Source organism: Euprymna scolopes, chromosome 46 (assembly GCF_053919585.1).
Source record: "Euprymna scolopes isolate OS-2025 chromosome 46, ASM5391958v1, whole genome shotgun sequence".
In the NCBI taxonomy this organism is placed as follows: domain Eukaryota; kingdom Metazoa; phylum Mollusca; class Cephalopoda; order Sepiida; family Sepiolidae; genus Euprymna; species Euprymna scolopes.
This window is the reverse complement of record NC_136527.1, coordinates 145,902,702-146,032,876: the sequence shown is the minus strand read 5'-3', so window position 1 is coordinate 146,032,876 and position 130,175 is coordinate 145,902,702. Positions and strand designations below refer to the sequence as shown.

The 130,175-nt window shown below is 32.5% G+C and overlaps 1 protein-coding gene and 1 long non-coding RNA gene across 3 annotated transcripts; one reads left to right on the top strand and one right to left on the bottom strand.

The window, feature by feature from the left end:
- Positions 1-12,322: 12,322 nt before the first annotated feature.
- On the bottom strand, positions 12,323-25,967 carry LOC145271262 (uncharacterized). The gene is made up of 2 exons (XM_080126822.1): positions 25,718-25,967; positions 12,323-15,643 (listed from the first exon to the last, which is right to left on the bottom strand). Exon 2 carries the CDS (start codon positions 14,326-14,328, stop codon positions 13,423-13,425), a length of 906 nt encoding a protein of 301 aa, XP_079982948.1. The 5' UTR covers positions 14,329-15,643; positions 25,718-25,967; the 3' UTR covers positions 12,323-13,422.
- Positions 25,454-64,511, top strand: LOC145271264 (uncharacterized). Of its 2 annotated transcripts, none has more exons than XR_013865788.1 (2): positions 25,454-25,588; positions 62,689-64,511. It is a non-coding gene; the product is annotated as an uncharacterized LOC145271264 (long non-coding RNA). The 2 variants fall into 2 exon arrangements; XR_013865789.1 differs by lacking the exon at positions 25,454-25,588 and adding an exon at positions 48,228-48,549.
- The last annotated feature ends 65,664 nt before the right edge of the window (positions 64,512-130,175 follow it).

Genomic DNA, 130,175 nt, shown 5'->3' with positions numbered 1-130,175 from the left:
TTTTTAGTAGACAATTTCAAAGATTATCAAATCGATTATTGCTATTTCATGGATAATACGTCAAAAGCTTTAACGAAGCAATTAATTCAGATATATACAAAAAAGACAATAAACTACATAAAACATAGAAAAAAAATCACTTTTTGAAAACATTTTTGTTGTATATATATTTTTTTACAAATATATTTTGCATGCTTAATTTAAAGCGCCCATAAATTGACTGTTTTTACGTTTATTATCTTTCTAATTTACTGACAATTTCCTATTCTTTTTACCTTTTTTAATTAACACACACACGAACACACACAAAGATAAAAATAATGATACATTCTCTTTTTAACGGATATATATTATACTAGTGTGGGTACCCGACGTTGCCTGAGTTGACATGAATTTCCGTGTGGATACCCCAACAACAATTCCAAAAATAAAAGAACGGATGAAAACATGTAAATGTAATCGCCTTAAAAAAAGAAGTACGTGATACCAGATATTTCGGCAGAAGGGATGCAAAGAGAAGAAACTATTCTCCGAATATTGAGCATTGGAAAGACCCCCACCCACTAAAAAATAATAATTAAAGATAAACCATTACAACCTTTAATTCAATAAAAATAGCAGCGAATGCCCGTTCGATCACAAATAAGCCAAGTTGGCGGAATCCTAAAAAAATTAAGATCCACCAAAAATTTAAAAAAAAAAATTAAATTAAATTTTTCGTCATTTTATATTTTTAATGTAACCCCCCCCCCCCGCCAAATAAATTTGTCATATTTTGGGGTTCGTTTTGTTTATAAAATGGTTAGGTGAAAGTACAGAATGGTCTCATAAAAATTAATTAAATTTATCGTTATTTTATGTTATAAATATACTTTCCGCCCACCACCACCACCAAAAAAAAATAATGGATTTGTCATGTTTTGCCCCCCCCCCTTGATCGCAACACTTGAAAAAATGCTAAAGATAACATGTCTCGTTGAACGCTTTGTGACCCAAAAATGGGTGCTCATTTTACGTTAAATATATATAGAAAAGTGATCCCCCACTTTAAAATGTTAATTTTCTTTTTTTTCAAAATTTCTTCTTTCATATCATTTATAAAGGCTGTTTAAACGTATTAGCCCCCCCCCCCCAAATAGGTTTTGATTCTTTTTCGAGGGTTAAACGACGCTGGGTCACGTCGTAAAAATTGACCATTTTTAATTTAAGAAATTTAAGTTTGTAATCGATGAGATTAACATGAAGAAAGAAAAGTGTAAATTGTGGAATTTGGAGGGGGAACAGTAGATCTTTATTTTTTTAGGTGTTAAACACGCTGGGTCACATCGTAAAAATATTGAGAGGGCAGTAGATCTTTATTTTTTTTTAGGTGTTATAAATATACTTTCCGCCCACCACCACAAAAAAAAAAAATGGATTTGTCATGTTTTGATCATGTCTTGATCGCAACACTTGAAAAAATGCTAAAGATAACATGTCTCGTTGAACGCTTTGTGACCCAAAAATGGGTGCTCATTTTACGTTAAATATATATAGAAAAGTTTTTTAACTTTAAAATGTTAATTTTCTTTTTTCTCAAAATTTCTTCTTTCATATCTGGGTCACATCGTAAAAATATTGAGAGGGCAGTAGATCTTTAATTTTTTTTTAGGTGTTTAACACGCTGGGTCACATCGTAAAAATTTACGAATCCGTTTAAAAATATAAACAAACAAATGAAATGCACGGAAGTTTGTAAAGGGCAAATAACTCTAAAAATGTTTCTTTTTTTAAATGTGGGAATAAAAAATAACATGTGTAGCACCCCCCCCCCTAATGAACTATACTCTCTGACGGATCAATGCTTCCCTGTAAGTTCTTCGGCCATAGACTGGCCAATCGACAGGCAGGGCGCATTGATCCTACTGTCCCCAAAAAGAGTGCAGGGAAGATCCAACAATCAGCACAAACCTTCCTCTCCTCCTACCCCAGCAGCCCAGCACAAACAGTCCGACGTGGACCTGACTCAAGAGCTTCGAGCTCCACCACTATTATCTCGTGGAATAAATACTTGCAAATGTTTAATGTTAAAAGGAGTTTGTCGTTTTTTATCGAGGGTTCTAAAAGATAAATAATTAGCTGGGGTACAACTACCCCACTAAACATGAAAAATTTTACTTGCATATTTTTTTTCGTGTCAATTTATTTATCTTTTATCTTCAATTTGTGATATATAAAACTTTGGTGGGTAAATTAATTATTGAAATTTTAATAGATATTTAAAAATGAGGGCGGGGTGAATGAAAACAATGTTTGTCTAAAATATTATACTCGGTTTATTGGAAACAGCATAAAATTTCACATTGACTCTGAAAATATCGCAAAAATTGAACGAATAGAAAAATTTTGATAGATTTTTTTAAAGTTTAAAAATTGAAAAAAAAAATTTCACTCGTAAAATTTATTTGATTTCATACGTAAAAAATGGCTGGTTGAACGCGCGACCGGCACTTTGTAAATACTGTTTTTTTTTTTTTTTTTTTTTTTTAAATAAAAATAATAATATTTCTATTATTTTTCAAACAACTTTAATAGTTTATGTTAGAAGAATATTCCATACAGAAAATAAACAACCTACTTTAAAAAAAAAAAGAATTACGAGTTTTTTTAATTTTTATTCGCAGTTTTCTGTTAGAGGTGTCAAAACTTCCCCAAAAATTCCGATACCCCTACTGATGATCTGATTTAATCTCTTTTCGTTTGATTGGCATAAAATACCATTGTTTACATAGTATTCGATTATCTAATTAATTTCTCTTTGTTTTATTGACAGAAAATCTTATTGTTTACATTGTATCCATAGACTTATTATCTAATTCGTTTGCTCTTCGTTTGATCCACATAAAATACAATTGGGGGGGGGGCAGAACGCTTGCTCGCCAAAAACTATGCCACGGGTCAAAGTTCATTCCGTCATAAAAACTTTTTACAGAAAAAAAACAACAACTTATTTTTACATTTATATATTAAAAACTGCGTTTATTATTTTTAAAATCCAGCAACGGAGTTGAAGTTAGTGTTTCCGATTATAAAACAAAACTAATTTTTTGGATAATTTTGTGTGTCGTATAAAAAAAAAAACGCTTTTATTATTTAAAAAAAATCAAATTATGCATCGAGTATGAAGTGGGTTTTTTTTTTCGTTGTTGTTTTTTTTCAAACAAAACTTACTTTGGTTTGATAAAATTGTATTTGGCGTACCAACCACTTAATTATTTTTCCTAAAGAATAAAATTGAATAAAGTTTATTTTTTACAATAATATTTACACAAAGTCAGTTTTGTTAAAAAAAAAAAAAAAAAAAAAAAACTTTATACCCGGTGCGTAATTTTGATTTTTTTTTAAATAGTAGACGTGTTTTTCTCATATACATTTTTATGCTTAAATGTCTAAACATTCTTGTAAGAATAAACTTTGCCAAAAAAGAATTACTGTTTACATTGCATTAAAGACAAATCTAATTTACCTCTCTTCGTTGGATTGGCATAAAATACTATTGTTTACATAGTGTTTGATTATCTAATTAATTTCTCTCTTTTTATTGACAGACTATCATTATATCACACAGCGCTATCCGATGATGACACTTTGCTTTTTATTGGACCTATTTACAATGCCTCCCCACGGGAAAGAGTTAGACACCAGGGTCGTTTTTTAACGTGGAGAAAAGGTGCAACAATAAAAATTGTCTCAGTCGTGAAAGATTTCTCCTCCACCGAAAGAGAACAAGAAATAGAACTGCAGCATCTGAAGAACAGATACTACACTTTGATTCTTTTTATTGTAGATCGGTGTAAAAAATGGACTAAAAATCGCTGCTGTATAAATACTGGAAGAAGGAACCCATTCTGTTGTTTGAAATATTTATGTACAATAACTGTTGCAGTGCACTGGCTAGTTTGCCCGACGGAAATAACTCGCCCGAAATTCCTGCTTTTTAAGAACTTATCTTATGCAGTAAAATGCAAATGAAATATTTTTTGTAAAAGTTCTATAAATAAACATAAATATAAGGGGGAAAGCCCCCCCACCCCACCCAATTTTTGTGTGCGTGTTTTTTTTTTACGTTGGAAAAAAATCCTTGCAGAATTTTTATTGTGATTTCAAATGATGTATTTCGAAATCGGTTCTTGAAAAATAGCTTTACTTTATATATAAATTTAATTTTCAATTAAGGTCTCGTTATAATACCTTTACTTTACATCACATTTCTTATATTTAATTTGGATTTAAAATGATGTATTTTCAAAGAAGTTTTCGTTATAGTTACCTTTCATTTTAAATCTTTATTTTTATTTCAAATGACGTATTTACGAATACTTTCTCGTCACAATAGCTTTACTTTAAATATAATTTCAAAGTCTTAATTTTATTTTAAAATGATATATTTACAAATAAATTCTCGGTATAATACCTTTGCTTTATATATCATTTTTATTTTCCATTTTGGATTTAGAAAAATGTATTTACAAATAAGTTTTCGTTAGAATAGCTTTATTTTATAAATAGTTTTTCATTTTTAATTTTTTATTCAAAATTATGTATTTACAAATAAGTCTCTCTTAGCTTATATATAATTATACATGTTTAAATTTTGTATTCGAAATTATGTATTTACAAATAAGTTCCTTTGCTTTATATATTATTTTTCATTTTTCATTTTGTATTTAAACTTATGTATTTTCAAATATGTGCTTGTTATAATACCGGAGGGTACCCGGCGTTGCTAGGTGTTTGGAACTCTGTGTGTGTGTGTGTGTGTGTGTGTGTGTGTGTGTGTGTGTGTGTGTGTATGTGTGTGTGTGTGTGTGTGTGTGTTAAAAAGAGGTGTAAAAGAAAAAAAAGAGTTTTGGTTGGAAGGTTGGATTGAACCCCGAAGCCTTGACGCGAAGGTGGAAACGAAAGGGGGAAAAAGCCAGTCGCTCATCCATCTGTGCTACGAGGAAGAGAAACTGATAAGGGCGTTATATGAAGGTTTATGAAGCGAAATGAACAGGTGCGAGGAAGTCTGACCTATTTTTTGCGCTACAAGCCAAATTATTCACGGCATGCACAAGAAGAAGTGAACACACACACACACACACATTTTACCTTTTATATTTATAGATGCCCCCCCTGGTCCAGCTAATATATGACGGAGGTAAATTTTATGCAAATGCAAACAGCGGACTTTATTTTGTAAATGAAATAAACCCGTAATGAATTATGTTGAATTTGTTCTATTAGTGTCCAATCTGGTGAAGAAATGAAACTGTATTTGCTCCCCCCGCCCTGGTAAGCAAAAGGACTCAAATATGTATAATGTTGTTTTTATGTGTTTTATGCGCATAAAATTGAGAGAATCGGTGCCATCTGCAGCGTACAGGAAAACACATACAAACAAAACGAACTGGAATGAATACAAATGGGGGAGGGAGAAAAACTCCCCAAAAAACTTATCGTGTAATTATGTTTATTTTATTTTGTTTTTTTTTATTTTTGGTTTGTTTTCTGCAATAAAATAAAAGAAATAAAACAAACAGGAAAAAATACAAATGAAAAAAAAGAAATAAAACCAGAAAACTGACCGTGTATAATGAAAATATGTTTAATAGATTTCAGTCATAATTATTTTTATTGTTGGTTTGTTCTATGCAAAAAAGGTATTTCAACCGTATAATTGCTAGGTGTAAGTATAACGGTTTGTTATGTGTTTTGTTTTGTTTTCTTTTTTGTATTGTTTTCTTTGTTGTCGCTTTTCACCAATTGGAATGTCGTTTGGTTCCATATCGATAGCATAATAGTAATTGGGCTTATAAAACTACCAGAAATTCAACATATAGAAATAAATAATGAGTACCTTATCCGAAAATAAGACGTCAGCTCCCCCCACTGAAAACTATTACGACTCGGCTATCTCCACTGGGAATTGTAGAGATAGGATCGCAACAATAATAAAAAAATAATTTTTCCCGGGATTAAAAAAAAAAAAATAAATACGGGAAGGGATTATCCAAATTCTTCAGAGACAACGGTAAAACACAAGACAGAAAAACACAACCGAAATAACAAACAAAAGGCTGATGGGAATTATGAATGAAAGTTTATTTATTACAACTCAAAAAATATGTAAAAAAATGCAATTGTTTTGATAATTTAAAATGTAATGCGTGAAAGAAAATAAATTGTCTTTATCGAGAGTAAATATTCAAGTTAAATATATGCCAGACCTAAATACTACAATTTCGTACTGGTCATTGTCGTCTGCTCAGTTCAAAACAAAAAGAGCGTAAGTGAGAGAGATTTTGTTTCACGCACTGTCTTAGCGTCTTTACTTCTTTCTTCTTCTTATCCGATTTCCTTCCAAAAAACTGGCTCCAAAATATCTTAAGTAGACGCCTATTCAATATTCATTGAATTCTTTTCCGTCTCATCCGGCTTCCTTTTGAAAAAACTTATTCCAAATATATCAGGTGGACTCCTTTCCAATGTTTATTAAGCCATTCTCGGCTGTATCAACTGCAATACTATATTACTGCTAATATTACACATGTTTGCAGTGTCACCGTTGACGACTGCCTCGCTCGGTAGTGAGGTGCAGACTCTGTTTTTTGTCTTTCGTAAGTGCGCAGGTTAAAACGCTCCCTCTCTCCATATATATATATTTCACCTCCCCCTCTCTATACAGCCTGCCAGCGTTCACTAGCTGGTTTCTTTTTTTTGTTTTTTTTTCTTTCTCCTCTACTGTCAGCGCTCGTTAGCTATTCTCTTTCTTTTATTCTTTTGTCCACTCTCTATATATCTCTTCACATCCTCTCTCGTTGTGATTATTTTTGACTGAGCCAGACGACAACAACATTGATGAAAATAAAAACAAACTCCTATTCTCTCTCGATTTTCGAACAGTATATAAAAAATAATTAATTACATTTTTTTACTAAAAATGTAACAGATACAACAGCCTAAAATTGTTCCCCAAGAGAGGACTAGACTACCTGTCTTCAAAAATAACAGCTCTTTTGGGGAGCAACATATGTACCCTGGAAACAATAAAAAAATTCCCACAATAGACCTACTCCCACAACAACCACCAACTTAACCATCAGCATCCATCCAACTGTCCCAGCACATGCTCAGCTCTTCTGGAACTCCTGTGCTTCTGGAGTCTCTGGCTGACATAACACCTGCCTTCACAAACTCTCTACTGAAAACCCCACAACCAGGATACCATCACCTAAATCAGCACTACAATCACCAAGACCACCACCAGCATCAGTTGTACTCCCAGAAGCAGATGATAAACAGTTAGATTTTGGGGAGGAGCTCAGCAATACAATTGAGGAGGTGAGGTGTATGAGAATGAAGGACAGACCACGTTTGTCTAAGATCCAAGCTGCTGGAAGAGCAAAGACTTATAGCCAAAGGGGCTAATACCAACAACAGTAACGCCCACAGAACTCAACCATATCACATATGCAGCTGGGCTCTACATCGACAGAAAAATGAACCCCCAGACATTCAACCACAATCATTCAATAGGGCCCAGAATCTCCAGACACACAGCTCACTGGAAAACCAAGTTACACAAACAACTGAACCTCTGCAGGAAGGAATAAATCCAAATAAATCAGTTCCTTACAAATCCCTCTGTACAGGGTCGACTTAAGACCACAATCAGAAAACCCCGTACCATGAGAACATTGAGGGGTTGCATAATACAGCTAGGGAGTTGGAGAGGAAAATACCAGCACTTGCTCAGAGGATTAAAAACCAGGAGAACAAGATCAACTCCGAGATTCTAAACAGGCAGTTTAAAACAAACCAAAGGACTTTTTGTAGGCAGCTTATAAGGGACACCATTACTGTAGATAGTCCATCTGCAGAAGAAGACCTGTTGCTGGAATCTGTTTTAAATAGAAAAGTAGTCAACAACCTTGGCAAAAATAAACATCTTAGTGTCATACAATATGCTTTCCGTTGTGCTATATCTAAAGCAGATGTGCTTACGGTTATATCTCATAGGATTAGCGAATCTTTTGACTGATGCTTTCTTTCTAGGCTGCTGCTCTTGTCATATCAAATACCTTTTCTAGAGTATATCATAAAGGTCTACATCACAATATTTTCAGTTACTGTATAGCTGGAAATGTCTTCTCAATTATTAAATCATTTTTCTCTGATAAGTTCATAAGAGTAGTGGTTGATGGGTAGAAATCAGAAGCTCATAGTATTAATGCTGGAGTCCCTCAGGGGTTCATCCTTAGCCTAACTTTTTTTCTAATCTACATCAATGATCTTCCAAACCATATCCTTAGATAATTCATAGACATTTATGCTGACAAGATTACCAGTACATCAGAAGGCAAATACATTCAAAAGGCCCAGTGGATTGAAGATATTATTATTAGGCTCAACGAAACCAAGCCTCAGTCATAACTCCTAGTATGATAACAAAAAACCGGCACAATTATCCAACCACCATACACTTGAAATCGACAATGTCCAAAACTTTTGGCTCAAACAATTAACTGCCCTCCATCGCCACTACAGTGATTGCTTCAGCAGGATGCTAAGAGATGAAGAAGTAACACCACTCTGGCTGACAGAGGGGGACACCAGCCTCATACCCAAGACCAAGGAGACACAACGCCCAAATAAATACAGGCCAATATGCTGTCTAACAACTACCTACGAGCTTTTCACTGGTTTGATAGCCGACGGTAACAAAGACTACCTATTGATCAACAAGACCATCTTAGAAGACCGTAGGAAGAGGAAACAAGATCCACCCACCCACTGACGGCTCACCTCCAGATGTGGAAAACTTCAATATCCACAATCACAATGGAGGAAAGTCACAATGGAGGAAAGTCACAATGGAGGAAAGACCATAATCCCTGAAGTAAAAATCAAGAGGGGAATATTTCAAGTTGACATTTTATCCCCCTTACTATTCTTTATGGCAATAGACCCACTCAGCAAGCTCCTGAATGTATGCCAGCTCTGGCACGGATCTGCACCAGCTTCTGCAGGTAGTACACACATTCTCCAATGACATCAGAATGAAGTTTGGCCTGTATAAATGTGCCAAGAGTACACTAAGAGCTAGGAAAAAGACCCACACAGAAAATATGCAGCTTAATGAAGACATTGACATCAGGGATCTCGAAAAGCATGGAATACCTTGGAATTGAAGAAAATGATAACATACAACATGCCAAGATGGGGAAGATGATAGGAAAAGAGTATGTACGCAGTGTGTGAGGAATATCTGCAAAACCCAGCTTACAAATAAAATAAAATTATTGCCGTCAACCAGCTTGCTATGCCAGTAATAACATATAGTAGTTGTATCATTGTCTGGCCACAAAAATACATCAACCGGCTAGATGTAAAGACACGGAAGCTACTAACGCTTCATAAAATAATATATAGAAATCAGTGTCTACCAAGACTGTATTTGCCCAAGGGAGAAGGAGGACGGGGGCTCTCAGAGATCAACCACCAACATAGGGCAACAATAGTGAGCACAGGCCAGTATTAAGAGACAAGATCCAGCAGAACAACATCAGTCACCCAGCTGGCCAAGCATTTTGGTCAGGGCTGTCTCTTAGATGATGATGAAGAACCAAACAAGCCTGTCACAGAAATAGCAAGAAAGCAGAAATCTACCGAGACCTTCCAAAAGAGGCACATTAAAGAGTGGGACGAACGTCAGCGTGTAAAGTATTTGGGGGGATCTCCCATGAATACATAGACAAAGGAGATTCTTTGGACTGTCTGAAGAGGAGAGCCCACCATCAGGAAAGGGTTATAATGGCAGCTCAAGACCAGGGATTGATGAGCAATGTATTCAAGAAGATGGTAGGTAATGACAACCGGTTCTGCCATACAGAAGTGGAAAGTGGGAGTCATCTGATGTCAAGTTGCAAGGGTCTTTTGGGGGACGGCTACTATACATGTATGTAAGTACCTCCACTGGACCATCTATAAAAAATTAAACATCCAGTGTAGCAGCAAGTCCTGGAAACATTAATCTGACACAACAGTTGCAAATGATTATATACCATACATTACGACCATGTAATTCCTACAGTCGCCTACTTTGAAAATGCCGCTGTCAAACCTGACATAGTTATATGGAATAAGTCAGAAAGAGTTGCAACCTTCATTCAAGTGAGTGTTCCTTATGATGGAGGTCTGAACAGAGCTGAAAGTGAGAAACAGACCAAATATCAAGGTCTTATGCATGATATGACACAACACTGGAATCTTAGGGAGATATGAATCATACCAGTTATTATAGGTGCTACACGGCTTATGAATAAGAAACCGAAATAAATATTCCTGGTAAACCAAGTGCAAAAGAGATCCAGACAATTGCACTTAAGGGAGGTGCGAGGATACTAAAAAGAGCTCTCGGTTGGTCTAAATGGAAAGTAGGACAATGTTGGCAGCTGATTTAGCTGTTCCATAGGGCAACAATAGTGAGTACAGGCCAGTATCAAGAGACAAGAGCCAGCAGAACAACATCAGTCACCCAGCTGGCCAAGCATTTTGGTCAGGGCTGTCTCTCAGATGAGGATGAAGCACCAAACAAACCACAGAAATAGAAAAAAAGCGTCGGCAGAAATCTGTACAGAACAACCTGTCATTAGGATACTTTTCTCTAGAAGTAAACCCTGACAAAATATTCAAAATCACATAGTATTCGCTGCCCAAATAACTTCTTCTCGCTATATGGTTAACCCACTTTAGCTTTTATGAAGATTGTTGCATCTTCAACAAGAGATGCCACCCCAAGTGATAACACAAAGCTGGATACTCCACCAGACTAGGTAAATTCTTGTCCTGGAATCCAGTAAGACCAAGAGACAAAACAAAAGATATATTACAAGAAATGAAAATGGGGAGAGGAAAATTATGTTCTCAATTTATTTACTAACTCAGTTCTTGAGAGATATAGAGTTCAAGTGTTAATCCCAGGTAGTTGGCCCCTTCATTTCTTAGAAATTCGACTGAAGTAATTTTTTAAAAAGTGAAAAGCCTTATTCATGTCAAGTGTGTGATACAGCATTTTCTTCCAGAATTGCTTTAAAAACACATGTTCACACACTACTGGACCATCTGCAAAAAAGTAAACATCCAGTGTAGCATCAACCTGAAAGAACAGTTGCAGATGACTTATATACCATACAGCTGGTTTGACTGCTCCCCAGCATTACAATCTGCAAAGAAAATGAAAAAAAGAAAATCTGAAAAAGATTGACTATCCAATGTAGTAGCAAGAAATTTCATAGTTGGAAATAATCGTACACATACATAAGAAATTCCTACCTAGAAAACGTGGCTATTAAGCCTGATGTAGAGATGTGAGACAAGAGGAAGAAAGTGGCAACCCTAGTTGAAGTAAGCTCCGCTAATAAAGCTGAGAGAGTGAAAAAATAACAAAATACCAAGGACTTATGTACGACATGAAAAGAAACTGGAATCTTAAGACGCTATCAATCACACCAGTTATTATAGGAGCAATAAAGAATTTCAAAAACTATCTGGCGAATATACCCGGTGAACCAAGTGCAAGAGAAATACAAACAATAGCACTTCTAAGGACGATTAGAATCTTTAAAAAACCTCTTGGTTAGAGTAACTAAACTAATAATCCTAGAAAACGTGGCTATAGAGATATGAGACAAGAGGAAGAAAGTAGTTGAAGTAAGCGTCCCCAATAATGCTGGCCTTAAAAATGCTGACAGTGAAAAAATAACAAAATACCAAGGACTTTTGTACGACATGAAAAGAAGGTGGAATTTTCAGAAGGTATAAATCATACCAGTTATAAAGAATTTCAAAAACTATCTGGCGAATATAGCCGGTGAACCAAGTGCAAGAGAAATATAAACAATAGCACTTAAAAAGAACGATTAGAATCTTTAAAAAATCTCTTGATTAAAGTAACTAAACTAACTGGAGAATGTTTGCATCCGATAGAATTCTCCATCAGGAAATTTAGAAGTAAATGTGAACATGTCAGAAGTCTAATTTTCTGAGGAACAATGTCTTCTCTATGGAGCAAATATCCCAGCTCAAGAAAGATGTTCATGAAATGGCTAAAAACAATATTTGCCCAATCAACAATCCCCTACCTATACCCAAGGTTTTTCAAAATTGAAAATTCTCACCCGACAAAACTCCCTGGGAGAATGTCAATGAGCCCAAGTCTGAGATGCCTACCGACAGCAAAACAGAAACGTCCTCAATGCGTCACTTTATTAAACAATGCAACAAAGAGAAAAGTTCATCAGATGTTTTGACATTAAGTCGTTTTATTTAGACTACACTGATTCATTTTTCTGTTAGTAGAAAAAAGAGAAAAGTTCATATATTTGTTTGTAAGGAAAGAAACTGTTGGAATGTTTAGTTTCTTGTAAAAGTACAGAGCCAGAAACAAAATCGGCAGTTCGTCTTTAAAGAGAAGTTACGATGGGGTGGGAAAGGGAAATCTGTGGAAGGAGTAAGCTTGGTGTATGTTGTCCTGACCAGAAAAAGGAAAAGTCTGGAAAGCAATTTTGTAATCTGACTGAGCAAGCAATGATGAACATTAAATGCTTGAACTGATCTGTGCCGTATTTAATAATTGAGCATATCTTCAAAATCGTAAAATCATTTATTGATGAAAAGATATGACTTATAACACAGGCTGCAATGTTTATTTTATCTTCATGTTGGGATTGATTGTAAAACGGACAAACATGGTCACATATTACTGCCGCGTCCCCTTATTTCACAAACGAGTGATTCCAGCGTAATGTTACAATTTGGTCAATACATTTATATGTAACTTCAAGAACTAGAGATATATTCTGGAACTCACCCTGGGACATTCGTCGAGTCCAAAAAACTGGAAACCTGATAAACGAAATAATTAAACAAAAGAGAAAACGTATTTATAAATTACTTGATAAGTTTGTAGTACAAATATATGAAGTCAGAAGTAAATTGGCTGCAAAGACATAATATCTTATAATTTGTTTAACCAGTAAATGATAGTTACAGTAATTAAATAACTATATCTCGGGAGTATGCATACAAGAAAAGGTAAATTTTATTATGAATCTAAACAAAATCGTCAGTCAAACATATTGCAACAAAGTAGTCTTCTGTACTTAATACACGTTTATCTACCATATGCATACGAATGTGATTAATTAAAATTAACTTTTGTATAAATGTGATTTGTCTCCATAATCTGTTTGCATATGTTGCAACATATTTGCCTTCTGTGAAAAAAAGAACTACATTCTTTACAAAATTATGGTTTTTCTCTTTGTTTCATTTTTCTTATCATTTTGTTTAAGCCAGGGATGGGGCATCCTACCAGATGCCAAACATACACCTGCTATTTTAGACACTCCAACCGATAGATCTTTTTAAGATTCTAACCGTCCCTTTAAGTGCAATTGTTTGAATCTCCTTTGCACTTGGTTTATCTAGTATATTTGTAAGATAGTTTATCAAATTCTTTTTCATAAGTCCGGTTGCTCCTATAATTACTGGAATGATAGAGATCTTCTTAAGGTTCCTGTTTCTTTTCATGTCATACATAAGACCCTGGTATTTGGTAATCTTTTCCCTCTCAGCTCTGTTTAACCCAGCATCATTCGGGACACTAACTTCCACCAAGGTTGCTTCCTTCTCCTTCTTGTCCCATATTACAATGTCGGGTTTCATAGCTCCGTTTTCGAGGGACATGGCTGTAGGGATTGCATAGTCATAGTGGATGGTATATGACTTGTTTCCGACTGTTCTTTCGGGTATATGTTCCCATGACTTCTTGCTGCATTCGATATTTAACTTATTGCAGATCGTCCAGTGGAGATATTTGCATACTTCATTGTGTCGTATTGTGTGTTTGCATATGTCGCAACAAATGTGACTTCCGTGCAAAAGAAGAACCACATACTTCACAAGAATGTGGTTTGTCTCCTGTATGTGTTTGCACATGTTGCAACAGATGTGACTTCTGTGCAAAAGAAAAACCACATAATTCACAAGAATATGGTTTCTTTCCTGTGTGCGTTCGCATATGTCGCAACAAATGTAACTTCCGTGCAAAAGTTGAACCACATACTTCACAAAAATGTGGTTTCTCTCCTGTATGTGTTTGCATATGTTGCAACAAATGTGACTTCTGAGCAAAAGAAAAACAACATAATTCACAAGAATATGGTTTCTCTCCTGTATGTGTGCGCATATGTCGCAACAAATGTAACTTCCGTGCAAAAGTTGAACCACATACTTCACAAGCATGTGGTTTATCTCCTGTATGTGTAAACATATGTTGCAATAAACTTGACTTCTGTGTAAAAGAAAACCCACATACTTCACAAGAATGTGGTTTGTATCCTGTATGTGTTCGCATATGTAGCAATAAACTTGATTTACATGTAAAAGAAGAACCACATACTTCACAAGAATGTGGTTTGTCTCCTGTATGTGTAAACTTGTGTCGCAAAAAACTTGACTTCTGTGTAAAAGAAGACCCACATACTTCACAAGAATGTGGTTTGTCTCCTGTATGTGTTAACATATGTCGTGACAAACTTGACTTCCATGGGAAAGAAGAACCACATACTTCACAAGAATATGGTTTCTCTCCTGTATGTGTTCGCATATGTCGCAACAAACTTGACTTCCATGTAAAGGAAGAACCACATACTTCACAAGAGTGTGGTTTGTCTCCTGTATGTGTACACATATGTTGCAACAAACTTGACTTCTGTGTAAAAGAAGAACCACATACTTCACAAGAATGTGGTTTGTCTCCTGTATGTATTAACATATGTCGCTTCAAAGTTGACGTTTCTGTAAAAGTAGAACCACATACTTCACAAGAATGTGGTTTATCTCCTGTATGTGTAAACATGTCTGAACAAATTTGACTTATATGTAAAAAAAGAACCACATGCTTCACAAGAATGCTGTTTGTCTCCTGGATGTGTTAACATATGTTGCAACAAATTTGACTAACATGTAAAAGACGAACCACATACTTTGCAAGAATATGGTTTTTCTCCTTTATGTCTAAACATATTGCAACAAAGTAGCCTTCCGTGTAAATGATGAAATACTTCACAAGGTATGCGGTTTGTCTTCTGTATGTTTTAGCAAATGTGACTTCTGTGCAAAAACAAACTTTTAATCAATCATATTTTTTCACCTTTGTTAGTAAAATATATTTCCATTTTTTCAACTCTAATTTGTACTGATTTTTGTTTTAGTGGATGTTTATTCTGTTAAGATACGGAATAAAATTTTTATTTTTCTTACACATTATATATGTTGGATTTCTTTTTTATTTTTTAATTATCCATGCATTTTTCACATTGATGGCAATGCTATATGTAAAAGAATTCATACACGTAACAAGAACAACGTTTTGAACTAATTTGCATCAAATTTGATGTCACGTGTTTCACAAGTCTATAATTTCTTTGCTTTCTGATATTTTCACAAAATTTATAAAGTGGACATTTCCAAATATGTTTGGAGTTTCTCATATTATCAAAGGAAAATGAACATCCTTTCTAATCAAATAATTCATTTCTGTTGATTGCTGCAAACTCTGAAAATATAAAACATATAAAATAGATTTCATGCGATATTATTAAATTTTTTCACATATTCTTATGAAAAGTTAAACAATTAGTTATTATTCAAAAACCAAAATTGTACTTCTTCATGTAATATTTCTTTGTAAACGAAATGAATTTACAATTCTGAAGTTTGGAGATGAGTTGTGAATGCTTGTGTTATTTTGATTAATCAAACTATTATTCTTATCTTATGTGTTTGGTCGCTGCACTCTGTCGCCTTCTTCAGGTGTTGAAAGCATGATACCTTTTCTCTAAGGAAACGCTTTGGCTCTGCATTACAAGAATTCGAACCGTGTGGGTCTGTAAATCATAAAGAATGTTCAAACATTGTTGCTTCTTTTTCTTTAAAGAAAAGGGATTGGCTCTACATTACAAATTTCAGTACTGTGGTTTGAAGGGGTCGGTAAATCATAAAGAAAGTTCAATCTTCCTGGTTGTGGTATTTTGATTAAGCAGACTAATCTCATCTTTGTGTTATTAACAACTTTTTCTTGTAATATTTGTTTGTAAACAAAATAGAATTAGTATTTCTCCATGTAATATTTGTTTGTAAACAAAATATAATTAGTATTTCTTCATGTAATATTTGTTTGTAAACAAAATATAATTAGTATTTCTTCATGTAATATTTGTATGTAAACAAAATATAATTAGTATTTCTTCATGTAATCTTTGTATGTAAACAAAATATTATTAGTATTTCTTCATGTAATATTTGTATGTAAACAAAATATAATTAGTATTTCTTTATGTAATATTTGTATGTAAACAAAATATAATTAGTATTTCTTTATGTAATATTTGTTTGTAAACAAAATATAATTAGTATTTCTCCATGTAATATTTGTTTGTAAACAAAATATAATTAGTATTTCTTCATGTAATATTTGTATGTAAACAAAATATAATTAGTATTTCTCCATGTAATATTTGTTTGTAAACAAAATATAATTAGTATTTCTTCATGTAATATTTGTATGTAAACAAAATATAATTAGTATTTCTCCATGTAATATTTGTTTGTAAACAAAATATAATTAGTATTTCTTAATGTAATATTTGTTTGTAAACAAAATATAATTAGTATTTCTTCATGAAATATTTGTTTGTAAACAAAATATAATTAGTATTTCTCCATGTAATATTTGTTTGTAAACAAAATAGAATTAGTATTTCTTCATGTAGTATTTGTTTGTAAACAAAATATAATTAGTAATTTTTCATGTAATATTTGTTTGTAAACAAAATATAATTAGTATTTCTTCATGTAATATTTGTTTGTAAACGAAATAGAATTAGTATTTCTTCATGTAATATTTGTTTATAAACAAAACAAAATTAGTATTTCATATATTTTTTTGTAAACAAAATATAATTAGTATTTCTTTATGTAATATTTGTTTATAAACAAAATATAATTAGTATTTCTTGATGTAATATTTGTTTGTAAACAAAATATAATTAGTAATTTTAATGTAATACTTGTTTGTAAACAAAATATAATTAGCATTTCTTCATGTAATATTTGTTTGTAAACAAAATATAATTAGTATTTCTTCATGTAATATTTGTTTGTAAACAGAATATGATTAGTATTTCTTCATGTAATATTTGTTTGTAAACAAAATATAATTAGTATTTCTTCATGTAATATTTGTTTGTAAACAGAATATGATTAGTATTTCTTCATGTAATATTTGTTTGTAAACAAAATATAATTAGTATTTCTTCATGTAATATTTGTTTGTAAACAAAATAGAATTAGTATTTCTTCATGTAATATTTGTTTGTAAACAAAATATAATTAGTATTTCTTCATGTAATATTTGTTTGTAAACAAAATATAATTAGTATTTCTCCATGTAATATTTGTTTGTAAACAAAATATAATTAGTATTTCTTCATGTAATATTTGTTTGTAAACAAAATATAATTAGTATTTCTTCATGTAATATTTGTTTGTAAACAAAATATAATTAGTATTTCTTCATGTAATATTTGTTTGTAAACAAAATATAATTAGTATTTCTTCATGTAATATTTGTTTGTAAACAAAATATAATTAGTATTTCTTCATGTAATATTTGTTTGTAAACAAAATATAATTAGTATTTCTTCATGTAATATTTGTTTGTAAACAAAATATAATTAGTATTTCTTCATGTAATATTTGTTTGTAAACAGAATATGATTAGTATTTCTTCATGTAATATATTGTTTGTAAACAAAATATAATTAGTATTTCTCCATGTAATATTTGTTTGTAAAATTCTGAATATTTGAGATGAGATGTGAATGCTTGTGTTATTTTGATTAATCCAACTATTTTTCTCATATTGGGTGTTTTTAGCACGTTTCAGTCGCTGCATCAGGTGTTGAAAACATGCTTCTTTTTATCCACTAAAGAAAAACAGTTGGCTCTGCATTACAAATTTTAGAACTGTCGTTTGAAGGGGGTCGGTAAATCAAGTAAAAGAAAGTTCAATCTTCCTGAATCTTAAGAGATATCTTTTCACAGAAAACTACTTCTGACTGGTTCATATAGTAAATCTATGACAATTAAAAAGAGTGTCAATAGTTATAGTAATAGCTTTGGTATTAATCCCTGTTTTAGTCACGTAAATTCATATGATGTAAAAGTTGTGTTCGTGCTCAACAAAATGTTCACTTGTTCACTTAACAACAAAACTTCATAATATTTGCTAAAGAAAAAGATAATTTTTTATTATATTTGCTAAAGTAAAATATTTTAATTATATTTGCTAAAATAAATTTTTAAATAAAATTTGCTAAAGTAAATATTTTAATTATATTTACTAAAGTAAAATTTTTAAATTATATTTGCTAACGAAAAAATTTCAGTTATATTTGCTAAAATAAAAAATTTAATTATATTTGCTAAAGTAAAAATTTTAATTATTTTTGCTAAAGTAACATATATTTATAATATTTGCTAAAGTAAAATTTTTTATTATATTTGCTAAATAAAAAAATTTCAGATATATTTGCTAAAGTAAAAAATTTTAATTATATTTGCTAAAGAAAATGTTTTAATTATATTTGCTAAAGAAAATTTTTTTTATTATATTGCCTAACCTAAAATATTTTGCTAAACAACTAAAAATGTTAATTATATTTTCTCAAGTAAAATTTTTAAATTATATTTGCTAAAGTAAAAGATTAATTATATTTGATAAAGTAAAAAAATTTAATTATATTTGCTAAAGTAAAAGATTAATTATATATGCTAAAGTAAAAATTTTAATTATTTTTGCTTAAGTAACAAATATTTATAATATTTGCTAAAGTAAAAATTTTAATTATTTTTGCTTAAGTAACAAATATTTATAATATTTGCTAAAGTAAAATTTTTAATTATATTTGCTAAAATAAAAGAATAATTATATTTGCTAAAATAAAAGAATAATTATATTTGCTAAAATAAAAAAATAATTATATTTGCTAAAATAAAAGAATAATTATATTTGCTAAATTAAAAAATTTCAATTATATTTGCTAAAGAAAAAAAATAAACTGAAAAAGAATTTTATATCACTACGTATTTAAATCACAAAAAGATTTGTAAAATAATAAAAAGCAGTATTCGTGCAGATATTGATCCAGACGGTACTCAGCATTCACTCAGCTTTCCCCGAACGATGACATCAACAGCCGGATAATGCCACACAAGCGACTAAACAAAAAGCTGGTGATTTTCAACTTGACAACCCCAGCTTAGTATAAACATCCCCAACCTCCCCATGTTAAGAACGGCTTTTGAGGTTGGGAGTATTTATTCCGAAAGTTGTTCTTAACATGGGGAGGTTGGAGGTGTTTATTGTGAAAACTGTTCTTATAATGGGGAAGTTGGGGTTGTTTATACTAGGCTAAGGTTGTCAAGTTAAAAATTACAATGCTGCATTGTAATTGGCTCAGCTTTTTGTTTAGTCGCTGGTGTAGGTCATAAAAAACACCTTTCAAAAACAATTTTGTTTCAAAATAATTTGAGACAAAAAAGTACGTCCAAGGATGGAATACTGTTGCCATATCTGGGCAGGAGCTGCTAAAAACAGCCTATCCTGCCTTGACAGAGTAAATAGACTTTGTGGCTTAGTGGGGGATGCCCTTTTCTCTACCCTGCAACCTCTCTCCAACAGAAGAGACGTTGCGAGCCTATCCTTGTTTTATCATTATTTCCATGGCAGGTGCTCGTCTGAACTCCAATCTCTGGTCCCCCCTTGCCAATCTTTCACGAAAAACACCCGACTAGCTGAATCCACTGTGAAAAATTCCCCCAACTCTATATCTGTGCCTAAATCAAAACGCTGATTCCATGAACAAAGCTTCTTTCTTAGAACTGCACGCCTGTGGAACTCTGTTCCGTCTGCCTGCTTCCCATCGGACTACAACTTGGATGTCTTCAAGTCCAACATTAATAAATTCTTAATGAACCGCCCCCTTAAGTAAACACTTCATCAAATCTCCACACTAACGTAATGTACTTGCAATAACCCTTATCCCTGAGTGGCTTCCAGGCCTTGATAAGTGGTGATCACTGTGTAAAAAAAACAAAAAAAAACACCTTTTCTTCACTCAGTAAATAAAAATGTAAAATTACGGTAGTTTTTTTTTTGCTTTTTTTTGTTAATTTTTTTTTTTCTTTTATTTTGTTAGTGTTACTACATTTAAAGTTTTACTTTTTTCTTTTACGTAGCATTGTTATGTTTTCTGTTGACAATGTTCGGCATTATCCAACTTTTAACGTCATGTTCCGGGGAAAAGCCCTGCAAATGCTGAGTTAAGGCTTGATCAATATTTGCATGAGTACAAAAAACACCGACTTCCATTGCTTTATAAAATGCACAACCGGCGAAATTAATTGCCATAAATTATAGCAAAACAATAATAATAACTAGCGGGACCTGTGGAAATTCCACAGGGGACTTAGTCATATGTAATATATTGATGTTGGCATTCTGTAGATGTTCAGCATAACCGGAAGCGTTCTGATATGATTGTAGCTTTTTTATTAAAACTGCAAAAGTATTTATCTAAGTTAGCAGGGACGCCTGGCATCGCCTGGTAATAATTTCAATTTAAATATGATATTTTAATTCTTGCATACTTCGTATCTATTATAGAATATAAGTGATATCGATTTTTATATATTATAAAGTTGTGATTTCAAAAATAAAAAAATATATCCATATGACTTGGGTGCATCAGCTTGAATCAAAACCATATATATATATGGTAATCTCCAAAAATACCGTTAGGGCTGACAACATGGCCGCCAGAAGAGTCACGTAATCCGGTTGATCCAAAACATGAATCGCCGTATTACGAAACCGGAAAATGCAAATTTAAAGCAAACTTTGACAAACAAGCATAATAATTAAGTACAAAAACAGTTTTTCAATATCATAATAAATAATTTATTTAGAACGGTCATTTAATTTTTTGTTGAGAAACAATCACATTTTGTTTGTTTTTTAAAACAGTGTTTATAAAAAATATTTTATTCAGAGTTTTTCATAAAAATGGTATTTAAAACAAGGTGTTCATTTTTTTTAAGATATAATGTTATAAAAATATGATGTAAAAAACAGTTTATATTTAAACGAACGTGCGTAGACATTTTGTAAACATTGTTTTTAAAAAATAAAAAATAATACTTCTATTATGTTTTAAACGACTGTAATAGTTTATTTTGGAAGTATATTTCATAAAGAAAATTGACAACCCACTTTAAAAACAGAAATTACGAGTTTTATATATTTTATTCGCAGTTTTTTGTTGGGGGTGTCAAAAATTCCGCCTAAAATTCTGATACACCTAGTCGACCACTTGTTTGTTCTGAATAAAATACTTTTTATAAACACTGTTTTAACTAAAAACAACCCAAGATTGTTTCTCAAAGTTTGCCTATTTTTATAACAACATTATATCAACAAAAAATTAAATACAAACAAATTGTGATTGTTTGTCAAAGTTTGCCTTCAAGGCTGCGTTTTCCATTTGCACGATTCATGTTTTGGATCAACCGGATCACGTGACTCTTCTGGCGGCCATGTTGTAAGCCCTAACGGTATTTTTGGAGATTACCATATATATATATATATATAGTATTTTCTGAAAAAATAAATTACTGGAGTGCCATCAGCTTTACTCGAAACCGAAACTGAACTTATTTATTACAAGAAATGAAAGTCTATAACAATTAAACAACAGTCACACGGATGTAAGCGTAACACAGCAATTAACACACATGATAATAATAATAATAATAATAATAATAATAATAATAATAATAATCTATATATTAATAATAATAATAATCTATATAATAATAATAATAATAATCTATATATTAATAATAATAATAATCTATATAATAATAATAATATTAATAATAATAATATTAATAATAATAATAATCTATATAATAATAATAATAATCTATATAATAATAATAATATTAATAATAATAATAATAACAATAATAATAGTGATAATAATAATAATAATAATAATAATGTCAATAATATTAATCATAATAATAACAATAATAATAATAATCTATATATTAAGATGATAGCGTGTGCGTTATTTTGTGCGACAGGCTTTCCGGCAAATTTCATTGGCTGAGATTTAAGAACAAACACGTTATCGTACGACATGAAAAGAAACTGGAATCTTAAGAAGTTATCAATCATACCAGTCATTATAGGAGCAACTGGGCTAATGAAAAGAATTTCAAAAACTATCTGGCAAATATACCCGGTGAACCAAGTGTAAAAGAAATACAAACTTAAAGGGATGGTTAGAATCTTAAAAAAGATCTCTCGGTTGTAAGTAAACTAATGGGAGAATGTTTAGCATCCGGTAGAATGCCCCATCCCCAGGAAAAACAAAGTGATAAGAATTAAACCAAATATAGATTATACTAAATGTGAGTTAATGGATTTGGTGAGTGTTCAAAGCACTTGTACCCCTAACGTAAATACCGCTAACAAACCCAACAAGCAGCTAAATCCCACCCCTTCACCCTAGATATAAGAGAGCCTTCTACTCCAGTAGTTTCTTCCCGACAATGGTTAAACTTTGGAATTCCCTTCCGGTTCCCTGCTTCCCCAACTGTACTGACATGCAGAAGTTCAAGTTTAACGTGAACCGACATCTTGCTGCCCAACTCCCTACATAGTACCCCTGTAGCTTATGTCCCTGATAGTAGCCCCCTATATCAAGGTGGCAGTGTGCCTTGTTTAGAGTGAAAATGTAATAAAAAATAAAAAACAACTAATTTGATAAACAAAAGATACTGTAAAAATATTGTTGTTTGTTTTTTTAATTGTTAAAATTCAAATTCACATTTAATATTTAAAAAAGTGCCATCCTATTACTTTTTTACATTCTATGCTCATACATTCTATTTTATAAGGGACACCTCCACTTATTAATAATAATGATATTATTTAGAAAGCTATTCTTAACATGAGAAATGGGGTCCTCGTTAACTAATCTGTACTTTCACCTAACAATCGATTTTAAATTTTTTTACTCATACATTCTATCTTTTGTTCTTTTTTAAATAAAAAGGACATTTACACTCATTAATAATAATAATAATAATAATTAGAAAGCTATTCTTAATACGAGAAAATGGGTCCTTGTTAATTCAGTCGTACTTTCATCTGACAATTTAATGAATTAAATGTGCATTTTAGACAAAAAACGAAAAAGTGGTAAATAAATCAAATATATAACAAATGATTGTTATCAACGGCAATGTAAGTAACTCTTCTACCTATTTGGATAAGCTTGCTTTGTGCTTTAACTTTTTCGGAAGCGTTAAATAAACTTAAAAAATATTCATACCGAGTCTTATGTTTAAATTAGAAAAATTGGATGATATAAAACAGCCATAATAGAAGTCCCGATAATCATTTAAAAATCAATAATTAAACAAAATACTGATAGGAAACCACGCCAAAGAAGGACACCTCCACTTATTAATAATAATGATATTATTTAGAAAGCTATTCTTAACATGAGAAATGGGGTTCTTGTTAACTAATCTGTACTTTCACCTAACAATTTAAAAATTGAATGGGCATTTTAGACAAAAAACGAAAAAGTGGTAAAAAATCAAATATATAACAAAGGATTGTTACCAAAGGCAACATCAGTAACTCTTCTACCTACTTGGATAACCTTGCTTTGTGCTTTAACTTTTTTGGAAGCATTAAAGAAACTTAAAAAAGATTCATACCGAGTCTTATGTTAAAATTAGAAAAATTGGATGATATAAAACAGCCATAATAGAAGTCCCGATAATCATTTAAAAATCAATAATTAAACAAAATTCTGGTAGGAAACCACCAAAAAAATGTCACAATGACACTTTTCACGGTATCTTTTGTTTATTACATAGTTAAGTAGAAGTGCAGAATAGTTAACAACATATACGATATAATACTTATCACAAAAAAAACGTAAGAAAGCAAAAACTGATATGAGCTCCAATCTCTTCCTTTCCAACAAAAAAAATAAAAATAAAAAAAATACAGGTATTATTGTCTGCTAACTGGTCATGAAGTGGGTGTTCATTTTACGTTAAATTTATATAGGATAGTGATCACCTACCTTAAAAACTTAAATATTTATTATTTTATTCGTTTTGCGTATATTTTAAACTTGTTAAAATGTAGTTGCCAAAATAAAGTCAATTTTTTTAAGGATTAAACTTGGCTGGGTTAGATTGTAAAGTTTTACAACTATATTTTTTTTATATGAAGTTTTTTTTCAAGTTGGTGATGGCCAATGAATGTGTTTATTTTATGTAAATTTGTAAAAGAAAGTGATCCCATGCTAAAATTTTTAATATTGGAGAAAACATTAAAAACACAAAGGAATTTTCCACAGAAATAATATATATTGTGAAAAAATTCATTTCCAGCAAAGAATCAAATGACCGCTCAGATCAAGAAGGGAGCAATGCACTTACCTTAGATTGCGAAAGAATTGCCCCCTTCCGCGACGTAACCGTCTTGTAGTATCTTTGCCAGACGAAAGTGGAAAAGATTTACTTTCAATCGCCGGCAACTGAATCAGTTTGTGGTGAAGAAAAAAAAGAGAGACAAGACAAGGGAATCTCCCCTCTTATATAATGGAAGGATCAGATGATTAACTATCACGTGATCCGGAGCACAAAATAAAACTTTAAAAGGGTGAATAACAACAACAGTTCTTCTTGGTTAGTATTCAAGGTAAGTGCACGCCGATCCTTCTCTTCTCTAGCAATCATTAATCCTTTTTTTCACAATTTGGATAAATATTAAATGTCAGATTAAATAATATAATTTTAGGAGATTTTTGGTCGATAGATCGTTTTTGTTTCTTTTTAATTATGTCGTTTTAAGTTTTTAAGCAAAAACATTCACCAAGTGGAAAGTTATATATATTTTTCGGAAAGTTGGGTAAAATTGCATTTTTCGAAACAGACATTACTTTTTAAATAAAAATTGTGAGAATTTTGAATTGGTTGACTTGCCAAGGGTAGGTCGGTGGGGAAGAAAGGAGTGCTGGTAGCTGTGACCAACACGGCCGGTGGTCCGTTAATCAAAGAACCTGAGTGCCTATTCCTTACAAGTTAAATAGACATTTCAGTCACGCGTGAATCTCGTTGACTGAGAGTTGGAGTAGATAAAAAGGGGTGGCCGCTCTCGCTCTACTGTTGTTGTTGCTGCTGTCTTTTAGACAAATTACACTTCGACCATCGTTACCCATGTGTTACTTTTACAAGGAAAGACTGCTTGTAAGCAACGTCGACATTTCGTTGCAAGACTTAAACCGTCTTTTCTTCCCCTCCCCCCTACTCGTCGGTATGCTAATTCCGACAAAATACAATAACGGTGAGTTTTCGCAATTTTTTCGTATTCTTTATTGAATTGCAATAAAAATAAATTGTTTTAATGTTTAAAATTATTTTAAAAGTTATTGTATTTTTAAATTGTTAAAAAGTAAAAGAAAAAAAAACTTACCTTTCATTCCAGGAATTCAATACGAAAAAAAAAAAAATCGCGATGAAATCGTTTTTTCTTTTGTGTGCAAAAACTTTGTTTTGTTTTTTTAGGTTTTCTTTAGTAAATTGCTACAACTTTTGTTTTGTGTGTTCAATTCATTAAGAAATAAAATATATGAAAATATAAAAGAATCAAAATTAAAAGATGAAAAACACGATTTAAACGTGAAATTATTTAAAGAGAAAATCAACCGCTAAAGAACAAAGGATTTAGGTCATCATAAAACGGTGTAATCATTATTTCGTCCCTCGTGTAAAAATGTCCGTTTATTAGTTAAGTGTGTCGAATTGTTTTTCTATCAAGTTGAGATTATTTTTCCAATACTTAAGGTTTGTTGAAATTCAGTTGGAAAAAATTATTAGAATTTATTAAAACATTCCAAATTTTAAGATTTATTTTGTAAAATTCATTTTTAAAAATACAATTTTTACTAAAGGTTCATTTCGATTTGTTTTGTAAATTTAATTTTTTTTATACAATTTATTTAAAATATGAAGATATGTATTTTGTAAAATTCATTTTTATATACAATTTATTACAAAATAAAAAAATAATAAAGATACGAAAACCAGGTTTGTTTTGTAAGGTTTAACATGTCATTATTTTTTGAATTAGTCGAATTACTATTAACATCCAAGGTGAGAACAGTAGTCCGAAGTATATTGTCTAAAATTAAAAAAAAAAATAACTTCCGTATATATTATTTAAAATAACTAAAAACTGTTTATTATTTTTAAAAAGTTCAGTTTATAATATTTACGTTTGAAAGAAAGCTCCGCTTATTTAACAAGTTCAGGGGTTAATACCATGCAAAAGAAATCAAACAAAAAACTGTTTAGCCAATAATCACACAAAAAAATTCCCCCTTTTTCTCAGGTGGGCACTCGGTGCTGATTTTAAGTTAAATTTACATGGAAAAGTGATTACCCGCTTTTCGAAAAAATAATTTCTTCATGAAAACTATTTTTTTTTTTTTTTTTTTTTTTGCGACGGAAACGGTTTACAGATTTGTTTTGAGATCTACAAAAGAACTTGGCCTTCGGGACAAGATCAAAGTGTAGTATCTGTTCTTCAGATGCTGTACTTCTATTTCTTGTTCTCTTTCGGTGGAGGAGAAATCCTTCACGACTGAGACAATTTTTATTTTTGTACCTTTTCTCCACGTTAAAAAACGACCCTGGTGTCTAACTCTGTCCCGTGGGGAGGCATAGTAAATAGGTACAAAAGAAATATTTTATTATGTACGGACGTGAGACGGGCCTTAAAGTAAAATAATACCGTAATTTTTCACTCAATCTTCAATCTTGCCACAGGAACTTCAGTAGGCACCGCCAAAACTGGGGGGGGGGGGGCAGGTCAGTACTTTTTGACGGACCGTCTTTTTAAAAATCTACCAAAAATCAGGTAATTATCCGATCAATACGAAATTTTCAGCGATTATTAAAAGAAGAATGAACTTTATAACGGTGTACTTATTTTTCATAAACGATATTTATATATATATATATATATATATATATATATTTTTTTTTTTTTTTTGCTTATAAAACCCCCCTTGTTTTGAAGTGGGAACAAATATGCTTAAAATAATCATCTGAAACTGAACAAAACATATTGTGTTGTTGTAAGGGACAGAATTATAGATTTTAAAAAAAAAAAAATTCTGCATACCTTATTTTGACGTCTGAATATCAGAACTTCGATTGTGTTTAATTATCCCGCTTTTGAGTTTTGAAGTGTGAAATTCGGTGAATATGTTAAGTAAAATAATTAATTTAAGTTAAGCAAAACAAAAAAAAAATTTTTTTTAATATTTATACGAAAAAAGCCATTTTAAAATCTTTGATAAATAAATTAACAATTTTTTTTAGCGAGCCGAATAATGCATGACCATTATTAAATAGGGCATGTTTTGAAGAATCGATAAAAAAAAAAATTCGATAAATATTGTGCCCTTTGTGTTAAAAATAGCATAATTTTTTTTATCCCGTTTGAAAACGTTTGCCGCCTTTCGACTACGGTGGACCAAACGCGCTGAAATAATTTTTTTTTATTCTGCTTTAAATTGCCCCCCCCCCATTTTGGGGAGCCTGGCCCCACACACATATACATTAAAAACCAAACTCATACAAATGGTCACCCATCTGGTACTGGCCAGCCTCAGCTTAATAATACATTGAAATTTTCGTCACTGAAAAATAAGTTTTTTTGGCCTGTTTGGTCTTCCATAGTTTGTTTCTTATCAAACGCAAACGTAAACAGTGTCGATCTGGACTCTAGATTGATGCGAAATAACTGGTTACATATATGAATAAGTGGAATTATTTGAAATCCAGGTACTTATATTATAATATTTTTGCATATTCTCTTAGAAAATCATCCTAAATCTTAGTTAGACAATAAATAAATAAATTAATTATTTCAAAACCCTTCTTTTTTGTTTTTAATATTTATGTACGTTTTTTGTGCAAGACAAAAAATGTCAATTGTTAACTTTTTGGGAAAATTTAACATCTAAAATTTAATTAAAAATAGTAGAAAAAGTTTTACATTATTCTGTTTTCTATATGATAAAATTCAGGGTTTTATCTTTATGGAAAAAAAAGTTACTCAGAAATAATGGATTTTAATAAATGTAATTTAGTTTTGAAAAACAACAATAACTTGATTTTGCGGCCATTTTTGGCGGTGCCTAAACTTCAGTCTGGGAAGCGAAACAATTTTACATTAGTAAACGATTTTCAAATGACACCGGCTATGGTCGCCCATTGTTCTGTTACACCCGTCTAATAAGACGTGTGAAATAGTTTCGCTATTTTTTAATATGAGGATTATTTGGATTATTCGGAGGTAATTAGCGTCGCTAAGAATTTTTCAATTTTAGGAAGGGCAGATAACTCTGTCCTAAATAAGTTCAACTTCAAGTTATTTGAAACCAAGTAATATATAATTTTATTGATTTCCCTTTTATTTTCGTTCAAAATATAAGTTAAACTTTATTTTAAAAATGCTAAACGTTTTAGTAATCATTATTATTATTATTGACAAATTATTTAAAAGGAAATATCGTTCAGAAATTATTCATAAACAATTTTAGGTAACTTATGCAACTTGTTTTTCCTTCCCATATTGGTGACCTATTTGTGTTCAAAAATGTTTTATATCTAATATTTAAAAAAAAAAGTTTTAAGCATTGAATACAAACTTTTTATTTCTATAAAAAAAATCAACCAAAAAAATTTTAATAAGATTGTAATAAATTCAAACAAAAAGTTGAATACAAACATAAATTTCTAAAAAAAAAAAAAAAAAGTTTAAACAGGACAGTGAGGTAATATTTGTAATAAAGTATGAAGCCGAGGCCTGATTGAGGAAGGGCCGGGGCGTGTGCTTATTTTCTAAGGACAGAAACCGGAACTTCCGGTAGCCCCGCAGGTATAAGTGCGCTCGCAGCATAAACGCGTTATAAAAATGAATAAAAATGATTTAAATGACAAAATTAGATTTGAACCAAAAAAATGTGATAAATCTTCGCAGAATCGTAAATTAATAAAACTCACTGAATATTAAATAAGGAATTTACAAAATGGGTTGTAGAAAATGTGTAAGGAAAGTCCTTTAAAATTACTGCGCCCTCTGTAGATGTATAAGGAAAATACTCTAAATGCTTATTTTCTAAGGACAGAAACCGGAACTTCCGGTAGTCCCGCAGGTATAAGTGCGCTCGCAGCATAAACGAATAAATAAGGAATTTACAAAAGGGGTAAGTCACACACAAAAAGTAAACAATAACCACATTTTATTAGATTATGAAATTTTTATTTGAATATATATATATATATATATATATATATATATATATATATACTTGTCATGATCAGCTGTTGCTTCCTCCATTGTTTTACCTTTCCCGATCACCAGAAAATCATCTGCTTTGTTGATCACACCCTCTAAACCCCATACATTGTTAAAGAGGGCCTTTTGAAATATCTCTGGAGCTGGAGTAATCCCAAATGGTAAAACCTTCCACCGAAACCGACCAAATGGCGTGGTAAATGTAGTCAAACGACTGCTGACTTCATCCAATTTCAAATGCCAAAATCCATCTCGTAAATCCAGGGTGGAAAATACTTTGCTGTCAGCCAGTTCTGGCAGCAAATCATCCAATGTAAGTAGTTGGAAATGTTCCCTTTTCAAAGCTTTATTCAGTGGTCTTGGGTCTATGCAAATCCTTAGATTTCCATTTTTCTTCATCACCAGTGCCAATGCACTTACCCATGGAGTTGGCTCACTTACTGGTTCAATAACTTTCTTTTTAACCAGTTTCTCCAATTCAACTTTTAATTTGTCTTTCAGTGTGACTGGCACTCTTCATGCTGCAGCTACATTTGGTGTTACTGCTGTATCCACCTCCAAATGTACCTCTCCAGGTAACTGCCCCAATTCCTCCTTAAATACATCTCTGAACATTTTTTTTTTTTTACACAGTGATCACCACTTATCAAGGCCCGGAAGCCACTCAGGGATAAGGGTTATTGTAAGTACATTACGTTTATGTGGAGATTTGATAAAGTGTTTAATTAAGGGGGCGGTTCATTAGGAATTTGTTAACGTTGGACTTGAAGACATCCAAGTTGTAGTCCGGAGGGAAGCAGGCAGACGGAACAGTTCCACAGGCGTGCAGTTCTAAGAAAGAAGCTTTGTTCATGGAATCCGCGTTTTGATTTAGGCACAGATATAGAGTGGGGGAAATTTTTCACAGTGGATTCAGCTAGACGGGTGTTTTTCGTGAAAGATTGGCGAGGGGGGACCAGAGATTGGAGTTCAGGCGAGCACCTGCCATGAAAATAACGATAAAACAAGGATAGGCTCGCAATGTCTCTTCTGTGGGAGAGAGGTTGCAGGGTAGAGAAAAGGGCATCCCCCACTAAGCCACAAAGTCTATTTTGTACTCTGTCAAGGCATGATAGGCTGTTTTTGGCCGCTCCTGCCCAGACATGGCAACAGTATTCCATCCTTGGACGTACTTGGCTTTTATATAGATATAGAATTGCATCAGTAGTGAGATATCTTCTGGAGCGGTAGAAGGATCCCACCATCTTTCCAGCGACCTTGGCAACAGACTTGATGTACATTTTCCATTTCAGATCAGGAGTAAAGGTCAAACCCAGAAGCTTGTCAAAACACGGGGCCTCACCCAGACGAGAGCTATCCATCACAATTGATGCCAGCTGGGGATCAGAGCGTTTATGATGTAAGGATAGGAGTTTGGTTTTGGATGCATTAAAGGTAACCAGCCACATCTTCCCCCACTGAACCACGCGCTCGAGATCAGAGGAGAGAGAATCAGAGAGAACTTTGTCATTTACAGCCTTTGATGTGTTGCTGTAGATGGTCGTGTCATCAGCATAGATGTCAACGAATGATTTTAGTATGTGTTTAGGGAGGTCATTGATGTAGATCAGGAAGAGAGTTGGGCCCAGGATTGACCCCTGACGGACTCCAGCATTTATATTGCAGGCCTCCGATTTTTGTCCATCTACCACTACTCTTATGAGCCTATCGGAGAGAAATGATTTAATGATTGAGAAAACATTTCCAGTTATACCGTAGCTGGAAATCTTGTGAAGTAGACCCTTATGCCATACCTTGTCTAAGGCCTTTGATATGTCAAGAGCAATTGCCCTAGAAAGGAAGCCTTTGTCAAGAGATTCACTAATCCTGTGGGATATAACCGTCAGCACATCTGCGGTAGATCTTGCAGAGCGGAAACCATATTGTGTGTCACTAAGAAGGTTATTCCTGCTGAGGTGGTTGACTATTTCTCTATTTAATATGGATTCCAGCAACTTACTCATAACACACAGGAGACTTATTGATCTGTACTGAGAGGGAGATGACTTATCACCTGAATTCTTAAATACAGAGCAAACTCTTGAGGTCTTCCAGGGAGTCGGAAAGCACTTCTCCTTAAGGCAGCGCTTAAATAGTTTCGTAAGTATTGGAGCAAGTTCTGGGTGAAGCTTTTTTAACACTATAATTGGGATGCCATCAGGGCCAGTTGCTTTACTGGAATCTAGGTTCTTTATTAGCTTGGCGACCTCATGCACGGATATTTGTATTTACCTAGCTTGTTCTGTGTTATAGGAGGAAATATGGGGAGTTGGTGGCCTTCGTCGCATAGGGTAGAATTAGCTGCAAAGTTCGTTGCAAATAGTTTGGCCTTGTCTGACGCTGACGAGATGACCTCTGGTCCATTGATAATGGTTGGGATAGAATGCACACTTCTGTTCAGGATCCTATTTGTTATTTGCCAAAACTCGTTGGATCCAAGCCGCTGATCAGCTACCTTGGATTTAACAGACTTTAACAGAGTTACAGTGGTTGCTGGCAGACCTGAAAGCAGCTTTAGTCTCAGTGCATCTATTACGTTGGTAGCTATGGAAAAAGTGATTTCTGTGACCTTGTTTATAATGCTGTCAGAGTTCTGGCTGTTGGATTCACCCACTTGGGAAATTTTGGCTATCATTTTGAACTGGTCCTGGTTGATTGTCATGAGTGCCATTTTCTGAATTGCATTTGCTCCCAGTAAAGGATGGAAATGCTCTTTTACAATGACAAACTGAACTGCATATTTTTGTCCAGTTTTGGGGTTTATCATTTTGACTCGACACTCTCCCAATGGCTTCACTTCTGTTCCATTCCACATGACCAGTGTCTTATTTGAAGGCTCCAGTGTTTTCCCCATTACATGCTTCTCATTCAGTATGTTTACTGATGCTCCACTGTCAAGCTGAAAAATAATTGGCTTTCCTTTCACCATCATTTCCGCTTTTATCACCTCATGATTCACAGCGTTAACTTTTTCTTTTATTGTTACACTGTCTACCTGCCCATAGTCTGAAGAACTACTACTGTCACCTTGATCCTCGTATTGTTGCATTTTGACAGTCTGCACCTTCTTTTTCCTTGCTAGTCTGCATTTCGCAGAAAAATGATTTTTTCCATTACAGTTGTAGCATGTCTTGCCAAATGCAGGACATACTTCCTTGTTCGGTCCATGTTGCAGTGTACACGCTCTGCATTCTCCCACAGTTTTTTCCCCTCGCTTTTTCTTGTGTCTGAACTCCACTCGGTTCACTCTCTCAGGCCTTAGGATACTGGCTTGTAACGTAGCATTTTCAGACAGCTTACAAATGTCTGTACATCTTTGTAAATCCAGCTGTCTTATTTTAAGTAACTCAGCTTGTGTCTGAGGGTTACGTATTCCCAGCACTACTTGATCTCTGAGTACTGAGGAAACGCAATTGTCACAAAAATCAAAAATCGCACGTTTTTACTAACGTCCGAAGTGCCGTAATAAAAGATTCCACAGTCTCCGTTTCTCCTTGCTTTCTCGTGTGAAAAACATAACGCTCGTAAGTTTCATTTGTTTCCCATATAGCATATTTATCAAACGCCTGAATAATTTCCGAAGGCGTTCTTTCATCTTTGGGCGTTGAAAAGTGAAACCTATAGTACACTTTCAAAGCATCATCCCCTAACGTATGAAGCAAAAGTGCACTTTGATATTGTATCGACTGGGTTGTCAGATACGTAATAATGGCATAATTATGCCATTTCAGCTTAAATAGCTTCCAATTCTGTCAAATTCTGCTCCATACAAAGGGGTGGTTGTGGTCTTATGCCAGCTATCGGTCTGTTTATTCCACTCATGTCTCCTTCCGACATTTTTTTCTCACCACCTCGTGGCGTCGTAATTTTCACATCGAAAACATATAAGTAACGTTTAATACGTTACTTATATGTTTTTTTTTCTTTTTCTGCTACCTTTCCACCGTTTTATTTTTTCTTCTCTTTATTGTACATCCCACCGCTATCACCATGTTTCATGCGTGAGGATGCCCACGGATAAATATAACATAACACCAGTCGTTGTGTTTACTCGGCAACTATCTTTATTTAGTACTCTTCTTACACCGGTCACCTCCAAGGGGCGTTACTCCAAACGGTGTAACACCTGTTGTTGTTCATGCAACATGGCTAGATGTCGATAGGCTTTACTTGTCATGAGTTGCATCCTCCCAGGCACTAACTCCTCCTTTTTTTAAGAGAAGTGTTATGGTATCGACACTTACGAGTAATATGCAAGTCTGCTATACTTTTTTCTCACAACTTGCCTTGAGCTAAATTCATCTTCCGTTCTGTCTCCACTGGATTTTCCAAACATTCTGTTGTATCAGTTAAAATAAAAATGAAATGTAAGAAGTCTGCAGACGTACCTCTCCATCGTACAGTACTCTATATAGCTGACGTGCATTTATATCAGATCTCCCTCTGCGTTCTATGTTTTAAAAGGATGTGTCCTCTATAGTAGCTGACCTGACGGAATAGTTAATTGTAAGTATAGACCCTTTCATACCCTCGAAAAAAATCCAGCAAAAACCTAACAGCCATTGCATACAAAAATCACCTTTTCCATTGCTTCCAACGTGATAGATGTACTGAGAGTAAAGTTGCTTTCAAGACTGCCAGCAAGGCCCACAGTATAAATGCTGGAGCCCCTCAGAAATTCATCCTGAGCCCAACTCTCTTCCTGAATTAATAATCTTCCAAATCACATCCTTAGTTCATTCATAGACATCTATGGCAGCACATCAAAGGGCGTAAACGACCAAGTTCTCTCTGATTCTCTCTCCTCTGATCTTGAGCACATGGTACAATTGGGAAAGAGGTGCACTCAAACGAAGCTTCTATCTTTATATCATCAATGAATGACTCTCGTCTTGGGGAGGTTCCATGGTTTACAAGCTTCTGGGCTTGACCTTTACTCTTGATCTGAAATGGAACACTTACATTCAATCCATTGCCAACGTTGCTGGAGAAAATGGTGGGATCCTTCTATTGGTCAAGCAGATATCTCACTGCTCATGCAATTCTCTACCTATATAAGAGCCAGGTACGTCCAAGGATGGAGTACTGTTGCCACATCTGGGTAGAAACTAATAGAAATACCTTATCATACCTTGAAAGAGTTTCAATTTATTTCATAGCCTAGTAGAAGGTGTCATGTTCTCTTCCATGCCACCTCTTTCTCACAGAAGAGACGTTGCGAGCCTGTTTCTGATTTTTCGTTATTTTTATGACAAGTGCTCGTCCGAGCTCCAATCTATGCCACCTCGCCACACTTTCACAAGAAACGCTCGTCTAACTGAAAACACTATCAATAATTTCCCCATTCATTATTTTTGCCTAAACCTAAACGTATATTCCATGAACAAAGATTATTTCTTAGAACTGTAAACCTGTGGAACTCTCTTCCGTTTGCCTGCTTTCCAGCTGACTACAATATGGTCGTCTTCAAGTCCAATATAAACAATTTTTGATGGGGCATTCCCTTTAAGTAATCCAACTTACTAAATTTCCACTACAAACGATTCCTATGATATTAAAACCAACACAAAGTTAAGTATCTGCAGAATGTCTTCTTGGTTCCTCCTCTTCTCTTTTCTCTCTCCCAACAATCGAACACAGCATATAACAAAAAAAACTCTAAAGCACGTCTGACAGCACTGACTTCTGCCAACAGTCCGCCCCTCCTCTTAACAACACAGGCTTTTTATATCGCAAAATCGTTCACCTCTATTTGCATATTCTTCTAACTCACGTGATCACTACTCTATAAATAAGAGTCTTGACCGTTTCTTTTCTTTCTTTTTATTTATTTTCGGTGACCGACCCGCACGTGGTCTATCCAGGTAAGTCACGCATTTCTCCACACTCCCCCCTGATCTCATGATCACAAACAGGACATGCGGGCAATCGTCGTTGGCGGGTACTCCTTCGAAGAATTGGGGGCAGCACTTCCTCATTGCTGTTTCTTCATTACCACCATCATTACTACCAGTCTGTTCCATTATCCCGTCTCGTGGTTCCATAGGCGGTGTCTCACAATCAGGGCAGGGGGGCAGTATCCGTCTTTGTCGGGTACTTCTCCGAAGAATCGGAGGCGTCATCTCCTCGGTATGCTCCATCATCCCTTCTCGCGGGGTTTCGCAATCACGGGGGGTGGGCAGTATTCGTCTCAATCGAGTATTTCGATGAGGCATTACTTCCTTGTGTCCATCGCTCTCCTCACTATTGTCATCAGTATGTCCCATCATTCCCTCATCTGGTTCTGTTGGTGGTGTTTCTATGCTCACCTGAAGGGGCAGTAAGTGATCAGGATCATCTCTGAACGGTGTGAGATCCTCCTCATCGTCCTCAGAATCAGAAGAGGTATAACAAGGGCGGATATCTTTTACGTGACGTGGTATGCCACCAATCAACATGGTCTGAGGACTTATGATTTCGTCTATTTTTCCCCGGAAAAATTTCGTAGTGCACCCAGCATTTGGGGGTTTTATCCAAACAAGGTCTCCCACCTGATATGGTGTATTGACAACACTCACCACTGATGGTATGGCATCAACTCCTTTCACACGCTGTTCATATTGGTAAATCCCATTGGCTGGTGCAGTTGCTAGTGTTGCATTGTCCTTGGGTGTTATATTATACCAGTACACAGCTTCTGGAATAGAGCACTGCGTCCTGGCTGCAATTCTTTTGATGGTGCGGTGACACCGTTCTGCTATACCATTACCCTCGGGATAATATGCACACCGATAATGCATTTTAATCCCCCATTCGTGCACGAATTTCTGAAATTCTTGACATCGAAATGTGGCGGCATTATCAGTCAGAATTTCAATCGGGGCACCACGTTCAAAAAAGACGGCTCTCAACTGTTGTATAATGCTGGCTGCATCCTGTCGTGTCAACAGGCGCCATATTGTGAAACGCGTCGGGCCACAATCCGTCATGGTCAAAAAATGTTTGTCCCCATAATGTGTTATGTCCATCCCTACTCGCTGGCAGTTGCCCTCCACCTCGAGCTTCCCTTTTTGCCATTGGGATGGTGCCGGATCAATTCTCTGACACTCTTCACACGAACGTATGGCTGCTTTCACTGATGCTTTTGTAGTTGCAGGGCATACTCTTCGGACAAAATATGCAGTCCTCTGAATTCCAGGATGTCCAATCTGCTGGTGTATCATACGGATCTGGTCAGGTGTTAATTGATCCGTTACAGTCGCGCATGTTTGTTGTTGAAGATCGGATCCCTGCCTCATTGCATCGATCCACCTCTTTGGTACTCGAGTCAAGCTATCAGCCAAATTCTGCATCGACGAGACTAACGTAATGTCTACCTGCAAGCTGTATTCGTCAACTAGACGCTTAATTATTGCTAGTCTCCTTCGTACTAGCATTTCACTTGCAGCTCTAGTATTAACTCGAGCCTTTCCAGTCAAGGTGTCGGTTAACCAATGGTAAACACACAATGAGTCAGTGTGGAGATGCACAACATTAGTCTGCCATTGCAATGCGAGATTAAGACCTTTTAACGTGGCATCAAGTTCTGCCAAATTTATATGTTGGGCATCATTTTTCGGACGAAGCCAGCATGCATCTTCCACAACAACACCTAGTTGCTCCAACACGACACCTGTAGCCAACGAACTTGCGTCAACCCATGCATTTAGTTCGTTTCCAGACACTTGCCACTCACCCCGGGCAGGGTCATTCCTATGCACTCTGGACAACATTTCAGCCATCATTTGTTGGAGAGAATCATCATCCGCAACATCGTCCCATCCTTTTGTTACTGTAGTCACTCGTCTTTTCACCACTCCTGTTGCCGATCGGAGCCATCCACAGACAGGTAGATGTCCTACCAATTTACCACAGATAGAAAACACAGTACGTCTTGTTAATACATTGGGTAACTTTGGAAGTGGGCTCCCTCGTTTCCATCGCAACGTATTGCCCTCCTCCCAGACCTCGAGGCCTAGCACGGGCACTCCATCCTTTAGGCGCTTAGGGTCTTTGCTTATTAACCCAAACGCTTTCAGTTTTATTCGAACTGCATCCGCAGACATTATGTCCTCATTAACATAGATGTCATCTATGTAGGCTGAAGCAGCTTTTGCTGTGGTCTCATCCTGCATCAAAACAGTTTTAATAATGGTTGTCATAATCAAGGGTGCTACGTTTAGGCCAAAACCCAAACGTGTCAAACAATATAGTTTTCCCTTGAGTCGTACTGTCTGAAACGGCCATAATGACTCATGGACACGTATCTGCAGGTAGGCCCTCTTTAGATCCAGAAGTGCTACATTGCTCCCTTTTTGACGCCACTCTCTCAGTTTAGCAGCGCACACATCTGCGTTTCCGGTAAACGCATCAACATGCCGATTCAACTCTCGGTAATCCATTACGGGACGAATTTTTTCTTTGGTAGGTTGTTCAACAGCCATGAGCGGAATTAATCCCTTGGGTGGTCCCAGACGTTCCTGTGGGTATGGTATTAACCAACCGTTGTCAATCCACATCTGAAGTTCTTCTTCATATGCGGCCCTATTCTTGGTAGAAACTGCATACTCTGGAATCGTGTTGCACAGCCGATCTGGTTCCTGGCCCATGGCCCATTTCCACTTTGCAGTCCACACCCTTTCGTTGTCATCAAATGTAGCACAGAAGCCCTTTTCTTCAATCGACATGGCTGCACAGACGTCTTTCCCTTCTCCAAGCCTGATACCTCTAGCTGCTGTGATTGTAACGCCTCCTAGTGCTTGTATTGCATCAATTCCAAGCAACATGTCGTAGCCAAGGGGTTTCTCCTGCATCACCAGAACGTCAACTTTAGCTGTGTCACCCTTCTCAGTGCAGATTGTGACTGTCCCTTCACCACAACATACCCGTGATAAGCCATTGATGGTCATAACGCCGACTGGGTTCCTCCGCCACACCGGACAGCAATGGGCACTAACTATAGACCGGGAACACCCCGTGTCTATAAGTGCTGAACACTGCACATCATCAAGTTTAACGCTAATGACAGGCAATCCTGTGTTTATTGGTTGGCAGGGGGCAAGGGTAGCGATAGTACCTTGCCCCCAACTTCGTTTCCCGAACAGTTGCGAGATATGTGCCCAAACTTATTGCAGCGATAGCATTGCACTGGTCTCTTTGATTGTGGATATACACCTCTCCTATCACTCCGGCACTCTTTAGCAAAATGATTGGCCTCCCCACATTTATAGCACACTGGGGTGGCATGCTTATTACTATCTGGAAGAGAGTCCACATTGCCTCCATGTCGAAAACGAGCTGCTGCTGCAATTGGTTCCTGTTCCTTACAGATGTTTCGAGCTCGGGCCAATAACTCATCAGTTGACAATTCATCGATTCTTGATGATGCCCGCAACAGTTTACTGACCTCCTCGGGTAGGCCTACCAAAAAAGCACAGCTTAATATTTTATCGTTGACCCCACCAAAAGGTACAGATAATTTTCGCAGGTCGGCTAGGTACACGTCGACTGTTTCCTTGGGTTGAAGTGTCCGGCTTGTGAACTGTTGCCACGCAACAAATGGATCTGTACCAAATGCTGTATACAGGCTCTGCTTGATTTCATCCCAGTCTGGTTCATCCCCGAGTTGTTGGTAGACTGCATAGGCCCCTCCGGTTAGCCTCAAGGGGATAACTGTGGCTGGTTCTTTAATTTTGCACAGTTTACAGATTTTCTCTGCCTTTTCAATCCATTCAACGACAGCCGGTCCAGTGGTAGATCCGTCGAACTCGGGTATTAAGCGAATGTCGAATCTGTCCATTGTTAGTAACCGCACACCAAGCGCCGAAATAGCTTAAAACCAACACAAAGTTAAGTATCTACAGAATGTCTTCTTGGTTCCTCCTCTTCTCTTTTCTCTCTCCCAACAATCGAACACAGCATATAACAAAAAAAACTCTAAAGCACGTCTGACAGCACTGACTTCTGCCAACAGTCTGCCCCTCCTCTTAACAACACAGGCTTTTTATATCGCAAAATCGTTCACCTCTATTTGCATATTCTTCTAACTCACGTGATCACTACTCTATAAATAAGAGTCTTGACCGTTTCTTTTCTTTCTTTTTATTTATTTTCGGTGACCGACCCGCACGTGGTCTATCCAGGTAAGTCACGCATTTCTCCACAGTCCCATCGACTATTAAACACTCTTTAACTCTTATCCTCGAGTGGCCTCTGGGCATTTATAAGTGGAGACACCTATATTAAAAGAAAGTTTGCTGCAAATTTCGTGGAACCAGATGTGCCCCTTCTGGCTGGTGACATTTTCTCTGATATAAAACCGCTTAAACCTTCGCTCATATTGTTCAGCTAAAATTCCTTAACGAAATACAAACAACCCCTGTTGCAGCGGCGTTTACTTTATTTATCGCCCTACCAGGTACTAAGATTATATATGTGATTTGATTGAAAAATATGTACGACATTAGAAATACGATATAAAATAACGTATCATACAAGGATAAAATAAAACAATGCCATTTCATAGTCAGTAGTAGTCAAGATAAAGAATTAGACAGTCCTATAGGCCTATAGAAAGAGAGAGAAAAGTGTTCAGTGTAGACGTGTAGTAAGAGCGTGCGTCCGATAGTAGAGACAAAGGAGTTGTGTCTCGTTGTAGGAAAAAGAGTTCACGTGTGTTAATCACAAATAAAAAAAGAGTACACGTGTGTGAATCACACATAAAAAAGAGTACACGTGTGTGAATCACACATGAAAGCAAGTTTTGACGATTACCATCTTGGCTTGTGGTACTCACGTTAACCTGGGGCCAAAGCCCCCAGGCAGCTTTGGCTGCCAGCCAGTAGGAAAAAAGAAAGAGGAGCGTTGCTGGTTTCATATTTTATATACTCATCAAGTGACTGGGAGCTGGCTTGTGTTTAGGCAAGCCCGGAATAAAATGTATTTCAAATCTCGAGCCGCAGGAATTAACTCCTGCTACTGTGCTTGTTGCAATTTCGTCTGCTACAAATCTTTTCTAATTTTACTCGCTGACTGATTTTGCCCTTATTTTTCTCTTTTGGCGTTTCTGTTCGACTGTGCTTCTAACGCCTCCCTTTTCGTCTTCATAATAACAATTAATAAATCTATTTATTCATCAATTTACTTAGTGATTCATCATGTTTTATTTCCTTAAAATCTTTTAAGATTTCTTACTAGTAAATAAGTTTATTATTATTGTGATATTATGAACAGCTGCATTGTAAAAATCTTTGGATTTGAAATGATTGTTTTTTTTTCGTACATGATTTGTTCTTTAGTGATACGTGTAAGCACTAACGTACTGGTCAGAACGTAAGTACAATATATATGAAACTTTAACGATAGCAAACCATTCAGCATAGAGTGAAGTGGAGGTCAGTGGGGTGATATTTGACTGGACCGCTTCATGTGTTGTTTAATCTAACTATGCTTCTGCCCCCTCCTTCCGTTTTGCCTGTGCCTATATGAGATTCTTGCTTTTAAATTGTTACATCTTTTTTAAAGCACTATACACCTTAATGAAACAGTTGCTTTTAAATTGTTATGTCTTTTTTAAGCACTACACATCTTAATGAACCAGTTGCTTTTAAATTGTTCTTTTTTAAAGCACTACACATCTTAATGAACCAGTTGCTTTTAAATTGTTCTTTTTTAAGCACTATACATCTTAATGAAACAGTTGCTTTTAAATTGTTATATCTTTTTAAGCACTACACATCTTCATGAACCAGTTGCTTTTAAATTGTTCTTTTTTAAGCACTATACATCTTAATGAAACAGTTGCTTTTAAATTGTTATATCTTTTTAAGCACTACACATCTTCATGAACCAGTTGCTTTTAAATTGTTCTTTTTTAAGCACTATACATCTTAATGAAACAGTTGGTTTTTAATTGTTATATCTTTTTTAAGCACTACACATCTTAATGAAAGAGTTGATTTAAAATTCTTTTTTAAAGCACTATACATCTTAATGAAATAGTTGCCTGTAAATTGTTATATCTTTTTTAAGCACTACACATCTTGAGGAAACAGTTGCTTTCAAATTGTTCTTTTTTAAGCACAATGCATCTTAATGAAACAGTAGCTTTTAAATTGTTATATCTTTTTTAAGCACTACACATCTTAATGAACCAGTTGCTTTTAAATTGTTATATCTTTTTTAATGAAACAGTTGCTTTTAAATTGTTATATCTTTTTTAAGCACTACACATCTTCATGAACCAGTTGCTTTTAAATTGTTCTTTTTTAAGCGCTATACATCTTAAAGAAACAGTTGCTTTTAAATTGTTATATATTTTTAAAGCACTACACATCTCAATGAAACAGTTGCTTTTAAATTGTTCATTTTTAAAGCACTATACATCTTCATGAACCAGTTGCTTTTAAATTGTTATATCTTTTTTAAGAACTATACATCTAAATGAAGCAGTTACTTTTAAATTGTTATATCTTTTTTAAGCACTACACATCTTACTGAAACAGTTGCTTTTAAATTGTTATATCTTTTTTAAGCACTATACATCTTAATGAAACAGTTGCTTTTAAATTGTTATATCTTTTTTAAGAACTACACATCTTAATGAAACAGTTGCTTTTAAATTGTTATATCTTTTTTAAGCACTATACATTTTAAAGAAACAGTTGCTTTTAAATTGTTATATCTTTTTTAAGCACTACACATCTTCATGAACCAGTTGCTTTTAAATTGTTATATCTTTTTTAAGCACTATACATCTTAATGAACCAGTTGCTTTTACATTGTTATATCTTTTTTAAGCACTATACATCTTAAAGAAACAGTTGTTTTAAATTGCTACACCTTTTTTAAAGCACTATACATCTTAATGAACCAGTTGCTTTTAAATTGTTCTTTTTTAAGCACTACACATCTTAATGAACCAGTTGCTTTTAAATTGTTATATCTTTTTTAAGCACTATACATCTTAATGAACCAGTTGCTTTTACATTGTTATATCTTTTTTAAGCACTATACATCTTAATGAAACAGTTGCTTTTAAATTGCTACACCTTTTTTAAAGCACTATACATCTTAATGAAACAGTTGCTTTTAAATTGTTATATCTTTTTTAAGCACTATACATCTTAAAGAAACAGTTGCTTTTAAATTGTTATATTTTTTAAAACACTACACATCTTAATGAAACAGTTGCTTTAAAATTGTTATATCTTTTTTAAGCACTACACATCTTAATGAAACAGTTGCTTTTAAATTGTTCCTTTTAAAGCACTACACATCTTAATGAAACTGTTGCTTTTAAATTGTTCATTTTTAAAGCACTACACATCTTAATGAAACAGTTGCTTTTAAATTGTTATATCTTTTTTAAAGCACCATACATCTTAAAGAAACAGTTGCTTTTAAATTGTTTTATCTTTTTTAAGGACTACACATCTTAATGAAACAGTTGCTTTTACATTGTTACATCTTTTTTAAAGCACTACACATCTTAAAGAAACAGTTGCTTTTACATTGTTATATCTTTTTTAAGCACTATACATCTTAATGAAACAGTTGCTTTTAAATTGCTACACCTTTTTTAAAGCACTATACATTTTAATGAAACAGTTGCTTTTAAATTGTTATATCTTTTTTTAGCACTATACATCTTAAAGAAACAGTTGCTTTTAAATTGTTATATTTTTTTAAAACACTACACATCTTAATGAAACAGTTGCTTTAAAATTGTTATATCTTTTTTAAGCACTACACATCTTAATGAAACAGTTGCTTTTAAATTGTTCCTTTTAAAGCACTACACATCTTAATGAAACAGTTGCTTTTAAATTGTTATATCTTTTTTAAAGCACTATACATCTTAAAGAAACAGTTGATTTTAAATTGTTTTATCTTTTTTAAGCACTACACATCTTAATGAAACAGTTGCTTTTAAATTGTTATATCTTTTTTAAGCACTATACATCTTAATGAAACAGTTGCTTTTAAATTGTTATATCTTTTTTAAGCACTATACATCTTAATGAAACAGTTGCTTTTAAATTGCTACACCTTTTTTAAAGCACTATACATCTTAATGAAACAGTTGCTTTTAAATTGTGATATCTTTTTTTAGCACTATACATCTTAATGAAAAAGTTGCTTTTAAATCCTTACAATCTTTTCACGGTTGTAAAATGAGACTCAGCTGAACTCTAACAAATTTCAACAAGCAAAGCCTTTAAATAATGATAATGTGAAATATCGTTGCTATTGTAGCGACAATTCTATTTGGTCGGAAAAAGTTTCCAGACGAGACATTCTAATAGCAATCACCACTTTAAACCCACATGCACATGAGGTGCACGTAAGTGTACAATGTCCTAATTTGCCTATCTGCACACATATGATAAAAGGACTATGTTATGCGCACAGCAGTACATCAAATAGTCCGGAACATTCTAGAAAATGCGTATATAAGCTTTAGCCAATGAAAAATCAAGTTTCTCTTCAGATTTCCTCAGCTCGACCTGGAGCGAAGAGACTCCGTCTACACAGGATGTTAAATTACAACAGGACTTCCTGCACATTATGCACCTTAGATTCTCAATGTGAAAAATTATCTAACGAGATTTATTCTTCTTGTCAACGTCTGTGCTCCACTCTATGGCCCCTCCTCGTCACGAAAAAACTCATCTACTTTCAATCCACTGTCAATAATATTCCCCATTCTTTATTTGTGCCTAAACTTTAACGTAGATTCCATGAAAAAAGCTTCTTTCTTAGAATTGCACGCCTGTGGAACTTTCTTCCGTTTGTCTGTTTTCAGCTGACTAAAATTTGGTTGTCTTCAAGTCCAACATAAACAAATTCTTGATGAATCGTCCCCTTAAAAATCCAATTACCCAAATTTCTACTAACGATTACTACGAAATTATCTCATTGACTTATTGATACATTCAATAACCCTTATCCTTGAGTGGCCTCCGTGCCTTGATAAGTGGTGAACCCTATGTAAAAAAAGGATTTCCTGCCTGTTATACACCTTAGATTCCCAATGTGGAAAAATTATCATGTCTAACGAGATTTATTCTTCTTGACAACTCGACTTGATATCTCGAACTGTTATTTGCATAAGCATTAAACACACACACACACACACACACGTAATAAAAACGGTTTGCTTGATCTATGATAGTAAATAAGATTTTCTTGTGTGCGGCACATTTGCTCATTTGGTAGAGGTCATACCTCGCATGGTAAAGGCTCGGGTTTCGAATCCTGTGCTCGGATGTGTCAAACTGATAAGCCCAAATGAGGCTGAAACTCGAGTCTTGGACTTTGTTGGCTTTCGTGGCTGTTGGTTGCTGCAATGTTGTCTGACAGTGGAAATAATTATATATATATATATATATATATATATATATATATATATTTGTTTTACCAAGTGATGGCACGGTCCTTAACAAATTCGTCCACGCAATTTCGAACTCCATCGCCAAATTGACATGCCACATCACGAACAAATACTGTTGAATCGACAGACACGTTCCTTTCGTAGCCGTTGCGCGATACTAAATCATCACTTTGGGGTAAGATGGGTGTAGTTCATTAGTGGACTTGATTTGTAATCAAAAGTCCCGCGTTCGCTTTTCACCGACTCATACGCATGTGCTCTTCCGCGCATGCTCGGTACACCTTCCTTTTATTTGAGTTGTTTATGTGAAATATTCAACATTTTTTTTTTAATATTCGGACTAATGTTCTCATCTTGTATATTAACAGTAATTCGACTAATCCAAATAATAATGAAATGTTTAGTTTTAAAAATAAATCTCATTTTTATATCTTCATGTATCTTTTTCATTTTAATAAATTAAACATTCAAAAAATAAGGGAAATTCAATAAAGAAATCCAAACAAGTGTAACACCAAAGAAAGGCAGCATCAGACCATTTTATCGAAAGATAGATGTTAAGATTTTATTCCGGGCAATACCGGTTAACTAAAAGATAAATGTTAATATCTTGTGCCGGGCACTACCAGAGAACCTTGCTGGCTTCAATTCTACCAAAGTATTTTTTTTTCCTTTGATAAAATTGAGGATAAGAGAAATGAATCCAAAATATTAATTGAACCCGAGGTCGATTTCGGTACAACGATGGTGACAAATTCAATGACGCAATTCATGTGTCAGCTGGAAACACAACAGATAGATTATGTTTTTGCTTTGAACTAAAAAACTGCCTTTGTTGGCGTCACAAAATATATTTGTGACAAGATCAAAGCAAAGATAAATAATTTCTTTGGAGTTAAAATTTCACACACACATTTGTCGGCTTCAAAGAATGTTTTCTCGAATCAAATATTAAATGATTTGGTGTGACTCTGATAAAACCATTTGAACCCAAAATGACCTTCCTAATGTTTTCATTCTCAGGCCGAATCGCAGTTTTGAAATTTAGATCAAGAGATTTTTTTTTTGCCACCCGACAATTTTCAATAACATATTTTGTCGAGATGTTAACAGACTAATAATTTGTTTATTTCCTTTGAAAATGACAAGTATCACATCTAAGTGCAGAATTCACGAAGCATTTTTTTTTCTGGACGCAGTTTTCTTACTTATGCGGTTATCGCGTATTACGCAGTTTCCGAATTATCAAATGAGAGAAAACTGGTTATTTTCTATCGGGCGTTTTTGGTTGATCGGGGAGGAGTTAGAATTATCTTGGATTGTGGGAGGTGGCCAATTTTTGGTCATCAGTCAAATTATCCAGTGAGAGAGAATCAGACGATTTGGTTATTGAGCATTCTGATTGGTTGGGAAGGAATTGGTAATTGTCGCCCCGCCCAGTGCTCTACTATATAAAGACCAAGAAAGTCAGGATTAAAACAGATTCAGAAAGAACAGAAGTCGGAGAAAAACAGAGCGAGTCCGAGAGTCAAGCCACCTCACCGCCTCTCTCTCTTTCCCCCCTCGCCTATTGCCCGTTAACTAAAAAGGGTTAAGTTAATAGACTTGTGAATTCCAGCAAGTGGAAGCCCACTTAGAAGTTTAAATGCTTGCTTACAAATTCATACTCCAAACTGTATATATGTTTGTATATATTGCTTTTATGGTTTTCTTTTAATACATTTTATATAGCCCAATCTCCGGAGTCTTTGTTATTCCAAATTCTTTGATGTGCGGATGTTTCATTATTATTTTATTTTTACTTGTGAAACTGCTTCCGTCAACGAGCACCCGGTATCTCCGAAGACGAAATCTCTAGACGATCACAGAAGATCCGGCCTTGTGGACATTGCAGCAAAGACGCACTGAAGAAGGGCTTACTGGGTGACGCGACGTACCGGCGCGGTTTCATACAAGCCTTAAACAATGATAAATATAATTTAAACACGATAGAAAACAATTCAACACATTTAACTAATCAACGAGTATTTTTACATAAGGAACAAAATAATGATTACACTGTCTTATGATGACCTGAATTCATTGTTCTTTAGAAGTTGATTTTCTCTTTAAATAATTTTACGTTTAAAGCCTGTTTTTCATCTTTTAATTTTAATTCTTTTTATTTTCATATAATTTATTTCTTAATGAATTGGAGAAAAATTTATGTTTTTTTTTGTTCAAATGTAAGGTTAAAGTACAGAATAGGTATTAAACACCCCCCTCCCCATGTTAAGAATGGCTTTTTAAATAATAACGCTATTATTTCAGCACGGATCACTCTCTGCAACAACAAAAGTTGTATCAATTTACTAAAGAAATCCTAACAAACAAAACAAATACGAATTCATTCTGGAGAGAAAGGTAAACTTTTTTTCTTACAAATCTAATCCATAAACTTTAATTTTAAACATAAATATAAGTTTTTATTGTTTTAATTATTTAATTTTAAACATAAATATAAGTGGTTGTTGTTTTTGTTGTTATTGTTATTATTGTTATTGTTTTAATTATTATTTTACAATTCAATAAAATATAGTGATTCTGGTTTTGCATAGATTCGAAAAAGTTGTCAAAAAACAAATATATAACAAATAAATGTTATCAAAGGCAAGATAAGTTATTTTTCTCCCTAACTGTATAATTTTGTAGTGTTTTTATTTAATATAACACGTTTATTCAGCTCGAAAAACGTACAGTGTTTACCGATGTATTGGAAAATTTAAAATGGCGTCCGGATATGGTAAGTTCGGGAAAAAGAGTTATAAATAATTTAAAAAAAACTAGACAAAATACTGTTAGGTAACATAGGCTGACATATTCGTGGGGTTTGGCATATTTTTTAAAAAAATTTTTAACTTCTTTTCCCAAACTTACCGTGTGAAAGAGAGTTGGGCGCCATTTTAAATTTTCCAATACATCGGTAAACACTGTATGTTTTTTCGAGCTGAATAAACATGTTACATTAAATAAAAACACTTAAAACATATCCAGTTAGGTAGAAAAGTAATTTACCTTGCCTTTGATAACATTAGACATTCAAAAAATAAGAGAAATTCAATAAAGAAATCCAAATATGCCGGAAGCAGTGAAACTGACAAACGTAATCTATTCTTGATAGGAAAACAATTCGGCACACTTAACTAACGAACGGACATTTTTACACGAGGAACAAAATAATGATTACACCGTTTTATGATGACCTAAATCCTTTGTTCTTTAGCAGTTGATTTTCTTTTTAAATAATTTCACGTGTTTTCCATCTTTTAATTTTGATTCTTTTATATTTTCATACATTTTATTTCTTAATGAATTGAACACACAAAACAAAAGTTGTATCAATTTACTAGAGAAATCCTAACAAACAAAACAAATTTTGTGTTTTGAACACAAAAAATACGAATCCCTCCCGATGTTTTTTCGTATGTAACTCCTGGAGAGAAAGGTAAGTTTCTTTGTTTTCCTCCTTTTTTTTTTTTTTTTCCTTAATTTTCATTTTGTACCTGTACAGTTTAATCAAGACATTAAAAAAAATGAAAATTTTGAAAAAAAAAAGTATAAATTCGAAGTTCTCCGAAAAAAAATTCACTTAATTCGATCAAGTAGTTTTTATTTTACAGTAAAAAAACAAAAAAAAAACAAAAAAAAACAATGTGTTATGATATATGATGTTCGATTTTTAGGAAGAAAAGCTAGTAATAAAGATGGGGAGGGATTGTCGGCGCGTTAATCTGAGTTCCCCGTGGCATGTTCAACAATTTCTATTCAACGCGCTCTCATAAATAATAATAATAATAATAATAATAATAATAATAATAATAATCATAAATAATAATAATAAATAATAATAATAATAATAATAATAATAATAATAATAAATAATAATAATAATAATAATCAACTACTCGATCATAAATAATAATAATAATAATAGATAATAATAATAATAATCAACTACTCGATCATAAATAATAATAATAATAATAATAATCATAAATAATAATCATAAATAATAATAATAATAATAATAATAATAATAATAATAATAATAATAAATAATAATAATAATAATCAACTACTCGATCATAAATAATAATAATAATAATAATAATAATAATAATAAACTACTCGATAAAATTAAATGAATTTTTTTTTGAAGATCTTCAGTCCAAAACGGATAATTTAAACTTTTTTCGGTATTTTCATTTTTTAATGTTTTGATTAAACTGTACAAGTTCCTTCATTTTAAATATAAATATAAGTTGTTGCCGTTGTTGTTGCTGTTGTTGTTGTTGTAGTTGTTGTTGATGTTGATGTTGTTGTTGTTCTCCTTCTTCTTCTTCTTCTTCTTATTATTATTATTATTATTATACTTATTATTATTTTCTTTCTTTTTTTCAATTCAGTAAAAATATTGTTTCTCTCATGCTTTATGAGAGAAATATGATTAAAAAAATATCCTAAAAATATTTTATTTGCTGTTATATTTATATTATTATAAAATTATGATTTTTTTTCTTAAATTATGTGTGATTTCTGAGAAAATAATAATTTAATTCGACGTTGATTAAAATATTAACAATAAATTACAACAACCATTTTTTTCGGTATTTAATTGTTTTAAGATAAAAGAAAATGCCTTCCCTTCTATACTTTTTTTTTTTTTATTCAATTATCACCCCAAACAAGGCACAGTGCCACTTTGAAGCAGGGGGCTACTATTAGGGAATTAATTAGCGGGGTCATTATGAAGGGAGAAGAGTAGAAAGATGTTTGTTAACATTACACTTGAACTTCTGCATATCATTGCAGTTGGGAAAGCAGAATCCCGGAAGGGAGTTCCAAAGACCCACAGTTCTGGGGAAGAAACTATTGGAGTAAAAGGCTTTCTTGCACCTAGGGATCTCCACTGTAAAGGGATGAGACTTAGTAGCTTGTCGGGTTTGTCGGGGGTAGTTACGTCGGGGAGGTACAAGTGTTTGCAGTTCGTCAGAGCATTCACCATTAAAGTATTTGTAGAACAGGCAGAGGGATGCAACATCTCGTCGATGGGACAGAGGTTGAAGCCTAGATGACAGTTCAGGACCTATCAGGTTTGCGACTCTTTTTTGAACCCTGTCCAGGAGCGAGAGACAAGCAGCAGATGCACCAGCCCAGATGTGACAACAGTACTCCATACATGGGCGAATGGTTGCCTTATAGAGGTATAGGATACTGGCAGGCGTAAGTAGTTTTCTAGCACGGTAGAGGGAGCCAACCTTCCTTGCAGCAGCCTTGGCAATGCTATCAATGTATCTATTCCAGTTCATATTCCCTGTAAACGTTAGGCCGAGGAGTTTAAAAGAAGTACTTTCAGGCAATGTGTTCTTGGCCATTGCTATTGGTGGTAGAGAAGGTTTCTTGTAGTTATTGAAGGAAACAAGCTTAGTCTTAGCAGCATTGAATGAGACCAACCATTTTTGTCCCCATTCCACTTCGGATTGGAGGTCATCCTCTAGTGTTTCTGCCATTTTCTTGGATATGTGTTCATTTGTTTTCCCCTCATATCTGTTATAGAGAGTGGTGTCATCGGCAAATATACCCATCTCCGAAACAATATTATCAGGGAGGTCGTTTATGAATATCAGGAACAATAGAGGTCCAAGGATAGACCCCTGAGGCACTCCCGCATTTATGTCATATTGTTTGGATGTACGTCCGTCGAGGACAACTTTGATTTTTCTATTACTTAAGAAGGATTTAATTACGTTATGAATTCTTCCAGTGATTCCATATGATCTAATTTTCCTTAGAAGACCATCGTGCCATACCCTGTCAAAAGCCTTAGATATATCAAGGGCCACCGCTCTACCCTCCCCTGTTTTATCCAATGAACGGTATATACGTTCAGAAACTACAGTTAAGATATCTGCTGTTGAACGGGCTTGCCTGAATCCATATTGTTTGTCAGTCAAGAGTTTAGCAGCTGTTAGGTGCTGGACTAGGGCTTTATTAACTAAGGACTCAAATATTTTGGCGAAAAGCAGGAGGAGGCTAATGGGGCGATAATTTAGTGGGTCAGTTCTTTCACCAGAATTCTTGAAGACTGGTACCACAGAGGCGGTTTTCCAGCAGTCGGGAAAACAAGATTCGTTAAGGCATTTATTGTAAAGTTTGGACAGAACTGGAGCAACCTCGGCAGAGCATTTTTTTAATAGCACAGCCGGGATGAGATCTGGTCCACATGCTTTAGAGGTGTCTAGGTTTTTTATAATAGCATGTACCTGAGAAGGGGTGATTTTCAAGTCATCAAGTGTGGCGTCTGTTCGCAGAGGAAAATCAGGGAGTGAGTGGTGTACCGAGTTCAGTGTGGAGTTTGAGGCACACCGACTGGCAAGCAGATTAGCCTTGTCAGTTGCCGTGCAAGCAACCTCATGATTGTTTGTTAGTGGGGGAATAATTGACTGTCCATTATTAACTACGCTGTTGTAGATTTTCCAAAAATCCCGGGTTCCTAATTTCTGTGCTTCGATGCGCTTTCTGGTGGTTTCAGAGTAATCTGACTTAGCTGTGTCTATCACTCTCTTACAATTATTTCTAGCTTCTATAAACTTCTGTTTATTTGAGCTGGACTTATGTCGGTTGAATCTGCGGAACGCACGCATGCTGCCTTTGACAAATGGCAGCTGCACAAGCAGAAGTAAACCATTGGGGGAGTGGGGCTTGCTGTAGTATTTCCGTGCGGGAACATGTGCTTCAATAGCAGTTTTGAACCATTCAGTTGTCTCATTTGCACACTGTTCCGCTGGAAGAGTAAAGATATTTTGCCATGGGGCATCTCTGATGAGCTCCCTGATGGCTTCCCAATCAGCCTTTTTGTAATACCTCGTTGTTTTGAGTAGTGGGTCTTCAGTTTTAGGGCGAGAATTTAGGCTGATTTCTACCATTATCACAGCGTGATCAGCATTCCCGAGTGGGCTATGGGCATTTGTTGTACAGTCATTGGGAACTGTTGTCAGAAAGAGATCTAGAAGTGAGGCATGTTGATCGTGCTGGTCTGGGAAACGTGTCGGAAATGTAACCATCTGAGATAGGGAATGAGATATAGAGAAGCTATATGTGGCGCTACCAGCTACGTCTGTGTGATTTGAGAATCCTAGCCAGTTACTGTGGTGGACATTGAAGTCACCAAATACATGTATTTGTGCGCTAGTATCGAGGGAGAGTGCTATATCTATGCTGTCTGAGACTTTGTTTATTAGGGTACAGTCTTGGTTTGAGGGAGAGCGGTAGAGAAAATATAAGTAGCTAATATTGTGTTGCATATTTAGTCTGAAGCACATAAAGGCCTGGCCCTCTGATTCTAGTTTTATTTCTCTAGTTAGGGGGAGGGTGTTTCGAATATAGACTCCAAGTCCATGCATATGTCTGTCCGAGTCCTTACGGTAGAGTGGGAGATAACCAGGCATGTTAAAGTGGTTAGAGGGTATCGAGGAGTGAAGGTTAGTTTCACTTTATGCTAAGATATCCGGGGTGTTTACAAGGAGAAATGACTCAACATCATCTAAGTTAGTTCTAAGCCCGCGGATATTTGTAAATGCAAGCCTCAAGGGAGGAGGCAGGTTGGTTTTCTTTGAGTTTGGTCCTGGTTTAAACGTAACTTTTGCTTGAGCTGTCATTTCATTTTATTTTATTTAAAAGTTTCAGTTAGGGTGGATGAGTGAGGGGGTGCTGGACAAGTAGTTGTGCAGAATGCCAGACATGCAATACAAGTAGACCATCAGCTGTCCTCACCCACAGGATTGTGGCGTCAGGAAAGCCCACCGGGGATGAGTGCAGGGTCCCTTTCCATGCGCGACATGGCACTACAAACATCCCGATATTTTACAACTGTTGATGGAGCAGCCGCTCTAAGCGCTACCAAAGAGTTAGGGCTCCTGTACTATCAGTCGGAAACAGCAGCCAGGAACTGTCAATCCGGTACCCTCAATCCATTAGGCAAAGCCAGCCCAGTCCAACTGCACTGACATATATGGCACTGAAGCACCCCACTGTGTCCAGTTTAGGGGGATGGGATGTGGCAGGAGTGGGGAAAAGCGGCGTTCATTACCCTAGTCAGGAAACAAGGTCAACCACTGGGTGATTCAAGCGAGTCCCTGTGATAGTACCTCTACGCCTGGCCAATAGGCAAAGAAGGAGTATGAAAGCCGAGCGATAGACAGAGTCTATCTCCTCCTTAAGCAGTTTAGGTTTGCCAACCGGTGATTTGTTTGAGTCACCAGCTCTAGGAAGGTTGTCGTCCAGGACTGAAGAGACCTCCCTCCCCTAGGTTTAGTTTCAGAGTTTTCCTTCTCCTAGACGGATGGCCTGGGAAGACCTACGGGTCCATCAGCTCCGAGGGGGTTCGCCCCGCGCCTGGGTCCTAATCCAGGTATTTCTGCGACCCCACATGGGTAGTTAATATTTATTGGTTATTTAGGTTAATATCTCCTGGAAAAATCGGGCATTTAGGTTAGCTTCTACAGAAGATTTTCACTCCTCAAGTGTGGTTTAAAAAGGGCATTATTATGCTGTCCATTTTCATTTATACTGAGAGAGGGTATACGTAAAAATTCATGCAGTGTAAGCAGTTAAATTTGCTACAGTATTGGATCGAGAGAGTCGAGTTAATGTATGGTTAGATATAGTTTTGTAAGTTTAGCAATGTATGGTTAGATATGGTTTAGTAGGTTTAGGATTAGGATAAAGTGTTAGAGTATGATCTACTTTCTATTAGAAATTCTGATTTGGTGCCCAAACCGGACATTTAGTAAGACTGAATGATTAGATATGCTCAGTATAGAGACAAGAGAACATTTGATATGGAGTACAGTTATACCTGATAGATATAGGTTATTGCATATTCTGTAAGTATAGTTAAAGTATAGATGGATGGATAAGTAGTATTGTATACGAATGCATGGAATTTTAGACAATTTGAGTAAGTTACCTTTAGACTACAAATTACGAGTTTGTTAAGGTCAAGGGCGGAGAGCAAGGACCCATCTAAGTTACGTGAGACGGATTTGTTTAGTGTCAACTTAGGAAGCAGAGCAGATTTGATTTGTTAGTGATCAGGAGAAAGAGAATTTAAGTAAAAAATAATAAGGTTTGTCATGCAAAACAGACAAGGCAGTCATCTTGGAGGTAAAGTATCTATAGGAGGTACTTGCTTAGTATACAAGCAGCAGTATTTTGTAGTTTGGAGAGGAATTTTAGGTACAATAGTTTCATGACTTATTGCACAAGTCCGTAGTCAAGGTGAGGGACGATGTACTTCTAATATTGAAACTGGGTTTATCTAATTTTAAAAGTAGTTGACTAGAGTGTTATTAGGTGTTCTACTTAGCTTAGGGATAGAATAAAGATTTAAGGTAATATTCAGGGTGATATAAGCAATTTCATGAGGATTGGATATATGATCACTGGATGTTGAACTGCTCAGGAGGATTCTTGTATCAATTAAGAAGGATGTCTTGGTGATATAAGATTTGAGAAATTAAGAGTCTAGGGATACAGAGAGCTTTGAGCCGATGAGGATTCAGTATAGGCGATTGTATATAGGTAACAAAGGTGGTTTAGTTTAGTACGCACGTACTGTACATATTAAGTATACTGCTTCAGTTCAATCCTCTAACGCTAAGGAAAATCCGTTTGCATTCCGGTTTGCAATTTTGTCAAGAGGGGAAATTTAAGTAACATTCACCATAAGGACTCGTTGAAATAAGCTTCAACCGTCGTGAAGGAAAACCATCAATAAATTGAGAATCATAGAGTTTTAGGTTTAATTCAATAAATCTAATAATTTATGGGTTTTTTTTTTAATATATGCAATAATTGAACATGCAATAAGTCTGGATTTATAACACGGTGGAAATGATATTTAAATAAGGTTTTCATGTTATTTCAGAATTTACAATTACATAAAATAAGCAACCGTTCGGGACAAGATCAAAGTGTAGTATCTGTTCTCCAGATGCTGCACTTCTATTTCTTGTTCTCTTTCGGTGGAGGAGAAATCCTTCACGACTGAGACAATTTTTATTTTTGTACCTTTTCTCCGCGTTAAAAAACGACCCTGGTGTCTAACTCTGTCCCGTAGGGAGGCATAGTAAATAGGTATAACCAGTTAGCAGTCAAGGATACTTGTAATCGTTTGTCAGTTTAGAATTTGTTTGGGAGGAAACTCATATTAGTTTTTGCTTTCTTGTGTGTGCATGTGTGTGTGTGTGTGTGTGTGTTTACCCTGGCACTAATTGGGCGATTTTCTACCAGTATTTTGATTGATTTTCGATTTCGGGGCAATTATCGGGATTTCCCAGATGACCGTTTTTATATCAGCCATTCTTTTTTCAAAGTAAATAATTTATAACACAAGCAATGTCCATTGTTTTTAGTAAATATGAGGTGAAGGTAAAAATTAGTTAGCAATGACCTTCTTTCTCATGTTAAGAATAGCTTTCTAAATAATAACATTATTATTAATGAGGTGAAGTGTTTTTATTTAAAACAAAAAAAATATAGATTTAAAATGGAAATTTAATAAATAATTGACCAACCACGATTTTTTTATGAACGAAAAATATAATATAAATGTGATATAAAATATAATATAAAATAAAAACATAATATCAATGTAAAATAAAAATATAACATGAACAAAAAATAATATAAACAAAAATATAATATAAGATAAAACCATAATATTAATATAAAATAAAAATAAAATATAAAATAAAAACATAATATAAATATAATATAAAATAAAAATATAACGTAAAATAAAAATATAAAATAAAAATATAAAATAAAAATGTAAATAAAAACATAATATAAATATTAAATAATAAGATAAATATAAAATAAAAATATATAATAAAATATAATATAAAAAGCAATATAAGTATAAAATAAAATATATAAAATAAAATAACATAATATAAAATAAAAGATAATATAAATATAACATAAAACAAAAGCATAATATTAATATGAAATAAACATATAATATAAAGTAACGATATAATATTAATAAACAATATAATATAAATATTATATAAAACAAAAACATAATACAAATACAAAATAAAAATATAGTATAAATATAAAATAAAAAACATAGTATAAAATAAAAATAATAATAAAATATAATATAAATATTATATAAAATTGTAACATAATATTAATTTAAAATAGGATATCATAGAAAATAAAATTATAATATAAAATAAAAACATAATATAAATGTAAAATAAAATTATAACATAAAATAATAATATAAATATAAAATAAAATATAATACAAAATAAAAATATAATATTAATATGAAATAAAAATATAATATAAATAAAAACATAATATAAAATAAAAACAAAATATAAACATGAAATAAAAATATAATATAAATAAAAACAATATAAAATAAAAACAAAATATAAATATGAAATAAAAATATAATATAAAATAAAAACATAATATAAAATAAAAACCAAATATAAACATGAAATAAAAATATAATATAAATAAAAACAATATAAAATAAAAACAAAATATTAATATGAAATAATATAATATAAATAAAGACAAAAAAATAATAATATAATAATAAAATAAAAACAAAATATGAATGTAAAATAAAAAATATAGATGTAAAATAAGAAAAAATATAAAATAAAAATAAAATATAAATATAAAATAAAAAATATAGATATAAAACATAATATAAATAAAAAATGATAAAAACATAATAAAGTAAAGACATAATAAAAATATAAAGGCAAAATATAAATATGATATAAAAATATAATATAAAATAAAAGCATAATATAAAATAAAAACATAATATAAAATAAAAAACATAATATAAAATAAAAACATAATATAAAATAAAAACATAATATAAAAATGATATCAAACAAAAATAAAAAGAATGGCACTTTTTTAATATGAAAAATTACACTTTAAGAAAACAACTACCGATATTTTTATGGTATCTTCTGTTTATTAAATATCAAGTAAAAACATAATATAAATATAAAATAAAAACATTAATTTAAAATAAAAACAAAATATAAAATAAAAATAAAATATAAATATAAAATAAAAAATATAGATATAAAACATAATATAAATAAAAACAAAATAAAAAATAAAAACATAATATAAAGTAAAGACATACTAAAAATATAAAGGCAAAATATAAATATGATATAAAAATATAATATAAAATAAAAGCATAATATGAATTAAAAATACAATATAATATAAAATAAAAAACATAATATAAATTAAAAACATAATATAAAAAAAACATAATATAAAAATGATATCAAACAAAAATAAAAAGAATGGCACTTTTTTAATATGAAAAATTACAATTTAAGAAAACAACTACCGATATTTTTATGGTATCTTCTGTTTATTAAATAGTTAGGTCAAAGTACGGAATCGTTAATTTTAATCTTTTTGGTAAATATGAAATATTACAAATATTTTTTCTGTTTATTAAATTGTTAAGTCAAAGTACGAAGTAGTTAACAACGTACGGCTTTTGTCCATGCATAGAAACATAAGAAAGCAAAAACATATATTAGTCATCCACCAAATGCTGCAGAAATTGGGTAAAACTTGTCGAAAGTTCTCTATTTTTGGATTGTTTTAAAAAATGGTGTTACATGATAATAATAACACCAACATCTAGTTGTTAACATTGTTACATGATAAGGGCTGTCCCCTTTTCATGTAAGTATAAAAATAGAGAGATTAGTTAAAATGAAAATAAAATGAGAGAAAGCAGAAATCGAACCCTGGACATAAGTTTTAAAGAACAATAGGTTTAAATGGAATGTCCAGTAAATTGTTAATTCGGATGAAATAAATAATAAATAAACTATTCAATTGTTAAAAGAATGTGGATAATAAAATATTGGTTAAATAAATTAGATATGTAGGTTGAATTCTTTTGTGAAAACAACAAAAGAAAAAGTAGGTTATTGGGAAATTATAATGTCGGAAACGTGCAAAGTCGCGCATGTTGGTGACACATGAATTTTGCTCACGTGGCCGGACATGCATGGATGTCTCAATATAGGAAGTGAGAGTTAGTTAGTTAGTTAGTTAGTCAGTGAGAAACTCAGAGAGGGTCTGGGAATTCGAACGTCTAGGAAGCGAGACGATCACTTTGAAACTAAAATGTGAAGCTTTGAATTCTTGATGATGAAAACCCCGGCCGTTCATGTGAAGAAATAAACCCATCATGTGTTTTGATAAAACGTCGTCTTGTGTTTGTGATTCTATCAAAAAGGTAAAGTGAAAATTGTATTATATCTAATAAGACTCTTTCTAAGCATCACTTGTAATAAGACTCTTACTTTTCTCACTAAGACTCGTATCTTTACTAATAAGAACTCACGTAACATACGCGCACAAAGTGGTACCTTCTTCTAATAATAATAATGATAATAACATTAGTACGTAACAATGGGATAGAAATTTAAATTTCGTTCTGTTTTTGGTAAATGTTTATTTTTAACTGTAACACAATGACGACCATTCTAGTTTGTGTGTATAGGGGTTAGCGAGGCCAATGAAAACAAATCTGGCATTTTACAGCTGTTGGAAATTTACCGTTTGCAACCCCTGAACTTTGGGACTATTTTGATCCATTTCGCTGCTTTCGTTAATGCTTTTTGTACATGATACGCTCACGTGTGTAATAAAATGACTTGTCACATTGAGGAATCTTTAGCAGACATTTCAAATAAGACAGTTTTCAAAAGAATGTTAAATGTTTTGTGTTGTTATGTAGTTTAATGTTTTTTAATCTATAGAAGTTTTTTGTGTTGTTACATAGTTTTAATGCTTTTTAATTGATCGAAGTTTTTTGATGTTACACAGTTTTAATGCTTTTTAATCGATTGAAGTTTTTTTTGTGTTGTTATGTATAAAACTTTTACATGTTTCAACAGGTGCTTCTGCAGTTTAATTTCCTGTTATTCCTAAGTAATGCACCGACATTAAATAAGCAGAAGAACTGTTCAATATTACACTTCTGTTTACATTAGGGGCGGGGTAGCTGATGTAACTACATTAAGGGAATATTATTATTATTATTATTAATTATAATATTATTATTATTATTATTATTATTATTATTATTATTATTATGTTATGGTAATAGTCTTCCAAAAATGCCTGAACAAGTGTTGATGGGACAGAAAACTGTTTCTATCAAATTAAGGTTGATGAGTCAGACAGAATAACTCTGCGAAAATGAAAATTATCCAGTATCCGTCCATCACTGTAACCTACTCAATATTAAGGGAAAGTCGATTTATCAAGTGAATTCATGTAATCCACACTCTTTAGTATTTATTTTATTTTTTTTTTGAAATCACATATTGTTCAGCTGTTAACTATTTATTTTTATAATATTTTTGAAATCGCATATCGTTCAGCTGTTAACTATTTTTATAATCTTTTTGAAATCACATATTGTTCAGCTGTTAACTATTTATTTTAATAATCTTTTTGAAATCACATATTGTTCAGCTGTTAACTATTTATTTTAATAATCTTTTTGAAATCACATATTGTTCAGCTGTTAACTATTTATTTTAATAATCTTTTTGAAATCACATATTGTTCAGCTGTTAACTATTTATTTTAATAATCTTTTTGAAATCACATATTGTTCAGCTGTTAACTATTTATTTTTATAATCTTTTTGAAATCACATATTGTTCAGCTGTTAACTAATTCTATTTATAATCTTTTTGAAATCACATATTGTTCAGCTGTTAACTATTTATTTTAATAATCTTTTTGAAATCACATATTGTTCAGCTGTTAACTATTTATTTTAATAATCTTTTTGAAATCACATATTGTTCAGCTGTTAACTATTTATTTTAATAATCTTTTTGAAATCACATATTGTTCAGCTGTTAACTATTTATTTTAATAATCTTTTTGAAATCACATATTGTTCAGCTGTTAACTATTTATTTTAATAATCTTTTTGAAATCACATATTGTTCAGCTGTTAACTATTTATTTTTATAATCTTTTTGAAATCACATATTGTTCAGCTGTTAACTATTTATTTTTATAATCTTTTTGAAATCACATATTGTTCAGCTGTTAACTATTTATTTTAATAATCTTTTTGAAATCACATATTGTTCAGCTGTTAACTATTTATTTTAATAATCTTTTTGAAATCACATATTGTTCAGCTGTTAACTATTTATTTTTATAATCTTTTTGAAATCACATATTGTTCAGCTGTTAACTATTTATTTTTATAATCTTTTTGAAATCACATATTGTTCAGCTGTTAACTATTTATTTTTATAATCTTTTTGAAATCACATATTGTTCAGCTGTTAACTATTTATTTTTATAATCTTTTTGAAATCACATATTGTTCAGCTGTTAACTAATTCTATTTATAATCTTTTTGAAATCACATATTGTTCAGCTGTTAACTATTTATTTTTATAATCTTTTTGAAATCACATATTGTTCAGCTGTTAACTATTTATTTTAATAATCTTTTTGAAATCACATATTGTTCAGCTGTTAACTAATTCTATTTATAATCTTTTTGAAATCACATATTGTTCAGCTGTTAACTATTTATTTTTATAATCTTTTTGAAATCACATATTGTTCAGCTGTGAACTAATTCTATTTATAATCTTTTTGAAATCACATATTGTTCAGCTGTTAACTATTTTTATAATTTTTTTGAAATCACAGATTGTTCAGCTGTTAATATGTTGTTCATCTACTCTTCTTCAGCATTTCTTTGTTCACCTACCTCGTTATAATACTCTACTATATTGCAATTGTTTTCTTAACTATTACCTTACTAAGTTAAATAAGTATTGACTGCCGTTGTGTTGATCATCTTTACTTAATTGAATACGTATTATATCAAGTGACTTCATACTTTGTAGTAACTTCCACAAAAACAAATTGATTCTTTGGGTTACAAATAATTTAACGTTAAGCTTAATTGGGGAAAATTTACTAATAAAATTAGTTTGCAATCATAGAAATGACAAATTTAAAGATCAAACATTCAAGACACTAAGTTCAAAGCCTGAGAATAAAAATATGTTTACGTTTATATAAACAATATGAACACATGAATAAAATTCAATTCTTTAAATAATAGAAACGAAATCATTAAAATTCTAGTAATCTAAATGCCTGGGGTTACAAACAATTTAATGTTACGCTTAATTGAAGCAAATCAATATGTCTATTGGAAATTTATTTGAAATAATAAGTTAGATAAATTAGGAAATGTATGAGAAATAGAAAAATGTAGTTGCCAAAAGCATAGAAAATGCCAATCTTATTGTATTGGCATGAAATTATTGGCTAAAATTTAAATAATACGGTAAGGTTAAAGGTTTATTTGTTTATAGAAATTTAAATATTTTCTGCTACTAATATTTAAAGATAAAACATTAAACGCTAATAAGTTAAAGGCCTTTGATGCAAATAATGTTTACGTTCAAATGAATTAATAGTGAACGGATATTTTATAAGTTTTTTTTTTTACAAAATATATCACAATGCCACTCGCATGTAAGGGGCTTCTATTTGGAAGAAAAACAACAAGAGTATTTTATATAATGATATAATGTTCGACTAAATACGTGAAAATAAAACGTGTCTTATATGACTTATCTGTTTATAGTAATTGAAATAGTCTTACTAAAACGCATGAGATTAAAAAAATATTTTTATGTTCATATTTAAAGATAAAACATTTAAGATGTTTTTTACTCTTTTTTCATCCCCAAAAAGGCGTATTAGCACCTGGATGTAAGGGATTACAATTTTCAACTATTATTAACAGGGACGTAGCAAGCAAGTATTATAGATGTGTTCACCTCTAATTCATCTGAATATACCAGTTTTTGTAATTGCAGAATTGAACTTGACTTGAAAGTGGTGACTACCATGTAAAAAACAAAATTACAAATAATTTTGATTATTTTCTTATTATATTGTAACATCAAAACCCGATCATATTTCAAGTAAAGTTCAATTCTGCAATTACAAAAACTAGTATATTCAGATGAATTAGATGTGAACACATCTATAATACAAATCTTAAATTGAATTGAGAAATTGACAAAAAATAAAATAAAAATGTATAGAATTTCACTGCAACTTTTTTAATCAAATGAGATTCATTGTAGTTTCTTCAATTATTGTCATTTTGGATTTTTTTATGAATTTCTTGTAATTCACATTCATTATTACATGAATATATGTTTTTACTGGATACATAAATTACATTAACATTCATTGTATTTTGTAGTATTGTAGGTATAAGTAAAATGTGTCATTTTTTACATTTAAGCAAAATCTGTATCGATTGGCTCTATGTCAAATAAAAAATATTTGCTTATTTTTAAACGTGTCTTCTATGATTTTTATAATAAAGTAATGTTGCGATTGTAAGTTTAATTCAATAATATTGAAAACAAACAGAATGTGTGAATGCAAATATAAAAATATTGACTTTCATTATTTTTTACAGATGTTCCTGATTGAAGCCAATTTTAATGGAGTATCATTTTCTTTAAACATTATCCTATAATACTTTATTTGGGAAAGTATATTTACATTTGTTGAAGGATTTATTATATTGATGGATTTTTGTTAAACACGGGTTAAAACAATAGTAAAGGTAATATATTTTTGGAAGAATACAGCGACACCTGTAGGAAGATATATACTATTGACAACAATTATTGAAGAAATTTTGTGAAATCATAACACATCTTAAAGGTAAAATCATTTTTTGTGAAATGCGTGTTTAATGTTCAAATTGCAGAAAAGTGACTTTTAAAAAATGGTAGAAAAGTAACTCTTTATAAACTGATATTTGCAAAGATATCTTGGTGGGAATATATATTCATGTGAAGTGTGTACATAGAATTTTTTAAAATACAATTTGCAAAAATATCTTGATTGGAATATATATTCATGTGAAATGTGTACATATAATTGTTTTAAATGCGTTTGAGTAAAGCATAAATACCAAGACTGGAGTAACGCTTGTTCTGAAACATCATGTTTAGTGAGAAATATGAGCACTCACATTGGGGAAAAGACTACTAGTAGCAACTTATAAAGACTTTTGAGAACTCACACTAGAGAAAATATGCATTGTTGTGTGTGGATATTCATTTTTTTCAAAAACCAGATGTTAGGGTAAGGGTTATTTAGTGAGCCATATGAGAACTCATACTGCGAAAAAACATTCTTGTTATGTGTGCGGATATTTCTTTCTTCAAATATCAAGCTTACAAATTAATATGAGAACTCACACTGGGAAAAGCCGTCTTGTGATGTGTGTAGAAAAATCAAGCTTGCAAATTCATATGAGTGCGCACACTGGGGAAGAACTTGAATGCCTACTAGACACTATCCTCCAATGTCTAAGGTCTCTCTGTACAGGGTTTTGACAAAACAACCTGGCATGAGGATACTTTTTCCATAGAAGTAAACCCTGACCAAATATTCAAAATCACATAGTATTTGCTGCCCAAATAAGATCTCCTCACTATGGCTAACCCACATTAGATTTTACAAGGAATGGTGCACCTTCTCCAAGTGATATTACCTCAAGTAATAGCACGAAGCTGGATACTTCACCAGACTTGATAAATTCTTGTCCTGGATTCCAGTAAGACCAAGAGACCAAAATGAAAGATATACTACAACGTATGAAAATGGTTAATTGGGGAGAGGAAAATTGTTCTCAATTTCTTTACTAACTCAGTGTTTGAAAGATAAAGAAGTTAAATGGAACATTCGAATATCTATGTATCTCATATAGACTTCAAGTGTTAGCCCCAGGTTGTGGGCCCCTTGATTTCTGAGAACTTCGACTGAAGTAAAATAAAACAAAGAGGGAAAAGCCACATACTTGTGAAGTGTGCAGATATTCTTATTCTAACAAAATCAGGCTTTGTTAGACATATGAGAACTCACACTTGAATGCCTATTAGACATTGTCCTCGATTGTCTAATGGCTCTCTGTACCAAAGTACCTCAAGTAATAGTACAAAGCTGGATACTCCACCAGACTAGATAAATTCCTGCCCTGGAATCCAGTAAGACGAAGAGACCAAAATGATAGATATACTACAACATATAAAAATGGTTAATTGGGAAGAGGAAAATTATGTTCTAAATTTCTTTACTTACTCTGTGTTTTAGAGATAAAAGAACTTAAATGGAACATTCGAATATCTATGTTTGTCATATAGAGTTCAAGTGTTAGCCTTAGGCTGTGGGCCCCTTGATTTCTGAGAACTTTGACTCAAGTAAAATAAAACAAAAAGAGAAAAGTCATATTCTTGTGATGTGTGTGCATATTCTTTTTCTAAAAAATCAAGCTTACAAATTCATATAACAACTCACAGTGGGGAAAAGCCACATTATTGTGAAGTGTGTGGATATTTTTGTTCTCAAAAATCGAAGTTCATTAGACATGGGAACTAACACTAGGGAAAAGCCACATACTTGTGAATTTTGTAGATATTCGTGCTCTAAAAAATCAACCTTAATAATTCATACGAGAACTCACACTGGGGAAAAGCCACATTCTTGTGAAGTGTGTGGGTATGCTTCTTCCCGAAAATCAGCGTTAGTAACACATATGAAAACTCACACTGGGGAAAAATCACATTCTTGTCAAGTGTGTGAATATTCCTGCTCTGAAAAATCAAACTTAGTGAGACATATGAGAACTCACACTGGAGAAAAACCACATTCTTGTGAAGTGTGTGGATATTCTTGTTCTCATAAATCAACGTTAGTGACCCATATGAGAACTCACACTGGGGAAAAGCCACATACTTGTGAAGTTTGTGGATATTCTTTTTCTCATAAATCAACGTTAATGACACATATGAGAACTCACACTGGGGAAAAGCCACATATTTGTAAAGTGTGTGGATATTCCTGCTCTATAAAATCAGTCTTAGTTATACATATGAGAAATCACACTGGGGAAAAGCCATATTCTTGTGAAGTTTGTGGATATTCCTGCATTGTAAAATCCAAGTTAGTGAGACATAGGAGAATTCACACTGGAGAAAAACCACATTCTTGTGAAATTTGTGGATATTCTTGTTCTCATAAATCAACGTTAGTGATACATATGAGAACTCACACTGGGGAAAAGCCATATACTTGTGAAGTGTGCGGATATTCGTTTTCTTATAAATCAACGTTAGTGACACATGTGAGAACTCACACTGGAGAAAATCCACATACTTGTGAAGTTGTGGATATTCCTGCTCTAAAAAATCAGTCTTAGTTATACATATGAGAAATCACACTGGGGAAAAGCCATATTCTTGTGAAGTTTGTGAATATTCCTTTTCTCAAAAATCAACCTTAATAATTCATATGAGAACTCATATCGGGAAAAAGCCATATTCTTGCGAAGTGTGTGAATATTCCTGCTCTGAAAAATCAAACTAAGTGAGACATATAAGAACTCACACTTAGGAAAAGCCACATTCTTGTGAAGTGTGTGGATGTTCTTGTTCTAAAAAATCAAACTTACAAATTCATATTTGTACGACGTTTCAATTATACCAGTCATCATAGGAGCAACTGGGCTTATGAAAAAAAAACTTTAAAAAGTACATAGCAAGCATACCCGGTGAACCAAGTGCAAGTGAAATACAAACGATTGCACTGAAAGGGACGGCTAGAATCCTGAAAAGATCTCTTGGTTGGACTCACTAAAATAGGGGTAAATGTCAGACATCTGATTGGATGTCCCATCCCCTAGAAGAAAAAGTTTAAGAAAAATGAAAAGTTTGTGGATATGCTTCCGCTCAAAAATCAAAGTTAGTGAGACATATGAGAACACACACTGGGGAAAAGCCACATTCTAGTTAAGTGTGTTGATATTCTTTTTCCCAAATCCCACTTACAAATCCATAGGAGAACATACTTGTAAAGAATGTGGATATGATTGTTCTAAAAAAATCAACGTTAGTGACGCATATGAGGGCTCACACTGGGGAAAGACAACATTCTTATGAAGTGTGTTTATATTCCTGCTCTCAAAAATCAAACTCCCAAATGCATACTAGAACTCACACAACTGGCAATAAGTCACATTGTGAAGTGTGTTGATATTGTTTTCACAAAACACCGTCAATGAGACATGTGAAAACTCATACTGAGAACTAGAACGCGTCAAGTCATCCTTGAGTGTCTAAGGTATCTGTACAGTTGATTGTAAAAACAACCTGGCATGACGATACTTTCTTTAGAAGTAAGTCCTGATCAAGTATTCAAAATCACATTTTGCAGCCCAAATATATCTCACTATGGCTAACCTACATAAACTTTCAGGGGAATACTGAACCACTTAATCTTTCCTTATATGGAAGACAAATAAGAATTGCATAAATGCTTTCAAATAATAGAAAACTTTAAAATATGTGTTATCAAAATTAAGTTTTTTTTAAATTAAAGCATTAATAAAATTTGCGTAAGCATATCCGAATTTCGATAAAAATGTTAGGATTAACTGCCATATTTTTTCTGGAAAGCATGAAACAATTTTTAAGCATAATTGAATTTCGACTAAACTGTCCAGATTAAACGTCATATTATTTATAACTACGGTGATAATCTTTTTCCATGATAAACTTTAATGATAATCTTTTTGCATGATCAACTTTATTGATAATCTTATTCCATGATCAACTTTATTGATAATCTTTTTGCATGATCAACTTTATTGATAATCTTTTTTCATGATCAACTTTATTGATAATCTTTTTGCATGATCAACTTTATTGATAATCTTTTTTCATGATCAACTTTATTGATAATCTTTTTCCATGATCAACTTTAGTGATAATCTTTTTCCATGATCAACTTTATTGGTAATCTTTTTCCATGATCAACTTTAGTGATAATCTTTTTCCATGATCAACTTTATTGATAATCTTTTTCCATGATCAACTTTATTGATAATCTTTTTCCATGATCAACTTTAGTGATAATCTTTTTCCATGATCAACTTTATTGATAATCTTATTCCATGATCAACTTTATTGATAATCTTTTTGCATGATCAACTTTATTGATAATCTTATTCCATGATCAACTTTATTGATAATCTTTTTGCATGATCAACTTTATTGATAATCTTTTTCCATGATCAACTTTAGTGATAATCTTTTTCCATGATCAACTTTATTGATAATCTTTTTCCATGATCAACTTTAGTGATAATCTTTTTTCATGATCAACTTTAGTGATAATCTTTTTCCATGATCAACTTTATTGATAATCTTTTTCCATGATCAACTTTAGTGATAATCTTTTTTCATGATCAACTTTATTGATAATCTTTTTTCATGATCAACTTTATTGATAATCTTTTTCCATGATCAACTTTAGTGATAATCTTTTTCCATGATCAACTTTATTGGTAATCTTTTTCCATGATCAACTTTAGTGATAATCTTTTTCCATGATCAACTTTATTGATAATCTTTTTCCATGATCAACTTTATTGATAATCTTTTTCCATGATCAACTTTAGTGATAATCTTTTTCCATGATCAACTTTATTGATAATCTTATTCCATGATCAACTTTATTGATAATCTTTTTGCATGATCAACTTTATTGATAATCTTATTCCATGATCAACTTTATTGATAATCTTTTTGCATGATCAACTTTATTGATAATCTTTTTCCATGATCAACTTTAGTGATAATCTTTTTCCATGATCAACTTTATTGATAATCTTTTTCCATGATCAACTTTATTGATAATCTTTTTCCATGATCAACTTTAGTGATAATCTTTTTTCATGATCAACTTTAGTGATAATCTTTTTCCATGATCAACTTTATTGATAATCTTTTTCCATGATCAACTTTAGTGATAATCTTTTTCCATGATCAACTTTATTGATAATCTTTTTCCATGATCAACTTTATTGATAATCTTTTTCCATGATCAACTTTATTGATAATCTTTTTCCATGATCAACTTTATTGATAATCTTTTTCCATGATCAACTTTATTGATAATCTTTTTCCATGATCAACTTTAGTGATAATCTTTTTCCATGATCAACTTTATTGATAATCTTTTTCCATGATAAACTTTAGTGATAATCTTTTTTCATGATCAACTTTATTGATAATCTTTTTCCATGATCAACTTTATTGATAATCTTTTTCCATGATCAACTTTATTGATAATCTTTTTCCATGATCAACTTTATTGATAATCTTTTTCCATGATCAACTTTATTGATAATTTTGTTCCATGATCAACTTTATTGATAATCTTTTTCCATGATCAACTGTATTGATAATCTTGTTCCCTGGTCAAATTTAGTGATAATCTTTTTCCATGATCAACTTTATTGATAATCTTGTTCCATGATCAACTTTATTGATAATCTTTTTCCATGATCAACTTTATTGATAATCTTGTTCCATGATCAACTTTATTGATAATCTTTTTCCATGATCAACTGTATTGATAATCTTGTTCCCTGGTCAAATTTAGTGATAATCTTTTTCCATGATCAACTTTATTGATAATCTTTTTCCATTATCAACGTTATTGATAATCTTGTTCCATGAGCAACTTTATTGATAATCTTTTTCCATGATCAACTTTATTGATAATCTTTTACCATGATCAACTTTTATTGATAATCTTGTTCCATGATAAACTTTATTGATAATCTTTTTCCATGATCAACTATAGTGAAAATCTTGTTCCATGATCAACTGTATTAATAATCTTGTTCCATGATCAACTTTATTGATAATCTTTTTCCATGATCAACTTTAGTGATAATCTTTTTTCATGATCAACTTTAGTGATAATCAACTGTATTGATAATTTTGTTACATGATAAACTTTATTGATAATCTTTTTCCATGATCAACTTTAGTGATAATCTTTTTCCATGATCAACTTCATTGATAATCTTTTTCCATGATCAACTTTATTGATAATCTTTTTCCATGATCAACTTTATTGATAATCTTTTTCCATGATCAACTTTAGTGATAATCTTTTTCCATGATCAACTTCATTGATAATCTTTTTCCATGATCAACTTTATTGATAATCTTTTTCCATGATCAACTTTATTGATAATCTTTTTCCATGATCAACTTTATTGATAATCTTTTTCCATGATCAACTTTAGTGATAATCTTTTTCCATGATCAACTTTTATTGATAATCTTGTTCCATGATCAACTTTATTGATAATCTTTTTCCATGATCAACTTTATTGATAATCTTTTTCCATGATCAACTTTATTGATAATCTTGTTCCATGATCAACTTTATTGATAATCTTTTTCCATGATCAACTTTTATTGATAATCTTGTTCCCTGGTCAAATTTAGTGATAATCTTTTTCCATGATCAACTTTATTGATAATCTTTTTCCATTATCAACGTTATTGATAATCTTGTTCCATGAGCAACTTTATTGATAATCTTTTTCCATGATCAACTTTATTGATAATCTTTTACCATGATCAACTTTTATTGATAATCTTTTTCCATGATAAACTTTATTGATAATCTTTTTCCATGATCAACTATAGTGAAAATCTTGTTCCATGATCAACTGTATTAATAATCTTGTTCCATGATCAACTATAGTGAAAATCTTTTTCCATGATCAACTGTATTGATAATCTTTTTCCATGATCAACTGTATTGATAATCTTGTTACATGATCAAATTTAGTGATAATATTTTTCCATGATCAACTTTATTGATAATCTTGTTCCATAATCAACTTTAGTGATAATCTTGTTCCATGATCAACTTTATTGATAATCTTTTTTCATGATCAACTTTAGTGATAATCAACTGTATTGATAATTTTGTTACATGATAAACTTTATTGATAATCTTTTTCCATGATCAACTTTAGTGATAATCTTTTTCCATGATCAACTTCATTGATAATCTTTTTCCATGATCAACTTTATTGATAATCTTTTTCCATGATCAACTTTATTGATAATCTTTTTCCATGATCAACTTTAGTGATAATCTTTTTCCATGATCAACTTCATTGATAATCTTTTTCCATGATCAACTTTATTGATAATCTTTTTCCATGATCAACTTTATTGATAATCTTTTTCCATGATCAACTTTATTGATAATCTTTTTCCATGATCAACTTTAGTGATAATCTTTTTCCATGATCAACTTTTATTGATAATCTTGTTCCATGATCAACTTTATTGATAATCTTTTTCCATGATCAACTTTATTGATAATCTTTTTCCATGATCAACTTTATTGATAATCTTGTTCCATGATCAACTTTATTGATAATCTTTTTCCATGATCAACTTTTATTGATAATCTTGTTCCCTGGTCAAATTTAGTGATAATCTTTTTCCATGATCAACTTTATTGATAATCTTTTTCCATTATCAACGTTATTGATAATCTTGTTCCATGAGCAACTTTATTGATAATCTTTTTCCATGATCAACTTTATTGATAATCTTTTACCATGATCAACTTTTATTGATAATCTTTTTCCATGATAAACTTTATTGATAATCTTTTTCCATGATCAACTATAGTGAAAATCTTGTTCCATGATCAACTGTATTAATAATCTTGTTCCATGATCAACTATAGTGAAAATCTTTTTCCATGATCAACTGTATTGATAATCTTTTTCCATGATCAACTGTATTGATAATCTTGTTACATGATCAAATTTAGTGATAATATTTTTCCATGATCAACTTTATTGATAATCTTGTTCCATAATCAACTTTAGTGATAATCTTGTTCCATGATCAACTTTATTGATAATCTTTTTTCATGATCAACTTTAGTGATAATCTTGTTCCATGATCAACTGTATTGATAATCTTGTTACATGATCAACTTTAGTGATAATCTTGTTCCATGATCAACTGTATTGATAATCTTGTTCCATAATCAACTTTAGTGATAATCTTGTTACATGATCAACTGTATTGATAATCTTGTTACATGATCAACTTTAGTGATAATCTTCTCCCGTTAACCATGCAGGTACTCAGTAGCGAATATGAGGATAGCCAAAATCAAATTTAGTTAAACTTATAAGAAATCACACAAACGACTTCACTATTAGGATATCTGTCAAAAAAGTCGTGTTAGGCCTCCCACCGCAATCAACTATATTCAGAAACAGTGAATAGTCCAACAATAAACGTTAGTTCTTCCACACTAATATCAATAATTTAACAACTGACATTAACTTCAGAAGTGCAGGAGCAGATTATGAAAATTTGGCCATCGAGGAAGAACTTTGCCTCGCAATTGAGGAAGTAGAGTTGATGAAGATGGAGGAAATACCTCAACTGTCAAAAATTAAAACATCAAAAGCTATCAAGGCAATAATGTAAACACCAATATCACCCTTACAAGACGTGTTTATTTGCAACATATCTATCACGAAGCTAAACCGGATTATATATGCTACATGACTCTACATTTTCTGAAAGACACTTCTTCAATTTAAAAGTTAATGTGTGTTTACAGCAAAAAACTTTACAATACATTGAACCAGAAACTTTAAAAGATATTGAACCTGTATAGAAAGAAGTTGTCTCCGATCAAACAATGCTTTGCAGCCTTTACTCTGTTTGTAAAATGTCTTGAAGTCGCAGGTCACCAAATGTAACCCTTGACCCTGTCTAAACTGCAATGATCATGATCGTCCTTCTCCCGGAAGCTCTGTACAAGATTTTTCCACGTTGCAGGTCTCGTTTGTGATTTCTGAGGCTGGCGTCTGCTAAAAATTAATTAGATTTTCATGCTTTAGCCAAAAAAATAAAAACGCAGTTAGTTTCTAGTCTACTAAGAGGTAATCCACACAATTTACAGGTACAATAAATATGTATAAATATGTTCAGTTCGATTACACCAGAAAACAGTCCGGAATCTTATTCCTCATTCTCTACGGTGGACAGAAAAGGGTGTGGCTTCTCTCTTGGGTTTGTGTTCTTGTCTCATTATTCGGCTCCAATCTGATATCTCTCTGGTCCGGGCGTTTGCTTATATATTGAGAAAAACGGTTAGTTGGGGTAAACTGTTAGACCAATCATCGATCAACACGTTATTCCGGGAAAGTCCCGATTCCTTGCATGGTCGGAAAACCTGGATTTACAGCTCAATCTCATTCCCACACTCCCAGGGGTTACCGTTGACCCCCTCTGACCTTACACTAAAAAACAGACATCATTGAGCTGGGTTTTGCCAAGCCAAGAACGATATTATATTTCGTTCTTGGCTTCCAAATGACATCTCTTGTCATTTTTCTCAAACAATGAAATCATATTTTTACAAAAACACAATAAAGTCATCCTTTCAGCTAGGGTAACCGTCGCTGCCCAGGTTCTTAATAATGCTTACCAGACAATACCAGCATAATTACCCGGCCTTACTCAGTGTTTAAGGGATCCCAATCTCCCCCAATTGGGAGCTGTATCGCTCCCTGAGGCGGTCACGCCACAGTGTGTCAGTATAGAAAAATATCGTCAACAGGATCAGTTTTAAGCAACATGCAAATATAACGGAGATTGGAAATTTAGCAGCAAAACATGAAAATCAAAAAATCAAAATCCGATAAGAAACTTTCATTAAAGAATACAACGTTATTCTGTAGACATTTGATACAGGAAACAATCACTTTGGAAACGCCACCACAGACATAATAGCTGGGAGATTTCTGGAGCCTCTGAGTGAGAATGAGGGGCATTGCAACCAAGGGGCCAAGTGGGTCCTGGATATACCTCAAAGAAATGAAAGTAAGAAATGCCAGAGCAAAAGATAACGTCTGGAATGATTAAATGAAAGTTGGATCGATTCCAGAATGAGAAAAAGATGAGGATAGACAATTATTCAATTTTTGGCTCATATGTTAACTGCTTCACCAGACTGTTGAGGGGTGGAGGAGACACATGGAAGCATATAAAAAGGTGATAACATTTCCATATTTCAATCGAAAGAGACACAGCACTGTAATAAATGTAGACCAATTTGCTGTCTACAACCTGCATTCTTTTTACTGACCTAGTTGCAGATAACATCTATGGACACGTCTCTTCTGTGCTATACTTGGAAAAAAGAATAAGAAGGATTTAAGATGATGTGCTTAGGCAGCAAGAACCAGTTGATGATTAAATAGACCTCAAAGACTGTAACAAAAGATTGAGCATGTCTTGGATTGATTATCAAAATTCATATGATAGTATGGCTGACATGTGGATACTACGATGTGTTGATTTATATAAAATCCATCCCATAATAAAAGAAAACCATGACTGAACATATAAAGATGTAGCAAACGACCTTGACATTATGCACAAGTAATAGAAGAATAATAATCGCTGACGTGAAGAGCCATAGACGAAGAATAATAAAAAAAAAGATCTGCTAAGTAAACAGCTTTATGAAAGTTTGTGTTCCTGCAATCTAAGCCAGAGCCGCCAAGAAGACCCACACAAAATATCAACGCCATGCTTTTTGTGAATGAACTTAAGCTGTGTGTACATACAGATTGTACTTACATTTTCTAACGATAATTTTTTCGGGAAAAATATGACAAGTGCTACATAAGAACTGGGGAGAATCCAAACGAGAAAGCATACAGCTTGACGACTGGAAAAACAGGAAGAGTACACATACATAAGGATAAAATGACTCCAACATATTTGCAAAATGAGAAAATGGCAGAGAATATATACGCGATGTATGAAATATTTGCAAAATGAGAAAATGGCAGAGAATATATAAGCCATGTATGAAATATTTGCAAAATGAGAAAATGGCAGAGAATATATAGCCATGTATGAAATATTTGCAAAATGAGAAAATGGCAGAGAATATATACGCCATGTATAAAATATTTGCAAAATGAGAAAATGGCAGAGAATATATAGCCATGTATGAAATATTTGCAAAATGAGAAATGGCAGAGAATATATACGCCATGTATGAAATATTTGCAAAATGAGAAATGGCAGAGAATATATACGCCATGTATGAAATATTTGCAAAATGAGAAAATGGCAGAGAATATATACGCCATGTATGAAATATTTGCAAAATGAGAAAATGGCAGAGAATATATACGCCATGTATGAAATATTTGCAAAATGAGAAAATGGCAGAGAATATATTCGCCATGTATGAAATATTTGCAAAACAGCTTACAAATAAAAACAATGCAATTGCCATTAAACAGCTTGCCATGCCAGTAATAACATAAGCTTTGGCATTGTTCATTGGCCACAAAAGCTTAGACACTAAAACAAGAAAAATGCTGACATATATTGGAACTCACAGAGTAATCTACAGAAACCAATGTCTATCGAGGCTGTATCCATACAGCAGACGGTATGAGTCTCTCAGAGTTTGACGACCAATACCGAATTGTTGTCATAGGTTAATACCTCATGAGCTTGAGATGGTAGATGAAAATCAAGAGGTAAAAAAAGTAGAAGCATCACAAAACTGGTCAAACATTTGTGATAAAACTGTTTTACAAATGTGAAGAACAATACTGGATTCACTGCACCAATATGGTATTATCGCTTTCGTGGGGAGAGTTCTTTCGTTGAGAAACGTTCTGAGAATGCAACCAGCTCCCCGGGGTAATAAACGATATCCACAGATAAGCACATGGAAACATCAACAAAAACGGGTCGAGATGTCAGTGGCTATTATATTTGGTTATGTCGTGGACTATTTTTAAGAGTCAATCTTTCGTCTAAAGGCAACAATTATAACACTATCAGCTGGTCACTGGCGTGCAACCGGCGTTACGTGTTACACTAAATTTCTTAGAAATGGTCCCGTGAAGATGGGTCAGTCATTAGGGTTTGTGTATTGAGAAGAAAATCATACCTGAGACGTTGGATGTGGGTGTGTGGCTTCCCCATTCTCTCAAGATGACCTCTTCACCCTGTGGGGAATTCTGGTTGAAATCTCCTTTCTTCATCCTCTCGACCAATTCCTTGTTTAATGGAGACATTTATGGCAGACACAAGAAAACACACAACACGATACAATCGTAATATTGGAGAAATACAATTAACTATTTATTCTACAAAAATGTATACAATATATACACTGTAATATATTGGACAGGATTATCTCCCTTGCACTTCAATGAACTACGGATTATATCCCTTGCACTTCAATGAACTACCACTAGAGGGCGCGACAGTCTTGAAATCTGTTCTTTTTGTAACCGGGAGACGATCTTTCCCTACGAGACGTACCGTCTGCCGATCCATCTATAATGTTATTTTGTCTTGTGCATTTTTATTCATTATGCATTGTTAAGACAATTTACACTTAATAATCTTCAAAATTAAACTAACTAACCTAACTAATGATGAGAGGTGGATGGGATCTCTCTCGTTTATGGAGAGATAGAAATATGCGTGCTTAACCCATGCCTGGATATACCTCAAAGAAACGAAAGTAAGAAATGCCAGAGCAAAAGATAACGTCTGAAATGATTAAATGAAAGTTGGGTCGATTCCAGAATGAGAAAAAGATGAGGATAGACAATTATTCAATTTTTGGCTCATATGTTAACTGCTTCATCAGACTATTGAGGGGTGGAAGAGACACATGGAAACATATTAAAAGGTGATAACATTCCCATATTTCAATCGAAAGAGACACAGCACTGTAATAAATGTAGACCAATTTGCTGTCTACAACCTGCATTCTATTTAGTGGCCTAGTTGCAGATAACATCTATGGACACGTCTCTTCTGTGCTATACTTGGAAAAAAGAATAAGAAGGATTTAAGATGATGTGCTTAGGCAGCAAGAACCAGTTGATGATTAAATAGACCTCAAAGACTGTAACAAAAGATTGAGCATGTCTTGGATTGATTATCAAAATTCATATGATAGTATGGCTGACACGTGGATACTACGATGTGTTGATTTATATAAAGTATCGAGAAGAAAATCATACCTGAGATGTTGGATGTGGGTGTGTGGCTTCCCCATTCTCTCCAGATGACCTCTTCACCCTGGGGGAATTCTGGTTGAAATCTCCTTTCTTCGTCCTCTCGACCAATTCCTTGTTTAATGGAGACATTTATGGCAGACACAAGAAAACACACAACACGACACAATCGTAATATTGGAGAAATACAATGAACTATTCTACAAAAAGGTATACAATATATACACAAAGACAATTTACACTTAATAATCTTCAAAATTAAACTAACTAACCTAACTAATGATGAGAGGGGGATGGGATCCCTCTCGTTTATGGAGAGATACAAAATATGCGTGCTTAAGCCATGCCGTCTGGATGAAAAAGAGCTCGATAAAGGAAAGGGAATTCTGGAGTAGCATTACTGTGTATCTCTGCGCTTATGGCCAAATCACCACCCGGTCATACTGAAGAGTGTGTTAACAACCCTGGCATTGAGATAAAGTGACACACCCCTCCCTATGCAATCTGAAATTTATGAGTATTCATAAATTTCAGAAGTCCATAAAAAAATCTTCAACAATTTTAAAAGTCTCTCTCGTCCTCAAAACTTTAAAATCGTAAAGGAATGGGAGAGAGAGAGAGAGAGAGTTGTTTTTTTAAATGATTGATAGCTAAATGCGAATTGAAACATTTCAACCACAAAATCTAAAAACATTGATGTTTCATATTATTTAATCCAAATTTTTGCCAATAACATTTTTTCTTTTTTTTTTAAATAGAATAAAAAGAATAAAAAACATCTGTTTATACTGAAAAGAAAACTATCAAATCAAAAAGTCTTATGTTTCAGCGTTAATTGTTACCTAACCGGGAAAAGGACATATATCAAACTAGAATCAACTGTTTATGAAATAAAGTGTTGAAACAGACTTCTATTTTTCAAATCTTAACTGAAAGAGTCAGTAATAGTTCACAAAGTTCTAACATTTGCAAAGTCAAAAACAATTAACAAAAGTCCTATATTTTTTCACACCTGAAATAAAGATCAGATTAAAAATGTTAGGTTTTCTGTTTTTTTTTGGGGGGGGGGGTTTAATTTATTTTTCGAGCATCGTGTTTGAAATATCTTTTTTTCTCTTCTGAATTTATTTTTCGAGCTTCGTGTTTGAAGCATTTTTCTTTTTTTTTTAATGTAATAAAAACATGCATAGACACACATATACACGCATATATATATGGAGAGAGAAAGAGTGTGTGTGAGAGAGAGAGAGAGATCCGTTTTGGTGGTTTTACTACCGACATAATGTTCTCGTCTAATGTTGAGGCTTTAATCCTTCTAGTGAGGGGAAGTGTTGTACCTCTATAAGGCCACCATTCGCCCATGTATGGAGTATTGCTGTCACATTTTGGCTGGTGCATCTGCTACTAGTCTCTCGTTCCTAGACAAGGTTCAAAAGAGAGTTGCCAATATGATAGGCTCTGAACTGGCATCTAAGCTTCAGCCTCTGTCCCATCGAGAAAAGCTAGAATCAAATGTTTATGAAATAAAATGTTGAAACAGACTTCTATTTTTTCAAATCTTAACTGAAAGAGTCAGTAATATTTCACAACGTTCTAACATTTGCAAAGTGAAAAACAATTAATAAAAGTCCTATATTTTTCAAATCTGAAAAAAAAGATCAGATTAAAAATGTTAAGTATTCTGTTTTTTTTTTGTTTTTAATTTATTTTTCGAGCATCGTGTTTGAAGCATTTTTTTCTTTTTCTTTAATGTAATAAAAACATGCATAGACACACATATAAACGCATGGAGAGGGAGAGAGATAGTGTGTGAGAGAGAGAGAAAGATATAAACATATATTTCTAATAATGTTCTCGTCTAATGTTGAGGCTTTAATCCTTCTAGTGAGGGGAAGTGTTGCTCGAGAATTTTTTTGTGTTGATTTTGAGATAATTTTCCTTATTCATTTCACCTGTTCAATGCTGCTCGTTTGTTTAATATGTTAGCAATTTGGTATGCCTTTGTAACGAATATTTTGTGGCCTATTTGTTTGGGGATATTTGTTTGGGGCTATTTGCTGTGGGCTATTTGTTTTGGGTTATTTTGGGGGTTTATTTGTTTGGGCCTATTTGCTTGGGACTATTTGTTTTGGGGTAATTTGTTTGGGGTCATTTGTTTGGGGCTATTTGCTATTGGATATTTGTTTGGGTCTATTTGTTTGGGCTCATTTGTTTGGGGCTATTTGCTATTGGATATTTGTTTGGGTCTATTTGTTTGGGCTCATTTGTTTGGGCTCATTTGTTTGGGCTCATTTGTTTGGGGCTATTTGCTATTGGATATTTGTTTGGGCCTATTTGCTTGAGGCTATTTGTTTGGGGTCATTTGTTTGGGGTCATTTGTTCGGGGTCATTTTTTGGGGGCTATTTGCTATTAGATATTTGTTTGGGCCTATTTGCTTGAGGCTATTTGTTTGGGGTCATTTGTTTGGGGCTATTTGCTATTGGATATTTGTTTGGGGCTATTTGTTTGGGTTTATTTATTTGGAGCTATTTTTTTGTGTTGCATGAATATCCCCTTTAGTCGTATTGGAATATTCCCATTATGCTTTTGTTGCACAACTTGTTCCTTTTAATGTTTATTTTGGCCGTAATTTAAGTGCAGGGAAAATCATAGTTTACCTGATTAGCGTGGGTGTCGTGTCTCTTTGCTTAATGAAAAAAAGCTAAAATTGCGATGTCGCTTTTGTATTTGATGATCGCATGAGAGTTACATGAATTCTATAAAAATTAGTTTTCACAAATTAGTTTATTCAAGGTGCATACAAGAAGATATAAAAGGAACGACCAGCGAGTTGAAACACTGCATGTTATGCGAATGGACGAATCAAGATTATTATACGTATATATAATTATCCACATATATACATACATGTATATAATGAGACGTATACATAGTCATACGCATACATACATACATACATACATACATACACATACATACATACATACATACATACATACATAATGAAACATAAAAGAACGCCAATATAAAATACTAGCAGTACCCGTTAACCAGCATTGCCGGTGGAAGCATGACAGATCCGGAACAGAATCGTTAAAGGACTACCCTCGGAAGCAAATTCAACTACGGTTGTTGTTATGACCACTGCCCGGGAAAATAGTGGTCGCTATGGCCATGGCCCTAATTAAATAATCTGGCACTCACTGTCGGACACTATTTCCAAGTGGCACCTATTGGAAGCAACTGTTTTTGATTATCTGCACTGTTGGTTACTGACGATTAGTTTTGGTTACACAAGGTACAAACACGTTTGTTTTGTTGGTAAGTTTTGGTTTGGGGCGATAACCTGCAGGTACTTGCTGATCGTATAGAATGGATTTAATAACTCTTTAAATTAAACAAAAACAGGGGTACATAACTGCCTTCTACCGATGGAAGTATATTTCAAATTGGCCATTGTGTTTCTCCTCGTTATGGCGAACGCATATGTTTCCGAAAAGTAGTCCTAAATAATAAAATACTCCAAACAAATAAAAGTCTAAAAAAAATGTATAACAAGTAAGTGTTGCCGTAGTAAATAAAATGTAAGTTGAAACGACCTGCATATTATTTTTGGGTTTTAACTTATTTAAAAGTGTTCAATCAGTTCTACAAATATAGTGTCGACATAATAAGTCACATCTATGATGCCTATGTAGTCGGTCAAGAATATAAAAATAACTTTAATTTTCACAAGGAATAAAAAATGCAAAAAAACAAACAAACAAATATAGCATAATTGTAGTTTTGATAATCGCTCCAAAATCGAACATCGAATATTGGTAAACGTAAAAGAATTTTTAGGGCCGTTATTGGGTGGGATGTAGATGCTTTCCGTATTTTTTGCATATTTGCATTTCAAAACTAATGCCATGTTTATATTTTCAGAGTATTCCGTCCGAGCAAGGACAGAGCAATATGTGTTTGATTAAATTTTATGTTAGTACTGTACGTGAAAGGAAACATTTAGCGATGCACGTTTGAATGCCAATAATTCTCAAACCATTCGTTCATAAAATTTTAAGGGTTACAGTATTTAATTTTAATAACATTGAGCAATTTTGAAGACTTCAAAGAGGTTGTATATGTTTTTTTAGCAAAATTTGCATCATGTGTGAATGTTATGTTTATTTTTACTGCTGCAATTATGGTAACATGTTGAATTGTTCCAAATAAGTGTCCCTTATTTTAAAGTTACCAGTACTTAAATTTCAAGACAGCCAAAAATTGGAAGAAAAAAGAGAGTATTTTTACAGCCTAACCCAGCATAGTATACACCCAACCAACCTCCCATGTTAAGAACGGCTTTCAGAATAAAACACCTGCAATCTCTAAAGCCGTTCTTAACATGTGAAGGTTGAGGGTGTTTATTCCGAAAGCCGTTCTTATCACAGGGAGGTCGGGATGTTTATACTAAACAAGGTTTAGTTCTTAGTGTAACCCCTCATGCAAGAAGGTGGTTAAGGACTCCTTTTTATCTAGAAATCTCGGCTCGTTTAGTCTAGTCTTCTCTGAGGTTGTTACATGAAATCTGGTATGCTGAAAGCGAATATCGAAGCAGCAGGCAGGAAGAAGACAAACTCATGTAGTCTATCTACAGAAGCTTAATTTTGCAGAATTATGTACAAATGTTTTTATAAATCTCATTCAGTTTTTGTAAGTTTTTTTTGCAGTCTCAAATCTCAGCCGGTTGGATTAGGAAGGTGGAGGGGTCACCTCTACAGGGAACGGCGGTTCTCTACGATCTGTTCTTCCCGAATTCAACAAGCAATCTGCTTCAACTCAACTCCCAACTCTACTAATTTTCGCACGACAGTCGTATATATAGTAAGGTATATGGATGGGGTGGAAATTCTCCCCAGCCAATGAGATCTCGCTACGAAATCGGAGGTCCCTGGTTTCTGAGTGGGAACAATTCCCACACCTGAAATCTGAATTGCTCATTCTCACGATTTCCAAGGCCAGATGTCAATTCTGACATCCGACCTTGAGTTCATTTAAGGCCAAACAATGTTATACAATGTTATAAGTGAAATTTCCTGTCATCAACTTTTAGCCGTAAAAATATATTTCTCTGGTTTCAAACAATATCTATTTTGACATGGAATAAAATATATATATATTTATTTTCTCTATCTTAAATCCTTGGGTTATCTGGCGTCACCCGGGAATGATAAGCGATCTCAGCATAGTTCTAACGCTCCTCAATGGGGGATTGCATTACATTAGAAAATACGTTATAAACATAAAATACCAAAAAACAAGATTATCTTTATTTGTTAGGCGTTAAACGATGCTGGATTACAATATGCAAAAATACAAAAATGATTTTCTATATAACGATGCATTTCTGAAGAGTGGCACTGAGATATATGCTATGCTATGTATATATGCAAAAATACAAAAATAATTTTCTATACACAATAAAAACGAAAGATATATTTGGTAAATTAATGAAAGAAAAAAACCTAAAAAAGAAAAGATAAATTTTTACATTAGGTATCCACCTCCACAATTTATTTCAAAATGACGACTTTTAGAAATTTTCGACTATGTTTAATAAGTAAATCACATTTACATTTTGCAGAGACAAGACTTTTTCGAGATATAAATATATTATGCACTGTAATTCACTAATCGTCACGTTTGTATGCATGCGTGATAAACAAATCCACTTTTCTGTGACTGACACAGCCCCTACCCCGATTTTTTAAAATTGTATTTGCGAGTGGGTTACTGACAACAAAACGCAGTTAAATTTGGGGCAAATATTTTTGCCTCTCCTAAATAAGATGTTTATTTCGGAAAACATTTTTAACATGCGGAGGTTGGGGTTGTTTATTCAGAAAACCATTCTTAACATGGGGGGGACACATCTATTCAAAAATCCGTTCTTTACATGGGGGGGTTAGAAATGTCTATTCCGAAAGCTGTTATTAACATAGAGAAGTTGGGGATGTTTATTCTGAAAGCCGTTCTTATTATGGGGAGGTTTGAAGTGTTTATTCCGAAAGCCTTTCTTAACATGTAATTACGCAAGGAAGTGAAAAGTCGTAATTGTTTTGTTTTACATGTATGCACAGTACTAATTTTTTGGTTGTGTAAAAAAAGTGGATTTGTTTCTGCTGGGTGGCAGTGTCGGTTAAACAAAATAAGATTTGTTTATCGTGCGCATGTACGAACATGGACGCCAGTGAACTACAGTGCATAATACAGGACTTTATATCTCGAGAATCAATTGTTTTTGCAAAATTTAATTTAAATTTTCTTAGCATAGTCGAAAACCTAGAAAAGTCGTCATTTTAAAGAAAATTGTGCAGATTTTGTATTACATTTTTACCCCAAACAAGACACGGTGCAACTTTGATGTAAGGGGCTACAATCAGGGGCATAAGTTGCAGGGATACTACGTAGGGAACTGAGCAGCAAGATGTCTGTTCACATGACACTTGAACTTTTGCATTTCAATGCAGTTGGGGAAGCAGTATCCCGGAAGGGAATTCCAAAGTCTAGAAATTCTGGAAAAGAAACTATTAGAATAGAAAGCTTTTTTACATCTAGGGGTGAGACTTTGCTGCTTGTCGGGTTTGTCGGGAGTATTTACGTCGAGGAGCTACAAAGTTGCTCTTACATCGTTGTAGAACTTGTCGAAAGCCTCTCCCTCACCCTGTTTCCTCTGACGGAATGCAAATCTCTCAGAGGTTTCGTTGAGAATTTCGACGGAATACTCCTCCAGTGCTTGTAGTATGTCCTCTCCGGGGTGTCAAACTGTATGCCCTGGTATATTTTCATGGCATCATCGCCCAAGCAGTTCTTTAGAAGGGCAACCTGAATTTCTCGTGGTTTATGGTCCAGAGCAGTCAATAACGAGTAGTTGGACCATCGTTTATGAAATATTTTCCAGGAGTCTGCCTTATTCCCAATAAATATCAATCGTTCTGGTGGCCTTATGTGTAAGCCGGGCATATTGTTTGTCAATGAAACGGTATTAGTTGCAGAAGTCATATTCTCTTCGGCGGATATCGCTGTGAGGCAGAAGTGTTTTGTTTTTAAAGTTAATCAATGCAAAAAGGCAGAAAAAAAGAAAGTTTTGGCAGGAATCACCTCCGACAGCAACTCGATATCAATAATAACGATCATAATAACAGATTACAGAGATTAGCAGAGAACACGTGGCAAAATGAATCCATTAATTGGAGGGACCGACCGATAAAAAGAAAACATAGCAGGAGTTAAAACCAAAAGTAATACTGCTTACACGTTCTTTGATGATTTTTCGGTCTCCGTGGATGTTATTAATTCCATAAACACCCTGCCTCAATGTTACATTCACGGGTTAGTATCAGAGTGAAGACGACACCGAAGTTAAAATATAATAGCAGCTTTATTGAGCGGCCATGCTAAAAGAAGTATTTCTCCTCCTTTTTGGGAGAGTTCTATAGAAAGAGGAGAAGGCAACTGAGAGCAGTGGTGGGGGTTTAGCTATACACAACACTATGTAAGCAGCAAAATGTCTGTTCACATTACACTTAAACTTTTGCATTTCAATGCAGTTGGGGAAACAGCATCCCGGAAGTGAATTCCAAAGTCTAGAAATTCTGGAAAAGAAACTATTAGAATAGAAAGCTTTCTTACGTCTAGGGATTTCTACTGTGTAAGAGTAGGAGGACGTTGCTGCTTGTCGGGTTTGTCGGGAGTATTTACGTCGAGGAGCTACAAAGACTTGTACTTCCTTGGAGCATCTACCAGTAAAATACTTATAAAACAGGTAGAGGAATATAACATTTCGTCCATGGGACAGAGGTTGAAATTCAGGACTTATCACGTTGCTGACTCCTTTTTGAACCTTGTTCAAGAGTGAGAGACTAGTAGCAGATTCACGAACTCAAATGTGACAATAATACTCTGTACATGGGTGAATGGTGGCCTTACAAGGATTTAAACCGCAGAAGTACCAGTTAATGTGTTTAATTAGATGTCGGACACTGTTTCCAAGTGGCACCTATTGGAAGCCACTGTTTTTTATTATCTGCACTGTTGGTTACTGGCGATTAGTTTTGGTTTGGGGCGATAACCTGCAGGTACTCGCTGATGATATAGAATGAATTTAATAACTCTTTAAATTGCACAAAAACAGAGGTACAAAACTGCCTTCTACCGATGGAAGTATATTTCAAATTGGCCATTGTTTTTCTCCTCGTTATGGTGAATGCATATGTTTCCGAAAAGTAGTTCTAAATAATAAAATACTCCATACAAATAAAAGTCTAAACAAAATGTATAACAAGAAAGTGTTGCCGTAGTAACTAAAATGTAAGTTGAAACGACCTGCATATTATTTTTACTATTTTATTACTTATTTAAAAGTGTTGAATCAGTTCTAAAAATAGTGTCGACATAATAAGTTATGTTTATTTTTACTGATGCATGTATGGTAACATGTTGAATTGTTCCAAATAAGTGTCCCTTATTTTAAAGTTACCGGTACTTAAATTTCAAGACAGCAAAAAATTTGAAGAAGAAAAAAATAAAGAAAGATGGTATTTTTACGACCTAACCCAGCGTAGTATACACCCAACCAACCTCCCATGTTAAGAACGCCTTTCAGAACAAAGCACCTGCAATCTCTAAAGCCGTTCTTAACATGTGAAAGTTGAGGGTGTTTATTCCGAAAGCCTTTCTTATCACAGGAAGGTCGGGATGTTTATACTAAACAAGGTTTAGTCCTTAGTGTAACCCCTTATGCGAGAAGGTGGTTAAGGACTCCTTTTTATCTAGAAATCTCGGCTCGTTTAGTCTAGTCTTCTCTGAGGTTGTTACATGAAATCTGGTATGCTGAAAGCGAATATTGAAGCAGCAGGCAGGAAGAAAGACAAACTCATGTAGTCTATCTACAGAAGCTTAATTTTGCAGAATTATGTACAAATGTTTTTATAAATCTCATTCAGTTTTTGTAAGTTTTTTTCACAGTCTCAAATCTCTTCCCAGACAGCGACAGACGGTTGGATGAGGAAAGTGGAGGAGTCACCTCTCCAGGGAACGGCGGTTCTCTACGATCTGTTCTTCCCGAATTCAACAAGCAATCTGCTTCAACTCAACTGCCAACTCTACTAATTTCCGCACGACAGTCGTATATATAGTAAGGTATGTGGATGGGGTGGAAATTCTCCCCAGCCAATAAAATCTCGCTACGAAATCGGAGGCCCCTGGTCTCTGAGTGGGAACAATTCCCACACCTGAAATCTGAATTGCTCATTCTCACCTTGAGTTCATTTAAGGCCAAACAATGTTATAAGTGAAATTTCCTCTCATCAACTTTTAGCTGTAAAAATATATTTCTCTGGTTTCAAACAATATCTATTTTGACATGGAATAAAATATATATTTATCGTCTCTATCTTAAATCCTTGGGTTATCTGGCGTCACCCGGGAATGATAAGCGATCTCAGCATAGTTCTAACGCTCCTCAATGGGGGATTGCATTACATTAGAAAATACGTTATAAACATAAAATACCAAAAAACAAGATTATCTTTATTTGTTAGGCGTTAAACGATGCTGGATTACAATATGAAAAATATGCAAAAATACAAAAATAATTTTCTATACACAATAAAAACGAAAGATATATTTGGTAAATTAATGAAAGAAAAAAAACTAAAAAAGAAAAGATAAATTTTTACATTAGGTATCCACCTCCACAATTTATTTCAAAATGACGACTTTTAGAAATTTTTGACTATGTTGAATGAGTAAATCACATTTAAATTTTGCAGAGACTTTTTCGAGATATGTTAGTTCCGGGTATGTTAGGAAAGATTTAGCGATGCATGTTTGAACACCAATAATTCTCAAACCTTTCGTTCATAAAGTTATAAGGGTTACAGTATTTAGTTTTAATAACATTGAGCAATTCTGAAGACTTCAAAGAGGTTGTATATGTTTTTTAGCAAAATTTGCATCATGCGTGAATGTTATGTTTATTTTTACTGATGCATGTATAGTAACATGTTGAATTGTTCCAAATAAGTGCAAGTGAAATACAAACGATTGCACTGAAAGGGACGGCTAGAATCCTGAAAAGATCTCTTGGTTGGACTCACTAAAATAGGGGTACATGTTAGACATCTGGTTGGATGTCCCACCCCATAGAAGAAAAAGTTTAAGAAAAATGAAAAAAAAAGGGAAAAGTCACATTCTTGTGAAGTTTGTGGATATTCTTTTTCTCATAAATCAACATTAGTGGAACATATCAGAAGACATACTGGAGAAAAACCACATTCTTGTCAAGTTTGTAAATATTCTTCCACTTCAAAATCAGATTTAGTGAGACATATCAGAACTCACACTTGGGCTTTCAGCTGTTGAAAGCCCAAGCCACCTAATGTCTGGATGCAAGATCCTTCTAGCCGATGGCCATTACACTGCTCGCCATAACAAAGTATATAGATACTTACATTGGAAGATCTGTGGAGAGATGCAACTAGATAGGTCGTCGAACATCTGGGAACATGAACCACCACCGATAACATCAAATGGAAAAGTGACAGTGTTCTACGACAAAGACATACAGGCAGGCAGATACATAAAAGACAAGGCCATCAAGCCAGATATAGTAATATGGAACAAGCCTGAAAGAACTGAACTCATTATCGACGTCACAGTTCCAAACAACTTTGGTCTTAATAGAGCAGAACGGGAAAAGATAACAAAATATCAGGACCTTAAAAATGATCTAAAAGCAACACGGTCTCTGAAAGAAATAAACATCATACCAGTTGTGACAGGAGCAAATGGCCTAATAAAAAAAGAACCTTCAAAAATACTTAGAAGCAATCCCTGGAAATCCAAGCTGTAAGGAAATACAGATAGCAGCCATAAAGGGAAAAGTGTCTATTCTTAAAAGAGCCCTCGGATATAAATTTAAATTATAATAGAGTCAAGTGTTAGCCCCAGGAAGGAGCTCCTTGATCTCTTCAAACTAACAAAAGTAAAATAAAATAAAAAGGGGAAAACAACATACTTGTGATGTGTGATGTGTGGTCTAAGCAACAATAATAAATGCAGGTTCTGTAGCACTGAGGTTGAGAGTGTGGGCCACCTGATTTCTAGTTGCAAAGTCCTACTCGGAGATGGTTATTATACAGATCGCCATAACGGAGTTTGCAAATACCTTCACTGGAAGATATGTAAGAAACTCAACATTCAGTGTAGTAAAAACTCCTGGGAACATATACCCGAACGAACAGTTTGGAATGACAACTACACTATTCACTATGACTACATAATCCCTACTGCTACATATCTTGAAAATGCAGCTGTTAAACCAGATATAGTTATTTGGGACAGAGCAAACAAAAAAGCGACCGTAATAGAGGTCAGTGTACCAAATGATACAGAGTTGAGAGGGAAAAGATTACAAAGTATCAAGGACTTATGTATGATATGAAACGAAATTGGAAATTAAAAGACGTTTCAATTATACCAGTCATCATAGGAGCAACTGGGCTTATGAAAAAGAACTTTAAAAAGTACATAGCAAGCATACCCGGTGAACCAAGTGCAAATGAAATACAAACGATTGCACTGAAAGGGACGGCTAGAATCCTGAAAAGATCTCTTGGTTGGACTCACTAAAATAGGGGTAAATGTCAGACATCTGGTTGGATGTCCCATCCCCTAGAAGAAAAAGTTTAAGAAAAATGAAAAAAAAAGGAAAAGCCACATTCGTGTCAAGTCTGAATATTCTTGCTTTACAAAATCAGATTTAGTGATCCATATGAGAACTCAAACTAGGGAGAAACCACATTCTTGTGAAGTGTGTGGATATTCGTTTTCTCAAAAATCACATTTAATGAGCATATGAGAACTCATACTGGGGAGAGCCCCAGGAAGGAGCTCCTTGATCTCTTCAAATTAACAAAAGTAAAATAAAATAAAAAAGATAGAAGCCACATTCTTGTCGCGTGTGTGGATATTGTTTTTTTTTTTTTTCAAAAATCAAATTTAGTGGAACATTCATTTAGTGGAAGAATTCATACTGGGGAAAAGCCATATTCTTGTCAAGTGTGTGAATATTCTTTTTCTCAACAATCAAATTTAGTGAAATATATCAGAACTCATACTGGGGGAAGCCACATTAAAAAAGAAAACGAATGCGAAAGATAAATATGAAAACGATTTTTCTGTATAAAATAGCGGGTTAATCTTTGGTATTTAGTAGGATGACTCACCCTAATCAGAAAAATTTAAAAAAGAGCAGAAAAGCCCACATTCTTGTCAATGTCTTTGAAGAAATTACACTTGTACGATCAGCAGACATCTGGGAACATGAAGCACATCAAACAGAAAAATGACAAAGAAATACATTATTCTATGAAAAAGAAATACATTGTTCTATGAAAAAGAAATACATTGTTCTATGAAAAAGAAATACATTGTTCTATGACAAAGAAATACATTGTTCTATGAAAAAAAGTACATTGTTCTATGAAAAAGAAATACATTGTTCTATGAAAAAAAATACATTGTTCTATGAAAAAAAATACATTGTTCTATGAAAAAGAAATACATTGTTCTATGAAAAAAAATACATTGTTCTATGACAAAGAAATACATTGTTCTATGAAAAAGAAATATATTGTTCTATGAAAAAGAAATACATTGTTCTATGACAAAGAAATACATTGTTCTATGAAAAAGGAATGCATTGTTCTATGACAAAGAAATACATTGTTCTATGACAAAGAAATACATTGTTCTATGAAAAAGAAATACATTGTTCTATGACAAAGAAATACATTGTTCTATGACAAAGAAATACATTGTTCTATGAAAAAGAAATACATTGTTCTATGACAAAGAAATACATTGTTCTATGACAAAGAAATACATTGTTCTATGACAAAGAAATACATTGTTCTATGACAAAGAAATACATTGTTCTATGACAAAGAAATACATTGTTCTATGACAAAAAATACATTGTTCTATGAAAAAGAAATACATTGTTCTATGAAAAAGAAATACATTGTTCTATGAAAAAGAAATACATTGTTCTATGACAAAGAAATACATTGTTCTATGACAAAGAAATACATTGTTCTATGACAAAGAAATACATTGTTCTATGAAAAAGAAATACATTGTTCTATGACAAAGAAATACATTGTTCTATGAGAAAGAAATACATTGTTCTATGACAAAGAAATACATTGTTCTATGACAAAGAAATACATTGTTCTATGAAAAAGAAATACATTGTTCTATGACAAAGAAATACATTGTTCTATGAAAAAGAAATACATTGTTCTATGAAAAAAAATGCATTGTTCTATGACAAAGAAATACATTGTTCTATGAAAAAGAAATACATTGTTCTATGAAAAAGAAATACATTTTTCTATGAAAAAGAAATACATTGTTCTATGAAAAAAAAATACATTGTTCTATGAAAAAGAAATACATTGTTCTATGACAAAGAAATACATTGTTCTATGAAAAAGAAATACATTATTCTATGACAAAGAAATACATTGTTCTATGACAAAGAAATACATTGTTCTATGAAAAAGAAATACATTGTTCTATGAAAAAGAAATACAGCTAGGCATAAAAAAGGGTCATCAAGTCAGACAATGTAATATGTAAGAAACAGGAAAAGATAACACAAAATGACTAAAAAACGTCAAATGGTAGTTTTAAATTACAATTTTTCGTTCTTTAGACATTTTTATAAATATATTGGTTGTGATAGGAGTAACTGGCCAAATAAAAATGAATCTTCAGAAATAGAAGCAATCAAGGGTAGACTGAGCTGTAACCAAATACAGATAGCAGCCTGATTGTTAAAATTATTCTTAATGAATATTGTCATAATGGAGTGAAAAGGAAGAATATAATACAATATAAGAAAGTATAAAATCATTTAAAAACTATTCTTAATGAATATTGTCATAATAGAATGAAAAGGAAGAATATAATACAATATAAGAAAGTATAAAATCATTTAAAAACTATTCTTAATTAATATTGTCATAATAGAATGAAAAGAAAGAATATAATACAATATAAGAAAGTATAAAATCATTTAAAATTATTCTTAATTAATATTGTCATAATAGAATGAAAAGGAAGAATATAATACAATATAAGAAAGTATAAAATCATTTAAAAACTATTCTTAATTAATATTGTTATAATAGAGTGAAAAGGAAGAATATAATACAATATAAGAAAGTATAAAATCATTTAAAACTATTCTTAATTAATATTGTCATAATAGAGTGAAAAGAAATAATATAATACAATATAAGAAAGTATAAAATCATTTAAAAACTATTCTTAATTAATATTGTCATAATAGAATGAAAAGAAATAATATAATACAATATAAGTATAAAATCTTTAAAAACTATTCTTAATGAATATTGTCATAATAGAGTGAAAAGGAAGAATATAATACAATATAAGAAAGTATAAAATCATTTAAAACTATTCCTAATTAATATTGTCATAATAGAATGAAAAGAAATAATATAATACAATATAAGAAAGTATAAAATCATTTAAAAACTATTCTTAATTATTATTGTCATAATAGAGAGAAAAGGGAAGAATATAATACAATATAAGAAAGTATAAAATCATTTAAAACTATTCTTAATTAATATTGTCATAATAGAATGAAAAGAAGAATATAATACAATATAAGAAAGTATAAAATCATTTAAAAACTATTCTTAATGAATATTGTCATAATAGAATGAAAAGAAATAATATAATACAATATAAGAAAGTATAAAATCATTTAAAAACTATTCTTAATTAATATTGTCATAATAGAGTGAAAAGGAATAATATAATACAATATAAGAAAGTATAAAATCATTTAAAACTATTCTTAATTAATATTGTCATAATAGAATGAAAAGGAAGAATATAATACAATATAAGAAAGTATAAAATCATTTAAAAACTATTCTTAATTAATATTGTCATAATAGAATGAAAAGAAATAATATAATACAATATAAGAAAGTATAAAATCATTTAAAAACTATTCTTAATTAATATTGTCATAATAGAGTGAAAAGGAATAATATAATACAATATAAGAAAGTATAAAATCATTTAAAACTATTCTTAATTAATATTGTCATAATAGAATGAAAAGGAAGAATATAATACAATATAAGAAAGTATAAAATCATTTAAAAACTATTCTTAATTAATATTGTCATAATAGAGTGAAAAGAAATAATATAATACAATATAAGAAAGTATAAAATCATTTAAAAACTATTCTTAATTAATATTGTCATAATAGAATGAAAAGGGAAGAATATAATACAATATAAGAAATTATAAAATCATTTAAAAACTATTCTTAATGAATATTGTCATAATAGAGAGAAAAGGGAAGAATATAATACAATATAAGAAAGTATAAAATCATTTAAAAACTATTCTTAATTAATATTGTCATAATAGAGTGAAAAGAAATAATATAATACAATATAAGAAAGTATAAAATCATTTAAAAACTATTCTTAATTAATATTGTCATAATAGAATGAAAAGGGAAGAATATAATACAATATAAGAAAGTATAAAATCATTTAAAAACTATTCTTAATTAATATTGTCATAATAGAGTGAAAAGAAATAATATAATACAATATAAGAAAGTATAAAATCATTTAAAAACTATTCTTAATTAATATTGTCATAATAGAATGAAAAGGAAGAATATAATACAATATAAGAAAGTATAAAATCATTTAAAAACTATTCTTAATTAATATTGTCATAATAGAGTTGAAAGGAAATAATATAATACAATATAAGAAAGTATAAAATCATTTAAAACTATTCTTAATGAATATTGTCATAATAGAGTGAAAAGGAATAATATAATACAATATAAGAAAGTATAAAATCATTTAAAAACTATTCTTAATTAATATTGTCATAATAGAGTGAAAAGGAATAATATAATACAATATAAGAAAGTATAAAATCATTTAAAAACTATTCTTAATGAATATTGTCATAATAGAATGAAAAGGAATAATATAATACAATATAAGAAAGTATAAAATCATTTAAAAACTATTCTTAATGAATATTGTCATAATAGAATGAAAAGGAATAATATACTACAATATAAGAAAGTATAAAATCATTTAAAAACTATTCTTAATGAATATTGTCATAATAGAGAGAAAAGGGAATAATATAATACAATATAAGAAAGTATAAAATCATTTAAAAACTATTCTTAATTAATATTGTCATAATAGAATGAAAAGAAATAATATAATACAATATAAGAAAGTATAAAATCATTTAAAAACTATTCTTAATTAATATTGTCATAATAGAATGAAAAGAAATAATATAATACAATATAAGAAAATATAAAATCATTTAAAAACTATTCTTAATTAATATTGTCATAATAGAGTGAAAAGAAATAATATAATACAATATAAGAAAGTATAAAATCATTTAAAAACTATTCTTAATTAATATTGTCGTAATAGAGTGAAAAGGGAAGAATATAATACAATATAAGAAAGTAAAACCAGTATTTTTATTCTAATATCCAGTCCTATTGGAATACATAGACAATCCCTGGAAGAAAAAACTGTTAAAAAACAGACACAAAATATAAAAGCAACAACGTTTATACTAACAGAAAATGTCTAGTGTTTATTTTTATCGTAATGTCAGCCCATTCCTATTGGCAGATGATTGTCACATTCATCTGTTGAGAAATGCAGCTTGATATGTATGAACATGAACCATCCCCGATAACATCAAACGCAAGTGTGGCAGTGTTATATGACAGTCATACAGGCAAGCAGATACATAATAGACATTAAGACAGACTTGTAATATTGAGAAAACCTAAAAAAACTGCATGATTGATTTCCTCGGTCCAAATTATTATGCTTTTAATAGAAAAATATTAGAATGATTGTAAATTGTAAACGACAATCAAATAAACATTGTCTGAAGAAATCATTATGAAATCAAGTGTAAGCCCCAGAAGGGAAAACTATCATTTTGTAAATTGAAGTAAATTTCTTTTTTAAATTTAAAAAGTATCTGATAAATATATGAGATGAATAGGTTTCAGATATATTTGAACATTTGCGTTATGTTATGTTAGAAATGTTGGAATATTTAAAATGTCTCGTGTGTATAACTTAACAAGATAATGCTTGGCATCTGCTAGGTTACCTCATAATCGTAGCTAGACAAAAATGATTGGAAAATAAAACAATTAAATAAAAGACCAAGTAAATATTGAATATATCTCAATATAACAAAAACAAATCTAAATGCCTCATCATCACAGCTAGATGAAAATTATCAGAAAATAAAACAATTTAACAAGAGACCAGGTAAATATTGAATATATCTCAATATAACAAAAACAAATCTTAGGACCTCATCATCACAGCTAGATGAAAATGATTAGAAAATAAAACAATTTAACAAGAGACCTAGTAAATATTGAATATATCTCAATATAACAAAAACAAATCTAAATGCCTCATCATCACAGCTCGATGAAAATGATTAGAAAATAAAACAATTAAAAAATGACCAAGTAGATATTGAATATATCTCGATATAAAAAAAAAACAAATTTAAATATCAGCGCCAGGAAGCCCTGTATAAAACACCTACCACATTTCTGAGTGGGAAAGCTATCTTCATTCCATAGAAACTATTACTTTTATATCATCAATTTCCTGATTGGTAAGTACATTACACAAACATGACTTATTACAGGCGACGCAAACTCATCCCCATTACAGCGAGATACTATTCGCTAACAAATACCAAGTAGATAGAATCTATTATATACATAGAGAGAGTTTTCATCATCAATTTGCTGATTGGGAAGTAGGTTACACAAGCATGGTTAATTACAGGCCATACAACCTCATCAGCAGAACAGTGAGAGACTATTCCCTAAGAAATACAGATAAATATTCTGTCTTACTACAATATAAAACGACTTTACTACAACTGGTTGCATACAACACTGTGCAATATTTTTGTCTGAAGTATAACTTAAAAAGAACAAGCAAGGTGAATTTTTGCAATAACAGCCAATTGTTGATTAATAAGATAATCAATTAAGGTTGTAGAAAGTAACAGATAATTCTAATCTTTGTTTGGATTGATTACCAATGATAATTTACACATGACAAAACATTCAACAAACAAGAGATAAAGTAAATATTAAATATATCACAATGTAATGAAAACAAGGTTGAAATGCTAGAGCGAGGAATAATGCCTGGAATGCTAACGTTGGATTGATTTCTCGTGTGACAAAATCAATGCATATACACTCTATCAAATTTCTGATTGAATAAGCTAGTATCACTCCATAGCAATTACTGTTGGGTAATTCCATCTCAAATCATCCAGACCATGACACCCTTACCTCTCAGATTTTTTTCCAAACTTTCACCATATGTTTAGTATCATAAAAACTATGGAATCCTGAAAAATGAGACTTGATTGAGAAACTGGTTTGTGACACAGATAAGAGGATCTGTATGATGCATCGTTGCGAATCATGTCCAGGGAGTTCAGCTCTGGAACAGTTCCTAGACGATGAACTGTCACACCTAGATATGGAATCCGAATTCCACTACTGCCAATGGCAGACAACTGATAGAGTTGCCCTGTTGACACTTACAACACCATATGGGGATTACAAAGAGCTTCTTGTGGAGAAGATTAATGAAATGACTCGACACTTATACCTCAGCAAAGCCCAAGCACGTTATGTGAAGGGAAAAAAGAAAATTTTGGGAAAAATGAGGTCATAATATTGGGTGATTTCACTGAAAACTATCAGTTTCTCATGTAAGATGAGATACAAAGTTTTCATTGGAACAAAGAGTACTGCACTCCCTTGTTATATACTACAAAGACGAAGCATCACTCGCTATATTTTATCTTTTATTTTCAAGGTTCTAGAAATTGATTTATGCCAAAAAACGTAATTACATAATTTTTCAAATTTGCGCCTTGACGTGATATAAAAATTGCGATATTTCCAGAACCGCGTAGCTCAAATTTTTAGGATTCCCTAGTTTTTATCATACCAACATATGGTGAAAGTTTGGAAAAAATTTGAGAGGTAAGGGTGTCAAAGATGTTTTTTTCTGGATGATTTGAGATGGAATTACCCTGTTGTTGTTTCACTAATTTTTTGATTTGTAAGGAGGCTTCAAAAACATGACTAATAAAAGGCGATATAATCCTCATGTCCACATTACAGTAAAGCACTGTGTCTTAGCAAATACAAGCGAATATTTTGTCAATTTATTAAGTGTTTATATAAAGCAATACTATAATTTTATGTTCATTAATTTTAATTTAATAGTTATTTTTTATCTATCAGGTAAATAAAAGTGTGATCGCAGTGACGCAGTGTTACCCTATGAAGGGCTCTTTCCTCGTAAGTTTCTTGTTTTAGTGAGGGAGTAGTGACGATCTCTCTCTCTATATATATGTATACTTTTAGGGTTAGGTATCACAGAAAAATGAATTCATGGGGGATATCTCACCTTTTTTCGTAATAGTACGGAACAACAACAAGGTGCTTATGCAAAGAAATGCCGGCCTATTTTTAAAATAGAATTTTAAATTCTTTTCAGAATATTTGCGTGAATTTTCAAAGTATCTCACAAGGACCAGATGAGTGAGGTGTTGCGCGATGAAAAAATTGACGAAAATTAAAGTGGAACTGGAGAACAATGGGATTCACATTGGTGACTCCATAATGATGAAAGAGATCAAGAAAACAAAGGGATTTTTTTTAATTCATAAATATATTGGCTAAGTATGACCCTGTGCTCCGTTAATATTTAATTAAAGTTAACCTGGGAAAGAAAATTGCTACTTCTGTCACCGGAAATTCAAAATGAATTTGTGAGCATTTTATCATAGCAGGTGAGAAAGAAAATCATCGATCAAATCAAGGAAAGCAAACAATTTTGCATAATTTTTTATAGCAATGCTGATGTATCTCACAAGGACCAGATGAGTGAGGCGTTGCCGTTGCGTTATGTAGAAATTGACGAAAATAAACCATTTCTCCACTTCATTGAGACAAAAGGTAACAGCACGGAGGACATGTCTAAACTGATTTTGTGAGAACGATGGGATTCAGATTGATGACTGTATTGGCCAGGCATTTGACAATGCTGCTATTATGGCAGGCCACCGATCGGGAGTGCAGAAACGAATCTCTTAAATCAACCCAAAACTATTATTTATGCCACGCACTAAACATTCATTAAATCTGGCGTGTGTACGTGCCGCTTGTGTAGCAGTTCACTCTGTTACATTTTTTGGCATACTGGACCGATTATTCTCGTTCTTTTCTGCATCTACATCACATCGCTGAGACACTCTGATTCAGTTTACTGGGCTAAGTATCAAGTGGATTGTGGAAACAAGATGGAGTAATCGAGGAGATGCTGTAAATGTGGTAAAAAAGTATTGGACGTCGTCATTGCCCTGGAACAGCTCACAGAAGGAGAAAACGCAACCACAAGATCAGATGCATCTTTAATTCTCAATTCGGTATTATCGTTTATTTTATTTCTGATCCTTTGGAAAACTATTCTCCCAGAAATCAATGATGGCCAGAAGTATCTTCAAGAAAAGGGGCTAGATCTGCAACAAAGTTCTGTCAGGCTGATGGCATTGAGAGGTTGATTTCTTCAGAATAGAGAATATATGCTGAACACTGCAATAGACAAGTAAAAAAACTCTGCTCTGAAACGGGGATAAGCATGGAGCATTTTATTTGCAAAAAAAGAAACGAATGAGTAGTGAACGCTTGATTGATGCAGCGGTGGGGGTTAATACTGAGTTTACACAGGAAATGCTGGCTGTCATAGACAGGACGACTGAAGAAATATCTTGCAGATTTCAACAAGTTCACAATCTTGCAAGTAAATACGTTTTTCTAACACCGTCAAATCTGCTAGATGAAAATTATGATTGTCATCTTGGTGAAGTTGACGAAGATATAGATAAATTCTTTGCCGGAAATAAGAGAAATATGCTTGATCATAACTATGTCAGCTTGGTGAAGTTGATGAAGATATAGAAAAAGATCATTTCAAGAGGTTACAGTATTTTGTGAAAGCTTCAGGAAAAGACAAAATCAATGAACCTCTTGAACTTTTGAACTTTATACAGAGATACCACCTTGGGAATTTCGTCCCTAATATTGTGATCTTGATGCGCATTTTCCTTACCTGAGCTATTAGCGGTGCCAACTGTGAGCACTATTTCTCGAAAATGAAGCTCATAAAACAACCTTCGGTCAAAAATGAGCAGACTTGGCACTCCTCTTCATAGAAAGGGAACTTGTCGATAGAGTGAATTTTAATAGAGCTATTGATACATTTGCTTTCAATAGTTCTCTCACAAAAATAAATTTATTTTCAATTCAAATTAAAAATTTTTTTAAAGGATTGAAGCATTATTAACAACAATTCTTTTTAATTTCGCGTTTTGGACAGCAGTTTTTCTCCTGACAATGAGATTTCTGCATAGGTGTTTCCATTTCTTTGTGAACATGCATGGATTTGTTTGCCATTTTCTGTTTGGTGAGTTTGAAACTATATTTTTTATCAGCTTTTTGTTTATTTTCTTCCAATTCAATTTCAATATCACTTTTTCATTGGTTAATCAAACTCACACTCCAATGAATTACAAAATATAAATAATCAGAACTTAATATCACCGGAAAATACTAAAAATATTACATGACAAACAACAAATAAATAAAAAGAATTGTAAACACAAATGCTTACTCAAAATAAACAAACGTTGCCGTCAATGGCCATTCCTTAGGAAATATCCTCATCTGGAGAAAGTTCTTTCGCCAAAAATGAACATATATATTAAATATATTAAAAATTTCTGTGGACCCCTCTCTACCCCAAGAAAAAACTTGACTGAAGAAAAATTCTTGAAAAAAAAACATGTACTAACACCTAACAATTTACAGTTAAAAAAGTAAGACATTCATCTTTTCTTGGTGAAAAAGAAAAAAATGTTGTTTTGAAAGAAAAACAAACGACTCAAATAAAATTCAGTCATTTTAAGTTTTTTATTATTTTTTGATTATTAGTATTTGTTTTTTTGTTTTATTTACCGGTTTGTTTGTTTTGAAGTTACTCTGCATCTGTTAGAACGCTCAGCTGAAACCGATAATTCCGGTCTTGCCCGATCCATGCTTGATGGGAATTCCTTAGAATTCAGGTCAAATTATGTAGGAGTACCTTCGTATTGGTTTATTTTTATGGAGATGGTGCATCGTAGCATATGCCAGAAAATCACTCACTCAAATTGAGACCTTTTTATGTGTTTAAAAGAAGCATATATATAAATATATATATATTAATATATATACATATATTAATATATGTATATATTTATATATATATGTATATATATTAATATATGTATATATATATTTATATATATGTATATATATTAATATATATATTTAAAAGAAGCACATACTTGACAAGAATAAGATTCCAGTTTTTATCATAAGACCTTGTTTCTCTCTTTCAGCTCTGTTCTGACAGCCATCATTAGGAACACTCACTTCAATCAGGGTCGGAACACTCTTTGACTTATTCCATACAACTATATCAGGTTTCACAGCAGCATTTTCAAGGTAGGTGGCTGTAGGGAGTACATGGTCGTAATGTATGGTATATAAGTCATTTCCAACTGTTCTTTCAGGTTGATGTCCCCAGGACTTGCTGCTACACTAAATGTTTAGTTTTTTACAGATGGTCCAGTGGAGGTACTTACATACCCCATCATGTCTCGCTGTATAGTAGCTGTCTCCTAAAAGAACCTTGCAACTCGATATCAGATGATTAAAACTTTCCAATTCTGTATGACAGAACCTGCATTTATTGTAATGACTGATACCTGCCATTTTTTTTAATGCATTGGTCATCAGTCTCTGGTCTTGAGCAGCCATTATGGCCCTTTCCTAGTCGTGGTGGAAGGCTCACCTTTTGAGCCAGTCCAAGGAACCTTCTTCGTCTATGTATTCCTGAGAGAGTTCCCCCCAAAATACTTTGTACGCTGATGTTGGTCTCATTTTTTAAGGTTAATCTTTTGGAAGGCCTCAGTATATTTCTGCCGGCTCTTTCTTGCTATTTCTGTGGCACACTTGTTTGGTGTTTCGTCCTCATCTGAGAGACAGCCCTGACCAAAATGCTTGGCCAGCTGGGTGGCTGATGTTGTTCTGCTGGCTGTTGTCTCTTGATGTTCGTATACTATTGAGAGAGTGTCATTCTGGGAGCTTCTCAGATACTGACCGGAGCTCACAATAGTTGCCCTATGTTGATGATTGATCTCTGAGAGTCCTAGACGTCCTTCTCCCCTGGGCAAATACAGCCTTGGTAAGCATTGATTTCTATATAATATTTTATGAAGCGTTAGTAACTTCCGTGTCTTTACATCTAGCCGATTGATGTATTTTTGTGGCCAGTCAATGATACCAAAGCTGTATGTTATTAGTGGCATAACAAGCTGGTTTATGGCAGTAATTTTATTTTTATTTGTAAGCTGTATTTTGCATATTTTTCTCACCCAGCATGGTTTGTCTCCTCTATGTCTTCGCCTATGTTGCAACAAATGTGACTCTCATGCAAACTACACACTTCACAAGAATGTTGTTTGTCTCCCGTATGTGTAAACATATGGTGCAACAAAGATGACTTCCATATAAAAAAACACAAGTGGTTTTTTCTGTACGTGTTTACATATGTAGCAACTGTTGTATACTTGGGTGTTCATGTGGAGAGACGGCGGGGACATGTAGTACACAACAGAACGATCATGAGAGAAGACATACCGTTTTATAGATCTTATAAACTATATTAGAGGAGAGGGTGATCAGTTCTTATAACACAGAAGAGGGACAGTCATTACTTATGATGGAGAGGGTGACACTAAGGATAGAGAGGGGTTATACAAAGTTCATTATAGAGATGAGGAGACAAAGTTCATATTAAGGGTGATTACACATTACCTTCAATTTGGTAGAATTACGACACAAAGTTACAAAAATATGAGATGTTCTTTTATTCCATTTGACCGGTCGAAATGATGATGATATCCAGGAATTCAAAGTCGCTTCTAAAGGGGGGAGCCTCCTCATGTCAGCTCTGTTTCCATCCGACTCGACTCTGGACTCTGTCTCTCCCTGTTAGACTGCCCTCCTCTTCGACTAGACTAGCTCCTATATTGAGAATTCATTTCTGCCATGACGTCATATGCGTGTCTGTAAATGTGATCGACCCACGTGACCTAAACATGCGTAGTTCGGCACATGTTTCCAAAGCATTTCTGCAGACAAATAATTGTCACAAACCTATTTTTAACTTATTTTTCAATGTTCTGAAATTGCCATTGTTAGTTCTTCTGTAGCTGATCTTATTTTAATTCAGTTTTCATAAAAAGAATTGAAAAGTCAAAATTCCTTTTACAACAACATATCTAAACTATTTTATGTGAAACTGAACAATGCTAAATTCCATTTCTGAACCTTGCTTACAAATCTTGGTCTCATTTTCACTTTTCTAATGTTTTTCTTCCTTACAAGAAAAGGGGGACTTTTCTTTTAATACAACTTTTTTAAATACAACTTACAAGAAAAGGGGGACTTTTCTTTTAATACTTCTGTGTAAAAGAACTACATATTAACAAGAATGATGTTTGTCTCTTTTTTATTTTTCTTCCTTTGAAGATTGTAATGCTGGGTATGGGGAAGCCAAACCAGCTGCCAACATTGCCCCACTTTTTATTGAAACCAACTGAGCTCTTTTTAGTATCCTCGCTGTTCCCTTCAGTGCAATTGTCTGGATCTCTTTTGCACTGTGGCACCTATGATAACTGCTATGATTGATATCTCCCTAACATTCCAGTTTCTTTTCATATCATACATGAGACCTTGATATTTGGTCTGTTTCTCTCTTTCAGCTCTGTTCAGACCGCCATCATGAGGAACACTCACTTCAATCAAGGCTGCAACTCTCTCTGACTTATTCCATATAACTATGTTAGGTTTCATGTCTGTATGGCAGAACCTGCATTTATTGTCATTACTGATCCCCGCCATCTTCTTGAATGCATTGGTCAGCAATCTCTCGTCTTGAGCAGCCATTATGACCCTTTTCTGATCGTGGTGGAAGGCTCCCCTTTTAAGCCAGTCCAAAGAACCTTCTTCATCTATGTATTCCTGAGAGAGTTCCCCCAAAAATACTTTGCATGCTGATGTTGGTCTCATGCTTTAAGGTTCATCTGTTATGCGTAAACATATGTCGCAATAAATGTGACATCTGTATAAAAGAAGAACCACATACTTCACAAGAATGTGGTTTTTCTCCTGTATGTGTTCGGATATGTCGCAACAAACTTGACTTATATGTAAAAGAAGAACCACATACTTCACAAGAATGTGGTTTTTCTCCTGTATGTGTTCGCATATGTCGCAACAAATCTGACTTAAATGTAAAAGAAGAACTGCATGCTCCACATGAATGTGGTTTGTGTCCTGTATGTGTAAACATATGTTGCAACAAAGTAGACTTCTGTGTAAAAGAAGAACCACATACTTCACAAGAATGTGGTTTTTCTCCTGTATGAATTAACTTATGTCTAAATAAATCTGACTTTTGTGTAAAAGAAGAACCACATACTTCACAAGAATGTGGTTTGTTTCCTGTATGTGTTAACATATGTCGCAACAACTCTGACTTACGTGTAAAAGAAGAACCACATACTTCACAAGAATGTGGTTTGTCTCCTGTATGTGTAAACATATGTCGCAACAAAGTAGACTTCTGTGAAAAAGAAGCACCACATACTTCACAAGAATGTGGTTTGTCTCCTGTATGTGTTGACATATGTCGCAATAAATGTGACTTTTGTGTAAAAGAAGAACCACATACTTCACATGAATGTGGTTTGTCTCCTGTATGTATTGACATATGTCGCAACAAATGTGACTTTTGTGTAAAAGAAGAACCACATACTTCACAAGAATGTGGTTTGTCTCCCGTGTGTGTTCGCATATGTGTCAATAAATGTGACTTCCTTGTAAAACAGGAACTACATATTTTACAAGAATGTAGTTTGTTTTCCATATCACTTCGCATATAGTACAACCAACTTTATTTCAATTATTAGTACATTTTCCAACGTTCCAGAATAAAAATGACGTCTCACTAATAAAAACCTACATTTATTAAAAAAAGTCTTTTCCCTGTGTTTCTATTTTACTTAACAATTGGTATTTGATACACCAAATTTTTACTTTATTTACAAAAATATTTTTCTTGTTTCGCTTTAGACTTCTTTATTTATACACACATGATTATTTTCTTAGTTATTTTTCACTTTTCGATTGTTAGTTTATTTTGCAAAAAACAAAAAAACTCTTAAACATTCACATATTTTCACGTTTGTTTTCACTAATTTCTACTGATTTTAGGTTTAGCTGATGTTTATTCTGTTGCATGTTTAAAGATTTTCCATGCATTTTTTACATTGATGTAAAAAATTCAAACACCTTACTACTTTGCATCAAATTTGATATCACGTGTTTCACAAGGCTATGATTTCTTTGCTTTTTATATGTGGACATTTCCAAATGTCTTATGAGTTTCTTATATCATCAACAGAAATTGATTTTTGTAGATTGCTGCAAACTCTGAAAATGAAAAATAAATATATAAAATGTATTTCATGCGATATTATTAAATTTTTTAACATATTCTTATAAAAGTATACAAATTAGTTATTGTTCAAAAAACAAAATTGCTACTTCATCATGTAATATTTCTTTGTAAATAAAATGAATTTACAATTCTGATTTTTGGAGATGAGATGTGAATGCTTGTGTTATTTTGATTAATCAGACTATTATTCTCTTCTTTGTGTAATTTAAAAAACAAAATTGCTTCATGTAATATTTCTTTGTAAACAAAATGAATTTTGAATTTTGGAGATGTGAATACTTGTGTTATTTTGATTAATCGGACTATTATTCTTATCTTTGTGTTATTAGCACAACCTTTTGGTCGCTGCAACCTGTCTCCTTATTCAGGTGTTTAAAGCATGGTACTTTTTCTCTACTAAAGAAAAGGGGTGACTCTCTCCATTACAAAAATTCGAACTGTGGGCTTAAAGGTGTGTCTGTAAATCATAAAGAATGTTAAACTAACTTATTATTGAAAAACAAAATATAATTATTAATTCTTCATGTAATATTTGTTTGTAAACAAAATATAATTATTAATGCTTCATGTAATATTTGTTTGTAAACAAAATATAATTATTAATTCTTCATGTAATATTTGTTTGTAAACAAAATATAATTAGTATTTCTTCATGTAATATTTGTTTGTAAACAAAATATAATTAGTATTTCTTCATGTAATATTTGTTTGTAAACAAAATATAATTAGTATTTCTTCTTGTAATATTTGTTTGTAAACAAAATATAATTAGTATTTCTTCATGTAATATTTGTTTGTAAACAAAATATAATTAGTATTTTTTCTTGTAATATCTGTTTGTCAACAAAATGAAATTACATTCCTAAATATTTGAGATGAGATGTGAATGCTTGTGTTATTTTGATTATTCTCATCTTGGGTGTTTTTAGCACAATGTTGCAGTCGCTGCACCCTGGTCGCCTTCATCAGGTGTTGAAAGCATTCTTCTTTTTATCCACTAAAAAAAACAGTTGGCTCTGCATTACAAATTTTAGAACTGTGGTTTGAAGGGGGGCGGTAAATCATAAAGAAAATTCAATCTTCCTGAATCTTAAGAGATATCTTTTCACAGAAAACTACTTCTGACTGGTTCATATAGTAAATCTATGACAATTAAAAAGAGTGTCAATAGTTATAGTATTAATCCCTGTTTTAGTCACGTAAATTCATATGATGTAAAAGTTGTGTTCGTGCTCAACGAAATGTTCACTTGTTCACTTAACAACAAAACTTCATAATATTTGCTAAAGAAAAAGATAATTTTTATTATATTTGCTAAAGTAAAATATTTTAATTATATTTGCTAAAATAAATTTTTAAATAAAATTTGCTAAAGTAAATATTTTAATTATATTTACTAAAGTAAAATTTTTAAATTATATTTGCTAACGAAAGAATTTCAGTTATATTTGCTAAAATAAAAAATTTAATTATATTTGCTAAAGTAAAAATTTTAATTATTTTTGCTAAAGTAACATATATTTATAATATTTGCTAAAGTAAAATTTTTTATTATATTTGCTAAATAAAAAAAAAATCAGATATATTTGCTAAAGTAAAAATTTTTAATTATATTTGCTAAAGAAAAAAGTTTTAATTATATTTGCTAAAGAAAAATTTTTTTATTATATTGCCTAACCTAAAATATTTTGCTAAACAACTAAAAATGTTAATTATATTTTCTCAAGTAAAATTTTTAAATTATATTTGCTAAAGTAAAAGATTAATTATATTTGATAAAGTAAAAAAATTTAATTATATTTGCTAAAGTAAAAGATTAATTATATATGCTAAAGTAAAAATTTTAATTATTTTTGCTTAAGTAACAAATATTTATAATATTTGCTAAAGTATCTTTTCACAGAAAAAAATGTTCATATAGTAAATTTATGCTTCTTTTTCTTTACTACGAAAAACGATTGGTGGTTTGAGGTGGGGTCAGTAAATCATAAAGTTCAATCTTCATGATTATAAAGAGAAATATACGTCTGACTGGTTAATATCTTTTCACAGAAAAATATGCCTGACTGGTTAATATAGTAGATTTATGACAATTAAAAAGAGTGTCAATAGTTTTGCTTTGGTATTAATCCCTGTTTTAGTCACGTAAATTCATATGATGTAAAAGTTGTGTTCGTGCTCAACAAAATGTTCACTTGTTCACTTAACAACAAAACTTCATAATATTTGCTAAAGAAAAAGATAATTTTTATTATATTTGCTAAAGTAAAATATTTTAATTATATTTGCTAAAATAAATTTTTAAATGAAATTTGCTAAAGTAAATTTTTTATTACATTTGCTAAAGTAAATATTTTAATTATATTTACTAAAATATAATTATTCTTTTATTTTAGCAAATATAATTATTCTTTTATTTTATAATTAAAAATTTTACTTTAGCAAATATTATAAATATTTGTTACTTAAGTCGCTGCATCCTTTAGCCTTCATCAGGTGTTGAAAGCATGCTTCTTTTTATCCACTAAAGAAAAACAGTTGGCTCTGCATTACAAATTTTAGAACTGTCGTTTGATCGGTAAATCATAAAGAAAGTTCAGTCTTCATGAATCTTTAGAGATATCTTTTCACAGACAAATATGTTTGATAGTTAATCCATGAAAATAAAGAAAATAAAGAAAACATTACAAAATTTGTGGTTTGATCGGTAAATCATAAAGAAAGTTCAGTCTTCATGAATCTTTACATGTTTGATAGTTAATCCATGACAATTTCAAAGAATGTACATAGTTTTTCTGATATTAGTCCCATTTTAGTCATGTTATTTTGATTAATCAAACTATTATTCTCATCTTGGGTGTTTTTAGCACAACGTTGCAGTCGCTGCATCCTGTCGCCTTAATCAGGTGTTGAAAGCATGCTTCTTTGTCTCTAAAGAAAACTGGTTGGATCTACATTACGAAATTCAGAACTGTGGTTGAAGGGGTCGGTAAATCATAAAGAAAGTTGAATCTTCCAAAATCTTAGGAGATATCTTTTCACAGAAAAATACGTCTGACTGGTTCATATAGTAATTTTATGACAATTTAAAAGAGTGTCAATAGTTTTGCTCTGGTATTAATCCGTGTTTTAGTCACGTAAATGTAAAAGTATATTTGCTAAAGTAAAAAATTTTATATTTGCTAAAGTAAAAGTTTTTAATTATATTTGCTAAAGTAATTTTTTTTTAATTATATTTTTTTTAATTATATATATATATAAAAAAATAAATTATACTTGCTAAAGTAAAAAATAAATTATACTTGCTAAAGTAAAAAATAAATTATACTTGCTAAAGTAAAAAAATAAATTATACTTGCTAAAGTAAAAAAATAAATTATACTTGCTAAAGTAAAAAAATAAATTATACTTGCTAAAGTAAAAAAATAAATTATACTTGCTAAAGTAAAAAAATAAATTATACTTGCTAAAGTAAAAAAATAAATTATACTTGCTAAAGTAAAAAAATAAATTATACTTGCTAAAGTAAAAAAATAAATTATACTTGCTAAAGTAAAAAAATAAATTATACTTGCTAAAGTAAAAAAATAAATTATACTTGCTAAAGTAAAAAAATAAATTATACTTGCTAAAGTAAAAAAATAAATTATACTTGCTAAAGTAAAAAAATAAATTATACTTGCTAAAGTAAAAAAATAAATTATACTTGCTAAAGTAAAAAAATAAATTATACTTGCTAAATTAAAAAAATAAATTATACTTGCAAAAGTAAAAAAATAAATTATACTTGCTAAAGTAAAAAAATAAATTATACTTGCTAAAGTAAAAAAATAAATTATACTTGCTAAAGTAAAAAAATAAATTATACTTGCTAAAGTAAAAAAATAAATTATACTTGCTAAAGTAAAAAAATAAATTATACTTGCTAAAGTAAAAAAATAAATTATACTTGCTAAAGTAAAAAAATAAATTATACTTGCTAAAGTAAAAAAATAAATTATACTTGCTAAAGTAAAAAAATAAATTATACTTGCTAAAGTAAAAAAATAAATTATACTTGCTAAAGTAAAAAAAATAAATTATACTTGCTAAAGTAAAAAAATAAATTATACTTGCTAAAGTAAAAAATAAATTATACTTGCTAAAGTAAAAAATAAATTATACTTGCTAAAGTAAAAAAATAAATTATACTTGCTAAAGCATTCTTCTTTTTCTCTACTATGGAAAAAGGGTTGGCTCTGCATTACAAAATTTAGAACTGTGGTTTGAAGGGGGGGCGGTAAATCATAAAGAAAGTTCAGTCTTCATGAATCTTTAGAGATATCTTTTCAATATGTTTGATAGTTAATCCATGACAAATGATGTAAAAAATGTTCAAAACAAAAAAAGATTTCATTATATTCCCTAAAGTGAAAATTAAAATTTTAATTTAAAGTTTTTATTATATTTGCTAAAGTAAAAGTTTTTAATTATATTTGCTAAAGTAAACTATTTTAATTATATTTGCTGAAGTAAAAATTTTCATTTAATTTGCTAAAGTAAATATTTTAATTATATTTACTAAAGTAAAAGTTTTTAATTATATTTGCTAAAAAAAAAATTCAGTTATATTTGCTAAAGTATAAAATCTTTATTATATTTGTTTAATAAAAAAATTAATTATATTTGCTAAAGTACAATTTTTTATTATATTTGTTTAAAAAGTAAGAAAAATAATTATATTATGAAAGTAAAAAAATGTTAATTATATTTGCTAAAGTATAAATTTTCAATTATATTTGCTAAAGTAAAATTTTTTATTATATTTGCTAAAGTAAAAAGTTTAAATTATATTTGCTAAAGTAAAAAGTTTAAATTATATTTGCTAAAGTAAAAAGTTTAAATTATATTTGCTAAAGTAAAAAGTTTAAATTATATTTGCTAAAGTAAATATTTTAATTATATTTGTTAAAGTAAAAAGTTTTAATCATATTTGTTAAAGTAAAAAAATTTTATTATATTTGCTAAAGAAAATGTTTTAATTATATTTGCTAAAGTAAAACATTTTATTTATATTTGTTTAAGTAAAAAAATTTATTACATTTCCTAAAGTAAAAAAAATTGTTATATTTGCTAAAGTAAAATATTTCAATTATATGTAGTTAAGAAAAAAGTTTAATTAAATTTGCTAAGAAAAAGATTAATTTTATTTGCTAAATAAAAATTATTCATTATATTTGCTAAAGTAAAATTTTTATTATATTTGCATAAGAGATTTTAATTATATTGCTAAAAAACTTAAATTATATTTGAAAAAAATTATTATATTTGGTTAAGCAAAAAGTCTAATTATATTTGCTAAAGTAAAAATTTTAATTATATTTATAAAGTAAAAAATTTTAAATTATATTAGGTAAAATAGAAAAATTTAATTATATTATGTAAAAATTTTTAATTATATTTGTAAAAGTAAAACCTTTTAATTAAAGAAAAAAATAATTATATTTGCTAAAGTAAAAAATTTTAATTAAATTTGCTAAAGAAAAAATGTAATTATATTTGCAAAAGTAAAGGTTTTTAATTATATTTGCAAAAGTAGATTTTAATATTTGCTAAAGCAAAAAAGTAATTAATTATATTTGGTTAAATAAAAAATTATTATATTTCCCAAAGTAAAAAAATATAATTATATTTGCTTAAGTAAAAAAAAGTATTTTAATCGCGTAAGTAAACAAGTTTAATTAAATTTGCTAAAGGAAAAATTTTATATTTTCTTTAGTAAAATTTTTTAATTATATTTGCTAAAGTAATAAAAATGTTTATTATATTTGCTAAAGTAAAAACTTTTAATTATATTTGCTAAAGTAAAAATTTTTAATTATATTTTCTAAAGAAAAAAATTATTTTATTTTTACTAATGTAAAATATTTTAATTATATTTGTAAAAGTAAAAAAATTTAATTATATTTGCTAAAGTAAAAGATTAATTATATTTGCCAAAGTAAAAATTTTAATTATATTTTCTAAAATAATAATTTTATATCACTAAGTATTTTAATCATAAAAAGGTTTGGAAAATAAAAAAACGGTAGTCATGTCGATACTGATCCAGACATAACTCCGCGTTTGCTCAGCTTTCCTCAGACTAAGACATCAACAGCCAGATAATGCCGAGCATTGCCAATGAAATAATACAAACACTACATACCCTCGGATTCTGCTGCTGTCTGACTAAACAAAAAGCTGAGCCAATTACAAAGCCGCATAGCCCCAGCATATTATAAATACCCTCACCCTCCCCATTATAAGAACGGGTTGGGGCTGTTTATTCCGAAAGTCTTTCTTAATATGGGAGGTTAGGCATGTTTATATCACGCCGGGGCAGGTCGTAAAAAAATACCTTTCAAAAATAATTTCCCTTAATTTGAGACAAAAAACACCTTTTCTTCACCCAGTTAATAAACATTTTAAATTACGGTAGTTTTTTTTTCTGTTGATGTTACTACATTTAAAATTTCACATATACCGATAAACACTGTATTATTTTCGAAGCGATTACACATTTTAAAGTGAGTAAAACCACTAAAAACTTTTGCTGATAGGTAGAAGAGTAACTTATGTTGCCTTTGATAACATTTATTTGTTTTTTACCACTTTTTCAAATCTGTGTATAGTAACACAGGCCCAACTTTTAAAGTCATGAACTTTTATAGAATGACAACTTTCTTTCGGTTCAGAATTTCGTAATCTTATCTTAGTTAAATAAATGTTCAGATAATTCATGTTTTTTTTTGTATTATCGTATTTGTATTAGTGTAATGTTTAAATGTTATAAACTTTAAACATAGTTTTACGTATATGATTAAAGTTGTTGTTTAATTCCTAATTTTGCATTCAGTATTGAAAAAAAAAACAACTCTAAAAATTATCATAAAAATTTCATTATGATTATTAGTTTGATAAATGTAATTATCTCCCTTACATTTTTAACGTGTTCTGCAAATTCGATAAAAAAAATACAGAATTCATGCAGTAATACTTACTTTTAGTTGTACCATTATGTGCGAGTTTTCTAATGCCACTAAATTTGAAAACTGAATTTGAAATTTAATATGGCGAATCGTAGGTCCGCAGAAAAAAAAAACACTGAGAGAAATTATTTCCAATTAAGGTCGATCAAAATTGATATTAAATTAAAGCAGACGACAACTAGACATTTTTCCGATTTTGGTCAAACATCTGGTATTTGTGGTATTTGTTCAGTTTAAAGAAGCAATCATGCCAGGCATTTCTCATATTGCAAAATGTATTACTTTATTTAATGTTCTATAGCTTTGTGTTCCCTCATTCTTAAGGGGATGCTGACGGGATTGTCTCTTTTTGGGAGGTGAGTTCTCACTATGTAGGTAAAAAGGCAAAAATGGATGAATAAAAATAGGGGAAATTGTTTGGAAAGCCGATTTATCACATTTTTTAGGGTTTCCGATTACTTTCCGGTTGTATTTGAAAGATTAAAGACTAAAGTTAATTTCCCAAAGGAAAAAAATATTTGTACGCGTAAAAAAAAAATATGAAAATGTTTTCACGGCGAGCTAACCAATTTGGCTAAATTTTGAAGTTAAATAAATTCATTGTAAAAATCCCTTGAAAGATAAATATTAGTTTTCTGTGTCTATTTAACCCTAACCCTAACCCGACGGTCTATTTCCAAGATAATTAGTAAAGTTGAATTAAATTTTTAAAAGCACCTTTGTACAAAAAATAGCTTACTTAGCCTAAAAAATCGAGGGATTCTTCCCTTCACTAAATCTCAACAAATGGAAGTTTTGTAATTGAAGCCCCAAATCTGAGACAGTCGAAAGGCTGTCTGTAAATAACGATACATAATTAAAAGGGAGGTAGGCGTACATTCCTATTCTGAACGTTTGTATCATTTTTTTCTTAATTGAATTATTTTTCTGTTTCTGTTTTTAAATTATTTTTATTTTTATTTTTCAAGATTATATAAAAATTATGTCACATCGAAAGTTTCATTCATGCAAGCAAGGAAAATACTAAAATCTTAAAAATATAAAAATTATGCGAAACCTGTAATCTAAAAAAAGAAATATTTTTCGCAATTATAATTTTTTGTGTGAAAATATTAATTAAGCAATGCTAAACTCAATGATAATATCGGTAGTTTGAGAAATTAATTTTTCTTTGAGTTATATCGAATACATTAATACGGACTTGATGGGTTTTTTCGTAATGTTCCTGTGAAAATTAATTTAAAAAAAATTTTTTTTGACGATGCTTTATTTTCATCAAAAAAAACGAAAATAAATTCATGCATTTTTTTACTACTGAAAACCATAGCTTTAATAAATGTATTTTTTGTTTAAGCGAAATTATTTTTATTTACATTTTAGTGGAAATGTATTAACATTTCCACTAAAATGTAAATAAAAAAAATGCATTCATTAAATTCCTTGACCACTCTTTGATAAATGCTGAAAATTTCATAGAAATGCTGAAAATTTCATAGAAATTGGTTAATTTCCTGAGTTTTGGTGAATTTGTAAGTAAAGGGAGAGGTCAAAATACCAATACATCGGCATTCATTTTGCACGCAACTATCATGATGAAATGACCTTGTGTCTAACTTTGCCAGATCGAAACAAATCTAGTCTTCAAGTTAAGTTCAAACTGTATTCTCTGTTTCGTTGAAAGAATGCCTTACTCCCAAGTATTACCTTCTCCTTTTTGAGCGACAGGGTAGGCCAATGGTGTAGTCAATCTCATACCCATGTTATTGCATGGGCTTCATTTTAATCCGTGCTTATTTCAGTTTCTCTCATGATGAGGATGCATATGCATGTTGTTGTTGTCTTGCATTTGTAACATGACAGCTTCCACATCATAAGATGATGCATCCAATGATACTGTTTTTTTCTCCACAGGCTATATAATGACAGCACAGGCGGCTGCACCCAATGTTGGCTTGATTGCCTGAATGCATTGTTTTGTGTAACCTCCCAGATAAAGACGTTTTTGACTTACTAGATCGCATAAGTGTTTTGTCATCTGTTCCAACTTTGAGAGGAACTTGCACATCTGGTTGAACATTCCCAGAAATCGGTAGGTTTAAGACAGGCTTGACGGTTTAGGAAGTTATCAACTATAGCAACTCTTCCGTAATATGGTCGTAGACCATCAGCAGACATTTCTGTGTTGTTTTTGATATCTCACATTGTATGGGAGAGTTTAAGTGTGATGTCTGCTGTTTTGATTCTCTTCGCTCTCAGTCCAGTATCATGCTCATATTGATTCCTGCTATGCACGAGTACATCATCCTGTATACATATAACATGGAAATATATTCTGACATTCACATCTGGTTTAGCAACTACAACCATGTGTTATGGAGGAAGTGGGTGACAATAGTTATCTAACTTTGTAGCTATTTATCTATCAATCTAGCTATCTATCTAACTGGAGAGATAAACAAGAGATGGACATGAAGAATGTTTGCATAAAAACTGTCAAAATATAATAAAACAATATTTACAAGTTTACTGGAAGATCTAAAAAAAATAGGAGATACGTGTGTCGCATGGATAAGGTTAGCTGGAAATCACAGAGTTGATCTGGGGACATCAGCAGGGGAAAATAATCTATAAATTTTGACCAATCTCCAAGTTACCTACGTCTAAAATTTTAAGTGTGCAGACCCAAAATTGGCGGAGAAGTTTGGTAGAATCTCTAAAGGTCAACTCTTTAAACTTTGACCTTTTTAAAATGCTTGTCACATGTCTGAATACCCATAATGTAAATTTCAAATATTAAGACTAAAAATTGGCTGAATAGTTTGCTAGAGACCGCAAAGGTTAAATCTTTTAAACTTTGACACCTTGGCAGCTCAAATTTGGAAGCTTTAATATTTCAACAGCCCTTAAAATATACGCACTGAAGTAATTAAAAAAATAATATTTAAGATTTTAGAGTAGGAGACCACTTTCCAATATAAATTAAACATAAATGAACATTTAATTCATGGCCAGTCAGGCATGTAATTAATCGCAATTTCTAATTTTTGCAGCAGTTAATGGGGGAGGGCTAATATATATTTCGGCTTTCTTATGATTTTTTAAGGAGGATAAAAGCCCACGTGTTGTTAACTATTCGATAATTTCAGCAACTAATTTATTAAACGAAAGATACTGTAAAAATATTGTTCCTGTTTACTTGCCTCCCCACGAGGGCAGAGTAAGATATAAGGTCGATTTTTAATGTGGGGAAATCCATCTCCCTAAAAAGGGCCACTCTAGATAGGAACAAAAATAAAAATTGCCTCAATCTAGAAGGATTTCTCCTCCATCGATCGAGGTCAGAAAAGGTATAGTGTAGTATCAGAACATATACTACACTTTGCTCCTAGCCAAAAGGCCAAGGAATGTACAGTAACAATATTGGTGTTGGCTTCCTTAAATGTTTATATTCAAAATATTTGATATTTAAAAAAAAATGCCTTTTTATTTTTTTTTTGTTTTATTTTCTATAAAAATACAGGGGTTTAATTTCACTTTTAAATTCGAGAACATTTTTATGTACATATTTTTTTTTGTTCTGTATTAAATAAAAAGGATATTTTCACCAATAATTTAATAAAAAAAAATACCGTAAAATATTGTTGTTGGCTTTTTTTTTAATGTTAATATTCAAATTCATATTATATATTTAAAAAAGTGCAATCTTATCCATTCATTTTTCATTTACATTCTATAAAAATGAAGGAAGTTTATTTTAAAATTTTAAATCTGGGGAGGAAACATTTACTCATGCATTATATTTTTTAAAAAAAGGATACCTCCACTAACTAATAATAATGGTATTATTTAGAAAGCTATTCTTAACATGAGAAAGAGGGTCCTTGCTAACTAATTTGTACTTTCACCTAACAATTGAAAAAAAATTAGATAGGCATTTTAGACAAAAACAAAAAAGGGGTCAAAATCAAACGCATAACCATATAAGTAACTCTTCTACCTAGTTGAATAAATTCGTTTTATGTTTTAACTTATTTTGAAGCGTTTATTTACTTGAAAAAAATTGTGCTGACTCTTACATTAGAATTAGTAAAATTGACTGATATAAAACAGCTATAATGGAAGTCTCGATAATCATTTAAAAATAAATAATTAAACAAAATACTGGTAGGAAACCACCAAATAAATGTCACAATGACACTTTTTTACGGTATCTTTGGTTTATTACATTAAGTGGAAGTACAGAATTGTTAACAACATATAGGATATAATACCTCTCGAAAAAAAAACATAAGAAAGCAGAAACTGATATGAGCTCCAATCTCTTCCCCCCACAAAAGAAATACAGATATTATTGATTGCTAACTGGTCATGAAGTGGGTGCTCATTTTACGTTAAATTTATATAGGAAAGTGATTACCCACCTTAAAAACTTAAATATCTATGAATATTTTATTCGTTTTGCGTATATTTTAAACTTGTTGAAACGTAGTCGCCAAAATAAAGTCAATTTTTTTAAGGGTAAAACTTAGCTGGAAAAAACAAGGTTAGATTGTAAAGTTTTACAACTAGTTTTTTTTTTTATATTAAGTTTTTTTCAAGTTGGTGATGGCGTAGCAGTATCAGAATTTTGGGGGGATTTTTGACACCCCTAACAGAAAACTGCGATTAAAATATAGAAAACTCGTAATTTCTCTTTCTAAAGTGGGTTATTTATTTTCTTTATAGAATATGCTTCCAAAATAAACTATTTAAGTTGTTTAAAAAATAATAGAAATATTATTTTTCATTGTTTAAAAAACGTTGTTTACAAAGTGCGTGCGTGCGTGCGCTCTGGGAAGCTATTTTGTTACGTAGTGAAATCAATTGATTTTTATGAGATGAATATTTTTCAATTTTTAAACTTTAAAAATCTATCAAAATTTTCCTATTCGTTCAATTGTTACGTTTTTTTCAGGGTGAATGTAAAATTTTATGCTCTTTCCGATAAACTAAATATAATATTTTAGACAAACGTTGTTTTATAAATTCACCCCCCCCATTTTGGAATGTCTATGAGAATTTTAATAATTAATTTTGTTTGGCACGTTTTATATATCACAAATTGAAGATAAAACATGAATAAATAAAATACTCAAATTTAAAACAACAAAAAATATCACTTATCTGTAAATTTACCGGTAAAGTCCAAAATTTAAATCCTTCTTTTTTCGATAACCACATGTTTTTTTTTTGTTTTTTTTTTTTTACGTGGAAGCTTAATTTTTGTTTAGAATGTTCCAGTAATTAATGGTCGATCAGATATATTTTTATATTTAATTCCTGGTTTCCTTTTTTTCGATATAAAAAAAAGACGAAATCGGATAATGCAGATTTATAGTATAATAAAAAAAAAATTCAGGTATTTCTTTAAGATATTAAAAAAAAAATACCATTGCATATCTGCGTCATATCGTAATTCGTGTTAATGAAAAAATGAAAACTCTCAGTTTTTATGTACGATAGCGTCAAGGCACAAAAATAAAAAAAGGAGAAGTTATCTCCCTTAAGTCAGGCAAAAACGTGTGGCCATAAAGTGGGTGCCCATTTGACGTCACATCATTATAGAAAAGTGACCCCCCACTTTGTGACCATTTGTAAAATTTTTTATCTTGGAAACTACTAGTTTCGTTTGCCGTATATATAAATGGTTATTTCCGGTTTCAGCGCCTCCGAAAACCTTTAAAAGTGGAAAATTTGAAGGAATATAATCCAATATCGAGATTATTAAGGTTTCTGAATTAGTGTTTTTTTTTACACTTATAGGCCTCCGTACATAAGTAAGAGATAATTTTTCACTTCCGGTGTCGTTACAAGTTGCTTTAAAGGCACGCGTGGTCGCGATGTGTGTTGGAAAAATCCTTCCATTTAAAAATACATGGATTATAATACATAAATATGAATAAATTCTCATACAGGAAGATTAAAAGAAAGCATATCTTACTCATTAACCAGGTAAGTTCTTTATTTTGCCGTTAAAATAATTATCGTAAGATTCAAGTAATGTTATTGTTCGACAATCCGTGTAATGTTAAGTGAAGAAATCGAAGGAAAAATAAATAAAATTGTTTATTTCTCTATTAAAGCTTTTATGATATTAAAATTTGGTTTTTGCTCGTTTTATTGAAATAAAATTTACGGGTTTAAATTATGTTTTACTATTATTAAAATCTGATAGAAATATAGGTGTATATTCAAAATGGCGACTCGCCTGAAAATTTGCCCAAAATTCTGATACTGCTAGTGATGGCGGCCATCACCAACTTGAAAAAAACTTGGCCATCATAACCAACGAATGTGTTTATTTTATGTAAATTTTTAAAAGAAAGTGATCCCATGCTAAAATTTTAAATATTGGAGAAAACATAAACAATCCAAAGGAATTCTCCAACTAAATAATATATATTTTGATAAATATTAAATGTCAGATTAAATAATGTAATTTTAGGAGATTTTTGGTCGATAGGTCGATTTTTTTTATTATTATTATTACGTCGTTTTAAGCAAAAACATTATTACATACTTAACTAAAATTTTGAAAATAGTAATATTTTTTAAAAATTACGAAAATTCACCAAGTAGAAAGTTATTTATAGGTAAAATTAACCTTTTCGATAAATTGGGTAAAATTGCATTTTTCTTAGTGACAAACTTTTTTTTTTACTAAAAATACAATAGCAGTTGTTTAACCCGATGAGTTTTCGTAATTTTTCATATTTTTTATTAGATTGCAATAAAAATGAATGTTTTAATGTTAAAACTTATTTTAAAAGTTATTGAATTTTTAAATTGTTAAAAAGTAAAAAAAAAAAAAAAAAATACTTTTCATTTCATACAAAACAAAAAAAAATCGGGATGAATTCGTTTTTTTTTTTTTTTCTTTTGTGTTAAAAACAGAAAATTTGTTTTTGTTTGCTATGATTTCTTTAGTAAATTGATACAACTTTTGTTTTGTGTGTCCAATTCATTAAGAAATAAAAATATATGAAAATATAAAAGAATCAAAATTAAAAGATGAAAAACACGAAAATTCACCAAGTGGAAAGCTCTTTGATAAGTTGAGTAAAATTGCATTTTTCTTAGACGTCATAGCGATAGTTATTGAATTTTTAAATTGTTAAAAAGTAAAAGAAAAAAAAACGTACCTTTCATTTCAGGAATTCAATACAAAAAAAAATCGGGATGAACTAGTTTGTTTTTTTTCCTTTGTGTTCAAAACAATTTCTTTTGTTCGTTCGTTAGGATTTCTTTAGTAAATTGATACAACTTTTGTTTTGTGTGTTCAGTTCATTAAGAAATAAAATATATGAAAATACAAAAGAATCCAAATTAAAAGATGAAAAACGTGAAATTATTAAAAAAAATAAAAACTACTGTTAAGGAACAAAGGATTTAGGTCATCATAAGACGGTGTAATCATTATTTCGTTCCTCGTGTAAAAATGTCCGTTCATTAGTTAATGTGCCGAATTGGTTTTCTATCAAGTTGAGATTATTTTTGTCAATACTTAAGGGTTGTTGCAATTCATTTTCTGAAATTTATTTTTTTAATACAATTTATTAAAAAAACAAAAAAATATGAAGATTTATTTTGTAAAATTCTTTTTTTAAATACAATTTATTTGTCAATACTTAAGGTTTATTTCGATTTTTTTTGTAAAATTAAGTTTTCTTTTATTATACAATTCATTTAAAAAAACATATATGAAGATATTTATTTGGTAAAATACATTTTTTATGTACAATTTATCATTAAAAATAAAATATATAGATATAGATATAAAATTCATTTTTTCTGTACAATTTATTGAAAATAAAAAAATATATGAAGATACGAAAACCAGGTTTGTGTTTAACATTTCATTATTTTTTAATTTATGTTTTAAAATCTATTTTTATATAACATCCAAGGTGAGAACAGTAGTCCGAAGTATATTGTCTAAATTTTAAAAATAAAATAACTTCTGTATATATTATTTAAAATAAATAAAAACTTTATTTTTACATTAGTAAACGATTTTCAAATGACACCGGTTTTGGTCGCATTTTGTTCGGTTACACCCGTCTAATAAGACATGTGAAATAGTTTTACTATTTTTGTTTTATATGAGGACTAGCGGGGGTACCCTGCGTTGCCCGGGTAGGTGTGTGTGGCGTTAAATAAAAAAGAAACCGGGGGGTAGGATCGAACCCGAAGCCCTGAGGCGAAGTTTGTAAAATAAAATCGGCCAGCCAGAATGAGTTAGTGAAAGATGTTTGAATTTATTTAAGTAAGTAAGTATTGACAGGTGCGAGCACGGAAGTTGTCGAGCGTTACGACGACGACATAGGTTTGTTTGTTATAAGCGAAGTAAAAGAGTAAAGAAAGAAAACAACATTAAAACTTAAGCGGGGGGGAGGGTATTCAAAACATCGAAAAAAAAGCACAAAAAAAACTAATGTAAGGCAAACGAACGATGAAAACAGAAAAACGAACACATGAAAAATGGCTTAAATAAGCCTGTTTCGATATTAAAATTTAAAAAATTGGTGGGTACCCGGGTGTTTTTGGGTGTGTGGGCGGGGGTGGATAAGCGAAGTAAAAAAAAAAACAAAAAAAAACAGAAAAACGATCGTTACGTAAAAAATGGCCAAAAAAAAACACTGGTTCAATTTTTAAATTTAAAAAATAAAATAAAAAAAGATAGACATCTCACACCACGATTCGAACCCAAAACGTTTAGATAATGAATCAACGTGTTAACCTGACCTGTGACCTAATGCGACATACATGAAATTTAATCAGTTTTTCAACTATTTAAAGTAAAATAAGGTCATGACGTCATCTGACGCATGCATAGAACCGGTCGTCGTCACAAGAAGACCGTTTTTGTTGACCCCCCCCCGTCGAAAATTGTCGATTTCAGGATGAAAAAAAATGAACGTTTTTGGCCAATTTTTCGATATTTTTTGAGCGAATGATACCGAGTTTGTGAATTTTTGTCGTGTCTGTCGAAAATTTTTAGCAGACACACAAACATACACACATACACACGTACACATACATACATACATACATACATACATTTTCGCTTTTATATATATAGATTATTTGGATTATTCGGAGACAATGTCCTAAATTAGCATCGCTAACAATTTTTCAAGCGTGGAGAAATAACCTCGTATATTGCCTGTCTCTCGATGGCAACTATGCACCTTTCCTTGAGACAAACTGGGAAAAGAAACCACGTGCTCATCCACACAGGAGCTTCACAAATGATGGTATGGCAATACCTGAGGTCAACAGACTCATCGCTATCCAAAAAATAATATTGTGGAGATGATGTTGGGATAAGTGGCAAATTACTGCCCCAGCATATAGCGGAGTGCCATTGTTAAGAACTCAACATCATTAATAAATGTTTGGCAAACCATAAGAAAACATTATGGCTTCCATTGTGGCTCTCACTTTCTGGACTTTGATTCCATTAGGCTTGAACCAGAAAAAAAGCCCGGAAGTTTTATTTCAGAGGCTTGCAGCCTTCATTGACGACTCCTTACTACGCACTGATACCAATATATGCCATCATGGCAGTGTTTCCACAGAAGGCGAAGAAGTCACTTCTAAATTACACAATCTAATAGTCCTCACTTGGTTGCGCCTACTTCATCCAACCCTCCCTAAATTAGTCAAGCAACGTTATAGGATGGAGTTCAGATCATGCACATTAGCATCAATCAATCCAGAGGTCTCCCTGGCATTGGATTCTCCACTTGAAGAGTTGGGAAATGAAGCGTCTGTGAACCGGAATTTTCTACTCCACTTCGACATACTAGGAAGCCTCAACCGAAGAAGACTTGAGTGAATGCATCTACCTTCCTGAATTAGACTGTAGATGTATGAAGAAGGCTAGTCAGATCTTCGATGATGAGGAGCCTGATTGTCCAGAGACCCATAAGCAATGTACACATGTTACATGATAAGGGCTGTCCCCTGTTCATGTAAGTATAAAAATAGAGAGATTAGTTAAAATGAAAATAAGAGAAAGCAGAAATCGAACCCTGGATATAAGTTTTAAAGAACAATAGGTTTAAATGGAATGTCCAGTAAATTGTTAATTCGGATGAAATAAATAATAAATAAACTATTTAATTGTTAAAAGAATGTGGATAATAAAATATGAGTTAAATAAATTAGATATGTAGGTTAAATTCCTTTGTGGAAACAACACAAGAAAAATAGGTTATTGGGAAATCAATGTCGAAAACGTGCAAAGTCGCGCATGTTGAAACACGTGAATTTTGCTCACGTGGCCGGGATGCATGGATTTCTCAATATAGCAAGTGGGAGTTAGTTGGTCGTAGAGAGAGTCAGAGAGACAGTCAGAGAGACAGTCAGGGGAGACAGAGACAGGCGGACGTCTGAAGCGAGACGTCACTTCAGAAACTAAGATGTGAAACTTTGAGTTCTTAATGAAGAAATCCCGACCGGTCGTATTAAATAAATTCACCATGTGTTTTGGATAAAGCTCATCTTTGTGTTGTGATTTCTACAAAAAGGTAAATTGTATCGTTATTATATGTCTGTGTTATAAAATGTCATTACAACAACATCTCTTTCTCTAAGATACAACATCATATGTAATAAGACAAGAACTCTCACTAAGACTCATATCATTACTAATAAGAACTCACGTAACATACGCGCACAAGTGGTATAGTCTAATACTAATAATAATAACTATATAACACACATAGACAACGAAAATATGACAACCTTTCAACAAGTGAAAAATGAACAATCCCCCTACATCGACATGTTCTCAAATCATCATCCGGTACGGATCGTTGTAGACAGTGGTGCCACAGGGAATATTATTCGACACTCAACAGCCAAGAGCCTCTGCGCTAAAATCACAAAAACTTCTCAGTTGGCCAAACAAGCAGACGGATCCCCCCTCAATCTTGTTGGAGAGACCAGGCTTAGTTTGGAGAGAGGGGATACAATGTGCTTCTTTGAAGGCCCGGTTATTGAGGACCTTGACATCGAGATATTTGGCAGTGTCCCATTCATGTGCAGTAATGGCCTGTCCGTGAGACCCGCTAGGTTTGAAATATGGATTGGCAACACACAATTCAGGTATGGCTCTATTATATCCCCTCCCGACATAAGACTGGCCAGACGTGCTCATGTTTTCGTGCCCCACCCCAACAAACCAGAGTGTGGCCTGACGAGTACTTGGAACTCTCCATGCCTGCTGATGAAGATGCCGAATTCGCCACTGAGCCTCGTTGGGATTCAGTCTGTGTAGTATCAGTTAAGCCTTGGCCATTTCCCATAATCAGAAGAAGTGTAAAAGGAAAAATGCATCTTGTCAACAACACCAGTGAACCACAACAAATACGTAGGTCACAACACGTTTGTCAGGCTATATCCACGTTCTTTCCAACATCTTCTTGCATGCAAAGTACCTACCCAACTTCAAACAATCACCATGACAACAACATCGCTTTCTGTGTGGTCATCAACCCAGATGACATGTTATCCTCTGCAGAGAAGCTGAAATTTCAACAGATTAATTTCGAGTTTTATGAAGTTTTTGGAGAGGATCTTCCTGGGTATAGCGGCTCATTTAGTCATTTCAAGGCTTCCATTAACATGAGTCCAACTCAACCAACTTCGAGGCCGACTTCCCTCATACAATGAGACTCCAAGAACTGTAGCTTAAGTTCGAGGAGTTAGAACACATTGGTGTGTTTTCCCGTCCAGAAGATATCGGAATAGCAGTGGGGTATATGTGCACATCCTTCCTTGTCAAAAAGCCTAATGGAGGACATTGCCTAGTTACTGTATTTTTCAGAAAGATAGGTCAGTGGCGATGGATTATCAAAACTGACCTCACTATCTGATCCCCTTGGTAAAGGAATCCATGAAATATTGTGGTGTTGTGACCCCTTTCAGAGCTATGCGTGTCTATACAAGATGCGTAATCGGTATGCCAGGATCAGAAACAGCTCTGGAGGAACTAATGTGTAGAGTATTAGGCGACTTGCTGGTGGAGGGATATGATTGATGATGATCTTTACTGTGGAGGGAACAGCATTGAGAACCTATCATCAGTTTGGCGTAGAGTCCTCACAACTCTGTCTCTGACTAATTTAAGACTATCCGCCAGCATAACCATAAAATGTCCTAAGCAAACAACCATCCTTGGATGGATATGGTCAGAGGGATCCTTGCCATCTGGGCCTCACCGTATCGCTACACTTAGCTCCTGTCAGCCTTCCAAGACTGTGAAAGGTCTACGATCATTTATAGGAGCATACAAGGTCTTAAATCGTGTCATTCCTAATTGTTCCAGGGCCTCATTTGGGGTGCGAAAGAGCTAAGGCCAGTAAGGGGAAGTGGGGAAAAAAGGGGTCTTTTCTAGTCCTTAGCTAGACTTGCGTCAGATAGCAAGTACTTTATTATAAAATCTACACTAGAGATTCTATCACACACTGTTCTGCCTAACATTCTTACCCGCACCTACTTAAAATAACAGCTCCCCAGCTTACGGGATGGCAGGCGACATTCACGCTGTGATGAAAAGAAAAAACATAAAAAACATATAACATTATTTACATATTTTACTAAAAGAGAAAAATATATACAAACTTAAGGGTTTTTTTATTATTTTTATAATGGGGGCGAGATGATGGGGAGGGGGGCAAACTAGAATACACCCAAAAAGAAAGAAAAATAAAACAATTGAACAAAATGCCTATGGGGGCGGGTTAGTAACGGCTGGTCTGTCGTATGAAACGCCCACTGTCTTCCGGTCCTCTTCCCCCGGGGGGAAAGGGTGAAAGTTGTGAATGTTGTAAACTGGTCTGACAACTTACATGAGGCATTCATCGCTGCTCAGAAGCACCTGACTTCGGCAAAAACCATTCATGTACCCGTCCTGCTGACCAGTTGTGGATCGTGGCTGACGGTTCTGTCAGACAACAAAGTATTGGTGCCCTGATGTATGCAGATGCAGACAAAGGAGGGAAACTACTGCTCTGTGGTCATTTTTTTTCTGTAAGACTACACGACCATCAACTCACCTGGTTACCATTGGCAACTGCTGCAGCGTTCAAAGATTTTGATTCAGTCAAAACATCATCCCACTGTCCTCACCGATAGCAAGCCCTGTGTTCAGGCCTATGAAAAGCTCTGCCGAGGCCAATTCTTAATCAGCCCCAGATTAATGTCGTTCCTGTCAACTGCCTGTCGTTTCTAGGCTTCCGTTCAACATCTTGCAGGCAGATCAAACTTGCCTTCTGACTTTGCCGATCGTAATGATCCTAAGTGCAGGCACCCAACATGTCAGGTGTATTCCTTCTTACAGGTGCAGGTGCAGGAGGATGTTGCCATGTTTAGGACTTCCCTTGTGGGGATAATTAAGGAATCATCAAACCTCCCGTATACCAGCTGTCTCGCATGGAAATAAATTAAAAATGAATGGTCAGACCTTAGACGAACGCGGGCACACCTGATTCAGGGAACTCGCCCATCAAAGCGACTTAATGGCATTAAGGATGTGAAAAGATATTTTCAGACTGCCACATTAGCCCAGGATGACCTTTTAACTGGTTGTTGAAAGGATCCTCTTTTCCCACAACGGGATGCAATTATTGTCCTACGACATGCCCTCCGTGTTTTACTGACGGCACTGCATATTAAGATGAGACATCCTACCAAACATCAGATGCAACAGGTAATGAGCAGCTATATTTCTATGCCTTGGACCTGACTGAGGCCGTGAATAAAATTGTATCCTCATGTCACCAGTGTGCTTCATTGAGCAGCTCCCGACTCGTAGCTGTTCCACAGTCCTGTGAAGACCCCCACCCCCCGAAAGCAATCGGTCTTAGGATTGTTGCTGATATCATCAAGAGAAATAGACAACTGATTTTTGTCTTACGGGAGTACGTCAATTCTTATACTGTGGCACTCCTTATTCTGAATGAGCAAAAGGACACGTTGCGGGAGGCAAAACCTGTTCGCTCATCAGACTGTTGTAAGGACAGACTCCGCCCACATCTTCAAATCTCTTAAAAAATTATGGGTTTTAGCTCACTCGCAATATCTCAATAGAGATAGATAACCCTAAAAACGTCAATCCTAACTCTGTCCAAGATGTGCAGTGAGAGCTCCTCAAGTTGAGCTCAGCTGGTTCGCAGGTCTTTACACTCTCGCTCTCTGTGGCATGTTGCACATTGAACTGTAGGTTTAGATCACTTAGATTGTACCCCAAAGAAATCTTGTATTACAGGGATCAGTTTACCAATGAACGCATCCACTTCAATGATGTGGATCTTATGGAAGAGTAGTATCGTAGGTGATTACAGTGAGTGCTCTAAAGCTCCCAACCGCTCATGTAGGCCTTGTATGGAGGTGAATGTCAGGGACATTGTGTACCTTCACAGTGACCTATCAAAAAATAAAGGACATGAGCGATACTTAGTTCCATCCAAGCAAGATGTGTGAATGTACATTCGAAAGCTTGTTGGCTCCCAGTTAAAGGCTTGTACGTACAAGGCCCACAAAGATGATTGCTTCAGGGTCCCTTCTCATCCAGGTCACAGCCCGAGGATTCGTCTTGAACTTCCAGATGACAGTGATGAGAAAGATAGCAACCTGCCCTTGCATACCAAGCCCGCCATCCCTGAGACGATTAGCAGCGTAACCAGCGACGATAGTTTACTACTAAGCAGTCAACCAACCAGCCAACCCCCTGTTGTGATTGAGGAGAAGATCCCAGTCAACTCCTTCCATGGAACAGATACAACACACCCCATCTCATTGACGGTCGATAAACAAAGACATGCACGTCCCCCCCCAGACGTAGGGCGAAACTGTCCTACCTGAAAGACTATGTTACTAGCACTCTGTGACCGAAGTATATTCCATAAAGAAATTAAACAAACCACTTTAAAAAGAGAAATTACGAGCTTTGTATATTTTATTCGCAGTTTTGTGTTAAGGGTGTCAAAAATTTCCCAAAAATTCTGACACACCTACTGAAAGACTATGTTACTAACCCTTTGTGACCGGCTTTATGAGCCCTTATCTTGAGAAAGGAGAAAAGACAACAAAGAAAAAGGCATCACGCCAGTATTGAATTATGATCACATATCAGTGAAGGGAGATAACTCAGCATAATGGTGTTATTTGAATTGTCGTCCGTCTCTTCCATTTTGTTTGTAAGTTTTCAGTTATATTTTGAGTTTCGTACCGTACGCTCGAGAATAAAGTCTCTTCGTCTCTTCAAACAATTTCGTGTGATATACCTTCTGTCGATATTTCCTACCGACGAGTGGGGGGGGGGAGAAAAGACGTTTAGCTTGCAACGAAAAATTACCTCGTTGCTTACAAGCAAACGTATTCTTGTAAATATAACGCGCTGTTAACAGTTGTCGTACGTACCGGTCTGATAGATCTCTAACAACGACAAGAACAAACAACAACAAGTCTACAAAGGTGACTCTTTTTGTAGTCTCAATCTCTCGTTCAGCGAGATTGAAACGAGACTGGAATGTTAAGCCATAAGGAATAGACATCCTATTTTCTTCATTAACAAACACCAGGCCGGGCCGTTCACAGCCATGAGTGTCTTTCCCTTCCCACCACCCTCGGTAAGTCAATCAATTTAATTATCACACTTCATTTACTGGCCCAGAAAAAATAACTTAATTTTAACACTTCTTGTGTTATCACGAAACAAAATAAAATGACATTTAAACTGTGCGTGTTTCTTGTATTATGAATTAATAAAGCACGGATTTTATTCAAAATAATTAATTTTATTTTAACACTTGTTCCACGACGAAACAAAAATATATTTAATTATATAAATTATATTTTATAAAGTTTACAGAATTGGGACGAGATTTGCGGAAACCGTAAAATCGAATTTCACATGAAAACAATGGTATCTCCGTATCCCTCATATTTTTAAAATGGGTTATCCTGACGCTCCGCACTTCTTTGTTTACCTTGGAAGTGACGTCATACAAATCTTATAATACAGATGGCTACAATTGTAAAAATAATTTGTTTTATTTTTCTTTCATTTTGAGCTCCTTTTTTCTCCCGTTTAACTTCTTTTTTTTTTCCCATTTCTTATTTTGAGCCGAAAATTTATTTTATTTTCATTTTGAGCTCTTTTTCCGATCCGGCGTTACTTTTTATAGGTACTCCTGCCTGCAGTCCTGCACTTTACGACCCGAGCTATTTTTTAACGCTATTATTTAGAAACCTATTATTTAACATGGGGAAGGGAGGGTGTATTGTAACTATTCTGTACTTTCACTTAACAATTCAATTAAAAAAAAAGGTAAATATGAAGAATTACTCCACCCTCGAAAATTCCTTTTAAATTACCGCTCCTATATGTTTTCGGGGTCGCTGAAAACGAAAATAACGTTTAAAATTACGGCAGACGAGTAGTTTCAAAGATATGAAGAAATGTTAGTTTTAAAAAGTGGGGGATCACTTTTCTATAATAATTTAACGTAAAATGATCACCCACTTTGTGGCCACGATTTTTGTTGGGGGCGGGGGGGGGTCCTTTCTACCATCGGAAAATTCTTTAAAACTACCTGTTTACATTTGGTGGGAAGCGGTGTAAAATAATAAACAGTTCTTCTGCTTGGTTAATGTCGGCACGTTACTTATGTTAAAATGGTTAATTAAACTGCATAAGCACCTGTTAAAAAACTATACAAGTAAAACAAATTATTTTTTACTTGTAAACTGGTTTATTAATTGTAGAAAACAAAAACAAACGGGAGAAAAAAGGAGCTCAAAATGAAAGAAAAATAAAACAAATTATTTTTACAATTGTAGCCATCCGTATTATAAGATTTGTGTGACGTCACTTCCAAGGTAAACAAAGAAGTGCGGAGCGTCAGGATAACCATTTGATGAAAACCATCGTAAAACACAGGAGAGTTCAACAGAGATGTCGACCAGTTTTCACCTGCTAACACGATTAAAGTTTTTGTTTTGCTTTTTTTGTTTTTTTGTTTAAGTAATTCAATAATATTCTGGTAATTTCGACTACATAACTTGGGAGTTTGGTCAAGATCAAAGTGTAGTATCTGTTCTTCAGATGCTGCATTGCTGCTGCACTTCATTTTCTTGTTCTCTTTCGGTGGAGGAGAAATCCTTCACGACTGAGACAATTTTTATTTTTGTACCTTTTCTCCACGTTAAAAAAACGACCCTGGTTGTCTAACTCTGTCCCGTGGGGAGGCATAGTAAATAGGTACTATTGTAACTTATTAGAATCGACAAAAAAATTCCGTTGAAACCATTATTTTTTTGTTTTTGTTTGTTTTAAATCTCTTATCGACTGTGTAAGAATATTTAATATATTATTTCAATAGGGTCAAATGGGCGGGTAAAAATAGGAGGACATAGTTTTGAAAGCCGATTTATCATAATTTTTTTGTGAGTTTCGACTACTTTTTGATTGTATTTGAAAGATTAAAGTTAATTTCCTTAAGGAAAAAAATATTTGTACACGTGAAAAAAAAAAAAAAGTTATGAAAATGTTTTCACGGCGAGCAAACCAATTCAGCTAAATTTTGAAGTTGAAGAAATTCATTGTAAAAATCCTTTAAAAGATATTAGTTTTCTGGGTCTATTTTAAAGATAATTAGTAAAGGTCTGTTTTAAAGATAATTAGTAAAGTAAAGACCTAAGATATTGAATTAAAAAAAAAACACCTTGTTTATACAAAATACAGCTTAATTAACCCTCAAAAAGCAAGTAATTATGCCGTTCGGCAAAACGCAACCGATAACAGGTTGTAAACACGAATATGCACGAATATACGGAAGGCCAAAATTCCAGCGAATCAAAACGCTTGTACGAGCCTTTTTCAAGCCTCACACAAAAACCCACATTCATATTTCAAGCTATGTCATATATATATACATGCACACAAACATACGCGCCCACGTCCACACAGGTACACATATTCACGTTCACGTATATACACTCACATTCACGTGTATATACACACACGCTAACGAACACATATGTACTCACACACGCGCACACATGGACGACGTCACTTCCGCTTTCTAAGGAAATATACATATGTGCAAAGGACCACCGGAAACGAGTATAAAAGAGAGAGTAACAACCGGCTCTTCCTTTTTTTCCGGCCCAGCTTCCGTGCTGGTCGGTCGGTCTTCGGACCGCCCGCGTGCATCACGCCCACTTACTACTATGTATGGGGCACAAGCTAAAAACTGTATGTACACATTCTCACTCTTTCTCTCTCTATCTACTACTGGTCCCTGAGAACACCTTCGCGTAGCTGACTACTAACTGATGTCAGCTCTCTATCCACTTTTTTGTCTACACGTTGGACTATCATTCCCAAATTTCACCTCAACACTCATTTCTCTTCCCACGCACGAACAAACGATAGTGACCCGAACTATAGATGAAAACACATTTCCTTTTCTTGCTACAACACCAGTCCTGCAATGAACATTGGTTACATACGCGTGGACATGTTATAACTAAAACGTTAATTTCTTTCAACAGCAAATAAACGGCGTTTATCTTATCCATCAATTGAGTTTTTGTTTCCTTCAATTCCATTCGTTTCATTATTTTCTTAGGGTATTATACTCTGGTCCGCTACACGCTGTTTCAAGATGAAGTCATGGTAGTAAAAGGAGATAGGGGTGTCAGGTTTCTTCCCCCCCCCAGACGGCCATCCGTATATTCCTATTCTGAACGTTTGTATCAATTTTTATCATTTTTTATTTAATTATTTTTTTATGCTCCTGTTTTTAAATTAATTTTTTTTAATTATTGTTCGAGATTATATAAAAATTATGTTACGCCGAAAGTTTCATGTTCTGTTGATCCAGGAAATTATTAAAATCTTGCATGTAAAAATTATGCGAAATCTGTAATTTAAAAAAAAAGTAGAAATATTTTTGCTATTCTATTTTTTTTGTGTGTGAGAAAATATTAAACAAACAATGGTAGTTCGAGAAATTAATTTTTCTTTGAGTTATATCGAATTCATGTGGTGAATAATACATAGCTTACCTGAGTGTAGCTGCCGGAGGTGAGGATGCTCTTCCAACAATCAAGAAGAACAATAGCCTTGTGGTTATTTATACTAATAGAGTAAGGTAATTGTTATAAAATCCTTCCTCCTTTGTGAAGAGTTACATCATTCCTTTATTTTTGACTCTTGTCCTGTGCGTTATTCAACCAGCAATTTCTACCTTTTATTTTTATTACCGTCGGATTTTTTTTCTACACGACGCTTTTTTCCCCCCCTTTGTCTTACTGTTATTTTTAACAGTTGTTTTTTTTCTTGGACTTTTTTTTTTAACCATCTTTTTAACGGTTCAGCTATGGCCGCTTCGGCGAGCCAAACGCCTATTGTCGTCGACATTACTGAAGCAGAAAACGGCACTACTGCTACGCCAAACAACTGGACCAAACCACCGAAAGTGGATATCAACGTCAATGAATTTATTGAAAAGGCAAAACAATGCCTGGATCTTGTCACCGGCAAGGGTTTAATCGTCAACGGGCCAAGGTTGGAGGAAATCCAAAAAAAGTGTCTGACTATATTTATAGTCGACAGAAAGTGTAAAAAAGTTATAAGAGCAAATGCAGATATCGTCACCAACCTTTTGGCTACAGCTGGTTTTAGACCCTTGCGCATCGTCAAGTGCAAGGGCTACAACACATGGAGTGTACTTTTTAACTCCCAAGAAGACTGCCTAAGTATCTCACAAAAAGAGATAATAACTCAGAACTATATTCTAAGATCAGAATATATGGGAAAAAGATGGACTACGGTGTCCGTTTTTAATGTACCTCACCACATTGAAGGAGAACACATTGGCGCCTTCCTTCTAAAATATGGCGAAATGGTTTCAGTGCAGATGGACGAGTTCCACGGCATATGGTCTTATGACATCCTCCTCGATAAGGCAAACTTCGATACGATCCCTTTCTTCCTCGAGGCAGGAGAGGAGAAACTCCCTATAATAGTGG

Excerpts from the sequence above, each read along its gene's own strand:
- LOC145271262 (XM_080126822.1), bottom strand. The coding sequence starts at position 14,328 with ATGCTTGTGAAGTATGTGGTTCAACTTTTGCACGGAAGTTACATTTGT.